The following is a 117,114-nucleotide window of genomic DNA, read 5'->3' on the forward strand; positions in this document are numbered from 1 at the left end:
TTAATAAACATTAAAATATTTGCATAATCGTGTGCTCAAAAATCCTATAAAAAGTGGAAGACTTATTACAACTGTAGTTTTCAGTCAACTACACTTCCTTTCACAATTTATTTTGTCCCATTTACATCTTTAAAACTGGGCACATTGCTGAACACATACTTTGGCAGTTCTGTATAGCAAGTGCTTCCACAAAGAGGAACTACTCACCAAGGGTTAGCATACAAGCTGGGTGAAAGTGCAGCAGTAACTTGATTCTGTTTGATAATATTCTGATGTCTGTTTGATGCACTTGCTTTTCTATGATTTCCTAGAACACCTGAATGCTTCATTGGACATAACTTTTCAAATCTGATAAGTGCCCTTTCTCTGTATTAACAAAAAAACAATAAACACGATGACAAACATGTCAGACGGTGCCTACAAACCTTCAGTTACCAATGAGCTTAATTTCTCAACAGTAAAAATAAAATAAAATAAAATAAAAAACCGGAGGGAGGAAAAAGATACAGTCCAGCAGTGGAAGAGTGTACAGAATGTACTTGGCAATGTCAAACCAGTTGAGTGCTTTTTGTGGTTATATTTCAGGATTTATGTCCATGGCAGCAAACTGCTGACAAGGCAGAGAAATATGTATCACCTGCATTCTACAGCAAGCACATTCTGGGGAGGAGAAGACGATGATGGACTCATCCCAGTGTCTGATGAAGCAGATGACATGGATGCTCCTGTATGAGACACTGTAAATACATAAAGCAGGACATCAGCACCACACTGTCAAATTATCCTTCACACTGGAGGCCCGCTTAGGTATCAGACTTAGTGTCTGTACACACACAAAACAACTTAATAGAGCCCAAGTGAGGCCTGTCAAGTTTGACGTACGTCGACAGAGTTGTGTGTAGAAGCTTACATCGTACCTGCACCCATTATCCCTGGCTTAACATAGTGTCCTTACTAGTTGCTCATTTTAATGAGCATTACCTTCATTTATTTATTTATTTATTTTATTTAAAATAGGCATGGAGGAGAAGTAGCAGTATAGGAAGACCTCTCAAAGTCCTGTTATAGAAAAATACAAGTGGATTCCTCATGTATCGACTAGTAGGTTCAAAGCCTTAATATTTTAGAGAACTACTCTAGTTTCTGTATGTTTCTATACTGTGCTCAGATACCATGGAGATGAGTAAATATTACTGGATTAAAAATAAGATTTACTTTTACTACAAAAAGCTTTATGAAACTGGTCCAGATTATTTTTCTCTTATGTTCACACAAGCTGGATAACTAACATCATCCTTTCTGTGGCTTAAATCATAAAGGAACAAGACAATCTGTTATGCTACTTGTGAAAACCCAGATCCAGGGTACAATACGAAGTCCAGATCCATGTCTTTTTAAAGTGAAATTTTACATATTCAAGAATTTATTTTATTATATGTATGAATTTTGAAAAGCAAACCATGCTGTAGATTCTAAATTTATCCTGAATGGATAGAAGACAAGTTAAACTTCGTACAGTAACTGTTTTTTCCAAAAAGTTAAAATAATGGCTGTCGAAAATGTTGTCACAAATTAAACGTTTTGGGGTTTACATATTTAAAACAGACATCTCATGAGAAGGAGGTCTGAGTGTAAAGCAAATTGGAAAGTTACCTTCTCTGTCTTTCTTTTTTAATCGTTTTCTTCTTCTGTCTATTGTTGCTACTTCTGACTTCAGGGACATGTAATATTTTCGGATTTCCTGTAGTTTTTCTTGTAGAAAGGAGATTCTCTCAGTGCTGTTCATGTTGTCTAGTTCATCTTAAGAGTGGGGGGGAAAGTTACTTTACGATGGTGATTTTAAGAAACGATAACTGAAACATCACATGCAAACCAATAATGCACTTCCACAATGCTATACTAAGTAGGGTTACATACAAGACAGATAGCCAAAACCCACATTTCCCCCCTTCAAAATACAAAGGTTCTTATTAAATTCCATTTAATCCAAGGTGTTTTAATTATGGTAGATTAGTAAGAATTGTGCTCCTTATAAAAGGGACAGCTATGATATACTTATATATTATACTTTATTTAAATGGATCAACAATTTTTTCCCTTGATTGATTATTAGTCCTGCACTAATGGTTGTGGGGGAAAAGATTATTGGTTCTAAAATATTTGTCTCAGACTCCCAGAGTTTTAGGTTTCAATATCATGGAATTTAAAAACAAAAAACAAAACAAAAGAACTGCTCTGTCCTCCCCCTACACAATAATTTTGTGAGTCATCTTGCTCTTCCAACTCAACTCTTCAATCCCAATCTGAATTTTTGCAGCCAATAATCCAGCAATTCCAGAATTAGAGATGAATGTCTGGATTATGCCATCTGAAAACTAGAATTCCAGACTATTTTTAAATTACATAACTTATTAGTTTCTAAGTCTAGATATTCTTGAAGTAATAAGCTGCTAACCACATGCTGGAAATTAAATGGGGGGGAAAGCAAGATGATAATTTAAATCATACCATTTTTAAAAGGACTTTTATAGCGTGAAAGCGAAGCACAGAAATAAATAACATTATACCAATAAACCTGGCTTTACAATGATAATGAGCATTCATGCCAGGTGCCTTTTTGGAACTGAATATAGCAAGTTCTGGATATTGTACTAATATAATTTTGAACTCTGATTTAAATATTTAACGCAATTTAAAAAATTCTTACTGAGTTGGAAACTCCATTTATACACTCTCGGGGAAGCATTGTGGTGATGTTTCTCTCTATGTTTATCCTTTTCTCCATCTTTGATGTGAGGGGAAATTACTCTTGCAGGGGATCGCACAAGCTTCTGTGGTTTGGACACATTTATGTGTTTTACTGGAGTACATTTACTTGAACTGTCCATGACAGGAAGATCTTCACTATCACTGCTTTGTCCTGTAATAACACAAATTAATTTTGATTAGAAGACAGACAGACAATTGACAGAAGACAAGTATACCTATAATTTTGGTATTCTTCTAACCCTATAATCTACGTTACATAAACTGTGGTTGTGGTCAGAAAAATGAAAGGTAAAATTGTGCTTCCTTACTCAAAAGACCCAGCTCCCTTTGTGGATTCCAAATTCTTTCAGATTGACAACCCCATTTAAAATTTTCTAATTTTGTTAGGTACACTATGAGCTGAATCTGCAGGTGCACCAGTGCTCTCTCTAACCCACGGTGGGAGCAGTTAGGGGCTGAGTCAGCCCTTGCCAAAGTAGATTTTTTACCTATAAAAACAATAAAAAAAAAACAAAAACAAAAAAAAATAGACATTTATTCCAAAATAAATGTGTTTGCTGCCAAAAAAGCAGGTGTGACTTAAAAACACATTTAGTTATTTCAGTGTAGACAAGACCTTAGAGTCACTTTTCAGAGTGCAAATGCACTAATTACCTATAGATGTGAACAATGTACGATCATTTCAGTAAAGAGTATACATCTCTGATACAGAAGAACCTCAGTTACAAACACCAGAGTTACGAACTGATCAGTCAGCCACACGTCATTTGGAACTGGAAGTACACAATCATGCAGCAGCAGAGACAAAAAAAGCAAATACAGTACAATACTGTGTTAAATGTAAACTACTAAAACAATAAAGGGAATGTTTAAAAAATAAGATTTGACAAGGTAAGGAAACTGTTTCTGTGCTTGTTTCATTTAAATTCAGATGGTTAAAAGCAGCGTTTTTCTTCTGCATAGTAAAATTTCAAAGCTTATTAACAGGTTTCAGAGTAGCAGCCATGTTAGTCTGTATCAATGTTCAGTTGGAAACTTTTGAAAGAACAACAACATTTTTTCAGTTACGAACATTTCAGAGTTATGAACAACCTCCATTCCTGAGATGTTTGTAATTGAGGTTCTACAGTACCATATTCACATGGTCATGCAGTGTGATCCTGTACCTCAGTGTATAGTTAGATTTATTTTGTAAAAACAAAAACAATGCAAGACTTCTTACAATAGTGCCAAAATAAAAGGTTCTCATTTCAAATATACAAGTCTCAGGAAATTTTAAGTTACAGTTCCCACAGAAATCTTCACCCTGTCACTCTGCACATATTAGGCATTATTTAACAGCCTATGAACAATATTTGTTGCAGTTACTGTGGGAACCCAAAATATTTATTTGACATAAATCTTAACAATGCCATTGTTGGCACTGACTCTGTTGACCTATTTGATTCAATTCCTTTAGCTATCTGAGGTCATCACTACTTATAAGGGGGTATAGAAGACTAAATCCAGACTTTCTGCAGCTGATTTAAGAAGGTTACATATCTGAGCACGTCAACCACACATAAAAGTCCTGTCTCTAAAAGGTATCGTACTTACCTCATTGCACTCTATGTATTTTTTCTTGTAAGTTATAATTAATGTATCTTTCTAGCCTTAGAAGCGCTTGGACATGATTTTTCAAGGAAGTGCTTCTATTCAGCAAGCATAGGGACAAAAACGATAACTGAGCTGAACACATAACACATAACTGTAAAATATTTGGTATCTTCTCACATACAGCTGCCTTGTAAAGAGAGATGAAAATGATGACGGTAACAGTCATGAGACTGCCAGATATTGTGATTACTGAATAGCTGGTATATTCTACTAGATATATAGTCAGTGGTCCAGTCAACACTAATTAAAGACCCTGGCAAGAAAACCCCTACACATGTACAATGGGGATAAATATCAAAAGGATGGATTACTACACACTTGTTATGGATACAGCACAAAAATTCACTTCCAAATGTACCTGTTCCATTCTTTTCGTTTTTGGCTACAGCACTTGATCGCTTTGGAGTACGTTTTTGTTTCTTTGCCAGTATCCCACTATTGCCATCGCTTGGCCTTTTTTGACCTGAAGGAAAAGAAAAAACGTGCTTCAAATATTTCTGCCTTCAATATACCCTTTTTAAAACAAATAGATTGAACTGAAAATTAGTATTAGAAGACGCCAAATGCCACTTTTGAGCCAATAGTCCTTAGCAAAGCAAAACAGGATTTACAATGGTTTCAGGAATTGTCAAAATAGAGATTGGCTTTTCACATGGGAAACACTTACCCTTCTCTCCAGTATCTCTGTCTTGTACTGCTATACTACAATTGCTTGAAGTGGTACTGGCTTCAAATCCATTAGCAGACTCGCTTTCACAGAGACCTTCTTGAGATTCTTCTGCCACACTGTCCACTTCAATAGTTACATCGCTTTCACTTTTTATACTGTGAGATTCATCCTGACTTAGACCAAGGGGCGAGGCCACAGAGAAGTTAGGCTGGACTGCAGGGATTAAGGCAGATGGATTTGAGGTCAAAGAGTTGGGATCTGGCTTTTCTGCTACTGCATCCTCACTACTGCTCTTTTCCTTTTCATCAAAGTCATCCAAGTCCACTTCATGGCAAAGTAGAGTTTCAGGTCCAATCTGAGGCATAGTGTCGTCCTCGTCTTTTAACGGAATATGCTCATTTTCCTCAGATGTACATTCAAAGTTTTCATTCGTCAGCTCTTGAACATGTTGATCTGACTCTGCTACTAAAGACGGCATTTCCTCATTTTCAGTTCTGAGTGACTCTTCATCATGAAAGTCTTTACATTCCTCCATCCCAATACATTCATTGGTCCTCTCCTCAGACACAATATTTGGCACTTCCATCTCACACTCTCGTCGTACCTTTTTCTCAGGCGATGTCTGTTCCAACGTTTTCCTTTTCAAAAGCTTCTTATCTTTTGTACAGGGATCTGTTTCATTTTCAGTAGTGGTGGAAAACTCTTTATTGTCTGAGGAAGAAATGTCTGATCTTTCAGATTCTATGCGGGTTTCATTTGTTCCCTCTTCTTGGCTTTCTGGCAAAACCTTCACATTCTCTAAAGAGGGGTCTCTTGTCTTGCTCCTTCTTCCCTTCCCCTTAGGTGATTTTTCAGTCTCTTTTTTAATTTCTTCCACTTGTTCAGCTTTGTTTCCAAAAATCTGAACTATTTGTTCACTTTCTTCAACTTCCAGTTTTAAAGTTTCTAGAGGCTGCACTTGAGTCCTGTCATTTTCTTTCATCAATACATGTGGGATCTTTGGGTTTTCTTCAGTGGGTTTCTCATCAATTAGTTTTTCATTTTTTTCCATATCTGAAATTTCTGCAGAAAATTCTTCATTCATACTCTTTTCAGAAGTCTCATCAGCTTCACTGTCAGATGAACCAGAATCTGCCAAAAAATAAGATTAAAAAACAACACATCAGGTCATTGTTAAAGCACAATTTTTTATATTTGCTATGCAGATGCTATTCAATAACCCACACAGATATAGTGTCAAAAATCACTTTATGGGGGGGGGGGGAAATCAAGAGTTTTGGTTTTGCATCAACTCAAAAAAAAAAAAATCCAAATATGTTGCATTATTCAACGTATTTTTGCTACAGTTTTTCTGAGTGTCACTTTAGATCTCTATGGAAGTATGGTAGCACTGGTGTAAACTCTCTTTTTTTAGCGGTGGGAGAGGGAGGTTTAGAAATCAAAAAGCCACACATAAATCAGAGTTCAGGAGGACAGGATAGTTTTAACAGGTCTCCTTATAGCTTGAATCTTCCCAGTCACCTCACCTCAAAAAGGAATGGATGGCTCAGAAGACTGTTAACAGGGTTATAGCCATTTCATTGCTAAATCAGTGGTTTCAATCAGAAGCCATATAGATTGCAAGTAATAAGATGGTGCCTGATAGTTGTGCAGGACCTATATGAAATGAGTTGGTGGCTTTGATTCAGTTCATACTAGACAAGGGTTCTTATCATCAAACAACACTGCCACCATTTGTACTTAACTAGCCTCCCTGCCGGATGCATGAGCTGTGAGACTGGAAGATTGAGTAACCATAGTAATGGCCACAATTTTATCTCTGGATTAGGATTGAAGCAGACTGATGCAAGAACATGGGGTAAGCTGCCCTTTCCCTAACTGCTTGGGGAGGAAATAGAGAATTTTTTTTCCTCCACTGGTGTCAATTTAGTTCTTTCAACAGCATTAAAATTCGCAGGAAAAAAGGGGGGGTTAAAATTGCTTTTTCAAAAAGGAATGAAAATCAAAACACAGGACAGCGATCACTCACCGTTTGATCCTCTATCAGAATCAAACATTCCTGAGCTACGTCTCGTCTGCCTGCGAGGTGTTCCTAAAAATCAAAATCAAAACTAATTAATTTATATAGAATAAAATTTGTTATATAGCTAGTAAACTGACTGACTGCACAGGACTTCAAAACTGTTGACTTACAATACAGCAATATGTTTATTAAACGTTTCATACTAACGTGTGGGGTTACATTATTAGTATTTACATACATTTCTCCTATGTATGAGCACCTAAGTGTCTCACATGACTGCATCAGGTGTACCTTCTGTTCCATTTGGTAATGATGAGCAATCTGACATATTGCTCCGTGTACTTCTGGCTCCTGCTTTACCTTCACTATTAGGTGTTTTGGATAAACTGCAAGACATGTTTGACAGAAGAGTAGATTTCAGAGGGGGGCGGCCACGTTTTGATTTCTGTTTCTCCTCATCCTTCTTTTCATCCTTTTCCTGGTCTTCTTTACTCTGAAGACACAAAATTGGGCATTCTATGAATGTACATCACTGCTTATAGTCAAAACTTCACCCTGTTTGGGCTACACATTAAGGGGAGAGGCTAGGGAGTGAACAGCAAAATAAACTCATTCTTAGGAGCAGAGAGAGTCATTAAGCTCTTACAAACTATTACAAGAAGTTTACTGATCTACAAATATTACTTTTGCTTTTTTCTTTTGTTTTCTCTTTGGTCCTCCTTTGTCCAAAGGCCAGATAATCCGATCAGCTTTCACCCATTCATCGTATCTAAAGGCAAAACACAGCACACTGTTACTACTCCCATTAAAAACTGTTTTATTGTAAATTGATGGTTCAAAGCTGAATTGCAAAGACATTAATAACAATTCAAAATAGATCCCCAACCCCCTTTTAGCAACATATCAAGTATCTGATGTTTTAAAACGTATTTAGCGCTATGTTCTATTGCAATTACCTTCCTAAGATCCTGAGGAAATCTGAAGGTGCAGACCTTCCTGGTCTCCTGCCAGCAAAGCACTGGAAGTCAGGTGACCTGGGGTCAATTACAGACTCTTCCATCAACTTCATGTGACCTTAGGAAATTCAGTTTTAATCTCTCCACGCCTCAGTTTCCCCATTTATAACACTGTTATAAAATAATCATACTTACCTGTGTTTTTAAAGAGTTTTCAAATCGTCTGGCAAAAGACACTAAGCATTAGGGAAGACTGTCAAAGGCATAAATGGAGTTAGGTGCTTATCTGCCATTTGTGCCTATGAAATTGTCCTGCATTATTATTAATTATGTGGGATGTGAATAGAAGTTTGGAAAAAAGGTTTCTTTCAAACCTACGTGATGTCATAATGTCATTCAAGGAAGTCTGTTTAGATTTCTCAGGAATTCAATGAGATGGCAAGTCTCAAATTTTAATGTACAAGGAAAATACATTTTAAAATATATTTGAGTTTTGTGGCATTAGCACAGTCGCATTGTTTATAAAAATAAAGAAATGCCATTACACAGCAGGTATTAAATATAAGGAATGCACTCTTTTGGAATACAACGTAAGTGTTCAGTGGATTTTTTCTACACTTCCTTACAGTTCAGCTTCCCCACCCTGCTCCCACCGTGAATTTTTTAAAACATATATCTTCTTTAATTATAGCGAGTGTTCAACTGCCAGCATATTTTTTGTTGCTGAAATTTCAAAGTTTAATAAACCAATAACTGTAAAAGCTACCCTAATACTAAATGCAATACAATTTCTAATACTCACGGTGACATCTGGAAGCACAACTCTACTTTCTTAAAAGGCCTTAGTAATTTAAATGTCACTATCATAGCTCAAAAAGAAAAGGAGTACTTGTGGCACCTTCGAGATTAACGCTATATTCGCCAAAGGTCTGATCTTGCTGACAATTATTACCAGGCTTCGGATTTATTCCCACAAGAACTCCAATTTAATATAACAGTACTACTCACAGTTTTATGATGAGATGGACCAAAATCCTGCAAACAAACACTTACACACATGCATAATTCCATTGGCTTCAATAGGATTACTCATATGTGAGTGAAGGTACTCACATGAAAAAAAGTTTTAGCAGGATCTGACCCTATTGTGCAATACTAATTCACTGCAGGGCCAAGAGACCCATTACTCTTCCCCCTTTGATGACATTTTCTCTTAAAAAGCAAAAAAAAAATAAAAAATAAAATAAAATCTATGAATGCTACATTTTTTTTAAAAAAGAAAAGGAGTACTTGTGGCACCTTAGAGACAAATTTGTTATCTCTAAGGTGCCACAAGTACTCCTTTTCTTTTTGCGAATACAGACTAACACGGCTGCTACTCTGAAACCTTACTTTTTTTTAGTAAACTAAAATGAAGTTAAAACGGTAATTTCTCCTTCTTACCTTACATTCCAGCCATAGTAATGTACTAAATATAAAACCTCTCCATCATCAATTTCTGTGCTTTTAATACTGGCTTCATAAATTTTCTGAGTTTTTCCACGTCCATATTTTACTTTCACTTTGGTTCCCGTTAGACAGGGCTCTGTGTCCTCCTCATCTTCCTCCCCTTCTGATTCTCCTTTGTTTTCAATTTCCTCCCTGTAGCAAGGTATATTTATAATGCCCACTGATTATTTAATTAAAATCAGACCTAAAATTTCCAAAGCTTAGTTAAATATTCCCTTTCTAATCAGCAGAAGGAGAAGAGAAAAGTTTGTACTCGGGAGTTCCTTGATTCATGAAGTGCAATGTATAAAAAAAGGGATTGGTCATAGCTTATTCAAGTCATACACCTCCACTCTGTTTTGCATAAGCTAGAAGTGTTAAAAATGATGCATCAGGTTTATTCACAAATCACATTTTAACATGATTTATTATATGCAAAACTATCTGAAAGCTTTAATGTTTATCATCTGAAACATATGGAGATCACAGAAAGAAGATGGACAAAATATATTACATTAACTCACTGCTTTGAGGCTCAAGTGAAACAGGAGGTGCTGAGCAAGGAGACACTAACTTTAATTCTTAATATTTGCTTCTGATGTGCTATTTTAAATTTTTCCACCTTTCACAATTTGCTTTCAAGTTATATGAAATGTTTGCACTATCAATGTAATGGCTCTTTTGTGGCTATCTAATCAGTTCCACTGAAGCAAATAGTGGTAAACACAAAGTTACAATAAATGCCTTTAACCATGATAAAAATTCTTAACAGCCTCTTTTTTAAATTATATCTACCATTTAACTTAAGGAAAGATCCATAATAATAAGGACTAGGTGCCTGAAAAATGTCTTTTCAATAACCAGTGTCTCATCTGATCTACATATTTACATGGCCTTTTAAACAAATTATTTGGAACAGAAGCAAAACCTAGAACTAAAAGTAGACAAAATAGACAGAAAATGCACACTTTGCTTTGTACAAAAGATAAATGTTAGTTCATCTCTGACTATAACCTATCTTGCAGCAATAACAGTTTACACTAGAAGGAAAGATGATGGCCAAGACTAAGAGACCGTAGATATATGTAATACACCTATGCAACCTACTGTACACCCACGCTGTATCTATATTTGAATGGAATTTTTGCTTGCTGTGTTATTCTACAAGATCTTTCTTTTGACTGAAAGCGCAGCCTTCTTTGAAGTCACTGTTTTTTCCAGGAGTGCATCAAAATGAGAACATCAGAATGGCCAGATTAGGTCAGATCAAAGGTCCATCTAGCCCAGTATCCTGTCTTCCGACAGTGGCCAATGCCAGGTGCTTCAGAGGGAATAAAGAGAACAGTGGTCCCATTCCCTGTCACTCATTCCCAGCTTTTAGCAAACAGAGGCTATTGACACCATCCCTGCCAATCCTGGGTTAATAACTATTGACCTATCCTCCAGGAATTTATCTAGTTCTTTTTTAAACTCTGTTATATAGTCTAGGCCTTCACAACATCCTCTGGCAAAGAGTTCAACAGGTTGATTGTGCGTTGTGTGAAGAAATACTTCTTGTTTGTTTGTTTTAAACCTGCTGCCTATTAATATCATTGGGTGACCCTTAGTTCTTGTGTTAAGACGAGTAAATAACACATCCTTATTTATTTTCTCCACTCCAGTCATGATTTTATAGACCTCTATCATATCCACCCATAGTCATCTCTTTTCCAAGCTGAAAAGTCCCAGTCTTATTAATCTCTCCTCATATGGAAATGATAAGGAGATGATGCAGTCAACACATTCTCCAGTTGTTTGAAACAAAAAGTCATCAGGCTTGATTCACTCTCAGCTTATGCCCCAAGTGCACAAGTGAATTATGTCACAATGAGCAAAACCAATCCCTGAACGGAGTGAGGGGGTAGTCAGAACTAGCAAGGTGGGAAGAGAGAGGCTTAGCCTGTTTTCACAACCCCTGGACAGCAGTGATTTAAACCAATTCTGCCTCTCAGTTTGTACTGTGGATGCTATTTTTACTAGCTGGCTCTTTACTCCAACATCTCCTCATTCTTCCACATTGTTCTGTTGCCTGCCACTCTCTCCTTGCCCTCCATGTTGCTCTCTCTCCTTCCCTGCCTCTTCAATCCATCTCCCCTTTTCATTTTTAACCCCCCTTTCCCTTCCTTTCTCCTATGCTCTTATTAATTCATCCCCTCCAGCCCTCTAAAATACATTTAAATAAAAACAGAAACACGCACAAGCTGGACATCTGCCAACCATCATTAGCCACTTTGCTTATATGTTACATCCACTTTCTACCCCAAATCATACAATATAAATAGACAAGACAGAGTGTGGAAAACCATTTATCACTACATGGTTGTACAACACTTAACACAACACCTAGCCAATCCTAGCTGGTGCTTGCGTGTAGTACTGTGCACAAATACCAATATAATCCAAGCCCGCAGTGACAGAAGTCCATCCAGAGAAGTAGTACAGCAGTGAATATTGTGTGCAACTGAGGAGGGTGGCGACACTCTTGGCTAAAGCATCCCAGAAGTGGGGCTGGGATGAGAACAGAGCTAGAGCATCCAGGGATGCTCTGATTCAATACTTCTCCTGGGAAGCATCCTCAAGAGAAACTCCTGTATGGCCCCCAAAACTAGAATGCTGCCCTCCCTGACCGAACCCTTGGAGGAAGATAACAGTAGAAATACTACCTGCCATCTCCCAGGAACGAATCCTTCCTCCGGTACAGTAGGTCTCTGCTATTTTGGAGATGGACAAGGAGGGGAAAATTGTAATGGGGAGCGCGTGTATGTGAAAATTATGGACCTGATTCACATCTGATCTCCTGGAATGGAATCCTAAACCTCCCTTGTACTCAGCTTATACAGAGTGCCACTGTACCACCACACAGCCATTCTCTTAAAGAGCGGACGTAAGTTAATATGTACCTCTCTTGCCTTCTCTCTTCCTCTTCATCAGATTCTTTATCAGATTCCTCTTGTTTTTTCATTTTCTTCTCTTTTTGCTTTGGTGTGTTCTTTCTCCCGACTGGTGTCTCATTTTCTTTCTTCTCTGCATTCTCAAGTGTTTCCTCTACATCTTTATTTTCTTTGTTGCTATCTTTTAATTTGTCCTGCATTTTATCCTCTTCAGTTTCTTTTTTAGTAGTTATTGCATCGCGAGCAAGTCTCCTCCGTCCCTAAGACAGAAACGCAATCTGTTAATCAAGCATAGTCATGTCCAGGGCAGGGGAGGTTATGCAGTGCATGCTGTGCACTGAAGTATATTTATTTTTCTTGTACAGAAGACAGATTTGAGGCCAATGTGAAGTTTTGCATTTGAGAGTTATCACATATTTATAAATTTAAAACATTGTTTGGTATCAACAGAATCACCATTCTGTTTACAATTATGGGATTCCAATATCAGAGTTCTAGCTTTTCATTAACTTCCAGGTGCATTTTAAAGGAATTTGTTTAGATTGAAAAGGCCTGTAGTCCCTGAACACATGAAATATCACCCTCCCTAGCTAACTATGGCAGTTGTGGTAAGTGGAACTACCTGAGTTGATAGTCCCATGGTTTAAAAGAGACAGAGGTGCTCACAAGGCATTTTCCATGAGGGATCCTCAACTCTGGAAATTGCACTCCTTGGTCTGACAGGATCCAGATTTGTATGCAGTGTTGTTGTAGCTGTGTTGGTTCCAGGATATTAGAGGGACAAAGTGGGTGATGTAATATCTGTTACTGGACCAACTTCTATTGGTGAGAGACACAAGCTTTCGAGCTTACACAGAGCTCTACTTCAGGTCTGGGCCTGATGAAGAGCTTTATGTAAATTTGAATGCTTGTCTCGCTCATCAACATAAGTTGGTCCAATAACAGATATTACCTCACCGACCTTGTCTCTCTAGATTTGTTAGCCTTCAGAGCATGCTGCAAGACTGCTGGAATTTCCAAAGGGGCAAAGAAAAGCAGTGGGGATAGCTGGTGAGTTTTGGGGAAGGGGGCCTTAACTGTTATGGGCTTATTGTTTTATTATTAAGCGACGTAGGTGCTCTTTCTGGTAGCATCACATTTTTGTACTCCAAATATAAATCCTTCTGTTATAATGTATTTATTATCAAACAACAATCAAAACCCATTAGAGGTGCCCTAATAATTAAACTTATAGCAACATAATGGCAACCACCTGGAAGCATTACATAGTCACATACAGATAACATTACCTACATATTATTTAATGCTGCTGGTTGGCTGAGTTAACAGGTTAACTTTGCCATCCAACAAGTCAAAGCAGCATAAAAAAAAACCTTCCTCTCCCTCTTCTCTCCTGGCGCACAACCTTCCCCAAAAACCCTGTCAAATAAAAATAGCTTTTGCAGCATGCTGGAAGGTGATCAAGTTAGAGAAAATCATAGGTGATTGGTCTGTATTATCTTCTTATATTTTCAGTGCTTGTCTAAAGCTAAATATTGTATATTTATATTATTGTAGAAGCCACATCTTTTAAATTATTGATTCAATACAGTTAGAGCATTTTAAGCAGCATTTCCAGTAAGCATATGCTCACAGTATTTTTATTTTCATTTACTAAGAGTCTTTCTATCAATCATTTAATACCTTGATAGGATCTAGTCAACAAAAAACTTGAATAGGAAACAAACTTCTGATGTTATATGGAAGCTATCTTACATCACAAGGATAAGTGATACTAAATATGCATTATTAACTATTTTAACTGGAAACATTCTTTCTTCTTTGGTAATTGCCAGAAGTAACTTTTTTCGCCTTTCAGTGTGCTAGTTTTAATCAATGAACACAGTCACTTCCTTAACAGAACTAGCCAGAGTTCTAGCCAGTTAATCTAGAGAATTGAGCCAGTTAATTTCTTGTTCCAATGAAAGAAAAATTCTTTTAAGTATATTCTTATATTCAACTGTAGTAAGAGGAGGCCCTGAAACAAACTCTTGTATCAGAGGCCCAGTCTGAGGCCTGAAGCCTGAACCAAAGTACTTCCAGGCAGTGTTAAGCAAAGCTGGGCTGTGAGCCAGAGGCAGGTCCCAGTCACAGAAGTTGGCAAGAAAAGGTTGTTAGAAGCACGTGCACACACACATATGTGCTAATGAGAGGAACTTGCACCAAGACGGCATCAGAACACTGCACAGAGATAACAAGGAACAGGCAGGTGCATCTTAAAGACAGGGTCAAAAGGACAACATGATGGATAGATTCGTTTGAACTATGATGAGTAATCTGTCCTGCAACAGTATAAAAGCAGGTCCTGGAGCTCACATATTTGTCCAGCCCAGGGGGCAGTGGAGTGTCCCGCCACTGACTGAGCTGTGTCCATTGCCAGGGAGCACAAATTCGTAGTATGCCTTGTAGAGTCTATAGGGAACTATTACTGTGCTTCATTTGACAATAAACCTGGCTCGGGTTCCTTCGTACCTTACTAGAGTCTGTGGTTTTTGGGGGTTCTCTCGGGGTCTGCTGTGTTAGCTATCTGCGCAGAACTGGGGCAGCACACAGAGGGAACACGCATGCAGCTGACTGTTATCATTGAACAAGAGCACATCATCTACTTTTGATTGAACATTGAATTAGATGGGTCACTGATATATCTATGTACCTGCTGATATGGCCCTCATCACCACAGCAGCCAAGCAATACTCAAAATAAAAATATAAAAATAAAGACATCAAACTAAAATCTCACTATTCCACCATTCCCCTCTCTGTATATGTGAATGAGTTGAAAGGCTGAAGATTTTTATTTATTTTTTAAAGAGAGTTATCACAAGAACACTAGGTCAAAGAAATGGGGTTTACATTTGGTACTTAAAGCTGTGAGTTGTCTGCTCATTCTTATCTCTTGAAGGAGGAAGTTCCATAATCTAGATCCAGCTCCTGTGAAGATTATCCTCTGTGTTCACAAGTCTACCCCATTTGGTGAGAGTTTTACGGTTCTGGTGGAACACAGCTATTGATGAAAGTCATGGTTGTGCAGGGAAACAAAGACCGAGTCAGAAGGGACCATCACAATCATCTAGTCTGACCTCATGCACATTGCAGGGAACAGAATCTCACCCACCCACTCCTGTAATAGACCCTTAACCTTTGGCTGAGTTACTGAAATCCTCAAATCATGATGTAAAGACTTCAAGTTACAGAGAATCCACCATTTAAACTAGTTTAAACTTGCGAGTGACCCGTGCCCCACACTGCAAAGGAAGTTGAAAACCCCCCAGGGTCTCAGCCAATCTGACCAGGGGGAAAATTCCTTCCCGACCCCAAATATAGCGATCAGTTAGACCCTAAGCATGAGGGCAAGACCCACGAACCAGACACTTGGGAAAAAATTATCTGTAGTAACTCAGAGCCCTCCCCAGCTAGTGACCCATCACCAGCCATTGGAGGAGATATTTGCTGTTAGCAGTCACAGATCAGCTACATGCTATTGTAGGCTGTCTCATCATACCATCCCCTCCATAAACTTATCAAGCTCAGTCTTGAAGTCAGTTAGTTTTTTTGACCCACCACTCCATTTGAAAGGCTGCTCCAGAACTTCACTCCTCTGCTGGTTAGAAACCTTCATCTAATTCCAAGCCTAAACTTGTTGATGGCCAGTTTATATCCATTTGTTCTTGTGTCCACATTGGCACTTAACTGAAATAACTTCCCTCTCTCCCTGGCATTTATCCTTCTGATGTTTTTTAAAGAGAGCAATCATGTTTCCCCTTCTTTTGGTTAGGCTAAAGAAGCCAAACTCTTTGAGGCTCCTCTCATAAGGTAGGTTTTCCATTCCTTCAAATATCCTAGGAGCCCTTCTCTGTACCTGTTCCAGTTTGAATTCATCTTTCTTAAACATGGGCGATCAAAACTGCACACAGTATTCCATATGAGGTTTCACCTGTGCCTTGTATATGGTAACTAACACTTCCTTTTCTCTCCTGGAAATACCTTGCCTGATGCATCCTAGGACTGCATTAGCCTTTTCATGGCCATATCCCGACATTGGTGGCTCATCGTCATCCTGTGATCAGCCAATATACCCAGGTCTTTCTCCTCCGTCACGTCCAACTGATACGTACTCAGCTTGTAGCAAAAGTTCTTGTTGTTAGTCCCCATGTGCATGACCTTGCACTATTAAATTTCATCCCATTTCTATTACTCCAGTTTTCCAGGTCATCCAGATCATCTTGTATGATATTCCGGTCCTTCTGAGTATTGGCAATACCTCCCAACTTTGTATCATCTGCAAATTTTATTAGCATATTCCCACTTTTTGTGCCACGGTCAGTAATAAAAATGTTAAATAAGTTTGGTCCCAAAACTAAGCCCTGAGGAACTCCACTAGTAACCTCCCTCCAGCCTGACAGTTCACCTTTCAGTAGGACCCATTGCAGTCTCCCCTTTAACCAGTTCTTGATCCCCATCTTCTCCAATTTAACTAATAATTTCCCATGTGGACCTGAATCAAATGCATTACTGAAACCTAGGTAGGTTAGATCTATTGCATTTCCTTTGACTAAAGATGATCTCAGGTAGCTTGGTCAATCTCCTGGAGGGTTTTGACCATCGAGAGAGAACTTAAAATGGACTATATTCAATGGGAAGCCACTGTAATCAGTGGAGCATTGTCTTGATATGTGAATGGAAGCCTGTGTTGTTCAGCATGCGGGCTCCTGTGTTTTGTACAAGTATGGCAATTCCCATGTACAGCCAATCCGCTAGGGAAATCTCATATCAGTAAACTATTAAGGACACCCAGTTCTATTGAGCACATAAATAAAAAAACCCTCAAATCAGACTACTTACTCTCGGGGATCTTAATTCTATTTCCTCTTTTTCACTTTCGCTGCTGGAATCATTTTCTTCTACTTCATTTTTTACTTCTGCTGGAAGCATTTCTTGCTCCTCTTTTACACTTTCCTCCATTGGTTCTTCTTGTTTCTGAATGTCTTCTACCACTTTTGGTTCATTATGATGGATGGTCCTAAACTGAATGTTTGCAGAGCGGCAGTATTCTTCAAAACCATAAAGATACCTATATATGCAAACAGAGTTTCATTACATTTTTACCGTTGCATATCTGCTGATTTTCATTTCACTGAACTTCAAAAAAATTCTTTATTTTCTTGCTCGCAGAAGTGCAAGAGAAGATCACTAACTCCTGGGGCGGGGGAACAACCAACCAATCCCCAAAACCCCAAACCAAAAACATTAAAAACCTCAACCCTATGTTAAGAGATTTTGAGGTAGCATGATTAAGCAGTCATATCTGAATGACTACGTTTAACATTGCCTGTGCACAGCTTTAATTCCCATTTGCTTAAGCATTCATGACAGTCAAGAGCATATCATGCTATACAGTTTCTCAAACACACAATTGCTTCTACAATCTTAGAATCAGCTTGCAATATTTTTTTCCATTCTTATATTGTTAGAGCGTTTTCGATGTCATAATGGTCTATCACAGCTTTACTAATCTTTGCATGCTAAATACTTTTCTCTGTAAAATATGCATCTTAAATTAGTACCCAGCTCAGCTCCCATTGAAGAAAATCTGAATATTTTCATTTTCATTTACTTTAACAAGTAGGATGAGATCCTTAGTCACCTGCTATTCAACAAGCACCAACTTTCATTAGGTTCAAGTCAGAGAATGAGGTAGTTAACCACTAAGCTAGTTTAGCTGCAACATTCAGGTGGCCTTATATATGCCTGCAAATTTTCAATTTTCTTCTTATTTAATCAGCAATAGTTTGCTGTGTACTTTTCAAATGTATTATTTTAATGAGCTGTCCGGCATAAACAACTGTAAAAGAGATAATACACATTAATCTAAGGCTTAGAAAACATATGACATACTGTATTTGAGAAACAAAATGCAACCATGTCATTAAAGATTTTTGTACTGCAAATGCACAACAGTGAGAGTTAATGTTGCATGAGTAACTTAAGAAATTCCTGATAATGGTGCCAACCACACAAACTCAGTGCTCAATTGTTCTGATTGTTTTCTTAAACAAAAAAAATTAAGTTCTTCAGCACTGGGCAAAACATTCCCCCTGCTTCCCACATGCAGAGCTCAAAATGCTGAATTATATTTGCTCAATCTTTCAGGAGAAAAAAAGGAAAAAAAAGTCCACTTTACTTAGAAAGTGAGCCTGAAACATATTTAGTCCAGAAGATGTAAGAATCATAAATGAAAATACAACTGAACATCAGGGGTTAGAATGAAAAGGCTTATACAGCCTTAACTCAAGTGGTCACCACCACTTCTCCTACTCTTATAGCTAACAAAGTGTGTCTGAAAACCATAGATCTGTAGATGATAAAGATATAAACAAAATCTCTGCACTGATGTTCGAAAGATTACTTCTGCAACACACAGGCATCTGAAGAAGTGGGTATTCACCCACAAAAGCTTATGCTCCAATACGTCTGTTAGTCTATAAGGTGCTACAGGACTCTTTGCCGCTTTTACAGATCCAGACTAACACGGCTACCCCTCTGATACCTTCTGCAACACACTTATTTCTAGCTACATTGTACAGAAAGTTTAAAAGTCTGGAGCAAATAAATGCAAAGTTCTGCCCATAGCACGCAGCTATCACAAATCTCAATGGAAGTAGAATGTGTGCGCATCTGAGGACAGAGTCTGTCCATGGTGTTAAGCATAAGTTGCAAACTGATTGTATAGCAGTTTCATTGCTATATTCCAAAACAGTAATCCCACAAGCCAACAATGGAGATTTCCTGCCCTAAAACAAGCACCTTTCTAAGAAACTGCAACTGCAAGATCCTACATGGTGCCCAGCAGTCTTCTACTCCCCTTTGTAGTTAATGGAAGTGGAGGATGCCAAGCACCACTCTCACTGCAGAACTCCGGCCCTTGTTTTCAGTAACTTCTTAAAATCTGGCAAAATTAATGTAGCAACATAACAAGAGAATGTGGAATACTTACTTGTCTATTAATATCAACTCCTGAGCCATCAAAATAAAGTGTTCATGCCACTTTTAAGATTTTCCATATTTATAAAACCATTCATTCATTCAATCACCTAATAAGATATAACTTACTTTCTATAAGCAGTTTTTACATTGTAGGAAGCAGCTGAGTTCAAAATAGGAATGCCAAGGTCCATATAAATTTGCTTCCATACAGCACCGCTGTCAATCTGGAAAAGTAAGTTTTATTCGTTAACCAGGAAAATTAAGAACGAAATTTACTGTGACACTAGAACTGTAACCATAATTTTCAAGAATACGAATAGATGTTTTGCTTAAGAAAAATTTGACACTTACATTATCACACCCACCCTGTTGATACACAAGTCTAAAAAGTTTGAAGAGGTTAAGATCCTTGTAGCCCAGAACAGGAGGTTTATTGATAGGAGTACCTAATTAACATAAGAATACAAATAAATAAAGTTGCCATGCAGATGAGCAAACTTCTCTTCCATCCCATAGCACACACTTGATTGCTGGTACATTTTTCAAATTAGTGTCTGTAATAATATTTTTATCCATAAAAAGGCATCCCAAGTCAGTTGTTCCCAACCAATGGTCATACTCAGCTTTGGTGTCAACATCTGGTTGATTTCTAGGTGGATTATTATAATGTTTGGCATCATTGGTCTGCAAACTACACGAGTTTTCTGACCCTCCTCAAATCTCTCAGGAAAACCCAATCTGATAGGCTGCCCTTCCAAGTTTTGGCTTCCCTTCCATGTTTTCCCTGCTGTTTGGGTAAGGGCAGCCAAAACTTGGAAGGGCAGCCTATCGGAATTGTTAAGGGAAAGCCTGGTAAATGGTAGGGTGTGGGAGTAGATAAAGAGAAGATCATCAAATGTTTGGGTGAAGGGGACATGGAGTAGAAAATTAAATTAAAGGGTCAGAATGTGAAATAGTGGAAAAGGTGGCAAGAGAGAAAAATATTTCTGTGGAGAGAGAGTATGAAACTAAACTAAGAGTTGGGAATCAAGTAGGAAACGAGAATCTATTAATTGTGAAAGAGGAGGCCAGAAACAAACAGGGGTAAGGGCTGAAAATTGATGAAGTTGCTGCTCTTCCCTGCCAAGGTAGAAAAGGAAGCCCCCTTTTTTCCATGAATAACTATCTTTAAGCAATATCCGTTTGTCTCAGGACTGAGTCTTTACTTTTACTGCTCTGTTACTTTCCTTGTTTTCCCCCGTCCCATGGCCGCCTACACAGTCTCTCCCTGTTTCCTGGATTAACTGCACTTGAGGCAGAGTGACACTCCCCAATGAAGGAAGAAGAGAAAGGACAGCAACAGAAGTAGAACAATCATATTATAAAGAAGCTAGTGTTGCTTACACATGACACTTTTCTCTGAAGCCCCTCCTTATTTTTTCTCTCTCCCCCCTCCCCCCTCGAGTGCTAATTCCACATGGCATGGCCTTCAACGTGATGCTGGATGAACTCCAGAAAAGCCTGCCATAACAAATACATGACCCACTGATATATTTGTGATAGGCAAATGGCAAGACTGAACAGGCTAGGTACTACTCCATTAAGCCTCTATGGATTGGAAAATATCTTATTAAAGAGAAGACCAGCCTACTTAAAATGGTGTCCTGCCATATATATTTTTTTTAATTATACTGAAAGATTGTGAAACCATTTTGTTTGAACTAATATAGTCTGTCTGTCTCCCTTTTGTATGTTTTTCTATCAACATTTATTGTCATAGATTATTGTAACATTTTATGAACTTTTATGCACTCTTCCCTGGTTCACCAAAGGGCAGAGAAGGTTTTCAGCATGTAACTGATTCTAAACTTACTCCTCTCAACCCCAGTCCTTTTAAATCCAGATATAACCACACGTGCTTTGCTATACTATGCTGTAATGTCACCACTGCTATGGAATCATTTTGGAGCCTGGCAATTTGGGGATCTACAAATTGGTCAAATAGCAGTTTTTAGTACATACGGTGCTTACAGAAAATTTTAAAAGATATTTTCTGCCCTGTGGAAAACAGCTGCTAATTTTTAACAGAAGTCTCTAAAGAAAGTACAGTCTTATTCGTACATTTTTTTCAATTTTGCTATTGATCAAAACAAGTCTGCAAACTTTTTATATTCAAAAAGACAGCTATTTCAGAGCATAAAATATGTGGGCACAATATGTTATTTGCTGAAAGGATAACCTATTTTTTGGCTTTAGTGCCTTTAGAAAAGCTCAGGGTGTTCAAACGGATTGCCTCCCTAAAACTGGAAAACTAGTATTGCATAAGCCACTGAAATTTGCGGTTGTAAGGAGGGTGAAACTGGGAGGAGGGCAAAGCACTGTACTACGTATGAAGGGATCTGCAGCACTTCCAATATATTCTTTGCCATTATAAGCATCTAAGTGTCATATATATAACAGATTGGGCTAATTCTGTCGAGAAAAGTAGCAAATCTTCCTTATTCTAACTATTGAGCCAAGTTGGATCGCTTAGGTTGCTTTCCAGGTGAATGTCACTGTTGCTCCACTACTAATAGAATGTCTGTGCGTGATTAGGATAGCTTTGCAACAACACTTAAAAATGGCACATTTCCAGATTTCTGGTGGCTGAAAGTTCCACAACCCAGGGCCAAGTCTCAAAGTGTTTTTATCCTCCAAATCAGAGTTGCCAGCCCCAGCTGCCATAGAGGGACACCATCTCAGAGGCTATTTCAGAGATACTTTGGTACTAGCCCATCAAGAACTGTCTAAAAAAACCCAACACATCAAACAACAACAGAAAACCAAACATCAATTAGACAGGGTTTGCTTTTACTCTGTGTGTTACGCTGAAAAGCATCTGACAAAAGAAGACTTGCCCCATTTGAAAATGGTTACAAATGTTTTCATCTGTATCTGGTTAGTTATTGTAATATACATGTTTCCCTGATGCAAGGGTGATACCATAATACAACACATTAAATGGGTTGGTACACAAGAGATAATAAGTTAAGTTATGAAGTACCTCTGTCTTCCATAAACTTGTAAAGCTGTTGGAGGAAGCTGTCCCTCTCTTCAGGATCAAGCTCTTCCTCAGGCTGTCAAAACAAAGGGAGACATATTGAAAATATTAAATGCATAGGGACAGTCAGATCCCAAACAATTCATCTGCACAAAAAAGTCAAGCTAGAATTGTTCACCCATATAAAGATATGATATCCAGAAAATAAACCAATCAGAAAGGGCTAGCCACACAAATGAACAAAAGTTTAAATAAGATGAGGAGGACTAACTTGGTTCCCCTCCGAAGGTTCAAAACCCCATAAACTGGAATCTCAACTGGGGAAAAAGAAAATACAGAGCAGTGGGATTCTCAATTCATTAGGGGAAAAAGAGACTAAGAAGTACGACATGGCCTGCACTAATATATTATGTGATGTCATACAGTCAAATCTAATACTGAATGTGTTATTTACAAGACCACAGCAGTTAACATGAATTCTAGCTTTCCCCAGTAGCAAAACTATAGTCAAGGGTGCAAAATGGTTTCCACTGTAACAGCCCCTATAGCTTCAGATGTTCATACATTTCTTGGGGAGGAAGGGAAGGAAATCCCTTGGGGAATGTAACTTTCCATGCTTGGTCTCAGCTCAAAGAGGTCATCTCTGGAAACATCTCAGGAGCCACTTATATAATTCAGAACAGCAGAATGTATGTTATCTATCCTGTTTTCTTTTTACCTCTACTATTCTTACACTGCGACCACAGATAAATACACCTAAACTTTGAGTTGGATAGTCCACAATGTGGAGTAAAGCCTTTGCTATGTTCAAAGGGAAAATGTTAAAATAAATAAAAGTTAAGAGAAAAAAATCACTTTTGAGCATGTTCAATGGTATTCTGAGATTTTAGCAGAGCCTAATGAGGTCTTGCTCCCTGCAACGTCTTATGTATGCCACATTCTAGTCTTAAGGATTGCTGGTGAGGCTGTCTGTACAAAAGTGCCTGTCACCAAGGAAAGATGTATAGAAAAAAGTCAAAAATGAAGCTCCACTACTGTATCATTAGTAGAAAAATCACAAGCAGTTTTGAGAGGAAGGGGGAAGCAATAAAAAGGTTATTGATCTCAGTTTTAGTTTGGTCTGCATTCAGCAAATTCTAAGCTTTCATTTTAATAAAATTACATTCCTAATTTTCTGTTGTGAAAATAGAGCCATTGCAAGCTAAACTGATACACCACTGCCTTGTTAACTGAAAAAACAGCCTCCTGTGAAGTACTGGTATTAGTTCACCCCTTCTTCATCCTGCTGGCTTCAATGAGCTGTAATGTCCAGAGCCCAGTGAGGGCCATTTAAATACTGACATTATTCTGCAGAGAGAATTTGTGTTTCTTCTCTTCTGATTTTTCTTTGAAAAGAAACAAGAAAATTAAATGCCAACCCACAAAATTATATAACGTTATAGTGGCCATTTTGCTCATCCTGTATATTCTAAGGTGTACATTTAACAGAAATATAAGTAAGCTATGAAATTAACAATAGACTCACACAGACAATGCTGCATATTTATTATTGCATAGGAACCTTAGCTTTTATATTTCCTGCTTTTAAAAAAATTAAACTGTGCAATCTTAACATTGCAATTAATAGATCTCACCATTTACTGTAAAAGGTTTTTATACCTATGGATAAAAAGCACTATAAATGCTAGATATCTACAGATGTTCAAAATTCAGAAGCACTTCCACCTTGAACTGTTTACTCTTGTGAACATATCCCCAAAACTAAAACAATGAAACTGTAGGTTAGAAATAGCTCTTCCATGAGCAGAGACTTAAATAATAACAGTCTCTCAGTATCTTCTCCTGAAGTTAAACAAAAGGCAAAGATGAAAAACTGTACATCCCAAGGGAACAGGAGAAGGAAGACCAAGTAAGTGACTATCCATGGGGAGCGTGGAAAACAGAAGGAAGAGTTAGGACAGTCGATGCACCTAATTGGCCAATCACTGGACAGCAGACCAGGTGAAACAGACTCACGAGTTGATTCTGGAGAGCATTTCACATTAGGTTATCTATATGCTATCCTTACCCCCTCTCTGTGTATCTTGGGTACAAGTGGTTCCCAGGACATCACCTGCTGTTCTGAAGCAGGGTTTCATTTCAATTATCAACTGCCCTCCAGGCTTCACGAACTTAATGTCCCTAAGGGAACATCCTTGCTCCTGAGAGATGAGGAGGGATGAATTATTATTTCTGTCATGATCGCCTCAACCAATTGGGGCCCCATTTTGCTAGATGTTACACATTGAGAGAGACAGTCCTTCCCTGAAAAGCTTACAGTATGAATAGACAAAACAAAGGAAGCTTTATTATTCCTGTTTTACAGATGAATATAGGCACAGAGGCTCAGATCCACAAAGGTACACAGGCACACAAGTCCCAGCTTCAGGCTCCACTGCAATCCACAGAACTCCCGCCGAACCCTGTTAGGGCCTAAACTCACCCAAGCACCTATATTTTCAGAGTAAATGTCCCGCGTCCCAGATGGTTTCTGCCTCGAGGCACACACACTGCAGCCTCATTCTAGGTGTCGAGGCATCCAGAGTTTTATACAAACCAGGGGAAGATCAGCATTTGCCCTCCTAACAAGGGCCCAGTCCAGTAGATGTGCTTAAGAGACCACCTACCAGATAAGGTCTCATTCAAAATCTGACAGGAGGTGGTGGTGATGGTGGCAGCAATACTCCACCTTATAACTTTTAGCACAGTGGTTAGAGCACTCATTTGGCACATGAGGGTATACCTACACTGCAATAAAAAACTCAGGGTATGATCACAGCTGGCCTAGGCTTGCAGGGCTTGGGCTGCAGGGCTCTAAAACTGCACTGTAGATGTTCAGGCTCGGGCTGGAATTTGAGATATGAGACCTCATGAAGGGGATGGGTCTCAGAGCCCAGACTGAGCCTGAAGTCTACATTGCTATTTTTAGTCCCACAGCCTGAGCCCAAGTCAGCTGACCCTGGCTCTCAGACTCTGTGCCACAGGTTTTTTATTGCAGTGTAGACATACCCTGAGACCCCCAAGTTCTCTTCCCCTGCCACTCGGGAAGAAGGGAGACCCCTATTTGAATCCTACCTCTCAGGAAAGTATTCTAGCCATTTAGCTCTGGGATATTCCAGCTGTTCTCAAACTGTGGGTCGGGACCCCCTTTGAACGTGGTCACCAGGACTGGCTTAGACTTCTGGGGCCCAAGGGCTTCAGCACTGGTCGGAGGGGCTCAAGTTACAAGCCCCCTGCCAGGGGCTGAAGCTCTTGAGCTTCAGCTTTGGCCCCCCCACCCAGGGCAGTGGGGCTCAGGGGGGCTCAGGCTTTGGTCCTCCCTCCTGGGGTTGTGAAGTAATTTTTGTTGTCAGAAGGAGACTGTGGTACAATGAAGTTTGAGAACCCCTGGGATATTCTACTGTGGGGCGCTCTTAGTCTCTCCTGTTGGCTGTTCCACTGTGTATAAATAATAAGAGTCACTGGATCAGAGAGAGAGTTTGAGTGACTCTATAGTTCAGTGGTCATAGCTCCCACATGGGATCTGGGAGACCGAAGGCCCAGTACCCTGCTCCAATGACTAATTATTTATACAGGGTGCAAAAGCTTTAAACAGGAAAAATTGAGGGAGCCCCTCTTCAGAATATCCAACATCTCAGTGGTTAGAGCACTCTCCCAAGAGAGAGGATTTGAACAGGGTCTCCCACATCCCGAGTGAGTGCTCTAACCACTGAACTAAAGATGATAAGGTGGGCACCACCACTGCCACCTCCTCCTGCTATTTTGGGTGGAGTTAGGCAGACACCTAACTTATTCTCACAAGAAACAACTTCGGCACTTACGCTGCCTGACTCCTGGAGAAGGTTCCCAACTGTGGATCACAAGCAGAGAGAGACACCTCCCTGCAGTCTCGAGTTAGGTGCCTACCTCCTTGAGAGGGGCAGGAAGCAAGACATACTCCTTTAGTTGGCATCTCCCCTGGGCTAGTTTAGGTATGTCCCCGCGTAGAATGCTGGCTTTTGTGGATCACATTCTAAAGCCCATTCACTGTATAGGGAGTCTAGGCACTTAACTCGGGCTTCGTGGATCACAGTGTTGTTCCTGTGATTTCCTAGGCACCTTATGGATCTAGGCCAGAGAGGCCATGGTGACTTGGCCAAAGTCACAAAGGGAGCCTGTGGCAGAGCCAAGAACTGAACCCAGACCTCAAGTCTTACTCCAGTGCCTTAACCAGAAGGCATCCTTCCCCAGAATGTTATGGTCACCTCCTTTCTTCTGAATGGTATAGAGATCCTTTGGCTGAATAGCAGGTATTTGGCTTCTCTCCCCGTATTCCTCCTGCTGCAGCCTCCAGGATAAAGAAGAATTGAAGGAACCTGAATAAACATTGCAGCATCTCAGAAATGCCATTGCCACCACCTGCCACCACTGAGGAGAGTGATATTTCTGTTGGTAGGTAGCCTGAACACTGCACTTCTAAGCAGGGCATTTGTGCCACTCCCTGTGGTAGATAGCAGGAATGCTGCATACCAAGCAGCAATCCCATCTCTTCTCAAGTCCAAATATTTTCACTGGAAGGCTTCAGAATTTCATATATAAAATTTGTGAAAATAATTTTCTGTGAAAATTTCCAGTTCCACAGTAGTTTAGTTTCTCATTTACATCCTTTTTCCACAAAGAGGCTCTAATCAAGGGTGAATGAGGCCTAATGATTTAGTTCAAAGAAGAGGCCAAACCTGTTCACAAGTGGCCACTTAAATTAATTTACAGAGTTCAGAACTGAAATATTTATTGCTCACTCATTACATATAATCAAATGCAACACAGGGAGTTTTTATTTTAATTAAATATTTCTGTTAGTAAAGATGGTTTTAATTCAGAATACTTCTATTCTGCTTGGTCAGAGTGCTCTTAGTTGTAGCAATAAGAGCCCAAAAAATGTTGTGAGGGTTTAAGTTGAACAAAAAATCTGGTCAAATTACTAAATTTTTTTTCCATCATGACAGTTAGATATAATTTGCAGTTATTCAAAACCAACAATACTTACATGATTTCTCTGTAAACTATACACCCCTACCCCACTGTGTCTCAGAGTACCTTTCTTAATCCCTGTATTGCTAATAATCATGTATGTGTTTTATTTAACCTGACAGTGTAGGAGCTCGCAAAGCAAACAATCACTATGAGCCTGATCCAATGCCCACAGAAGTCTACAGCCAACTCCCACAGATTTTAGTGTGCCCTGCTTCATGCCCCAGATGTTCAGCAATAGTTGTGTCAGCCTTGAACACTTCTATGGATTCAAATGAGAAAGGAAACATAGCCCTGACATCCTGGCCTATCGCCTACTCTTCAAACCAGAAGTTACAGCTCTTGTAACTGTAACCAACTCAGTTGGTCTTAACCCGTAGAACTGACAGACCAAAAAAACCCAAACCAAAACTAAGAAGCCCACTGGTTTGCTGTCCAAAATGAAGAAAAATTTCAGACATTAATATCTTTGAGAGCATGGACAGTTTAATATAAAAAGAGTAGCAGTGCTCAGACTACAGAATCTTTAATTCAGGATCGATATCAAAATCCTTCAAAATTTTGGCTATTTCAAGTTGTTACAATATATAGACTACAGTATTGTAGATTAAGATACATAAATATCTTTTTCCTCAGTAAAAAGAAAAAGGAGTACTTGTGGCACCTTAGAGACTAACAAATTTATTTGAGCATAAGCTTTCATGAGCTACAGCTCACTTCATCAGATGCCTGCATCCGATGAAGTGAGCTTTGGCTCACGAAAGCTTCTGCTCAAATAAATTTGTTAGTCTCTAAGGTGCCACAAGTACTCCTTTTCTTTTTGCGAATACAGACTAACATGGCTGCTACTCTGAAACTTTTTCTTTAGTGTTATTGCTTGACCAACCACACTATGAACTTCCTGAAGGGAAAATAGAACCAATCTAGGAGGCAGAATAATATGATATGGTAACCAAGGCTCAGAAGAATGTGAATACAGTAAGATCAAAACAAGTCCACAAGTTATTGTAATTGAATTATTCTAGAGTTGTTTAGAGACTAAATTAAATTAGTAAATTTAAATTTACATGTAAATTTGTCAACCACAGATTTGCTTTCTGATATTGGATTTGATGAAGTAAAGACAATTTAAACGATTAAAATTACTGCAACAACTTGCAATTTGACACCAACTGAAGACAACAGTTGTTTTAAGTTTTTAGTTCTACTCATATTGCAAAGTTCCCTTATAAGAGGGGCTCTCCCTGTAAAAACTCATAACATGATGGGCAAATGAAAAAGTAGAGAGAAGCATGATCTGGTGCTCTACACAGAAGAATGGGAACCAAGAACCCTACAGGTTTGACAATTTGCTACATACCTTCAATCTTTTAACGTCTCTCTGCCTCATCTTATCTGTACAATGGGGATAATATAGGTAACTCAGAAGGGTATTATAAGACTACAACGTTCATACAGAACTTTGAAGATGAAAATTGTATATAAAATGTCTAATTTTACAACAGGGTGCACTATAAACCACAAACTCAAACAGTAATCAGAAATCTTGGACAAATGAGTTAATTTAGATTAGTGAATTTGTCACTTTTAAATATATATTGTGTGGTATTACATTTATCATGGCTACTTACCTGCTATGTAAATCCATGTATCTTAAGGACGCTGTTTTCAAAACTATTCAGCGAGAACTGTGATATTCTTGTATGCAATTTTTAGAGTCAGATTTTATATGCTACCTTAAAACACATGCACTTGACACCAGAGATGGACTGCTTCAGATAACATTTTTATCTTCCCTCTGAAAATCATTTACACATTAGAGAAGTCTGGGAATAGTGGCAATTTGGAAGCAGCATTAGAAGTCGCTAGTCATGTACAAGAATCCCAAATCTCTATTTTTAAAATGTAATTCATGCGTTTCAAATATTTCCACCTCCCCTCCCCTCATCCCCCACCCAATGTAAATTCAATGCTGGTGAAAGGTCCAGGAATGAAAATCCTTAGGACTGAAATCCTCTACTTATCCACAGAGCAGGTATAGCAGGGAAAGCTTTCTTGCACTGCTGGTGGGCAGTGACGTGACTCAGTGCTAACTGGATGACACCTCCTCTATAGGCTAAAAGGTAGTCCAGCCATCATGCCCATTCAGTCACTGGTTTGTCTGCTCAGAGTGCCAACAAGGGTGCCAACTGTGGTGATATTTATGATGCAAATACCTGTCCATTGGGAAGTAGACTTTGACCAAACAACTAATTTCACACAGGAAAATGATGAACACTTCATCCATTTTTTATATATATCTGCAAATTTGGAAGTATCATATGAAACTTTCTAGGTAGCAACTTTTCTATTTTAATTACACTTTCTATCTCTTATAGTATATTGTTGCCTTTCTGAGAAACAGAGATCTGAAGGGTGTTGGAAAAAGTGCATGCTACACCACGCTCCTGATTCAGCATTTAGGAATTTGACTTCATTAGAACGTGTCTTATTTTGAAAAAAAAAAACTCCTCAGAGTCATTGTTTAAATGGACCATCTTTCCCCCCAGTTGAAGATTTCAGTAGGGTAAATTCACGTGACAAGAAATCTATAATTTGACCTAAAAATATATGCCCCTGTTACAAGGAGTTTGACCAGGTGCTTGCCACTGCCCCAAGAACAGAGCCCACCCTCTGCCACCACATCCTCCTGGAACTTGCAGTTCTTATTTTCAAACAGCAGGAAATGAGTTAGGAACCAAAATTTCATTTTCAAATGGAAAACAACTTACTTCTGATCTCATATGAGACAGACACCTTTAAAGGATGGCCAGCATGGTGACCTGTTCACCCCCATTTCTCCCATGAGGTGAACTGGCCAGCTTCTGCAATATCTCCCATTAGGAAGACTCTCCATGAAAAAGATGCAGGTCTGCTAGCCAATCCCTCTTGAGTGGGAGACACTGAGGGAGCGATCTAGCTAGCACTGTTTTTATGTTCTTAACTCTTCATGCTTCTAAAAATTTAAAAGGATGAAAAATCCAAAGGGATAATAAAACAAAAACACTACCTCTTCAGGGGCAATAGCAGTTAAATTCAGTCATGGTACACTGTCCAAACCTGAACACTGAGGGCCTTATACACCATTCCTCCCTTCCCACAACGCCCCACCCTCCAAAGCACTTACCCTTTGATCCAATCATCATTTAATATTATGTCTTACTGTAACTCTCTGAATCCTACACATAAAATCAAATGCATACGTTCGACGTATAGGAATTCCTTTTGTTGCTTCTGACTCAACAAAAGGAATATATATATATATATATATTTTAACTAAATGCATGAACAGGGCTTGATTTGTCCACAGGAAGAATGTCCAAAGAGACTCAAAAGATCAAACTGCAAGCTGCAGGCACTCTCCCCTTTAAACACAGGACAAGGAAAAAGTTAATCATTGGACATTTTTATTTACTGGTAAACAACTAGCCATTGCCATCTTCCTTGACAGAAGAGTATAAGTACAAGAAATAATATGGTTGTACATATTTTTGATTTTTAATAAGACATGCATATTAGAGACAGACCTTTAGCTTCTGGAATGTTTTCAAAGCAGACAATTTTCAGAGTAACAGCCGTGTTAGTCTGTATTCGCAAAAAGAAAAGGAGTACTTGTGGCACCTTAGAGACTAACCAATTTATTTGAGCATGAGCTTTCGTGAGCTACAGCTCACTTCATCAGATGCATGCCAATGATACAGAAGAGTTTCAAATTTATACCTTCAGTTCCAATTTATCCTCAGAATGGCTGCTACATCCGAATATGTATCTAGCACACTCGTACTTCAGATTTTTAAATTTACAAATTGAATACAAAAGGTTATAACCAACAGACCAGTGGTTATATTCAAACCAACCACTCACTTCCAAATGGGAAAAGTTACCTTATTCAACCAAAAGGAAAAGCAAAAATAATAGTAACAAAAAGTCAGTTTCATTACTTAAATAAGCATCCAATTGTAAGTTGAAAGCAATACAATAACTTAGGGCTGCTATGCAGTATTTTGAAATTACTGCAAAAAAGTCTCATAAATTTAATCTTTTGAGAAACTCATTCTGCAACATGATACATGTTAATGTTCTTCTAAAATTTAATACAGATGTCAATGCCAAAGCTATCTCCAGATCTTCCTCCTGCATTGCCAACTGTAAAGAATTCCACACTCATAAAGTTACCTCCAACAGGAGAGATAATCATCTGGGTACCACCATGTTGATCCCATACTCTCAGATCCTGAAAAAGACTATGCAGCAACACCACAATACCTTGGTGCTTATCCTAAATTACTCCGTTGTACTGCACCACTACCAAATCAATCACAAAAAAACCAAACCAAACCAAACCAAAAAAAACCTACAGTGTGTCAAAGCAAAATTATGGATCCTAATCCAGCTGTGAGAACATACTAGGTTCTACAATCACAAGCAACTGTTCTGACTCCATAATAATACCATCCTTTGGATTTGACTGACAATATGCTGGGTATGTACTAAATATATATTTGCAGAGTTAAGGGGACTCCATGTCATTTATCTGAGAAAGGCCTTCCATGCCTGTTGGCAGCTAGGCCATTACTGCACCACCATGGTAAATTTTAAAAAAATAGAACAGAGTGACTCAGAGTCCCAAAACAGAAGATACATTGAAGGATATTCTGACAGAAGAAGGAATGAGGTTATTTTGACCTTGATTAAAATTTGAGTGATTCAATATTTATAATCATACATAGCCAAGGCAACAGTCTTTTATTCATTGGCTGCCTTAGGTCTGCATCCCAGATTAGTGACGTTTTGAAGAAAACCCTTAAAGAAAAAAAAAAATCACAATTCCTAAATTCTCTCTTTAGCAGAAATATTGAGCTTTGCCCACAATTAAATATTTAAGATTAGACTATTATAACAGAATAATCAAGATTTTGACTTCATGGTCGAGAATGACAGCTCTGCTCAGACAATCTAAAAAAAAAAAAATATATATCTATGCTCCACTAGATAGCTTTATGATCCCTTTATCTTTACATCCCTACTTGTCACCTGGAAACAATGGATACTACAGCTTTTCCTACTGACATATCTACATCTCTGGAATGCTTTACCTCCCTTTCCTTGATCAACAGATTATTTTCTTAGAATCAGAAATGAAAACCCCATTTGTTTTATAGGAATGCTGTTTTGTTTTTAAACAAAGCTACCCCTCCCCCTTCTTTGTTTGAAGCATACTGCACTTTTAGACAACATCCATTGTAAAATGACACAAAAAATTATACCAGAAGCCGATAAAGCCATCTTTTTTCTTTAAAAACAAAAAAACCCAAAACTGACCGGGAGTATGCAATTTTAACAAACGTTAGTACAGATCAACGCAGACTGCAACAGTTCACACCCTGCAAAATGTGGCCTATTCAATTCTTATCACTACATACAGAGGAAAAAAACCAGTGGGATTTCATATTCTATGCACATTCATCCTCACATTTATCTAACAATATCAATATTTTCATATGGAAAACTACTCCATTTTTCAGAACACTATTACTAAGGCACAACATTAATGTCTAAAAATAGGTTTTTATTTTATTGTTTTAAACAAGGAAACATTTACCCTTGGCTACATGCTATACCACATTGTTCGCAAATCAGAAACCTTGAACTCCAAGTCAAATCCACATTCTTAATCATGAAAAATGTTAACGTTTCAGATTAAAAACACAAACTCCTTACCTATGAGCTGCATTTTCTCTCAACTGAAAAATGGTTATATTTCCCTTCTACCTAATCTGCCCAGTGCCTGGACATATTTCATCCTGACTTCCAAATATTTGCTTTCTTTCTCTCTCACTGCACGACATCCGCAGTTATATAGCATTACTTACATTCTCTTCCATATAAAAATCAGACATTACATGAAAGGAAAAGAAAGAGACAGTCCATTTCAAAGCATCTGGCAAGCCTCACTGGCAGGCTGCCAAGCCTCTGCTAAATCTTCCTCTCTTTCCTGAGCATGCTCACTTGAAACCAACAGAATGTTACTATGGCAACACTGTAGGCAGCCTGCCTCCAAGTATGAACAGCCATTCTGTTTTCAGTGTGACAAAACCACATACTACAGGGGAAGTGAAAGGGAAACGATATTTGACCCTCTTTAAAAACAGAAAGTTTACTTTCCTTTTCTATATAATGAATCTCCTAGTTCCATGTATGGTACACAAACTTACAAAGAAATATTTTGTTTGCAAGTAAATCTAATTCTGTAAGATTTAAAACCAGATAAAAATGAAAGGAAATTCCATAAATTCATTTTTGATGACATAAGGAGAGATGATGCTTTACTTTATGGAAACTGAGTAACTGGATCATTTTATCAATACTTCTGTGACACAGACACTCGTATTGAATTTAAGGCATATATTAAACAGACACTAACATTACCATTCCATAACTTAAAACATTTTAATATTTAAAGAAAGCTTTACTGAAATATTGTCTACAAAGATAATTAGCATAAGATTCTGAGGTTCTTAGATAGCTAACAAATAAGTTATAACAGGGCACAATCCATCCACCTACCACTTTCCTCTACTATGCCGATATTTTTATTTTGGCATTTTAGTACCTTCTCTGACGGGAAGTATTCTTCATTCAAGAGGATCTTGGATTTTAGAAACATGTTATACTTTAAATCAGCACTAGGTTATTATTCAGACATGTATCAAATTTTAATTTTTATTTCCTTTCTCTATCTGCATATTTCTTACCCAGACCCTCTCCAACAATGTTTTCTGATTTATTTCTGAGATTTGTCTCAGATTTATGCCTTGGATAATGGCAGACTATCTGCAGTTGTACACAGATACCACTAAAGAGAGTTGTGAAGGGAGGATAAACAGGTCTGAAAACTCAAAAGTGAGTAAGCCAAGTTTGAGATCACAAATCTGGTAACTAAAATGTCCTTGGACATTTAAATTCTGTATCTGCCATTTCTAACTGCATAATTGTTTCTAATATAAAAAGAGACTTACCACTACTTCTTCCTCCTTTTCTTCCACTTTGTCTTCTTCTTCATCACTCTCTGCAGCAGCTCCATCTTCCTCATCACTGCTGGAGGACTCCAGAATTTCACTCATATCCATTTTCCAGTTATCAGGAACAGCTTTTGTGTTTAAGAAAGTGCTTGCTTCCTGTAACCCTACAGAGGAAAATGTCTAGGGTTCAAGGTACTAAGACTCAAAATTATGTAAATTACAAAATATTCCTCATTTTTCTTCTTTTTTCAAATTATAATGAAAGTGGGGAGGAAAATTCAGAGGTGAATTGTCAATAGGTGGTGAAAAGTTAATTAAAAATTTAAATACTATCATTTATCCCCACACAAAAACTTAACTCCATCCTAAGGTTGCAAGTACATCTTCACAGTATGAGCAGATTTTAGTTTTCAAGAGTGTTAGATTAAAAACCCAAATACTGGAAATCCATGGAATTCAGAGTTAACTTAGGTGCCATTTGACAAGTACGATGTTATCTTAGGCAGGCACCTTGAGGGCAGAGTTATCATCTTCACCTTACATCCAACTTTATCAGAAACAAGCATCACAAAACATTGGTTGAAATACTTGCTTCATACATACATGTCTCTTATGCCAAGCGTGATGATTTCTCACCACATTATCATTTGCTCTTTTAATACAGTATTAGTGCTCTAATTTCATGATCAAGGCATATGTGCCTTGTATGAGAGGCTTTGAGTGAGCTCAGCACTTTGTAGGATAAGACATTTAATGGTAAGGAATGAATGACTGCCTTCAGTATGCCCATTTGCCTATAATTCTTCAGTATGGATCATGTATGACTGTAGGGTTTTAAAATAAATTGATATGGGTGATAATATAGTAGAAGTTTCTTTATTCCCCTCAGAGCATCCCCAGGGGGTTGAGTTAAGGCAATATGACTGTATTTCTCAAGCAAGGCAATCTTCCCTATGAACATATTTGGTTTCTAGGGTTTGGATTTTTTGTTTCAAACTCTAATGTTATTAAGGCAATACACATCTAAACCCACTGAGAGGTATCCACACTATAATTTTAGGGGTTTTGTATGGATATTGCTTTTTTTTTTTTAAACTATTCCCAATATGGGGCTGGGGAGCAGAGTGGAGATTCCCCCATACCCTCCCAACTCCCTGAGACTCACTAACGTATACCTTCCTCATGCTCATTAATGTTCACTTAATACAGCCAGCCTCCTGCAGATCTTTGGGATGGTGGAATAGGGCTTCACCTGGGTACCTGCATCAGTGGCCCAGTAAGTCTTTTTGGACTCAAGCTTGTGAACCTGTGAGGCACAGGAATTTGGCAGGGAGCAGGAGAGGCTGATTTTTGGTTGGGAAGTGCAGAAGAAGCAGAGGAAAGATGGTCCAATGATTAGCGGTGCTAGTCTGGGATTCTAGAGACTCAAGCTGTTTCCAGCTCCACCACAGACTTCCTGTGTAATCCTGGGCATGTCACTTAGTCTCTCTGTGCCTCAGTTCCCCGACTGTAAAATGGGGATAACTGTCCTTGCTCACACAGGTGTTTGTAAGGATAAATACATTAAAGACTGTAAGGCACTTGGATACTACAGTAATGGGGGCCATACAAGTACCTAAAATAGATAGGGGTGGGAACACCAAGGACCTGCTCAGTGTTGTTGTAGAAGGTTTGGGGAGCACTAATACCTCCCTGGCTTCTGTAACTGATGAACCTCCTGTGGTTTGCAGAAGACTCTTTGTGGACAAGCCCTCGCTTGGCAAGCCCTCCTGTGACATACAAGTCCTTCCCTACCCTTCCCTACTTTTGGAGGTAAAATTCTCTTTCCATTAAGAAGCCTCCATAAGGAAAACAATAACAAAGGAGACTTTTTGAATTCTAGTGAAAAGCTCTGTTTTTAGAGTGCCATAATTCAGGAATCCTGTGTATAAAGGTACTTCAAACTCAGTAGAATATTTCTACCTCAAGTCCATGCATATCCTACCAATTTGGAGGCCAATATAACTTGGGTGGATTTTAGAGAGGGAACTCCCCTCCCCAAATAAATCAGACTTATAATGGAAGCTTGGTTACCATCTTAAGTATGAAGCAATAGCTGCCAATGCTTCTTAGCAAAGCACTGTTAAAATGCTAAGTCGTAGCATACAGTATATAGCAGTATTATTAGTATTCACTGTAACCTCCAATGGTAAACTGAAAGCAGTTAAGTCTGGTCACATCCCAGCAGAAGGTTCAATATTGCATTACACAACTGATTTGTTTTTGAAACCAGAGAAGACTTATTCTAATATACCTTTTTTAGCAGACAGATCAGATTTTGATAGGTTTACATCTAGTTCTTTGATGTCCTTTCTTGCTATTGAATAACTGAAAGAGAGGAAAGTATTTAATAAAATAGGAATAAGTCAAGTAGTACTCCATTTATGAAAAAAGTGATTTCTCAAAATTCAAGACCCTTCATTCACTTTCAACAATAAGGTCCTTTATAATTATACATACAGCATCAGCGGACATATGCACTAACACAATATATACTAGCAATAACATAGAAACTCCCAATCTTCATTCCCAAAATCATCAAAAGTGCCTTTTTAATTAAAAATGATAATTTAATCTGTTATAGTTACAGAGCTGTTATATTTTTAAAGTATTTAAAATATTCTTAATTTTTTCTTTTAAAACCCACAACATACTATCAAGGAAATTAAAACTTCGGCCAGATAGTTTGCCATTACTCTCAATCACTCAAACAGTTAACGTCTGTAGCACCAATATACAGTAGAAACAAAGTTTTATCTCTACATTTCCTTGCTTTTGTCCATGTTAGTTAGATGTCATGTTAAGAAGTGGTGGGATGACAAAGGAAGACATGTTAGCATGTGGTGTGATAGAGGATATGGCTGAGCACTTTGGAGGGAGAGGACTTGTAGAGCAATTCATTTGGGGGAATTAATGCAAGGAAGAACAAGAACTGGATGTCAGGTTACAATATAAACTTTTACTATATTTCATAATATTTTAAGGAAAAGCTGCACATTTACTTTTTAAATACAAATTTTAGGGCATGCTACAGAGATCTGATCACTCAAAGCAATTTCAAGACCAGTTTATAGAAAATCCAATATAAAAATAGTTCCTCCAGCTAGATCAATGAAAATGAATCCTTGATTTTATAATATGTAACCAGCAGAAAAGGAATGGGGTGAGAAAAGATGGAAGTCATTCTTTACAAAGTAGCTACTGCATGTATAAAGTAATATATCCCATATCAATATTACGGTTTACAAAAACAACTACTATCAAAAGGAAACAATCTATATATTGACAAGTAAATGTGTGCCCTGTTTTTAAACTGTATTTTTGCTAACACAAAACAAGGTATGTAAAGCAAATACAATTTTTTAAGTTTCAAAAGTGCTCTCATGCTAACACATATGGAATCTTTTACGTTTGGAACAAGATGTATTCCAAATATTGAGTTAAATTTGGTTGCTATAATAGGAATGTAGGCCAACCTACAATTGTAATATTTCAAGTGAGTTATTATAATAGGATTTTTCTTCTTTCAGTTCATTCTCAGTAACTGTAGCAAAACCCCAGTAGAGTTAAAGGAACTGGTGGCCACCACTTTCTCAAGCTAAAGAAAATTAGGGGGGGGAAGGGGGCGAGACAGTCCTTTTTAAGAAAAAGTAAATAGAAAAACTGTCCAGTAGGCACTGGTAATAAGACATATTCAATGTTATTTGTAGCGATAATTCACAACAAAATATGCTTCAAGTAGGCTATTGATGCATGCCTTGGTCACATAATAAGGCCAAAAGGAACAGTGCATCAGTAGCCTACTAATTCACACTCTATTGAGAATTACTGCTGCTATAACCATAGCTCATTTCTTTTTTAAAAACAGGCATGTTTTGTACAAAAACAATGTTGAGGTTTATGCACTATGAGAAGCAGTTACTAAATGGTATACGAAAAAATAATAGGAAATGGTTAAAACGTTATAATTGTTTTGAATATATTTTTTAATAAAGTTCTCTTATTTTTAAGATTCTCTGGAGTAACTAGACCCTCTTTCTCTCACTCAATATCCTAGATGCCCAGGTGCCCCTTCAGTAGCAGTTTGTAACCCAGTAATACTTTCAATTCACCTTCTCTTAATAAATGCTGAGTTTGTTAGTTAAAGGCTACAAATTGCTACTGAAAGAGCAGTTTAAAAACATTGTTGCAACAAACATGCACAAAAATGTACCACACTGGCAGACCTTAAGTGAGGAACATCAGGACCCAAGTTACATAAAAAGCTTTTACAAAAACTTAAGACCTCTAAAAATGATCTTTCTATTTCAGTGGAAAGTTTAAAGAAGTCTATCAAAAAACCCCAACAAATTCCAACGCAATGTTGCAACCCAAATGAAGGACTATACTAATGTATGAAAAACCCAAAAGGAGAAATTAATTGGAAAGTGTCTGTAAACTAAAAAGTGAGAAAAACAGAAGTAAAATGCTTGACTAACAAAAATAAAATTTAAAAAAATTATTTAACTTTAATCATCTAAGATGATTTAGAAACATTGGTAAGCCCCCCACTGTCCTCCACCAAATATGTTAACTCAATTGAGCATCTTAAGCATGAAATAGTTAGAAAATTTTATTGTGTTTTTTCTTGAGTTGTAAGTCGCTTGCCTTTTTTCATTTTAAGTTGCAAGAAAATAATGAGTCATTGGTTATAAATTTTAACTAACCAGAATCCTGTACTTAAGTTTTGTATAGAAAGATCTTAATGTACAATTTAATAATGTCCACAAAGAAATTTTTGTCACAAGTTCACACATTTTTCAATACAACACTATTATTAAGAGTATTCTATTACTCACAATTTGGAATCTGCAAAAGATCGAACTAAACACTGGTCCTTTTTCACTGTGATGTCATCGTTACAGCTAGGAGATATTACCTGAAGTTTCAAATAAAACACATTGCTCTCAAGAGTTGCTATTCTTCTTGCTAAAAAAAGTAAGACTGTATAAATGCTTTCTACTTTCTTTTACTGTTATTTCCAATTTCAGAAAAGGCAACAGCAATTAGGTTTTTGTATACTCCTATTTACGTTGTAAAGTCTGGCAATGAACAACTTCTTCATAAATACTTGACTAAAATTATGAAGCTGCCAAACGAGCACCATATCCAACATTGTAAACATTCATATAACAACCCAGGAAGTTTTACTATTGGCATCTAGGGGGTAAATGATCAAAAGTGCAGTTATACTCTGAAAAGCTATTCTATAAAGATGGCATTGTGGAATTACATGTTTACCCATACAATAGTTTTTCAGATTAAAACTTGCTCAGATTACAATTTCTAGTCTTTCATATTAAGGCTGGGATCCAAAAGGTAAGCTTCCTTTTTTTCTGGTTTATGTATGATCCCCAATATTAAAGTTTCTACATCTGGGACTTAAGTAAATAATACTGTTGATAATGTCAACCAAAGCTCCTCCACAGTTGTATTAAAGCTGTAGGATTAAATGGTAGTTTGTAAAATCTTTACCATCATGTTCTTTGTGCATTCAGAGTTGTGTTACTCTAGTGACACAAATAAGGTTATTTTTTTCCAGTCTGTTTTCCAGCTATAACTGCTTCTTAAGGTCTAGAGCAACGTTAACACTCTCAGGCAAAATCCTGGCTCCAGTGAAGTCAATAAGAGTTTTGTCATTCACGTCAATGGGGCCAGGATTTCACACCAGACTGAATTCAGAGATTCCTATTTCTTTGTTAGCTAAGAGGATAACAACAGTTTCTGGACTTCTAGCAATTTCCCAGTTAGAATATTAGAACAATTTTTGCTTAATGAATGACCAAAATGGAGCTCTGACCAACAGTCAGAAGATATGAAACAATACTATATTTCATATCTCAGTGAACCGAGATCTACTGTCCTGAAAGAGATACATACCAACGTGTTTTTAATAAACCTTGACATGCACCTCAGAAGTCATCAATATCTACTTATTAGGGTACAATATACTGATACATACTTGCAGCAGAAAAACACTATTGTGTATACAATTAATCTTTCTTCCTACTTGCATCCAAAAAAAAATCAGTGTTAAAATTCAGTTAACCCAATGTGATAGGTCGTCTCTTTCCAGTTAGTTCCTGAAAAGCAGCACCAAGTAGCCAGATACAATGTACATTCATTTACCTACAGTAAATCTAACAAGGTAACATTTGAATCAGTGGGTAAAATGTCCCAATTCAACACTCTAATGAAAGTGTTTATAATAATGGGTGGTTGTCCTTGATGTAAGGAGACAATATGCATACGCTTAACTATAGGAACTACAAAAACGTATTGATAAAGCTTCCTTTGATGTTTTTTTAAGTTCTGTAAAACATTTCCATCCTTACATTAAAGGTACAAGAGCAACAGAACACCAGGATTATTTTAGATTGCTCGTGTATGTTATTTGTAACCAGAACTATTACAAGTCAATTTACAAATGAAAACACTCTAATACCCAATCCCTACTGTTCATGTCACTGAACAAAGTTTAATTTGTCAACTTTTTTTAAAAAATATACTATAATATACAGAGCACACACGTGCATTTTATCTGGTAGTTTATAAATTTTAAACAAAGAAAAAGGATTAGAAATGTAGTTTTACATTACCAACAGGTAGTAGTTTTAGTAGATCTGATTTTGTTGAAAGATCAATATTAAAAAAAAAAACCTATATATTTTTTTTGTAAGTATAGCTTTTTACTGAAGTCAGAGACAAAGCTGATACACGTTTCAATACTTCTCAGAATATTTATTTTCCTGTTGCTCCCTTAAATTGTAAAAACAAAAAATGGCCACCCCAAAACATGTATTCTTCATGAGCCTGCTGCCTAGGGAGTCCTGAGTTTGATAGCTATCCCCAAGTCTTGCTCTAGGAGCTGTAATGGCTGCAAGTAGTGCTATTCAAGTATAGAGGAAGGAAGGAGTGACAAGAGTAGTGCTCTGACACAGATTCAGAACACCCTTTCACACACACACCCCAAAAAACCCAAAATATAGTATTCTGAAGGCATTATACTGTGGATATCCCAATCATTTGTTACTTACCAAAGCCGGATACCAGTCAGTCTTCTCCGAACAAAAAATTACACTGACAACTTTGCCAAGCAATTCATCATTAAGACGTCTCTTATCTTCCTCTTCCTCTTCACTACTTTCTTCCTCTTTTTCATCTTCAGTGCTAGAGGATTAAGCATACAATATTTTAAAAACAGCCTTAATTTGAAGATAATAATTTTGAGGAAATATAACTCATAAGAACAGCAGTAAAATACTGGTTAAGGGCCACTAAAATTAACTTTTAAAAGCAGAAGGTTGAACTTGAAAAAACTGAAATAGTAAGAGAGTATAAATTAAGTAGAAGAAGTTTGATTTACTGAAGTTCCTCTGTGCTCACAATTATAATTATTTGTATTGCAGTACTTCCTGGGAACCCCAATCATGGAACAGGCCTCCACTGTGCGAGGTCCTGTACAAACACAGAACAAAGAGCGTTCTTGCCCCAAAGCTTCTGTATGTACAGTTTTACCAGTTTAAATGCCTAAGCACGTCAAAAATCCTAGATTTACTCATATACCAAAGTTTTTTCATAAATTTGAAAGTGATTACATTTTAAAGCTAGTGCCTGACGAGATGACTGCTTTTCAAATATAGGCTGTGAATATAATACATGACAAAATAATGACGGTTTCATCCCTCCTACATCACTCTTTTTAGTTATTTAAGACCAAATTCTGTCTGCTATGCACACATTGAATTTCTAGGGTCATCTGACTTTAGCAAAGGACAATAAGGTAACAAAGTATCATATATAGAATGATAAAAACTCACACAGGAAGAGAAGATCTTCTTCCTCTGTTGGATTTCTTCCCAATTACTGGAGTTCCAAAGTGCTCTGGATTTGTTAGTGGCAGTTGGTCAAGTGTCTAGAAGATGGGAATATAAATTAGCTTGCAATTCTTCCACAATGTAAAGACTTACTTTCCAGCTTGAAGAAAAGTTAACATCTCCTTACCTCACTTTCTGCAAAGTGCCTTTCCCCCTTCAAGCACAATGAAGTTCGTCTCAACGTCCTCTCATCTCCATCATCAAAAACTAGAATGAAGCCAGAGACAAAGATAGTGGCACAAGATTTGCAAATGTAACTAAATGGCCAGTTTGCTATTCAAAATCATAAATTAAATAATCCTGTAGAATATGCCTCTGAAAATTTAAATTAAGTTATTTGGTTCACAAGTGGAAAGAAGTCTGATAGTCAAGAGCAGGCAAACATTCCAGCACATGGATTCAAAGTCACTGCAAAAATCAGGCTGCCAGCTGCAACAGTCTCCAGGTTTGTCATCTCTCTTATCAATACACTGTACTACTAAAGACCACGGATACTGGCTGCCTGCCAGTTATCACTTCTAACCAACATCCCCAGCTAGACTGAAACACCCAATTATTTCTGATTTAAGCTGGGCCAGTCTCCCAACTCTGTTTCTGTTGCCATGGGAAATCGGAAGCAGGCAACTGTCCACTTGTATACTCTGTGGGGAAATGTTGCTAGTGGGCAGACAATACACATGGAAGCTTCTGCTACAACATAAAATACTGTGCTACAGATAAGAGGAGAACTAGAAGCCCACATGTGGTAGTCTGGCCATCTCTGTTCTAGTCCCTACTGGACATTTTGTTCACCTCACAAAATCACTAATAGTCAGAAGCAAGTCATCTAAATTTGTAATGCATGGCCAGGAGAGGCCGAGAAAATAATAGTGAGGCTGTTACATACACAGACTCAGGTACGCTGGCAGATATATAAAGAATAGCTTGTGCTACTCCTGGTTACAGGGATGGTTAACAGGACTGTCTATTACAATAACATTCACAACTTCTTCCAAAAGGGAATTTTACCTCTAAAGTAGTTTTTAAGATTAACAGCTTAATATCTCTTAGAGTCACTGTACTCTTTAATTAAAATGCATAAATCGCAGACTAAATTTGAAGTACAATGCATACATTTTATCAATTTTGCATTTTACGTTCAGAAATCCCGATCCTAAAATCAGAACGTCTGAGCAAACCTTTGTGCATGTGCAGAGACCCAGTGACTTCCAAGGGACACCACACTGAATGAAGGGGTCCATGGCCTGGATTCAATTGCAGGATATATAGTTGATATTTACACTATTCGGAGGAGGTCCTCTATCCCATAGCCAATATATACCATACAGTCTGGACATGTTTGTTTTATTAGGGTGATAACGGTGGCATCCCTTTTACAAGAAAAATCTCGCAGGCTAACGTGAATACAATATATTTGTGTAGCTAAAAATTCAATACATTTACAGCAAGATATAAAGCAAAATTTGTAATTTAAATAATTCCTCTGTAATTCTAGTCTGCCAACCAAAAAGAAAGGAAACCACCATGTTCTAACAGCCTAATTTAAGACTAGAAACTGCAAGAATAACTAGAAATAAAGAGCAGACTACGTAAGCAATATCCTAGCGGGCCTACTAAGCTTTATAATTTGCATGTCTGTAGTCTTCCAACTGAGCTACTTTGACAGAGGTTAGTCAATTGATTCAGCTTGTTATACGTGTTCACATAAACTATTATTAGTTTTAAAACAGTAAGCAATCCTGCTCCCTAACTGCCTTCCAATAATCTGTCTCAGAACTATTAAAATATAAAATCGCTAGATAGTAACTACAAAAGTCATATGATATAGGTTTGCACACATTTTTATTAATATAATCTATTTTAAAAGTTTAAACTCTATTACCTAGTTTCCCTGAAAAGCCACTGTGCACATTTTGCTCTTTGACTTTCACATTATTTATCAGTTTTTTCATTATTTCTTACTTTTTTTTTTCTGCCAGTAATCAATGTTACTTTCTTTGTGTAAACAAGGCCATGGTCCCTCACCACCTTTTCCCCTCCCACCAGATTCTACACAGAAGTCAAAATGCTGAATTTGTAGAAATAATCATTTCTGGGGCAACAGAGTGATGTTCAGCATACGATAACTTACCAGAGCATCAAGAAGGACATGACAGTGGACTGCAAAGGAGAAAGCATGCCTACTTTATCTGATATTTTGGAAGCTAGATTTTTAGAAAGAAAAATCTCTCTAAAACAAGTTTGACGAAGAAAAAAAAGGAACTCCAGGCTAAAGCCAGATGATTGAGAGAGCTTCCATGTTATATTTTTAGGGGATAGTACAGGATGCTCAATTGTTTAAGGTTTTGCAGCTGTACAAAAGAAATCCTATTTCCTTCCCAAACATGTCACACTAATCCTCCAATTAGCTACTCAGCTTTCATTTTACTGTGAAGACCAACATCTTAACATCCATCAAAAAAAAAAAAAAATCCCAAAAGTTAAGTACTGAGCACAATATAACCAAGTACATAATACAATATAGTGTATTTCATTAAAAAAATTAAAAATAAGACCTCTTAGGCTGCTTGTGACAAAAATAGGAAATAATGTGCTAAAGAGGTCTTTCCTCAGCTAGGATCAAATATCTCATTTAACACGTGGCTCAGGAACTCAAATAATCCATCCCTATTCCCTGCTAATAGGACAGTGAAGTGTTATCAGAACTAATTTATCTTTATCTCAGAACTTCAAATTTCTTTTTCATGGGCAGAGGGGCAAATCTCCTCCCATACTCTTACAGGTGGAAGAAATGAGGATAATTAACATGTTGAGGGAGATCTGAATGTACCCCTGCTCCTCTTACAGACCTTTCCTACAGCCCCTATAACCCTCCCAGCCATACATCCCCTTTCACCATACACCTGAACAAAGGGAAGAGGCTCCTGTCTAATGCCTTGCTGCAGGCAGTCCTCTCCCTGCAAGGCCTGGTATTTGTCACCTCTGCATTCCCCTGGTGCCAGCTACAAAAGTGGCTCCTTCTAGCACAGCTGTTTGTCTCTTACAACAGAAAGTGAGGCTCACTGTGCAAGCTGCCGGGGGAGACAGACGGAGCTAGCACTAGGACATTCAGTAACTGCAGCTGAACCAGTGCAGCTAAGAGAGTCGAGACACCCCCGCCCGCATCTCCACCATGAAGAAAAGGGTAGGAAGGAAAGCCACTATCTCTGAAGGGATACAATTATTTGCACAGCGCTCCTTTCCTCATCTCCCTTCCACACACGGGCCAACTGGAGCAGCTAGCTCTGCACTTCAGGAACGAAAGGTGGAAAAATATGAATTTTACACCCTCCCTTCTGAACTCTAGCAGGTGAAGCACTTGGCTTAAGAGTTAAGGAAGGGGAGGGTGGGGGAGAATGTGTCTGTTCAACAGCCATGTGGGATTCTCCTGCCTGAGAGCAGAGGAAATACATGGCAGGCTTAACAGTGCATGAGCCCTTCAATTTAATTAAAGCCCCAAGTTACAAGCTCCATTTTTATTTTGTTTCTGCATACCTAGGACTGAAGGTTTTTCAAACTAAAAGAATGGATAATGTTCACGTAATTTGACTACAGACATATATAAACAAACTACGCAAAGATTGATGAGGTCTGCCTCTATTCCAACCTGTGGCTATCCCCTGATGCACAATACAAAGGATGTTTTTAGACAGTTATTACAAGACTACATTTAAAACACCTAACTGAATAGTTGTAGAATAGAGGGAAATACCGTCCCACAGCATTATTGTTACTTACAAAACCCGAAGCAAAATCCTTTAAAATACTACTGGATAGGTGACTGTTTGATCTTTGAAGGAAAAAAAAATTGGGGGAAGGGGAAAAAAGGGGCAATTTTTTTTTAAAAGGGTCACACTTATTAAATTACTTTGAGAGCAAAATGAGGGATTTCCTTTGCTCACATAGGAGTTTCTGTAAATATCATAATTTACAGATCATTCCACAAACATAAGAATAAACAAAGGATGCTAGCCCACAAGGACAGGCACTCCACAGAAGGAATTTTTTGTGGATCAGACCAATGGCCCATATAATTGAGACTATAGATGAATAATTCAGAGGAAAGCACAAAATTTCCATTAACGCACCAAAGTGTGCAATACTAAACAACGAGGATACATTTTTCCCTACTCCAGCTGAAGATCAGGTCACAATGAAATAGGAGAAAGAATAGCCCATGTATTGCAGAAGTTATTCTTACTTATATGCATGATCCAATCTTCCACTGAGTTTTACTAAATTATGGGCTAGAATAATATCCTGCAGTAACAAGTTCCATGGGTTAATTATATTGCATAAGAATCTTTAATGTTATAAATTCTAAATTCACTGCCTTTTGATTGCAAGTGCCCTCTCAATTATGTATTATAATAAAGGGTAAACAGAAGCACACATCTGACCTTCTCAATACCTTCAAAACAAACTAAAAAAACACTCACTTCTACCACGTTTCAGAGTGGTAGCCGTGTTAGTCTGTATCAGCAAAAAAACTGAGGAGTACTTGTGGCACCTTAGAGACTAACTAATTTATTTGGGCATAAGCTTTCGTGGGCTAAAACCCACTTCATCGCATAATGGACTGCTCTTCTACCATAATGGACCCACTTCTATCATATCTCCCTCACTGTTTTTTCTAAACTAAACAGTCCTTGTGATTTTAATCTCTCCTCTTTTAAATCTACTTCATATGCAACATTCTTCAAATTAAAGTCTCCCTAAACATGACCTTTTAATATAGATCTTAAAGGTTTAAAAATAGCCTTTTCAGAGTACAGCATCAAGGACCCACAAATTACGGACTCCCTGAATATCAAGCGACAGGACAGCCTGCAACAATTCTGCTGGCTCAGTGGCATTTTGACACCATGGTAATGGGCATGGCAAAATAACTTTAAAAGATGCAGCAAAAATAGGTACTGATATGAATAGGGAAATAACATGGTACTTTTTGTTTTCCCAACATGCAATATGCATTTGTTTTCAATAACTGATTGACAATGTCACAGTTTGTGACCTTAGTAAATGCTTTAGTACCTAACAGTGGCAAAGCCCTGGCTAGGATGATTTAGTTGGGGATTGGTCCTGCTTTGAGCAGGGGGTTGGACTACACGACCTCCTGAGGTCCCCTCCAACCCTGATATTCTATGATTCTATGATTTTAAGATTTCAAATCAATTTTTCCTTACAAAAAAGTGTATTCTTATTTCTTCACCTGCAGAGGCAATACTGATTGTTCAAGAGCTATACGATCCAAAAGTATACTTGTTGAACGCAAAACTGGGCTTCATTCAGTATCAAGCCAACTCTACAAGCGAGTTCTTATAATAGCAAGATGAAGGTCTGCACTGCACTAGTCTACAGATAGTACCATACAAAAAAAGGGGGGGGACGGGACAGATTATTCTAGAGATCAGAGGAACTGCAAAAGTTAAAAAAACTGAACTTCTTTGAGGCTGTTTGTAACGACACCGTCAACTTAAATAAAATGATAAAAGCAATTTCAGATTGAAGTTACTTGGATGATACTTGTAACAATAGTAAAATAACTAACTTAAAAAAGATTAGTGGAAAAAAATCTTTCCCCCCCCACTTTGTTTACTTTGCATATTCAAAAGCACTTTGCATAACCACGTGTTTCACCATTTCCCCTTTATATTATACTCAGTCACAATACCCAAACAAAAACACACCAAAAACATGAGTTTATAACCAGTTAGAGGCACTATCAACTTAACCAGTCATAAGTAAGTAAGTACGTTCACTTTGTGTCCATAAAGCTTTCCTGACATCTCATCTATGTTTGTCCAGCTACATGCTGCCTAACCATTTGTATAAGTGCAAGCTGGGCAAATCTGGGCAGTTTTCCCATGGTATCTTAGTAAGGCTTACAATTCCTGGATGACATACACACATGGCAGCACATGGCATAATGCATCTGGGATGTCTCACTATACATGATGCTGTGAGGAAGGAGGATTGGTCAAACCATGTTAGAAGGCAGACAGCCAACCAACCATGGCATTTGGCATGGAAACACTTAGCTGACCATCGGTATATTAGTAGTTTTAATCTTGCTGTGGGTGGAACTAACCATGCCATTAACTGTTTACAAACTTGGTTCAGGTAGTAGTGGAGGACAAGTCAGTCTCCCCTGTTAGTATGGGTCTTTCACACAGCATTAAAAGAAAAAAATATTTTAAAGATAGGTAAATGTGAATGTAAATCAGAGAGTTAGCAGGGCCTGTTCAGCACCTGAGACTATTTGGAACTCTTTTTGAGAATGACTAGATTTCAAGTTGACTGTGTCCCTGTAATATGGAGAAGATGTGAACTAGATAATTACTATCATGTTTTCGGTAATGTACCCTAAGTGGGATTTAAATTTTTTTTATTAAAGCTACTGTTAAAATTATATAATACACAGGTTAAGGAAAGAGTGTCTGTACATCTATACTACACGTGATCACAGCCAAGAGAGAAGTCTGCATGTGCTTGATTGGGATGCATTATGCATAGTTGGAAAGAAGAGAGAAGAATATAATCATTTTAATTAAATGGTTTCCTAACAGATTAAGACAAACTATAAAAGGAGAAAGACATGACTGCCCTTACATGAAGTGCTTCAGACAAAGCCTGAAGCCCACAGTTGCCACAACCCAACGATTTATGTTTCCTTCTACTCTGGACTGCATAAAAGGGCCTAACTGTGGAGGGCAAATCCTGCTGAAAGTTGCTATAAATGCAAATCTTTCTCACTGAAAATGGGAGGCAGAAAAATAAAGTTACTTTCCCTGCAAAAAACAAACCAACCCCACAATCCTCCCATATTAGAATAGCTAGGAAAAAGGTAAAATGTGTATTGTTGCTTTTTTGTTTTAAAATTGCAGATAAGTATCAGTTATACTTTCAAACAACTTTTTAAAAGAAATCATAGAACTGGAGGACTGGAAGGGACCTTGAAAGGTCATCTAGTCCAGTCCCCTGCACTCAAGGCAGGACTAAGTATTATCTTAACCATCCCCTGACAGATGTTTGTCTAACTTGCTTTTAAAAATCTCCAATGATGGAGATTCCACAACCTCCCTAGGCAATTTGTTCCAGTGCTTAACAACCCTGACAGTTGGAAGTTTTTCCTAACGTCCAACCTAAACTGCCCTTTTAACCCCAAAATCTAGCCCTATAGACAGTGCTAAATTTTCTTGAGGATTCTGACACCAGAAAGGTGTATACACTGACAGAGAATAAATGGGTCACAAAGAATACACTGTCGTCCTACTCCCTATTACAAAAAAGGCTACTATAACAGCAGTAGTTTAGTTGCTTGTCTAATGGCTGCAGTTATTGCTTCACACTAGAGGACTTTATCTGGTGACTCAAGCCACTTCAGTACTTTACAAAAGTATACAAGAAGTACACAAAAGTAGCACAAGGCATCCAGAATAAGGGACATGTACATTTTTTCACTTCCTGACCTGCTGAAACTCAGGTAATGTACCTGGGCACTAGGAAAGAGAGAGGAAGGAGAAGAAATCATCATTAGGAGCTTCATGAACAACTTATTCTGGATTTTAAACAGAATAGCACTGACTTCTAGCCTAAAAATATATACGTATATGTATTGTACATATACACACACAGTCCAGTGAATATTCCTTGAAAGAGAGCAGAAGGACAGATATGAACTGAGCAAGCATAAGAGCAAACCCTGAAGATAAGCGAATACCACAAGACAGAGTGAGTACAAAGCATTTCACTGAGGTCTCTGAACAAGAAATAAATTGTCTTTCATCCTAAAACACTGCTTTTAACTTGTTACTATTTCAAATTTACAGAAACAAGTTTCCTTTTACAGAAAGTTTTTCTTAAATAATTTTTTACTGTTCAGGGCTAGATCCAAAATTCATCATAATCATCTTAATGTTGCCTTTGGCAGCTGTTGCAAAACACCTACAGAACCATATAGTGTATTTTTTATTATTATTGTTTCAGAGGCCTATTTCAATATTTAATATTGGAGAACACTGTGGATGAAACACACCATAAAAAATAAGCCTTGGTTCTAAAATGACTTGGATGAAAACAGATTTGATATGCTGAAGACTGTTTAAATCTATATAATTATCTCCTAGTGATAATACACAGCATATACTGAGAATATAAATTCTCTTCAAAAACAGAGCAACACCCCACAAAATTTGTAATTATTTAAAATGAGCTTTTTAAAAATTAAGATTAGCTGCTTGTTTTCCAAGGTACTGGAACTGCTGCCACTTGATTATGATGTGACTGAGGATAAAAGATTGGTGTGTGCAAAAGAGGTGTTTTCTAGAGCCTGTTAAACTCTTACTCCAGATCTCTTCTGTTTCTTTCTGTATCTATACTTTTTGTTAAGCATCCCAATTCCAAAAGCATTTCCAAGCCCCAGTTTAAAATTCCAGCATCACTGTATCTCTGCTGTGCCACCATTACTAGATCATGATTTTTGATACAGAGGTGTCTCCATGGAAGAAACAATGAAAATAAAACTCCATTTGATCATTTTTAAACAGCTTGTTAATCAATTTAGAGCAGAGCAGTACCATTCTAATAGCTAAGAAAATTATTTCTAAAAACAAAGTGCTTTATCTTTATTGTTGCTATATTGAGACCCTAATCAGAAATGGTGGCAACAAAGTAGCCTAGTATAGAGACTAAGGCTGGAACACAGTGAGCACTTTCAGAATGGACTGGCTCACTTTAGGATACTGGGAAAGTAATTTAGGCCCAAATTATTTCAACTGTCCATTAATTTTGTGTGCGTGTCCATCTGAACATGGGTTCAGACTTTCAAACGTGCTGAGAACTAGCGACCCTTAAAGACAGGCACTGGGTGTCTCAAAACATACACCTGAAAAATGACACACCAAGTTAGCGGATACTTTTGACAATTTTTGCCTTACTCTATGTGCCTTATTATCTGTCCTGTTCTTTTAAAAGGTGTTAATATTTATCTACCTTTGTAAGTGTTTTCAGATCACTGGAAAAATGATGCCATGTAAGTGGAAAATAAATCAGAACTGGAAAAGCACAGACAATTTCAACACCAGCTTCCCACACTGCCCTACCACTGAAACTTGACCTGGATCTGGTAGGGACTCCACAAGTGAAAGAGCTGTTCAGTCCCCAAGTCCATGCAGTTTTTGGTCTCTCTGTTTAAACAGCCAACAAGGGTGCTAAATATTATAGCTTAATACCATTCACTAGGAAATTGAGTCCAACTCAGTGCACAGAAGTTACTGTACAGACATCATCTTTAGATCACTACTAACCCACGGTAAATTGGAACTGGTAACCTAGAGATGAAAGGTTGTATATCATTGCTATTTCCCTCAGCTACAAAGTTCCCCTATGTTTAAATGTAAACTCATTCCTTTATTAGAAATCTATACTTCACAACTTATGCACTTTGGTCAATTTTACCTCTGGTTTGCAAACTGACAAATGCATACCCTGCCAGTTATATATTATAGTTTACTTGCAAAAGTGGACTTAGAAGGTAAGAGGCAGAAGGGTCAAGTTTTCCAACTTAGATTCTTCTGGGGCAAAGAGGAAATAAATAGTTACAACCCAAAATGCAGTTTTTATTAAAAATCAATCTGAAAATCAGAGTTTAGAAAAGAAATATCAACTTAGTACGTGTAACACTTTTAGTGCAACAGAGTATTTCCTTCTTCCTTCAATATTGGAAAGAAAATCTCTAAGCCAACAAAAATCCAAGTTAAAGTCAATAGTGTCCTTTGCCTGCTATGTTGCATCAGAGTATTGAACTAAACTGATGAATACTCCTCCAATTCCCACAACCAAACGCCTAAATTATCACTCCTTCCCCCACAACACACACACACACACACCTGGAATTATACCAGTTTATACTACATTCCTGAAGCAGAAAATAAATAGCAGTGTAGATGGTCAACTTAAAACTAGCTAACTGGCTCAGATCCATAGGCTCACAATTATATTACCATAAAGTACTAAATCATGAACATCTAAAGCCCTATCCTGCTCCCACTAAAGTCAACATGAAAACTCCTGTATATTTCAATGAAAACCAAATCGGGCTGCTAAACCATTGCTTCTTCGTCTCCAAAGAAAACGAGTACATTAATAATTAAGATAATAGACACCTGAATGCTAGTCTGTAGAACTCTACTTTAAAATTCTTCAGTATTCTCTTAAAAGCATTTCAATAATTTCAAAAGGTACCAGACAAGGAAATGGGACCAGTGAATTTAAACATTCAAAAATTAATTTCTAAAGCAACGCATAGGAGAAACATGTATAATTTCCATTAAGTAAAGAGGTGCACCCACCCACACAACTCTGGAAATACAACCCTCACTATCCCCAGTTTTTCTGCGGGAGGGAGGAACACGATAAGGGCTGGTATTTGCAAGGGTGTCTGATTTGAGTGAATATTATATTATTTGATTGGCATCTCTAGTTAGTTATTTTCTGATTTCAGAGAAGCTGATGGTTTTTTATGTCATACTTTTAATGCTGTGTCAGACACCTAGACACCAGACTATGCATTTTTATTAATAATCCAAAATAAATAAACTTATCTCTACAATGAACCTATTTATGGCTTGACGTCAAGTTTCATTGAATTTTCATTGTATGTGACTAGTCATGATTTTACGGGACTTATTTCCAAGGGCCATCTCAGTTATCTTTCCCTAAAATGAAAGCAAAACCTTCTTCTACTTGTTCTTTTAAGATTTAGTTCCTTTAAAGGAAACACTATCTAAATGAAATCTAATCATTTCAAACAAAGGAGTATAATTATGGTTTCAAGGTACTACACTCTTCTCTAGTCTCTTAAAAATGTTTTCTTCTCTGTGTAAAACAGTGTGTAAAACACCCACAACCCACCACATAAACAGAGGGAAATGACTGAGTATGCAGGGGAACAACTGAAATTCTCTCTATAGAAAGTCTTAAAATCACATGTAAACAAACCAGAAATATACAAAAACAATGAGGAGTCCTTGTGGCACCTTAGAGACTAACAAATTTATTTGGGCATAAGCTTTTGTGGCCTAAAACCTACTTCATCTAATGAAGTGGGTTTTAGCCCACGAAAGCTTATGCCCGAATAAATCTGTTAGTCTCTAAGGTACCACAAGGACTTCTCGTTGTTTTTGCTGATACAGACTAACACGGCTACCACTCTGAAACCCGTCATCATGCAAGGCACTAGAAATATACAGAATGTTTTTTCCACTCATCTTCATAGTAATTTATAACAGTAGGTAACAAAATTTTCAGACAGCAGTGGGATTTAAGTATGTCTTTTCAAAATAGCATTTAAGCAATACGAACTTCCAAGAAGTGAAATTGAATCAATATGCATCTATTTGACCAACTGAAACTTGATCATACAAGTAAGGTATCAAAATCCATAGGCTTTTCTATGGTGCTCATAACTATACTATTTGAGCAGTATTTGAGTTTATCCTTACAACACCTGTGAAGAGCTCTGTGTAAGTCTGAAAACTTCTCTCACCAACAGAAGTAGGTCCCATAAAAGATATTATCTCACCCACTGTGTCTCTCAAACACCTCTATAAAGCATGCAGTGATTATTTTCTTAGTTGTAAAATGGAAATGAAACAGAGGCCACACCAAAAGTATAACAGAGCCAGATCTTAAGTCCTGTCCGGTGCCTTGAATACAAAACCAGTTTAAACGAATGGAAAAAATATATAGTACCAACATTAAAAACCATAAGTTACATAAAAAGAAAAGGAGTACTTGTGGCACCTTAGAGACTAACCAATTTATTAGAGCATAAGCTTTCATGAGCTACAGCTCACTTCCTCAGATGCATATAAGTGAGCTGTAGCTCACGAAAGCTTATGCTCTAATAAATTGGTTAGTCTCTAAGGTGCCACAAGTACTCCTTTTCTTTTTGCGAATACAGACTAACACGGCTGTTACTCTGAAACCCATAAGTTACATAGTTACTCACCTACAGTATACCAGCTGGCATCTGTCAATTTGTTGATAACAGCTTCTTGAAAGGATCCATCAGGCATCTTGGTTTCAACCATTGCACCAACCTGTGAGATAAAATACTTAAAAATTATTATATTATATACACTTATAGTCCCAGATTCATACAGTGGAGGTAAAACATACCAATTCTTTCAGAAAGATTTGGGGGTGGGGGTTTGGCAGGAAAGAGACTCATTTAAGTTTCACTATCCTTGTGAAATGCATGCATTGGTTACATAGCCTCCAAAGTGAAAAATCATTAACCAAATCACATTTTATTCTGACTTGGTTTTCGTTAGCAGTGGGCAGTGAAATAAGCATACTAGGATCCCTACTGTGACCTTTGTATTATAACAACAAGAGGTAAGGTTATAAGTTTTTTTTATTTTAAATGTTAATAAATATCATGGCAGAGGTGCAGGAAAACAAGGATACTTCATGGAAGTTGCGGGGGGAGAATGGGGGCCTTGGACAGTGAGCCGAGCCCACCCCACACTCACTCCGCAGCAATGGGTCCTATCCAATGGGGCTGGGCTCAGCTCCCCACATTGAGTGTTACAAGCTGACCCATATGGTCACAGTATTAATCAAATGTGGCCCTCTGTCTCTACAGAGGGGTAGACACACTAAACCTGAGTGGTGCTGTGACCACCTGGGCCAACTTGCAACATTCAAAGGGGAAAGGTGCAGCTTCTGCAGTTGTCATAGATTTTATTCAAATTTAAGATCTAAGCCACTAATCCAACACTTTAACAGTATAAGTAGTGGTATATGTGTCTATAGCTTGTTATTACATACACTTACTCTTTGAACTCAAACATCAAGTAGATATGCTTCACTGTCAACTGGACAATACACCAGGGTTTCTGAACTTGGTCTAGATTTTGACAACAGCATTTGCCAGTGCATTTGAGGTAGCAGAAGAGGCGGTAAGGACAAGGGAAAGGCAAAAACCCCAAGGAAATAAATAAATATTAGTCACCTGTTCTAACAGTTCCTGAGCTAACCTGAATATATATCTTGTTTACACCTGTCTAATGTCTGTAGTTTGCTTGACATAGTTGACCTTCCCCAATTTATGTGCAACATATTTACAAAAATAGTGTTGCCTACAATAACATTTCCATACAAAACTAACTATGTCAAAGGCATAGGGATAAACATCTTTTAAAAACTAAAATATTAGCTAATAAGGATAATTACTCATTGAGGGCCTGCTCCAAAGCCCGTGGAGGTTTTTCCATTGAATTCAACCAACTATGGATTAGATGGTCAATGTCTAAACTGTCTAAATGTAAAATAATTATAATTTAATTGTACATTTGAAAAACATGCTGCATACATACTCTTAAAGGTCCTTTTACTTGGTCATCTTGCACTAACTGAGCTGAGTTATCCTGTTTCAGGATCACCTGAAAAATATTTTATAAACAGATATATACGTTTCACTTTCATACTACCAAAAAGCATGCACAACATTCCTTATGACGACATCTAAAAAGTTAGAAAATACAACCCTTATCTATCAAAATTGCTAACATTATTTAGTACAAACAATACGACATTGTTTGAATTTACAAGGAGCCCAGGTGCCATCTGAATTACCAAGTAAATACCATGCATTCAATAACTACTAACTGATTCATCAAGTTGGGTAAGAGGATCTCTCACCTAAATCGAATCTCAGATATACCACGAAAAAAATGTACAATTTTTTATACAATTATGAGGTTCGACAATAATACAATCCTGGCTTTACCTGCAGTGGGCCACTAGGCTAGAGGCTTAAGAGTTATACTTCTCTCACATCTGTAGCATTCACTATTAAAAAAGCCCCCATATTTCCAGGGGAGAGAATTTCCTGCAGAATCCACACTTTACTGCAGAAAGAAAAGGAGTACTTGTGGCACCTTAGAGACTAACCAATTTATTTGAGCATGAGCTTTCGTGAGCTACAGCTCACTTCATCGGATGCATACTGTGGAAACTGCAGCAGACTTTATATATACACAGAGAATATGAAACAATACCTCCTCCCACCCCACTGTCCTGCTGGTAATAGCTTATCTAAAGTGATCATCAGGTGGGCCATTTCCAGCACAAATCCAGGTTCTCTCACCCTCCACCCCCCCACACAAATTCACTTTACTGCAGAGTTATGATTCAGAACCTAAGGGCTTGTATACATGGTAACAGGAATCAAAATAACTAAAATCAGTTAAAATTCACAACTTTAGGTATTTTGGTATAAGTCAGTATGTGGACATTCTTTAGAGTGCCCACACACAGACTTGCACACTAAAGTTGTGAATTTAAACCAATTAAGTTTTTTTAATTCCAGTTACTGTGTACACAAGCCCTAAGTTTTCCTTCCACAAAAATTATGCTTTCAGCTCTCATGGTTGTGAGGACAACCTTGAAAATATGTAGAATCCTGTGTGGATACAAAATTTGTATCTGCATCCAACCTGCAAAAATGATCCCTGCATATAAAGCAGATATCCGCAGATTTCCAAGGTTCTAGATACAAAATTTGCACCCATTTTCGATCTGCAAAAATGGTCCATGGATTTGCAGAGCTCTAAAAATTGGATTGATGTTTGCCACTTCCTGCAGAGAGACTGCAAACAAGATCTTAAAGAGATGTAAACTGGGTCATTCATTTCCACAGGCTGTTAACTTTGAAACTTAAAGATGAATGTAAGATGTCAACATTGTTAATTATTTTACCGCTGATCATTTTAACAGAAACATCTAGCTAATGTATTTTTCCTACAATTCCAAAATGCTTCCCACATCTTTGCAGTGGCCAAGAGTCATGATCTTTGCATCTACCAAAATGTCCAAGTTCCTCCCAAAATACTTATACAATGTAGTTATTCTTTGTCAATATAAAAACCAATGGCACACTAAAACATGAACACGAGGACATAAAATAAACTACAGTTAATATTAAAAGTGACACAGGAGCTACTGTACACATTGTATTATTCATTTTCTTATTTAAGGTGTAGCAGGCAGACCCATGTGCTTGTGAAAAGCCCTACTGAACTCAATGGACTTGGCATAGGCACAAGGTGTGGCCACGCGCACCTAACTGCAAGATCAGGCTTAACTAACTCAAAATGTCAAATTTTAAAATTTAAATGAGATAGTAGCAGGATTTCCAGTCTGTCACAGCAACGTTAGAGATCCCAGGAACCATACAGTGGAGTACACAGGGCCCTAACTATGATCCAGGGGGAAAAAACTCACATCTCAAAATAATCTAAATAGTCTGTGGACCAGTGCAGATCAAAAAAGTGGAATCCATTGCTTTCCACAACAATGCCCTCATTCAAACAGATTTTAAGAAGTGCCACCAAAATTCCATAATTTGCTTATTGGTGACAAGAGAAGAAGAGATTTGTTTTGAAATTCAGGGAAGGTACTTTGACATAAAGTGATGAGGTCCTCTAAGCACCCAGACAGATAGGACAACAAAAGTACAAAAGCACATCGAAACTATTTGATCTAAGATGTGTACAAAAAAAGAACTGATTTCATCTAATTTTTTTGTCACTGTACTAGCTTATGTACATTGTCCTGAATGCTAGGCTAGAAGGTAGAAAATAGGAACAAAGTGCAAAGTAAATTTTTGGATCTACTCTGCATGCTGTGTAAACATGTATGTTTGGACAGTTTCATTGTTGATCTCCATCTTTTATAAAAGAGAGTGTTAAAAAAAAAAAAAAAAAAAAAGAAAGAAAGAAAGCAATTTAAAGGGAATGCCAAAACAAAAAAATGTTTCCTCCTGTATCAATGTACACTAAGTTTTAGCACAATCCTTGCCTTGGAAAGACATTGCACAGAAATTTCATACAGGTAGAGCTTGTTGCTTCGAAACCATTTAAAAACATTTGTTTACATTTAACAGACATCTCATGGACAATTCTGAAAAACCGTTCAATGGAACTAATTTTTATCTCCTCTTTGTTTCCTAGCTATAAAAAACTGAGGATGTCTGTAGGATATAGAATCTTTGCTTCTGGTTCTTGTTGCTCACCTAAAGCCATAATCCTCTATTTATGGCATCAACATTGATTACTGTGGAACTGATGTAGTCACAAACAGAAGGTTATAACTGCAAATGAGAAATAAAGTAGCAAGAGCAGATAAACTTATTTTAAGGACTATTTTTATGCTAGTACCCTTGGGAAAAAACATTTAGATGTGACAAACATAATTGCATCAATATAGAATTACTTTAAAAAAAAAAAATCTTCCCAAGAAATGTTTACAGCTTGGTATAACCATACACTAATTTTAAGGGGTATGATTTTCCTTGACAACCCTTTTAATATATTTTCTAATAAAAAAAACAAGGAAAGCAATAGCACTAATGTCAAACACTACCTTGACTTTCACCAGCCGTTTCACTGTCTTAATCTTTGCCTCACAAAAGGCACCACGGTACTTGGCACTGACATCAGTTCCCACTGTCAGGTAGGCAGGCTCATCTGCTGCCTAACAAAGGAGAGTAAATTAGAACATGATTTAGTCTTATATTTTACGAAAGTGTATTCTGTTCAAATAAAATAAATAATAATAACAATAATAATTACTGTCTTTACAGTTGCATCATCATATATTCAAATATACACCCAAACTTTTAGTCCTACTGATCATTTCTTAATCAGATCATAAATGATGATTTATGTTGCTTTCAATATTGCAGACAGCCTAATTTTTCTTTACACTAAGATCTGACGTACGCTAAAATCTAGAACGTCAACTCTTTCCTAATAGTGGCCATTGATTTTGCTCCAATTAAATCCGTAGAGCATGTCAAGTGTTTGTTTTTTCCCCCCAGATATACACATTTTTACCAAGGTGCTGTGCATAACATTTTAACCATATTTAAAGTTTCATTGCACAGAAATTGTTTCTAAGCAAAACATACAACTTCAATCAAACAGACAGTGTAAGAAAAATGAGTGGTACAGATTTTTCCCATGTAATTATTTTCATGTCCCCATTTTGCAAGAATGTACTAATAGACATTTAAGTGCAGAAATACAATTTAAAATAGCAATTAAAAAAAAAAAAAACTTAAGTAACTGATGAAAAATGAGTAAGAATGAACCAGTGGTTATGGTTTGTAGCACAACTTTGCAGCATACACAAATCATTATGATCCAAAGAAATATATCAGCTTTGCCAGTAAATTTCAGCATATTGCGCTGGCTAAAAAGCTTACATCACACTGAGTTTATAGATACATTTTTTGCTCCAGGAATCTTGACGGCCCCCCCCCCCCAATTTTATCAGTCTCAGATGGTCTCAGAAATACCAGTTCAATAATCTCAAAGAGAACTGAAGCATATGCTTACAAACAGAGGTAGAAAGATAAATTCAAGAATGAAGATAATTTCAATAAATTGCTATGAACAAAACAATATGAAAGTGATATTTCATTCTGAATGGAGCTGCATCTCAGACAATTGCAATTTCAAAATTTATACAATAACCATAACCTTTATGTACTTAAAAATATCCTAGATTTCTGTTGTTTCAATGAAGAAAAAAAAAAAGTGTTCTATGGTGTTCTCAACAGCAGATTTTCTGAAGGAAAAACAGCAAAAGAGCTACAGAAAAGTTTGTTGTAACCTTTCAAACAAGTATATTAAATGTTATTTTTCTCACTTGAAAGGTCTTTGTTAAGATTTATTTTTCCTCAAAAATGTATGCAAGTTTACCACATTCAAGAACATTTGTGTGTACCTGGGAATTATTATTTTACATTTTATTTTCTTTATTTGACTTTTACAATGATCAATAAAGTTATGCAAAGTTACTATATTAAAAAAACAAGCTACAGTAAAATAGGAAATCAATACATGCAATGAAATATTTTGTGTTGATAACGAACATAAATAATGAACTATTTTTTGCTTGTCTCTGCATCTAAGAAGTGTTTCCCTCCATGTTACTTATCCTGCAATTGTTAAGCCTTTGCTCTGGAAAAACTGAAACTGCTAAGGAAGGACAAAAGCTGTGGTTTTGCAAACTCACAAAAGCTACAGCCAACACAGGAAGCATTTAAAGATAGTACTCCAAATGACAACAAGTCAAAGGCATCCTATGTTTCCAAAGTGTTGTTACTGCATAGGTGAGGGATTGGGATGAGCTGCCCTTCAGTGAGGGAGAAGGGATGGGATTTCATTCCATTCAACATGTGCCGATTTCCACAGCCAACTTTATTCTGCTGTTGTTCAACGAAGATACACTGATTAAAAGTGAAACCAATAAGGTGACTGGTGCAGGGAGAAGAGAAAGAGCATAAATGCTTCCCCTACTCCTCTTCTCAGGACCTGGACAAACTTACCTTCATCTTTGAAGGTTATTTGAGGGATTCCAGCTCAAAGATTTCTCTTGAACCCAGTTACACAGAAAAAAGCTAGAAAACAAGAGAAGGAAGATGATCAGACACACATCTGCATGCATGTGGATTGATTTTAAAAGAAAACATCTTGATCTTGGGAGAACATAATTCAGCTACTAGCATATGGCAGATTATTAAACACACCCCTCCACACTGTTTACACACATCCCTCCACCCTCCAAGCACACCCACCCCTTACATCCCTAAAGCATTCCCTCCACAGGAAGCCTCCGAGCCCCACTTGCTGCCCTGCGTGTGCAGCTGGAGGGGACAGCGAGAAGTGCTGAAAAGGGGTCCTTGCTGGGGACAAATGGGCCCTTGAAGATCTGAGCAAGAAGCCGCTACTACCTCCTTTTCCTTCCCGCTTTGGCTGCCTCCTGCTCTTCCTCAGCCCCTCCGTGTGTCAGGTCGCCATTGCTCCCTCTGCCTTTGCACCATTTCAAGCAAGAAGACGCTCCACACACACAGCGCAGGCAAAAATAATACTACTACTACTAATAAGCTGCTGGCAGCCCAGCTGCTGGGACAAGGGCAGCTCCTGCGCACGAGAGACCAGGCCCCCAGCCGCCCCCTTCCCCTCTCAACTTTCTCAAGCACAAGAAGAGAGCTTAGGAAGGACCCTCCCCTCCCCTCTCCTCTCCCCCAGGAGGCTTTAGACTGGGACGCAGAGAGGAGTTAGACCAAGGGTTCCCCACACCCCCTGCCTCCCCAACTAACCTCCAGCCCCCCAACGCCTCCCCACCTCAAATACCTTCCAGCCCCTCAACGCCTCCCCACACCCCCCCTCCTCAAATACCCTTCAGCCCCCCTCCCCCCCCAACACACACAACCCAAACCCCACCGCTGCCAGGGGGTGGCCCTCAGCAGCAGCCCGCTCCCCAGCGGGGGGGAGGAGGAGGGGGACACTCGCCCACCCAGAGGGTGGGAAGCGAGGTCCCCGTGCCCCCTGAAGCTGAGCAGGGAAGAGCTGATTGGAGACGCGGGAGGGGGGCGGGCAAGGGAAACCTGCCGACTGCCCCCACCCCCGAGAGGGCTGACGGGGGCGTTCCCCTACCCGGGGCCGGGAGATAAGGCGCCCCCGTCCTCCCTGCCGCGAAGGGGGGCCCTCAATCAGAGAAGGGAAGGGGGGAAGCGCCGGTCACCGCGCTGGGATGGGGGGGTGGAGTTCGGCGGGCGAAAGGAGTCCGGATCCCCCGCTGACTGGAGCCGAACCGGGGGGGGGGGTGTCCTGCCTCCTCCGTGACCGGGTGCGGGAGCCCCGGATCCCCCGATCGAGGGGTTTCGGGGACCCCGATCCCCCTTCCCCCGGGACGGCAGCGGAGTTGCGGCTGCTGAGCCGCTCACTGCCCTCCTGCTCCGTCCCCCTACCTTTAAACTCAGAGCCAAGTAGGGATCTGCTGCGAGCCCGGCCCAGCTCCCAGCCCCGCTCGCGGCAGGCGCCTCAGAGACAGCGGCGGCGGCGGAGGTAGCGGTGGCTCGGCTCGGCTCCGCTCCACCCCCTTCCAGCCCGGACTCGTACCGAATCACCAGCGATCAGCCAAATAACAAGCTGTTGAGCAGTATCTGCCCTGCTCGAACTCCCATTGGCCCTTCGTGACGCCCAGGGGGCTCTACCCAGCCCGGATTGGGCGCCGCGGACAGCCCCCTCCCATTGGTCACAGGATACCAGTGAGACTAGATTGGTCAACAGACGACGCAGGTAAAACAACGGGGACTTTTGATTGGTGAATCGGTGGAACTCGAGTCGATTGGACATTTCTGAAGTGAAGTAATCGTTCACCTCACGCTGATTGGTATGAACTCGATCCGGATGTAGCTTCGCGTACGATGATTGGCAAGCATGAAGGTCAGGAAGAGCAGCGGGGCGATGTGATTGGTGCGGACTGTGTCATAGCAATGGAGAGGGGGCGGAGCCAGAGGCCCTGCAGCGGCGGCGGCGGCTGCATAGCTCCGCATAGAGCATGCGCCGCGATGAGCCTCCCGGTCGCCATTTTGTACGCTGCTCTTTCCCATTTTAGGCGGGGAGGAAGGGAACGGGAGTGGTCTCTGCGTTTCCCGGGGGGCTCTGCCTCGTCTCGGGCTAGGGGATGGGCTCCGAGGGACTTCCTCCTTCCGGCTGAAGACGCCGTCTTCTCTCTTGGCCGGAGGCGATGGTGGCTGTAGCGAGCGGGTAGCGTTTCCCTCCCTTAGCGCGGTGATGGCGCAGCAGCCGCGGGGGAGGGGGAAGCTCGGCGAGGCCGGACCCGGAAGTGAAGGGACCTCTGAGGAGCCGCTCACCTAGCCCATGGACGCGGCGGCGGAGGAGGAGCTCCGTGAGGAGGGGGAGGTGGCCGCCGCAGCGGCCCGCAGGGATGTCTGGGCCACGGAGGCGGGGCCGAACGGGAGGCGGCCGGGTGCGGCAGAGTAAGTCAGTCGGCGGTAAGCGTGGCCTGTCCGGCTGTGACACCCCCCCCCCCGGTGCGGGCGCCTCCTGGAGCTTGCTGGCAGCCGGCGTCGGTGAAGCTGTAGGCGAGGTTCGAGCCGCCCCTTCCAGGAGCGTGTGGACGCTGAAGCCGGTGTACCCATCGCAACGTCGGAAGGGCTGTTAGCTCTGTCGCTGCCGATCGCTCCAGGAGAAATGTGCAGAGGCTCCGGGATTGTGGGTAGCGGTCTGGGGAGCTGCCTGTCCCGCGGGTACAGCGCTGCTTTGGTAACTCGCCGGCTGCTGCTGTCAAAAGAGCAGGGTGGTTGTTGCACGTGTTGCTCTTGGAACCACCGCACAGGACGTGAGGAGGCCGCTTGCTCCCGGGTTAAGTGTGTGCTGTGTCTCCATTAGTCTCTGTCCTACTCAGGATGCAGAGGATGGAGCAGGGCAGGGAGGATATGCTATCTTGCCTCCCACGCAGTTTTTCACGTGGCTTTAGTGCTTGTGACCAGTTCAAAGGCTACAGCGGTGGAGACTGAGGGCATGTCTACACTGGCAATTTACAGCGCTGCAATTTTCTCACTTGGGGATGTGAAAAAAAGACGCGCACACACAGGACCCCCCCTTCCCCCCCAGTGCAGCAAGTTTCAGCACTGTAAAGCACCAGTGTAGATAGTGAACCAGTGCTGGGATACACACCCCTCATGGAGGTGGGGGTTTTTTAGAGCGCTGTGTGAAAGGGGTCACCAGTTCAAAAGTTTGAGAACCGCTGGTTTAGCTGTTGAATACCTCTCAGATGGCAATGCCTTTGTTGTTGGTTAGCGTTTGCATTCTAATTTGAACATTCTAATTAGAAGTGAAAAATTCTCCTTGTACCCTTAGGCCAAGGTCAGTGGAGTGGATGGCTAAGTCTTAAACTGATTATTCGGAACACTTTTCTCTTATAGAAATGAAAGCATTACACTTGTTCTGGCTTTTTTTTAACTAGGGGTTCACTAATGCTTGGTCTGTACTAGGAAATTAGGTCCGTATAACTGTTGCTTAAGGGTGTGAAAAATCCACCCCGCTGAGCGATGTAGATAAACCAACCCAACCCCCTGGTGTAGACCTGGGAGAATTCTCCTGTCAGCCTAGGTACTGCCTCTTGAAGTGGATTACCTCTGCTGATGGAGAACATTTCCCTTTGGCATAGGTAGGACTTCACTGAAGTGCTACAATGGTGCAGCTGCAACAGTGAAGCTGCAGCATTTTAAGTGTAGACAAACCTTTAATCATCAGTTGACTTTATATATGTCTCTGTTGCACTTATGCAGTTGCAGGCACCATCATTGTCAAAATTTGTGGTAAAGTTAGTCATGCAAAATAATCATGTAATCAAACGTGGGGAGAGGAAAAGAATTGTATCTTGTAAAGACGGTGGAAATGGCTCACACGGATCAAAAGTGGATCACATCCTCATGCCCACTTCTCTTCTTGGGACCAAACATACGTGCAAAAGGATACAGTAGAACTTCAGAGTTACGAACTGATCAGTCAACTACATACCTCATTTGGAACGGGAAGTACACAATCAGGCAGCAGCAGAGACCAAAAAAAAAAGTGAATACGTTACGGTACTGTACCATGTTAAACATAAACTACTAAAAAAAAGGGGGGGGGGGGAGTTTAAAAAAATATTTGACAAAAGAAACGGTTCCTGTGCTTTTCATTTAAATTAAAATTGTTAAAAGCAGCATTTTCTTCTGCATATTAAAGTTTCAAAGCTGTATTAAGTCAATGTTCAGCTGTAAACTTTTGAAAGAGCAACCGTAACATTTTGTTCAGAGTTACGAACTATCTCCGTTGCCAAGGCATTTGTAACTCTGAGATTCTATTGTAGTTTCATATCTTGCTTTTGGCTGCTGTCCATGTAGTCAGCAAACTTTCAAAATGTTGTGTATGTGTGTACCAATGAAGCTATCTAAACAAACTTTTTTTTTAATCTACTTCATTGGAGTTAAACTTGCTTTACTTTTAAACATGTAAAGCAATTCATGGCTTCTTTATAAACTAAGTTTCAGAAACTCAAGCTACAACATGAAGTGCTGTTATCACTAAACCTGCTAAAGATCTAAATATAATTTTGTTAAATATTTTGCATAATTTAGTAACAACCTGAGAATACCCCTTCAACCTCCCATCTAGTGCTCTAGGTTGAGAATCTCTGGCCCTTTTCTTTCTAAGCCTCTTCTTCCCTCCCCCCCCCCCCCATGCTATAAAAATTCCACGGTCCACCTGTGCCACAATTGCTTTTCTGTATATAAAAGCCAGGGCCAGTGTTAGGGGGTAGCAAGTATGGCAATTATCCAGCCCCTATGCCACAGAGGGCCCTGTGAAGCAGCTTGGGGCCCCAGGCTGTGAGGCTTCAGCTTTCTGCCCTGGGCCCCAGCATATCCAATGCTGGCCTGGCTTGGTGGCCCCCCTGAAACCTGCTTGTGGCCCTCCAGGGGGCCCCGGACCCCTGGTTGAGAACCACTGCTCTAGGCTCCAGTCCTGCAATGGGCTCTGGTTGCAGGAGTTCACCATGCAGAGTTTATAGGAAGATGAGGGCCGCAGAGATGGTCAGTGCCTGCTGAGTGATACCAGAGTGACTTGATATCTAATAACCAGCTTCCCAGTCTGTTCTAGTTCCAGAGTTTGGTTTTTATTAGATCTGAAGCTTTAGAAGGAAAGTGGCAAACTCTGACAATGGAAAAGTTTACGAGTTAGGCAGTATTGCATAGTATGGATCTGCTTTAGGTACTTTATTAGAAATAGCATGTTGGGGATGTTTGGAGTTAGTTGTTCAGAGACTTAACCATACTGGCAAAAAGTTCAGAACATAGTTCTGCTAGCTGGAGTCGAGTTGTGACTTTTTTTTTAAAGATTTTTGTTGTACTTGACTGGTAATGTGTTTACAATACATGACAGAAGCATGGAGTTTGAGAGGAATTTTTCGGTTTAGATTGTTGGGGTTTTATGCTAGTTAAGCAATGTAGCGAAAAGCAAGTTGGCAGCTTATTCATGCATAATATCCTTAGTTTTGTTTCATAAAATACTCGGATTCTTCATTGGATAAACTGAGGAGATTGTATTGCTAAGAATACAAGATCAGTTATTGTTCTAGTAACTAAAAAATGTATGACTTGAAGATTGGTCCTCTTAACCTACGTATCTTTTGTTTGGAACATGTTGCCCAAGTCATGGTTTAGATTGTAAGCTTTTTGGAGCAAGGTTTGTGCTTAATAAATATCCGCTAAATACAAAACTAATAAGCCTTGTTTCTAATTTCGAGCAGAGGCCCAAATGCTAGCTACCTGCTGATACTGCCTTTGGTATCTGAGACTACACGGAATGTTTAGGAAGTTCTTGATGCATTGGTCATCTAATGGAATAAAATGATCTCTGTAGAGAGTCTACTTATATTATGATTACAATAAAAGTTGCTGAACAATCTGAGGTAATCAGACCACCTAATTGAACATTCTGACACTACTTAAAAATATGACATCTAGTATAATGGAATGAAGATTTTTCACTGAGGTGGGGGAAGCTTTCATTTTTGTTTTAAAATGTGAATTTCACAGCTTCACTACAACAAGAATTGTATTGCGTATGTTGAAATTCTGAGTTTTTCCCAATTCATTGTAATGTAAATAGTTCCCAGTCAACTTGAACTGATTTCTACAGTGTATCCCATTTTGTCTTGTTACTAGGGATATCCTATATGGAAACAAAACTTTTTAGCAGTCTGCTGCTTATTTTATCTAATGGCATAATCCTTTGACATAACTGCCCCTCTAGGAGTCAATTTGTCATGCACAACATTAGCAACCTTTTGGGAATAAGTGCAGGAGCAAACAGAAAATTTAGACACAAGGGGAATTAAATGAAACTATTAATAGGGATCTTTTACATGGAAAAAATCTTTGCTTTGGTTCTAAGATTGTATGTACTTTCATACATATTGCATCTGTGTGAAAATTGGATGTTCACATAAATTTGGGGTCTGTAGGCCTTGCAGAGATCATTTTGATCCTTAAACAATGTGACATGAAATTTTTCGTATTTCAATATGTAATCTTATAGGTATCTACAGATGTCAGTTATGAAGACAGTTTATCAAATATGTAAGCCTTGATCCTGAGTGATGGGTACACTTTATAAGTACACTGGGGGGGAGGGGGTATATGATAAGTTCTCTAATACCATATCTAAACTGAAAACCTTACAGAAATTATGCTGATAATTTCAAGCATCTGGCACTCTGTCCAGGGAAACTAGCAAGACAGAAAGGGAAGTCGATTCTCCATTTCATAATACTCCTTTATAAGAGCATAAATAGCAACCAAACACAAATTGTTAAAAGGAAAGATCTTTACTTCATTTTGCTTCCCTGGGTAGTAAAGGTCAGATGAGCATGTGTTAATTAGTCTGAATTATTCAAATTGATCAATGCATTATTTCTGACGTATACCACTTGTGTTCCGAACTAAAAACTCATATATATGCAATTCATGTAAACATGGTAGTCTAAATAGCTTTGTGAATACCAGAACTTTGTGTCCCTGCCAGTTTCTGAACACTTGCATGAAATAGAGGTAGAGAGTGTTTTCATCCAAGAGTGTTTGAAAAAGAGCCTGTGTTGAGTGCGACCTCTTAATGATGCTTTTATTCCTACCCTTCCTTCATGTCTGCCACCTCATCTGAACTTCTTCCCACATTCACTGTCCTATCTGTAACCAGGGAAGTGCGTTGCATTGTGTGGCAAGCATGTATTCTAGTGGAGCCTGAATACCAACCTCCTTTGAGCCGCAGGACATCTGTGCCACTGGAATTGGCATCTTCCTACAAAACATGAGCATGAATTAAGCTGTTGTAAGCCATAAAGCTTTATTTTGTATCACACGTGATTGTGAGCTGTGTGAGAAGGTCTTTCTAGATAAAAAGGAAACATTTCTTTCAGTGTTTGAAAGAGTATTTTCATTTGAAAATATAGATGTCCTGTGAACACAAGTCCATTGCAGGGAGAAAAATCAGTAAAAGTAGCTGCATTACTAAATGAGAAGGGTTAAAATAGTTTGTCAAAACAGTATTTTCCATTACCGTTAACCACAACTAGTAAGTTCTTCTTCTTCTTGATGCTGAATGCATAATACAGGTTTTCCCCAAAAGTTCACAACCTATTCCCTGCCTTCTGTAAACATGTTCAAAATAATGGATTTTGTTGGAATTGCTGGGGAAGCTGCAATAAAAGTTGCCACCACATAAGAGGCGTGAATCACCATTTTTATGTCCCCCTGAAGTTAGAGGTGGTCTTTTGGGTCAGTATTACTGATATTTAGTTGGCAGCAGTGCAGTACCTCTTCTAGCTATATTGAAATATAGCATTGTGTGTTAATGCAACATTGGAAACTTTACTACTCTGTTGCAAAGCCACTAAGGAAAGATGCAATTCTTAGGCGGTAACATTGACGTCACAGCTACTACTGCAGGTTCCTCTGAACTTTGTGTGACTACCAATCAATTTTTCCACTGTCAGCAGCTCTTCCAGCAGGTCCAGTGATCTCTGGGGAAAATTTAAAATCTCATTATTACTGAGTAACTCTGGTCTCAATTCTGCTTTGTGGCTGCAGTTCTTTTAGATAGACTTCCTGATCATAGAATATGTGCATGGTTCAGCGATGTGTCAGTTTACCTGCGCTTGTCGGTAGCAGCTGTTGATAGGGAAGCCTTGTGCCAAAACAAGATTTTAATCCTGACTGGCTTGTTCAATGCTATTTCCTCTTTAGTTTCAGACCAATCTGATTGCTCTTCCTCTTTTTGACTCCCATAGCATAGTGACTCTAAATCTAAATATTGGATATTCTTCTCTGATGCTTTAGGACAAAAGCTTGGTAATCTGCATGCTATAGGACAAAATATAAGAACAGCATTGTAAGTAAGACTTCTTATTTTTGCCTGCCATTTTTTCTGATTGTGATAATTGTAATCCAGTTGCATAGAATGCTAACTAAAGAGGCTGGAGTGTTGAAGCAAAGGTTTACTTTAGGTCTGTCTTTAAAACCAATTTTACATAGTACTGACAATGGACTATTTAATAAGATATCTTGATATAGACTTCAGTTTCTATAGTATTTCACTTGGCAAACAATGCAATTGTTCTGATTTGTAATGAGAAATCCATTTAATGTTCTAATTTTTTTAGTGAAGGTGGGATTAGAGAAATCACTGTCTTAATTGTAATAGCCTCTCTACAGTCACTGCTTGAGAAGTAATGACTATAAATGTGCAGAGAATTGACTCTTGCCTTCATTAGTGTACTGGTGTAGCTCAGTGGAGAACTAAACTGGAGCAGAGATCTAAGTAACAGCTCTGCAGGCTGAATTTCATTGTTTTAAAATATCTGTCCAGCCTTTACTTTAGGGATGAGAGCCTTTAGTTTTTGTCACTTTTCACTTACCTCTGGATAATTCCTCTATCTCACCATTTTTAAGAATAGGGCAAAGAATTGAGAAATCAAATTAGGACAAATTTCAGAAGTTTTCCCTTAATTTTTTTTTTTTTTTGTTTGTAGCCTTACTTTTTTAATGTAAATACCTCTTTCCTTCAGCAACCATATAATACCTAAACGTGTTTAGCTCTTAGGTGAAGAATATGGAAGATAAGCAATAGTATGGACTTCTGTAAATGTCCATTGATAAAGGTAAAATATTAGCTATCCTTTACCAAATACATCATGCTCACTGTTTCCAGTCTTGTGAAGTAAGAGCCTCTGAGCTCCACTGTCTGGGTCATGTGCACAATACGATTTCTATAGGTACACTTTTTTTATTGAATTGGACTGATTATGGACTTTGTTGATAAAAGTCTATGCTACTATAGCCAATGTCACTGTTTAAATTTCTTTTTATATTTCCAGTGTTGCAATCAGGCCTAAAAAAACTCATTTTACTGCATCCTACTTAAAACAGCTCTTCTGGTGGGTTCCACATTTTGTGGGGGGGAGGTTACAGCAAAGAAAAACCCACTTTCTGCTATGTACCTGCAGATCTTTCAAATCTTTGCCACTTCTGAATGGATTGAGGCATGCCTGTATATTGCATGAATTGAGGAAAAATTCTTAATTTCTGCCTGGTACATAATTATATATGCAGAAACTAGTGACCAAGGCCAGTTTTAGTGCTTGTAAGATAAGTTCTAAAAACTTGAGCTTTTTAAAATTATACTGTCTTTGCATCTAAACTTCTGGATGTACAGCTTTCCTGTTTCTTACTACAAATTCTTAATCTGTTAGAAATGAACTTGTGTCTGAAGGTTTTTGGTTGAATTAAAACTTGTACCATACATACCATGAATTTCAGAAGCCTTCTGTTTCTTGATTTGGATATAAACATACTCAAACGTGTGTTATACAAATTTTTTTTGCAAAACTGGTTAATATATTTGTGTAAGGGGCTACTCCCTGTAGTTAGAGGTATTTTAGAAGATGTTATATTGTGAAATATAGAAAAACACTAAAGTGAGAAGAACAGGAGTACTTGTGGTACCTTAGACTAACAAATTAGACTAGATCGTTTTTCTCTTCCAGAATTACATGCCTAAATTTTGGCTCCTGGATCCATATTTAGGCATCTAAATATAAGGAGTACTTATGGCACCTTAGAGATTAACCAATTTATTTGAGCATAAGCTTTCGTGAGCTACAGCTCACTTCAGGTTAGTCTCTAAGATGCCACAAGTACTCCTTTTCTTTTTGCAAATACAGACTAACACAGCTGTTACTCTGAAACCTGGCATCTAAATATGTGACCTGATTGCTTCTAAAGTGCTGAGCACCTGCAGTTCCTGTTAACTTCAGTGAGATTTGTTAGGGTTCAGAATTTCTGAAAGTTTACTCTTCTTTAGATTCCGGCATCCACCTTGGAGGGATTTTGCCTAAGTGCTTGCTTTCTAGTCTTTTGTGGTATTGGTCTTTGACTCACCATATGGTGAATTAGGCTATTCAGTTTCCTTGTTACCCAAGATATCACTTCACACTTTCTTTCAGTGCTAAAATATGCCATTATTTCACTTGGATGGCAGAAGAGAAATCCCTTCTGTTGGTCTTACCTTAATGTTGGCAGTAGAAGAGCTAGTTTCTCTTTTTCCCCCGAGGAGTTTTTGTGAGTGATCTGTCATTACCAATTGGAAGTAAATTGCTTCCGTAGTTTGGTTTTTTCCCCCCCCATACCTGGCATTTGGTTCAGCTTCTTTTTAAATTCTTAAAAGTAGCTTTTTTTGACAAATGTCTATTAATTTTATCCATGCTGCACCAAGAATGCAGGAGGGAATAAAATTGTGTAGGAAACTTAAATTGAGATTGAATGAATAGATTTGGTGCACAAACGCTGATAAGAAACATGCATGTTTGATGTGGATTTTTCAATAACTTGTCTCTACACTTATGCAGCACAGATTAGATCGGGGGCGGTATAGAACATAGCAGGAATGTTGAAGATGAGTACGTTGATTTGGGTTCATATCTCAGCATAGGTCTCATTTGAAAGCTCATGACTTTTTATAGGCTATTGATCAAAATGACATAGATACAAACCTAGTTATGGGACTATTGAGCACCCATGCTCAAACTGATTTCAACAGGAGCTGCAGGTGCTCAGCATTCCTATAAATCAGGCCCCAAATATGTTGCTGACATAGCTTAGATAGTTCTTGGGGTGGTAATGGGCAGTGATGCGGAAGAGATGGCCAGAATATCAGCCCCCAGGTTAAGAGACGCTTCTTATATCTTACAATCACTGAGTAAATTTTTGGACCTCTGAATCCATAGGAGCAACAGAGTTTGATGTTAGAAAATTTCAGTCAGTCTGGAATTTACTCTGCAACTATGTTAAATTAGTTATTTTCCTGAACAGTGTAAAAACTAGTTACTACTTTGTCTCACTTTCACATTTCTGTCTTGAATAATGCAAATCTAAGACCTAGGTTCTAACCTGTTGACAGCTCTACCTGTTTTCTGTCTTTGTCTATTTGGTACCTCTATGAGGCAAGGACTGACGTCTCTATTAGAATCACTGAACATTACCCTAATACAAATGAATTGATGGTAAGTCTATTGATGCTTAGTATTTTTAAAAAGCTTGGTGATTTTTAGACTGATTTAACACTATGCAATAGATGGCAAATTGTGCCTATATTTACCACTGAAATGGAGCTAAAATTAAAAATAAACCATTCATAGCAAAATATTTTACTTTTTTAGAAGAAATAGTAAATATGCAGATGTAAATCTTTGTGGTACATACACGCTGTATTTATCAAAGTATCACTGTAGCTCTCAAATTTTAATCTCAAAAATAGCTGTTACTTATGAATTCATAGAAATTTGGCCCTGTTTTCAACATTTTGTACATTTCTCTCATCCAGATGCTTTCAGAAGCACTAAAATCAAGTTTGTAATGTTTTCCTTTAAATCCTCCTTTCAGTCTAGCTCCATTTCATGAGTACTGACAGGCTTTTTTAGTCTATATTTCTGCATATGTAGAATGATTAACAAAAAAAATCACAAATTTTATCTAATGGCTCATTCCTCTGTTCTCAACTTTAGAAATTCCTTTTCCAGTCCAGTCTCAACCCAAACACACAGACTCAGCATCTTTTTGCTAACTTGGCTGTCAGTCTTAAGGTTTCCCTTGTGTTTAGCTGGCAGTCATTGCTGATATCTTTCAAAAAGCATTAATGCTCTCAGTTACGCTTTTAAAATTATAAGCACTTACATAAGCAGCTGCTTTGAACTGAGAATCCATAGCTGGCTGGCAATTCAATTTCTGAAATTTTTCTCAGCTGTGCCAGCTGTGGAACTTTATGGTGCTTGCAAAAGCTGCTCTTAACACCCGTTTTATTTAAAAGGCTTAATTGAGAATATGAACTATCAACAAAGCAGTCAGTGAACAGTAAAAGGATCTGCTGTGTGACTAATGTTTGGGTAGCCTTTGGCTGACAGTAAACTGTGTAGCATTGTACCTGTGATGCTATGAATTTCAGTATTTTGGTACTGGTTATTAGTTAGACACATGGCCTCCCCGTCTCTTATTTTACAGTGTATTTCACACTTTTTCCAGAACACACAAGATATAGTGGAATGGATATCAAGAAATCTCACTCCTTTGCACAAAATCATGACATGCTTGTTCTGCGTTGTTTCCATCCCTATACGGAAACAGCTTGAATTGAAACTTAAGCATTGTGTATTAGTGTTTTATGTTAAAAAAACATTTAGCACTTCCTGTTAGAGATATGCTTGCCTTGTGCGGCCCTTGAACACTGCTAATACACAGGTTTCAGAGTAACAGCCGTGTTAGTCTGTATTCGCAAAAAGAAAAGGAGTACTTGTGGCACCTTAGAGACTAACCAATTTATTTGAGCATGAGCTTTCGTGAGCTACAGCTCACTTCATCGGATGCATACCGTGGAAACTGCAGCAGATATTATATACACATAGAGATCATGAAACAATACCTCCTCCCACCCCACTGTCCTGCTGGTAGTAGCTTATCTAAAGTGATCATCAAGTTGGGCCATTTCCAGCACAAATCCAGGTTTTCTCACCCTCCACCCCCCTACACACAAACTCACTCTCCTGCTGGTAATAGCCCATCCAAAGTGACAACTCAAATAAATTGGTTAGTCTCTAAGGTGCCACAAGTCCTCCTTTTCTCTTCACAATGTGCATGATAATCAGGGTGGGCCATTTCCTGCACAAATCCAGGTTCTCTCACCCCCCTCCAAAAACCCCACACACAAACTCACTCTCCTGCTGGTAACAGCTCGTCCAAAGTGACCACTCTCCCTACAATGTGCATGATAATCAAGGTGGGCCATTTCCAGCACAAATCCAGGTTTTCTCACCCCCCCACCCCCATACACACACAAACTCACTCTCCTGGCAATAGCTCATCCAAACTGACCATTCTCCAAGTTTAAATCCAAGTTTAACCAGAACGTCTGGGGGGGGGGGGGGTAGGAAAAAACAAGGGTAAATAGGCTACCTTGCATAATGACTTAGCCACTCCCAGTCTCTATTTAAGCCTAAATTAATAGTATCCAATTTGCAAATGAATTCCAATTCAGCAGTTTCTCGCTGGAGTCTGGATTTGAAGTTTTTTTGTTTTAAGATAGCGACCTTCATGTCTGTGATTGCGTGACTAGAGAGATTGAAGTGTTCTCCGACTGGTTTATGAATGTTATAATTCTTGACATCTGATTTGTGTCCATTTATTCTTTTACGTAGAGACTGTCCAGTTTGACCAATGTACATGGCAGATGGATTGAAGTTTCCTCAGGAAGTCAGTGGTGTCTCGAAGGTAGGTGGGAGTGCTGGTAGCGTAGGGCCTGAGGAGGGAGTCTACATAGCCAGACAATCCTGCTGTCAGGGTGCCAATGCCTGAGATGATGGGGCGCCCAGGATTTCCAGGTTTATGGATCTTGGGTAATAGAATATCCCAGGTTGGGGTTCCAGGGGTGTGTCTGTGCGGATTTGATCTTGTGCTTTTTCAGGAAGTTTCTTGAGCAAATGCTGTAGTTGCTTTTGGTAACTCTCAGTGGGATCATAGGGTAATGGCTTGTAGAAAGTGGTGTTGGAGCTATTACCAGCAGGACAGGGGGTGGGAGGAGGTATTGTTTCATGATCTCTGTGTGTGTATATAATATCTGCTGCAGTTTCCACGGTATGCATCCGATGAAGTGAGCTGTAGCTCACGAAAGCTCATGCTCAAATAAATTGGTTAGTCTCTAAGGTGCCACAAGTACTCCTTTTCTTTTTGCTAATACACAGTCTAGCTTAGATCTTTGTCATCATTGTCCTGATTCAGGGCATAGCATGTTGCTGCTTTTCTAAAAGCCCTATGGACAAGATCACTTTAACTTCCATGAATCTTTTTTTTTTTTTTCGTGGTGGCCTTGAGAGACAAGGAACACTTGTTTTTGTTTTTGTTTTGTTAATGGAACATATCTCTTGATCCAACATTAGGTGACTTAACAATAACTTAGGTGTGTTTAAACATACAGCCAATTTTCTTCTTCCTAAGCTTGGAGTTTATTTTAATTATTGAATATGGTTATGTGGTATGTTTATCATGAGTTTGGGATGATCATATTATCTACTGGTGGTTGGCTCACAAATGAGTTTACGGGTCATCCCAACAAGTGCCCATAACTTTATATGATAGTACACAATTTTATTTTTAAAGCTAAGCTTCATGGATACAGTGTTATGTTTGTCTCCACATCTAATTAATTGCCTTAGTTACTGTGAGTCATGACAATTAATGTATAGGCAGTGGGGATAAAAAATAGTACTGACATTTTTAAAAACTCACTTGACTAAAGTAGCTTTTCTGTAGAATGAGGTGGGGAGGCGGCTAGCAATTCAGTCTCTTCCCTGACACCCCCAAAACCTGCTTCCCTCTAGCCAGCAATAGGTGAGAAAATAGCACCTGAATAAAAGCTGCTTGGGGATTCAGAATCTTTCAAGAAGATGAAAGGGACACAGTAGTTAGTTTACTTCCAAGATCCTAGAAATGCAACATGCTGTGTGATGGCTGTTGTACGCTATGTGTACAGTATTCACATACTGCCTCTGAGAATGCAGGACCTGCAGTCCAGGGTAGAAGACTTCAGATTTGTAAGTCTCCCATTTGTCCTTGATTAAAAACTGGTCCGTATGGTATCAAATCCAATTAACCTATATGCTGGTGTTTGCAGTTTGGCACCTTTGGAGACAATGGACAGTAAGAACTTCTAAAATAGGAAGTAACAAGCAGTCAATTCTAAAACTGAATGGGCTGTTTTTATTTAAAGTGTAAGTCATTTGTTCTTGTTGCATGTTTGAAAACTTACATACGGTGGGGGGGAATCTAGTTTCCTGTCTGACAGGAATATTTAACTGAAGGAAGAAAGGAGGGGGAGAACAATCTACTTACTGTATTTGTTGGACACAGGTACAGTCTTAAAGTTGTTATGGCAACCGGGAGCCTTACTGTTTTCCTCCCTGATAAGCTTTAGGTTCTGCATTTTATTTCAGTCCTGAAGAACTGCCTTCAAGCTGGTGTAAACAAGATATTGAACTCAATTCAGTGTTTTGTGCTTCCTTTTTTGTTTGGTCATATTTTAATTTTAGCGAGAAGAACTGGGATACAATAGGCAGTTCTCTTTAGGCGTCTCCCTTAATGCTGTTTGAATCTGAAGACCAGATAAAATCACAAACATGAACATGTCCATTTCTGCAGACGCACAACTAGTCAAAAAACCTGAGTCATCAGGCTATTTCCAGTTGTGGGGAGGAAGTAAGAAAAGAACTGCTGGCTCATTTAGAGATCTGCAAGAGAGACTATATTTTGAAGTGGGTCCTTAGTCTTCTCCGATTCTGCAGTGAAGTCTGAGTTTTCAGACTCGTACTCAGGTTTTTGTGTATACTGGTCACATTTGGAGCTTTTTGTCTGTGGGTACAAAATTAGTGTAATTTCTGGAGCCATTTTAAGATGGATAAATTGCTTTGACTGACCTCTTCCAATTCACAGTTCACTTGCAGTACATTAGTCAGCCCTGTGAAAGGAAGACATTGTCCACAATTTAGCTTCCTGTTTTAATTTTTAATTGCTATGGTAATAAGGCAGCATTTGTGGAAGGATAGATATGTAAATCAGTGGAAATTATGATCCAAATTCTAGAATAAAATGTGTAGGTGATCTAGAGCATGAAAGAATTAAATTTCACTTACTGAAAGTACCTTTGGTCTAAGAACATCAATCCTATAGATGTTGGACCCATACTTTCTTTTTTGGAGGCAACCTACTGAAAAAAGGAGTGTTCCTCTTCTCTGCGTGCCCCCCTCCTCCATCTGAACACTTCTGGGTCTGATTCTTCCTTCCCTTCACCTTGTGTAGTGATTTATACCAGTGCAAAGCACTACCAATTCAGAATTGTAGTACTTCATGCTAACTCTACATTAGTATTAATGACTACACAAGATCAAAAGGCAATGTTTGGGTTTGATTCTTCATGTTGACAGACAACTTAAGGGAAATTCATAGATTTCCAAGGCCAGAAAGGACCACTGTAATCATGTAGTTTGATCTCCTGTATAACACAGGCCATGGAACTGCCCCAAAATAATTCCTAGAGCACATCCAATCTTCATTTAAAAATTGCTAGTGATGAAGCCACCACAAACCTTTGTAAATTGTTCCAATGGTTAATTATTCTCGCTGTTATAAATGTACACCTTATTTCCAGTCATAATTTGTCTAGCTTCAGCTTTCAGCCATTGGGTCATGTTATACCTTTCTCTGCTAGATTGTAGAGCCCATTATTAAATCTTCCCCATAAGGTACTTATAGACTGTAATCAAGTCATACTCTAATCTTCTCTTTGTTAAGCTAAATAGATTGAGCTCCTTGAGTCTGTTATAAGGCAGGTTTTCTAATCCTTGAATCATTGTCATGGCTCTTCTCTGAATCCTCTCCAATTTTAGAACATCCTTCTTGAATTGTGGGCACCAGGACTGGATACAGTATTCCAGGAGCCGTTGCACCAGTGCCAAATACAGAGGTAAAATAACCTCTCTATTCCTACTCGAGATCCCCTTGTTCATGTTTGAGAAAAATATTCAGCACCCTCCCTTATTCAGTTAAGCTCCGTACTCTGTTAAAGAGGCAAAGCAAGTCTCCCAGCAAAAGCAGGGTAGATCAGACTTGACATTTCTGATGTTTCTAAGGTTTTTTGTCTACTCAGAGGTACCAATACAGGTATTTTAGTTCAGATGTATTGGGTGTTTTAGCTAAATGGATACAACCCTAGTGTTGGTGTAGTTATCGCTCAGGGGTGGCCAATCTGTGGCTCCACAGCCACATGCGGCTCTTCAGAAGTTGTCTAGGCACCGACTCCGAGGCTGGAGCTACAGGTGCCAACTTTCCAATGGGCCAGGGGTGCTCACGGCTCAACCCCTGGCTCTGCCACAGGCCCTGCCCCCACTCCACCCCTTCCTGCGCCCTCCCCTGAGCCTGCTGTGCCCTTGCTCCTTCCCCTTTTCCCCCAGAGCCTCCTTCAGGCCAGGAAACAGCTGATGTACGGGGAGGGAGCGGGAGGCACTGATTGGCGGGCCTGCTGGTGGGTGGGAGGTGCTAGAAGCAGTGGGGAGCTGATGTGGGGGGGGGGTCTGCTGAGGTATTATTGTGGCTCTTTGGCAATGTACATCGGTAAATTCTGGCTCCTTCTCCGGCTCAGATTGGCTATCCCTGTTACAGCTGTATAAAGGTGCCGTATGCCAGCTTAGCTTATTCTCCTTTCCTATAGAAGTAGCTATCCTGATATAACTGTGTCCACGATATGGGAATTGTGCTACTTAAACTATACTGGATAGCTAGAGGTACAATTTGTGTTAACAAGTCTAAGTTAAGAAAGGCAGGAAAACTTCCGGGGGGGGGATCTGTTCAGATATTCGTTATAATTCATCACATAAACAGGGCACAATCTAAATTCCCCCCCTTAAGATATCTTGGTGAATGTTTATTTTTCTCCTTTTGAAACCATGTATTAATATTTGAATGTTCTTTTAGTTTAAAAACCACTACGCAATGCTTTTGTGCCTTATCATTTGTCAACAAAAAGGTGTTTGAAGATGAACTGAAACACGTCTGTATGTGTGAGTTTAAAAACAAAAACCTCCTGTTTAAGATCTTAACTCACGGAGGGTAAAACTCATACCAGAGCAGAGAGCACCTGCAAGGTCACCTGCATCACTTGAACCCTTAATGAGACTTAAGGTGGGGGGAGATCAGGTTTGTGGTCTTTTTATTCTTCAAGATAAATAGGTCCTTTTAAGAAAAACCTTACAGGAGTTTTCTGCTTCTTTTCTTACACCAGAAGTTGAGGTCTCACTGAGGCTGAAAGCCTGGGGAACTAGTGAAATGATATCACAAGAGACAAGAGTAAACATTAAGAGGGGAAGGGACTTTTTAGTTTCAAAAATTGTTTAACAAACCCTTTTTCTTAACACACTGTTAAAATTACATTATATTAAAGATGTATGATATACATTTAAAAAGACTTATTTTCAGCTCAACTTTCTGATCGTAACTGTTTCACCTGAAGTTTTCTTTTGAGGGCAAAGCACCAAAGCGTAGTTCACTTGCATGTGAAGAGTATTCTTGGGATTTTCAAAGGTGCCTAAGGGAGTTTTTAACCCAAATCCTGTTGAAAATCAGTCTGAAAATCCTCCTGAAAAGTCCACTTGCCATAAAGAGTGGTAAGCTTTTCCTGCTGACTGAATGGGCCCAGGACATCTTTCTATTTAATTTATTTTGCTATGATTGCAAAGTCCTTCCAGCTTTGAACTGATGTGTTGTCTTCATGAGTCTGTAGGGGGAACAAATGAGACTCATAGTAGCTTTGCCAGGCAGCGACAGAACAAAATTAACAGGATCAGTCAGTTTCACTGCAGTTCAGAACCTTGTTTGCATCAGTGAAATCTTGTTTTCACACTAATGCTCAAAAAAGCTATTACAAGCAATAAAGGGACGCTTTCCATGGAAGACAATCCCAAAACAAGGGTAGAAAAGTGGGAAACCTTTCTTCTTGATAGTCAGGAAACCGGAGGGGAGGACATGTCTCACACAGTACGTCGAAGGCTCTGAATGCAGTAGGAGTGACACACACTTTTAGATGCGTGGGGTGCACTTGTGGGAGAGAGAAAAGGAAGCTTTCCATTTATCAGCCATCTGTGGTTGATGTGAAAGATAGAAACACCAGGCATGCTTTAGCAACAATACCCTGGCAGAAGTCCCAGCAGTTGAGATGGGCATTCTTACCAGCATGTTGGCCCTTGGACTCTGCTGACTGGGAGGCGGCTACAAACATCTCCTTTTGCTTAGAACTTTGACTAGTAGGTATCTAGTTTCTGGTCTCTAGTTCTGCTCTCACTTGACTCAAGAACATGTGCTGTCTGTGGTTTGCTTCATATTCTTATCGAAACAAGGCTTCGGTGTATTGACTCACTTCCGTAAAATAAATTAGTATTATAATTGGGAATCTGACAAGTCCACTTCCACTAAATACCAGAATAGTGACTATTCAAATACAGAATAAGAACACATACTTTAGGACAGCAGTAAGATTTGCGTGAAGGAAAACGTTTGTAGAATCAGATCAGTATGTGTGTGCTAGGTCACTTTCTGAGAGAGCCATAGATCTAACCGCTGTTCGTGATAGAACTGGGAATCTATTTTGGTTTTGTCCTGATCAAGTCAATGGACTTTCAACCTTAGGGGGTGTGGCATGACTTTTTTAAAAAAAAATCATCAATGGTGGATAGTGTATTGGGTGAGAAGAAACTGTTTGTAAGGTAGATTGGTTTAGCAGTTTCAGTATAGCCAAAGATTTAGGCCCCAAGCCTGTTTCTTTGATAGGGCAATTGTAACCATTATTTTGGCTTTATATAAAACATGCTTGAATTGTCTATAGAGGCTTATACTTCCTATAGGAAATTGTATTTTGTAGAAATAGTAAACATTGTGGAGGATGTGGTATTTCAGAGCTGAGGCAGAGATGTATATATTTAAAATATAGGCCTACTGGAAAAAGTCTGCAGGGAATAATAGACTTTTGACTGTCAAGCTATTATATGGACACACAGCTGAAAGTATGAACCAGGTGGCTTCCAGAAACCTGTTACTTTGAGGCTTAGATACAGCACTGGATGATACCAGTCTGCCTGTTTCCACTTCCAAGCAGTGTTAAAGGGGAGTCCTAACAGGTAAGGTGCCAGGATCTTTTTAAACTTCTGGAATAAATGTGCTACAAACTGTGGAGAGAGCACCAAGGGACAAGTAAGATGTCTAGCGCATGCCATAAACTTATGTGAAGATGTTCCGGACTCTCCTCCTCCTCATCAAGAGGAAACATATGGGAAGAACTGAGAGTTTTAACAGTAGTTGGCTGTTCTGTCACAATAATTTATTGGAAAAGGACTTGGCTACACCAAAAGGAAAGTGTCAGAATCTTGGCATCTGGACCAAAGAGCAATAGCACGTTTGGTGCTCTCCTGAGGCATATATTTTTAGTCAGAAGCAACAGTGCATGAAATGTTCAACTGCCTGTGAAATCCTGAAGTGTTTTGGAATAGCAAATGTGACTACAACCACTCTGCGTGGACAGTTACGTATTTTTGTGCTGTTCCATCAAGTATTACCATATATGGCTAGAGCCTGGATTGTCTAGATTTGTCATGTCTGAAGCAAAAAGAGGAAGCTGCCTGGTGAGCCCAAACATGCTATTCTGATATTCTGGAGGGGATGAATCCTTCCAGTAGCTGTGGGTACAAATATAGATTATCTAAATAAGATGATCCAAAGTAAAAGCGCCACCTGCTTGCTCAAATAGGCTGCTAAGAATTGGGTGAACTTTTCACCCTGGTACAAATCCTAAATCTGATGCTTTGATTTTACCTTAATTTTCAGGGTTTGCCTTTAGGCAAATTATAGCTTGCTTTTCCCTGAAACTTTGACTACTGGCCTCTTGAGCCCTATCTTCATGGGGGTTACATGCTGGCCCCATTACAAACAGAACTCAGTACTACCGACATTTGTCATTTGCCTGGTTTTAATGTACTTTATAAATCTTACATAGACAAAAATATTAAAGGGCTCAAAGAAGACGCGCAGAAGGCAATACAGGGCAACTGATCACAAGCCAGCGTGGTGCGCTATGATGAAACTACCTAAACAGGGAACATTTCTTTCACTGTCAGATGTGTACAGTTAAGACAATTGTCATTAAATAGGTGCATTTGTAGTGTCAGATTCTGATATTACAACTCATCTAGGGCTGTAAGTTTAATCTGAGACCCCACTAGTATTTCAACTTACAGTAGCGTATGTGCAGAGATATTTAATTATGTAGACCACAAGGGCAACAAACTGCTGAACTACATTTGGAGAAAGGTGGTTTTTTGCAGGACTAGTGGGAGCAGCATTGTTTGGGAGAGAGAAAACCAAGGACATCCGCACTGAACACAAAATTACTTACCTGGGCCCGGTGTCAAAGCACTAAAAGTGAGGGGTGAGTTCTTTAACAAGCATCCACTATTGCTGGTGCGAGAGACCAATGCTGTATTGCTAAAATTCCCAAACTTGCCATGGCTTCCAGGAGTTTGAAAGCATTTGTTTATATCCCTGGCTGTTTTCATACTGTCAGCAAATGGCATGATTTGTAAGGTCAATTTTGCTTTTTTCTACTTCTGATTCTTTAGTAGCTACTCTTAAAACAACGTTTTATAATTACAAAGCTTGAAATGTTTCAGAGTAGCAGCTGTTAGTCTGTATCTGCAAAAAGAAAAGGAGGACTTGTGGCACCTTAGAGACAAATTTATTTGAGCATAAGCTTTCGTGAGCTACAGCTCACTTAGCTGTAGCTCACAAAAGCTTATGCTCAAATAAATGTGTTAGTCTCTAAGGTGCCACAAGTCCTCCTTTTCTTAAAGCTTGGAAGGCATTACTTTCTAACTAGTCAGTCACTAATGTTGATGACTGGTGCAGAGGTATTTAAATTGAAGAGTAATGTGCTTTCTAAAGTACTGGTCTTGAACTAGTGATCAGAAGTATTAGGTGGTTATGTCATGGTGGTGTGTGGTATGTTTTTAATGCAAGTGTTAATGAGCTACTGTCAGTGAACTCTAGTCTTGGCAAGTAGTCCCCAATATAAATAGTACACTACTCTATTTGGAGATGGAGAATTATATCAATTTCATGTGTCTAAACTCTTCACTAGCACTTACTCCATTTCTTAAGGGTGCCACCTACTTAAATGCCAATACTACCATAATTCCCTTGCATTCAACTCCTGACTTTCTATTGCTTAAATTTAGAGGAATCCTTGCACTAAAATGGTTGAGCAATTTTTAGAAATACTTGTCCTGCACTGAGCTCTCTCCTGGCGGCAAAACAGTTACACGAGCACTTTCAGAGTGGTACAGGTGTGCCGCTGTAAGCTTGTAAGTGTAGGCCTGGTCTTAGTGAAAATGCCTGCTCATGCTTCGGTTGGATGTTTAACTGAAATGTATAGTTGATCTTTATAAGGTGTTTGGCAATATGGCAACAAGCCCTCTCAATCAAGTTAGCCTTTAAGATCAAGTGATCTTGTCTGGGAAAAAAAGGCAATTTTGAGGAATAAATAGCCTTGGAGAGAATCCATCAACTTTCAGATAATCCTTGGACCATACAGGCCTCAATTTAGTTCCCTCAGACAATTAAATCAGTTTGTTGGTACCTCTTCTAGAACAGGAACTTGTTTTTGTGTTTTACACTCTACTTGTGGTGTATTTTAAAGCTAAGTTACTAACTTGCATAGCTTTCTACTGACAATTAACAAAGCAGCCTTGGCTCCTGTAGTTTTTTTAAACTAGATCCAAAACAGTGGCATTTAAAGAGGTAGTATAATAACTGCTCATTCAACTGTGCACCCTTCTGATAAGTATGTTTGTGTATTCCTGCCTTGAGCCAAGCACTCCATATATAGCTGAAATGAAGTGTACTCAGCAATAGCTAAGGTTAGGAAGTGGAAAAACACAGCTTAATTTGCAAAAACCCATATAGCCATCTCTTCCCTCAAATGTTTTTAAAAAACAGTAACACTAAATTGAGTGAAGTTGAAGCAAGAAGAATTAAGATTTGAGGCTATATTTGTGTCCCTATTACCAAAATATTAGCGCACCTCCATGTGTTTATCATGCTCGCTCCTGATGAGGTAGTGTATTTTTATCCCTATTTTACAAATGGTGAATGGAGACCCACATTACATGACTTAAGGTTATAGAGGAAGCCTCTGGTAGAGCAGGGAATTGAACCCAGGTGTTGAGACCCTAGTAATCTAACCCCTGGATCATCCTTTAGAAGTAAGTACTGTAGAGGTCAGGGGAGAACTTCATTTAAATCTTAGCTCCTACTTCCAAAAGCCAGGCTTATTTTATGCCCAGGTAGCTTCCCTCTCTTGCAGTGAGAAGCAGACTAATGTAACACTTGTATGTTGTTTTAGACAGCACTTTCACAATATGCAGCACTTGCCTTTCCTAAATTCCATGTGTAATGCTATACTGACCTAAGAGAAATGCATTAGATGTCAGTCATATGTAGCAGTCGAATGGTACTATTCTACTTGATGTGCACGAGCGTAGCTGTCGCTACTGTATTAGTTAGACATACTCAGTCTCTCCCAGATAAAGTTTGTCAGTTCGAATGTATGTATATTCTAGACATGACTGGCTATAAAACTAATGCAAAGATGAAGTAAACTTGCTTTATCTTTCAGTAAATGCCAACTGCACAATCCAAGCTAATATAAACACATTCCCTTGATATTTTGATAATGCTAGATATTTAAATCTAGACTTGAAGATAGCTCTGTATATCAACTTAATGAGGAGAGGTACCATACTACCATTGGAGTAAAGGACTGCATAACCATCTTCGGTAATTAACAGTCACAACAGCTGGTTCAAGTCACTGTGTCAGAGAGGGAGACTATCCGCTTTAGTCAGTTACAATGACAAAGCGAGATTTGCAATGAAGTATTAGACTGGGAGTTCTCCATTCAAGAAAAGGTAGGCTGGGCCCAGCCTAACTTGGAGTGGAGAACGCCTTGTCATCGGGGGGTAGGTAGTTGTCTCCTGGGTGCAGGCAGCTAAAATAGCAGTAATCCAGGTAGGGCTGACTTGATTCCCAATTATCTTTTGTGGTGTGCTAAATTCTGATAATAGGACTGTTTGACAAACTGGCACCAGGGTTTGCTTACCCCCTCTGAAAGCAGTACTAATGAATGGAGCCTCACTGGCCCTGAGAGGTAGGCAAGTGTTTTGCAAAGTTGAAGTGATTTGCCCAAAGAAGTCGCAGGTTTACAGTCCACTGCCTAAACTACAGGACTATTTTACCCTTCCTTAAAAAATTTAATGGTTGATGTTATAGGAATAAATGGAGTGTAAAATCCATTTGAAATGGTTTCAGGATAGAGTAGCTACAATACAAGCTCACTAAAGACCAATATCTTAAGGCTTGTCCACACTAGAATGCTCTAAATGCCCTGGGGTAGACCTACTGGCACAAACTAAAAGGTACCTAGTGTATATTGATAACAGGACTACATTAACATGCACTAGGTACCTTTGTTTGTGCCAGTAGGGTTTACATGAGGCAGTTAGAGTGCGGTATTTTACAGCACTCCAAAATTCACACCCCCTATAAACTGGACTGCTGTGAAACTATTATTCAGGATAGAATTGCAGTGTCTTCAACTTACAGACTTCATGTATAGCTTTACTAGTTAACTCAGAGTTAGACTGCTTTCAGATTTCTTTTGAAGTTAAGAAATAGCACTAGCTATCTACTCAATTGATAAATGAAGGGTAGTTCAAGTTTGAGTATTGTCTTTGATGTATATAAAGGTGAGACAAGTATACTGGTGCACTCGGATGACATTTGGTAACCTGGTTTTTCTTCTATTTCACTCTTGACACCATGGTCTTTGGCACAAAAGTTTACTAAAATTCATGCTTAGAGGCAATATCTTATCTTTTTTTCATAGGTCAACACAGCTATGTCCAATTTTCAAATGAAGTCTGAACCATGATCTGACAGTAAATGGGAAATTTATTTTAGTGCAAGTTAACATCTTTCCAGCAAGTAAATAATAATCCATGGTTAACACATTAACCCCTTCTACAAATTAAGAAAATTGAAAGTTGTCTTGAAGTAACAATGTGTTACATATTGTCGTCATCTGATTCATCCTCCTCTTTCAAGGACTCCTGTTTTGAAAAGAAAAGGCATAATCAACTCCTAGGCCTTGTTCAGTGGCTGCCTGGCAAGTCCTAGAAGTCAGCCTACATTCGACAAAGTGTCTGATTCTTTAAAGCTATATATCTGATAGTCATTTACACTAGTTCACTATAAGCGAGTAGGAAATGTTGGTATGGTAATTGTATTGCATCCACTTTGTACAGGTAAACTAAAGCAGTAGAGAACAAGGCCCCATATTTACATGGATTGCATAGCACCGTGTGGCAGTCAAGAATAGTGTTGCATGGGAAAGTGTCAAATACTGCGACTTCAGTATACAAAAAACACTACTGAAGTGCAGCCATCAGCTTCCAAAACAAATACAGAACTAATGCATGCTCCAATTGCTTCTATTTTTCCTAGTCAATTTGTGTTTTAAAGGGTTAGTGTACTGGATATAACTCATCATTAGTACTACTGTCAGTTCGCTCAGTTAAAAAAAATTAATCTGATGCATTTGGTTTCTTATTATTTAGGCAAGGAGAAACATGCCTGCTGTATAAGACTTGAACCATACATTGTTGAATGCACAATGTGACCAGCTGAAGATGCCACTGGATTACTTTCTTTCTATTCTTCCTTCCAAAGTTTCAGGTAATTGTTTCTGAAACATTTTAATCTAAAAAACCCCAGACTAGGTTTGTCTCATAACTAATGTACTTAAAATAATGCACTTCTAGCTGCCAAAACACTATATAAAGTGCATTTTGTGCAGTTTATTCTATTTTGTATTTGTAAAATGGAGTTTTGAACCTGCTAAATAAAATTCTATTGCTTACCTTAGCATATTTCTCTGCTTCTTCTCTGATGTCTTTTGGAACAATTTCATGTTTTCCTTTTGTTACTGTGAATGAAGCCATATTTATAAAGACTTTAGAAATTACTGGTATAAGCATGGAACTTGTAAATATCAAAGTAGCAAACTTAGCAGATAGAAGCAACAATAGAAACTACAAACATTAACAGGTATTTGTTACTTTCTCCGTAGTATGGGTGGAGTTTAGAATCTGAGTCTTCAATTTGTTTTACTCCCACAGAACTGACATCCGTTTTATTTAACTTGTTCATTTCTATAATCAAATATGGTGTAGCTAAAGGCAACAAAACAAGGAAAAATGAAATACATTACTTTCTCCAACCCAGCTGAGTTCAAGTTCAAAAGCTTTATCCTTCACTTCATCATGAACTATGTAGATTCTAGAAAGAGTGAGAAAAACTGTTTATGAAGAGTTAGGCACTGACATTTTCCCTTCCCAAAGCCAAGGATTAATATGTAAAAAAACAATTACGTTACAAAATTCTACTTGCCCCTCCCTTCTTCTCCTGCTAGTTTGTAGTATCAGTTTTCCTGTTCTTTACCATACCAGAGAAACATGGTAAAGAGGACACACACCAGTATTGTATGTAGTAGTTTTACATTAATGTAAGAAGTAAATGCTGAAAGTAACATTCCCTCAATCACTTACAGTAGTGTTTACTAACAGTAAAACTTTCAGCCAAGATACCACCCAGCCATTTGGTCTTAACTCAAGCTGTCTCTCATAACCAGAAATAAGCACAGAACAAGTATCCTGATCAAAGATGCAGACAGCATAGCACTTAAGTGACCCCATGGGTATAATGCCTCAACTATTCATGAAACTGAAGCCAGCAAGTAGTTTTCCTAAAACTATATTTCTCCTGCAAGTCACATACAAAAATTAATGAAGACTCAGTAAATGCAGCTCAAACTTACAAATGTTGTCTAATAGTACACATGTGCATGCACACACCTTGCACATCTGTAGTTAGTAACTTGTGTACAAGCCCCTAGTTACATACGGGACTGGCCATGTGTTACAATTCTAATTCTGCATGCAGTCATGGTAACTTATGCCTGTGTTGTACATAGTCCTGAAACAAGCCATCAGTCTATAAAATAAAAGGCAAGCTGGCAATGATGACCAGACCGTAGACTGAATCTTATTTCCGTGTCTTGCAAGCACTTAATCTATTTATTCACATGAGGAACACTAAGAAAATGCTAAAGAAGTTAATGTTCTTCAACAGCCCCCTCAAAGCAGTTGCACAAGTTAACAAAACATTCAGTTCCAGTTGTTACAGAAGCTTGCATTCTTCAACGTTTGAATTTAGGATGCTTAAATACAACGCTGAAACTGGATAGTTCTAATGGTGACATTCTATCCCTTGTCCTCTAGAAGAGGAGCTAGAACCCACAAATTCACTAATTGCATTGGACTTACTTGCCAACCACGATCAGAGCTCTGAATGCCTCAAAGCCTGCTATTAATCACAGGGAATTGTAGGCACTGATCCTGTGAATTGCTCACACTACTTTTGTTACCTCCACTCACATGCCCTCACCCCCCTTTGTCTCATCCACCTGTTATTTTTGAGACTAGCTGTTGGAGGCAAGCACTTATCATACTGCTAGTGCAGTAGAGGCCCCAAACTGGTTAAAGGACTGCTGATGAAATGAAAATGTAAAAAGAAAAGTGTAAAGTGCATTACAGCTGCATAGAGTTGCAACATTTCAAGCCTCCAGTGCCATGCAGTTCACTTTCCCATTCTAGTTCTTTAGAACAAAAACTGAAAGTTTGCCCCCAGATCATGCAGCTTGAGAGAGTTTGATTCCCCCTTCTCACAGGGTTTCAAACAGGTATCAAGGTCAGAGATCTTACTTAAGTTCTCTGGTTCAGCACATCTCACAGCAACCTGAGACATCCACTGTATGGAACATGCATATACCCCCCCTATAAAAAGGATTCATCCTAGTATATTTCTTAATAGCCTTCTAAGATATTGCTACAAAAATACTGGAATTTCATTTGCAACTAAACTTTACAAGTAAAGTTTCACAGGCAAGTACACTAGATGTTCAAGAAACTCAGTGTAATTCCTGCAGTGGCTAAAGTTTGAAGGGGAGTAGTACTAACCCCTGCTCTGAAGTGTTTGCCGTCTACCATTTAATTAATACAAAAAGTATCAGAGGACAGGCATCACTTTATAAATACCCAGCGCCAGAAATGGAAACTAAAGCCTTGATCACTGAGGAAAAATGTCTAGGAAAGAAAGGGTCAAAGAGATACTGATATGAACAAACATGAAAATACAAAAAAAGAAGACATAAGAGTGAGCAATGTGGACAGCTACAGTAAGCTCGGCAAGAAGACAGTTGGGGATCCCTGAAGGGCCGTTTCGGAAGAATGAAGGTGGTATAAAGTTAAAACACCACCCTTACAATGCTGGATGTGAAGGGGTCTCTCACTGACCCTTAGGTAGAAAGAGTAGTGTAACGAGAGTAAACTAGCATATTTAGAGGCAGAGGAAAAGTTAGGGCCAAAGGGGAAGAAAGTGGAGTCGCAGACAACTCATGCCAGATTGCACATATTGTTCGATAGAGTTGGAAAGGTCCTGGATTGAGGGGAAGACCGCCATAAGGCAGGTTAACATGTAGGAAAGATTCTAGAACACACACAGCCTGCTGCTACCCCCAACACTGGACTCAAACACTCCTATTTCTTCAATTCTGCACCCCAGTTCTATTTTCTCTCCTGCCTGTGTTTCTGTGGTTTATAGCAGCAGGGAAATGTGCTCAAGTTCAACAACAAGAGGTATGTGGCCAGCAGATCAGACTAGGAAGGAAGTGTGACTATCCAGCACTGTCTAAGGTACACAGTATATAAAATACTACTTTAGTCTTAATTACCTAACATGGTATTTATAACACCTGTTTGCAAGTTTAAGGTTTCTAAAGCTATTAAGCTACTGTGCCATCAGATTGGATTGTTAGTTTTCTCCAGGAGTCCGCTAAGTCCTATCATTTCTCCATGCACATAGTAGAAGGCTACATGTCATCTTCTGGATAAATTGCACTGCACTTGCTCTCCTAACCAAGCAGGGATGCACCTTAATCAGCTAGCAAGGAGAAGAGAGGGGTGTTAATGAGGCCCTCTCCAGGAACAGTGTTCCTTTGCTTCATTCCCAGATACTGCCAAGCTAGGAAGCACCTGAAACCACAATTAAGTTTGCATAGGTCTATTTCCATATACCTCTGTATTATGAACTATGACCAGCTTCCCTTTCTCTCAAAGTATTTACATTTTAAAAGAGTAGAAACAAAGCCAAAACATTTATCTACACTTAACCCACTGTTCCAAGCAACACCTAAAGTGACTAATGGAAAGGATAAAGATACATGTTTTCACTTGGTTTCCTTAGTGTTGCAAAAAGCTCAAAGTTGACTCATTTCACTGTTTCCTCTGTATAGTCATGCTGGATAGATCTTTCACACAGCAAGGAGGGAGGGAAAACCACACATTTAAAATACGGAAAAGATTCTAAAGCTACCAAAGGTAGTACAGGGACAGCCCTAGGAACAGGAGTAGTACTTCAAGCTTCCAATTTTTTTTTTTTAAATGACTCCATTCCATATTAGGGCCAGTTTGCTGATCTATTGAAGTTTTATTTTTTACAAGGAGGGATATGAGGGGAAAAAAAGCACTGAGGATGAAAGGCCAGAAGAAAGGAAACTTACATTTTTGCAACTTCTTTAACAACATCACGGCAAGTCATTTCTTTCATCTGTGGGTAAGGAATGTACAATTTAGTTGAGGATTTAACATTTTGTATTTTTGGAAAACACTTATCCACTAGGGGAAAGCCAGGATATTGGTGGCTGATCTACCAAAGTATATTACCTATGCAGGAACAAAACAAGAGTATCTCCTGCACAATCCTGCCACAGTCTCAGTCAAGAATAGAACCAAATTAAATTATCTAATTCTTTATTTTCACTTTTTATTCAAACTGCTACTTTTGTATGAGTCCCAAAAGTTATTCTTTCCCATATTCATTCAGTTACAGACAGCTCAGAGACACAGATCTTCAGTTTGTGTCCCTTTCAACTGAACAGCTTTTTATAAATCTCAGCATACATACCTTTACGCCTTTTGACAGACTGTAACTCATGAGACTATCATACCAACAGATGCATCTCTATCTTAGCACCTGTTCTAACAATCATACTTCAAGAGTCTCTAGGGCATTCCTGTTTACATGTAGTGTCCTACTGGTAAATGCTATTCTAATTTTGATAAGACAGACCTTGTGAGGCTGAACAGAGGATTAGTTTTTCATTTTGCAATTTTTCCCTCAAACACATCTAGTTACAGCGAGTCCTGAGGCAGTCCACTGACAGCTGACCAAAATAAAGTTTCACACTTGATAATGACAGGTTTCAGAGTAGCAGCTGTTAGTTTGTATCCGCAAAAAGAACAGGAGTACTTGTGGCACCTTAGAGACTAACATTTATGTAATGGTAACGTTTACAAAATTAAATTCCAGGGTCCATGACATGGTACAAGCTCATGTAAAAACATTCATACGCATCAGATCTCAACAACCTCCTCCTTTTAGGATAATGGAAAAGCAACACATCCCGTCATGCTGATTTAATGCAGTCACAAAACTAGAAGATCCTTGTTCCCTTTCCCCAATAACTGATTCTTAACAGACAGGATCATATCTGGACAAACACTTAGACAACAAGATGGGATACAAGTCTACTGTGCTCCAGCATGACTTGTGCTAAATGTTCACGTGCTGCTGTACGATAAAAGTTCCCTCGTACACATTAATCTATTCTCATTTCAAAGCAGGGTAGATCAGAGCACACTAGGGAACTTTTAATGGGCAGCAGCAGGTCCAGACAGACATCTCTTGCTCAGCAGGCTCAGATGGGGTAGATTTACACCCCATCTTGCCATGAACTAACTGTTTGTGTTGACACAAGCCCTAAGATATCACACACCAGTATCTTTGTATAACTTGCATGCACCACAGAACTAATTTTTGCACTTGTTACTTGTGAAAGAGTGAGATCTATTAGTCTTGTGATGTTACAAAGGTTTGCAGGCCACGTGCTTTGGCTAGACATTATCCCCTGGCCTCCTTTTTCATCTCAGATTTGTTAATCCTGCAGACAATAGCAAAAGCTTGACACTGAATTTATCATTCAAAGCGTTACTTGTATCATTCAGAGTTCATATCCAAAGTAATATGTGGGAAATTTAAACATTAGATAGCACATGAATTGTCTCAGAAGAAGCTGAATTTGAGAGATACTAAAAAACTTTTTCCTGGGTGAATACAGAGTCACACTCTGAGGTATTAAGTGTTTACAGCTACCACTAGATGTGATTAATACAGTAGTTCTTCATAATGTGAACCACTTAAAATGAAAAATATTTCACTAAAACCACATCCCCTCCCAGCTTCTGTATCTTCATTGCAGTATGCTTAACTGTTCCCCTATAAATCTTGGCTGTCTAAAATCTGACAGTACTAAGAAGGAAAAGACTTGCTTTAATAGGATAGGTGTAGCTACTTCCTTACCTCTCCCCTCTTTTCTGGGTGTAGATTTTTATATGTAATCTCCAGCAGGCCATATTGTCCATCACTTCAAATCACCTTGCAGTTTGCTACTTCTAATTTTATATGTTTGGTACAGATTAACTTTTGAACAAGTTTCAAACATGCACCTGACAAATAGGTCAAAGTCTCTGGAAACCTGGGGCTTGTCTCCACTTACCGGGGGGGGGATGGGGGGAGGATCTATGCACGGTGATCAATCTACTGGGGTCGATTTAGCAGATCTACTGAAGACCCGCTAAATCAACCGCCGGTCGCTCTCCCATCAACTTCAGTACTCTATTGGAATGGGAAGCATAAAGTTAGTCAAAGGGAGAGTTTCTTCTGTCGACCCAGCATGATGTAAACACTGCAAAAGGTTGACCTAAGCTACGTCAACTCCAGCTACGTTATTCACGTAGCTGGAGTTACGTAATTTAGGTCGACTGAGTCCCGTAGCGTAGACCTGCCCCTAGAATCCTGAGTGCGGAACATCTACCCGGAAGCATTACAGCTTGAGACTGCCCCACGCTTTGGATCTGTGTTCCCTCTAAGGTGTGCACCTGTGCGGCTGCACAGGAGGCCATCAAGTGCCATGCACCAGCCATGCAGTGCACACACAGGTGAGCATGGAGAATGTGTAGGCGGGGGGGGGGGGGGGGGGAGGGTGAGGTGGGGAGCAGTGATGGAGGTTTGGGGGAACTTGAGGCATGCAGGGCTGTGGTGGGGACGGGAGACATGCCTCTCTCTCCCCCGGCCCCAGCTCCAGCCAGGGCTGCGGTGGGGACAGGAGACACGCCTCTCTCTCCCCCAGCCAGCTGGACTGCAGCACTGGCAGGGGAAATGCCGACACGCCTCTCTCTCCCTGGGCCAGCTGGACTGCAGCACTGGCAGGGGAAATGCCGACACGCCTCTCTCTCCCTGGGCCAGCTGGACTGCAGCACTGGCAGGGGAGGGCACAGTATCTTGATTAGCAGAATGTGTTTTCTCACCATCTGATTAGGTAGGAGATAATGCCTCAATAAAACTGTCAGTAGTCTGCCAGAGCAATGCTTCTAGCAAGCTCCACACCGGTTTGTAAAGGTCTTATAAACCTCATTCTTGCCCATTACCTATCATTTAATTTTTTTCGCCATTACACGATCTACATTGTTTTTTCTCATGCTTTTAAAAAATGGCAAAAATAGTATTTCACTGTTCCTGGCTTACAGTTGCATAAGAGACCAATTACTTGGATCAGCTGGCAGAAATTTTCTTGCATTGAGGTTAGTCACTGGATCAATATAACATTGTCCCTCAACTTGAACTGTGCTCTGAATTCAGAAATAAGAGCATGTGTTAAGCATTCCATGAAAGCTTTAACTATGAGCCTGAAGGAGTGAGCCTTTCCCATTTATAGATTGCAAAGGAATAGTCTCTAGGTAAGACAAATAAAGCTAAGACAAATTCTAATAAGCATATTTTGGTTGAGCTCCTCTTACAAAAACTAGGGGGTCTGATTGTTGCTGCGTTCAACCCTCATTAGAGTGAATGTCAGCTTTGCACACTTTTGCTGAAATTCATCCAGGAACATAGGTGGCCATAGAAAGTCCCCCAGTGCAGCAGAACTGTTGTGGTTACACTCACATGTGACTGGGTAACTGTTCAGTGGGTGCACAGAGAACACTGTACCTTCTACATGTGACTGACCTGGATTCCCCACTAGCTATGCATAGGCCACTACAGAAAAGGGCCAAGGAATGGAAAAAGGCCATGGTTACAGTGGGTGTGACAAGGAATGTTATTAGACCAGTGTGCAGGAGTCACAGGTCTGGTACAGCAACTGCAAAGAGAGTATGTATCTGCTCTGGCCACAGGTTGGGGATGTTCATTCTGTAACACCCCCCCCCACACACACACTGTGCCTCACTTTCCCCATTTTCCAAATGGGAATAATGATATTGACCTTCCTCTGTAAAACACTGATATTTATAAAGGAAAAGCACTAAATACTGCTGGCTTTTTCATTTGAGTTTTAAAAGGACATTACCAAAACTAGGACTTGATGGAAATGTTTTTGTCTGATTTCCAGTGACAACAATTCCCTGTTGTGGATTTAAACCTCCCCCTCAGTGTTTGCAAAGCTTTTTGTGGGCCAGAGGACACGTGGTTTATCTAGGGGCCTGGTCCTGCGAAGTATTACTCATGTAACTGTTACTGATGTGAGTGGCCTTATGGAAAGAAGTGGGAGAACTTCATGTCAAGTGGCAGTTTGATTGAGCCCATGCGTTTGTAAAGTGCTGTGTACATTTACAAAGTTGTGTGTGTTTCACTGTAATAACCGAGACACTGGAACGTTGTACGTGTCCATGAGAAGCTGAAGGTGAACTTCACCATGCTACTTTAGTTGTCCAAGCTGATCCAGTGTAAAAATATAAACATGAAGATTGAATAGTTTATAGGACTTCTCAAGTGTTTTGTACTGTTAATACAAGAGGATGGTAGTAAGGGGAATTTGAGCCTTAGTGTCCTGAGTTAAAAACAAACTTTTACTTTGATTTCTAAATTGCAGTATTATATTTTACATTCAGATGAGACCTTTACAGATGGAGACCTGTCTGAACATTAAATATCTCAAGCATTTTGCATAAGAGGAAAAGATTTTTCCTATCCAAAATTCCCCTTGTCTTTCCAAACTGCTGCACAGTGCTCTCTGTGCTGTTGACCTAGCTGGCTGTTGATCTTCCTCCCCAGAGGTGGCTGTATTTCAGTGAAGCATTTATATGAGGACAGTTTGTGAAGCATGTACTGATCCTTGTGGAAGGAGGCTGTAGGAGTGAACAGATAGGTACTGCAAATGTCACCTGAAGACAGACCTTCACTAAGACCCAGCCAGGTACTAGCAGTAGGATGTTGGGAGCTCTTGGTGGGCTAAGGGCAGCCGTGAAAGTATGGAGGTGATGGCGCAACTCCGCATATTACCTCTATATTGGTGCTGCACATAAAATTCATTCTGCACATGGATGGAAAAAATTAGAAGGAACACTGCTTTGCATTACTGTGATAGCGCCACCGAACAGCTGGAAGTTCTCTACAGACAATGACGGCCATGTCAATGTGCGCTGGAGATTATTTTGTTTGTTCTGAATTATTATGCCCCACTGATAAGATCAGACAATATTTGGAAATATAAGTAAGACATTAGCAGGCTACAATCCTAGCACTACATACAAAGAAAGCATTATTAACAAACACCCTCAGGAGTAAGCTATGTCACTCAAATGCAGCAAGGTATATTCTGAAATTGACACAGCATTGTTTCTCAGATGCCAAGGATACAGTCAGCATTGTCTTTTAGCCTCTATATTTTCAACACAGTGTATGAACATAAGACTGAACTTTTAAGACAGATCTCTGATCAAATTCAGCCTGACACATACAGTAGACTAAATTAAATTTAATTATAAAAATTAAGCAAATTAAGCAATTTGTTAAGATACAAGATATGGAAAATAGGCTACATTCTAATGGTGGTTCAAAAAAATGTAGCATAAACCAGGACCAAATTAAATTCCCATAGATCTCTAAATTTTAAGAACTGGTAGGTACATTTTCAGACTGCCAAAAAAAAAGATGCAGGAGGGAGATTAAGTGAGCTTGGTTTGTGGTAAATCAGTTTTTTCCTGCTCTTTTAAAGGGCTTACTAGTTTCAGTAGGTTCATGTTCTCAGATGCACTATGTGTTTGTGTATACAGTGTTTTATAGTAAATAAAATGTAAGTTAGACAAGAGAGCTGGAGAGAAATCAAATTAAATTTAAGATCCTAAAACAGTACTGCAGAAGTTATTAGCATGAGGCATGTTTAAATAAACTTCAGCGCAGTCAACCAAAACAAGTATTAGTTTTACATAACTGTCTAAATGCACATTAGATAAATTTAAATGTTTTGATATGAAACCACTTAAGTCTCAAGATAATAAGCAATCCATCTGTATTTTGCATTACTGTAACTCCCACAATTTGGAACCCTTTCATAAAATACTGGGATACCATTTTTAATAAGATTATAACAATTTATACAGTTACATGGTTGATCTAACGTTGTATTAACAGGAAACTAATACACTGTTTAATCAGAGCAGAGCTAAGAGGAGGGGAAAAGGCAGGTTGGTTTCCCCATATCAGCACAGTTTATGGGCAACAGGTTGTATTTTTGCATATGATGTTCCACTGTTCACGTAAGAGTTAGTTGCATTTATAGTTTGTTGACTTATAAGAACTTTCAGCAATCCTATCTTACAAGGGGTTTTCTTCTAAAAACAAAATACTTATATGGTATTATAGGAAGATTCAACTGCAGTATTATGGCAGAGAACATGTTGAACTGATATAGCTCCTCCAGTCTCATAAGTGTTTAAGAAATTGATAGGTTTCAGGAATTCAACAAAAAGCTGTACAAGAGCTTTTTGCTAAATTACTCTCCTACCACCTGGATGTGCCCCAGATAAGCTAGTAAGAGAGTGTTTCTGGATCAAGGCATGGCTGACTGCTGTAAGCCACAAGTATTTTCGAATGCCTCAATCTAATTTTTTACACCAAAACTGAACGAGTTTAATTGTATTTCTTCATAGTGTTCTGATGTAATTCACACATAGGAACACTATCATGCTAAGGTGTCTGGGCTTTCAGTTTAAATAAATATTTTCATGAAGACTTTGTTATTAGTCCATTTCACACTAAGGAGCAACACGACCAGTGAATGAAGTAGTCCATAACTGCAATTTCATTCTTCTCCATTTGCTAGAAACCACTGTTACCAGTTTTCCACCAAAGCACAGAAAGCCCTACATAATCTCAAGCACAAGCTAAGCAATCCATTTTTTGCACTCTTAAATCAAAGGTTGTCTAATATATCCAAGTTATTAGATGAATAATTTGTATTTTACACAATTAACTAACTTCAGGAGCACTACAGAACAAAGGTGTGATGACTGATATTTGCAGGTTAATTGAGCTCTTTGGGAGAGAAAGTCCCAAACTCTCCTGTTAATAGTAATAAATTAACATATTGCTTTTCAAGTTTCTTTACAAACCTGAAACAATTTAAGTAGTTATAACACACTCCCTTATATGTGGCTCAATAACCATTTAATAAATGCAGTTTACTCCACATGCTTTTGATTACTTCACCTATGCTCTGTCTACTAAACCATTTCTCCTGGGACTTTCCAAACCTCTGAGCAACTTCAAAGTTATTCTTCTCCCCTTCTCCTTGTAAAATAGATATCTATTTTCTAAGAGGTGTCCTTTTACTGCTCCCTCCCCAAATTATGCAGGCTTGTGGGGAAAGATGGGCAATGTTCCAATACTGGATTAGTAAAAGTTTCAAATTCATCATCTGTGACTTCAAATGTAGAAACGGGAGCTTTCTACCACTGGGAAGAAGAGATTCCCAGTTTTCCAATGGAGCCTTACAGGATCTCAAAATCTGACTTCACAGTAATTACGTTTATTTCAGGCAATATTTAGAGGTTTTTAAACCTCTCATTTGGAGGCCAGACAGTTGTATTTATGTGAGCCAAACTTCATAGGTGAAGGGGAAAGTTTTAACAAAAACAGTTCTAAAAGTGGTTTGTGTTCTGTATATACTGCATTTGACAGTGTAAGTTGGTATACAAGTTTAGCTGGTACGGGTGCTGCAAAACTCAAGTTTTTTTGCCAATCATTAATATAGCCATCCAAGCTTTTTATGCTGAGTGAGTGAGTGAGAGAGAGAGAGCGCATGAAAAGCTTTATTGACAGTATATCTATATACTGCTTTAAGAAATTCTTAGAAAAAATGATATCAACATAATACTCAACAAGTATATTGAAAGGGAGCAAGATGACTGACTGGTGCTTCACCTGATGAGAACAAACATTTCTGATCTTACTTCTCCATGACAGTATATTTTAGTACAATTCATAGTATTCCTCTGGTCATTCAGGATAGGAAAGAGATGGGGCTGCAGCCCATTCATTGTTCTTTAGGGAATATTCCAGTCACAGTGGGCTATAGGGAAATGTTCCTGTACAGAGGAAGTAGCTTCATCTACTTGCTAGCCTCCCTTGTGCCAGAGTGCACTGATGCCCACTAAACCTTACCTTCAAAAACCTAAAAGTTACAGCACAACAGTGGTAGCTAGGAATATCTGTCTTGAAATGGATTAGTACAAAATAATTGGATATACTGTATATTATATTATTAATACCATCCTACCTGAAGTTTTTCAATCTCTGTCTTTGCAGCCTGTCTGGCTTTACCAATGGCACACCCCCAATAACCCTACAAAAGCAACAAAAGAAGAGATTAGTTAAAGTTTGGTTATAATCTTTCTTACAGGGAGGGTTTCTTTAATATTCTTTAGTTGTAAGAACTAGTAGTTCACAATGTAGAACTCTGAGTATACCTGTAGGTAATACTACAGTAACAACAAAACATCTTTCTCAGTAAACTCCTCGGAATCTTATTTATATTGGTGTTTTAACAGAATAAGTGAAAACTCCCAAAAACTTAACAGACAAAGTGGGCGTAGTAATATCTTTTATTGGACCAACTTCTGTTGGTGAGAGGCAAGCTTTCGAGGTTTACACAGAGCTCTTCTTTAGGACTGGAAATGAACTCAAAGTGTCACTGCTAAATACAAGGTTTGAACAGATGGCTTAGCATAAGAAGTTAACACACATTTCAAGGTAACCCCTGCGGTCATAAGGAGGAAGGGAAGGGGGTAGGGGAAACATCTGGGGTGTAAATGGGGTGTGTGCGGGGGGAAGGGGGAATTGTTAGGGGATTGCAGATAGTTGTAATAAGCCATAAATCCAGTGTCTCTATTCAGTCCATGATTTTTAGTGTCTAGCAAAGTTATGAATTTAAGCTTCCAGGCTTGTCTTTTGAAAGTATTGTGCAAGTTTCATTCTATATCAGGTCTCATCCTCAAAGGATCACTTTGTGAAAAGTGTTCACCCATAAGCGATATTGTGTTTTTGTCTTTGATCATTTTCCTACGTTCATTTGAGAGCACAGTGATTGTCTGGTTTCAGCCACATAGTTGCTATGGGGCATTTAGTGCGCTGGATGAGGTACACCACATGTAGCAATAGGCATGTGTAGGACCCATGGATCTAGAAAGGTGTGTTGTGGGGAGTGTTGATCATCGTATCAGTGGAGATATGTCTGCAGGTTTTGCATCTGTGCTTCCGGCAGAGTCTGGGGCCGCTTTGAGTTAGCGTGTCCTGGTCTGTGTGGAGTTTACTTCTGATGAGCTTGAAGAGCTCAGGGGGTTATTTGAAGGCCAGAAGAGGGGATTCAGGAAAGATTTCCTTCAGGATGGGGTCCCCATCAAGTATGGGTTGTAGCTATTTGATGGTACCCTGTAGTATGGGTTCCAGTGTGTGGTGGCAGATGACACCTAGGGGTGTGCAGTTGGAGGAGGTTTAAATTCAATGTCGGAGCCGGTTCTCTCGTGGTATTTGGATGGTCCATTCCATGATGTGATCTATTTCTTTAGTGGAGTGCACCCCTCCACTGCTAGAATGATCAATGCTCTCCACAACACATCTCACAATTTCAAGATTGATGGGTCCTACACATGCCTATCGCAACCTGGTGTACTTCATCCAGCGCACTAAATGCCCCGATAGCAACTATGTGAGTGAAACCAGACAATCACTACACTTTCGAATGAATGTAGGAAAATGACAAAAGACAAATACCGGTCACCCATGTGTGAACACTTTTCACAAAATTTCAGAGTAGCAGCCATGTTAGTCTGTATCCACAAAAAGAAAAGGAGTACTTGTGACACCTTACAGACTAACTAATTTATCTGAGCATAAGCTGAAGTGAGCTACAGCTCACTTCATCAGATACATCGTGAGCTGTAGCTCACGAAAGCTTATGCTCAAATAAATTGGTTAGTCTCTAAGGTGCCACAAGTCCCCCTTTTCTTTTCACAAAGCAATCACTCTATATCTGACCTATCAGTCCTCATCTTCAAAGGAAACCTGCACACTTTCAAAACATGAGCCTGAGAGCTTAAATTCATAATTTAGCTATATTACTAAAAATAATGGACTGAACAGACACACTAGACTTAGGGTTTATTACAATAATTTATATAACCAACGAGTAAACCCCCCCAGCTGCCCTCCCCCCTCCTTTTTCCCTTCCCCCCCCCCCATGACTAGAGGGGTGTTAACAGGCCACTTCATCTCCAGTGGTCCCTTGAAATGTGTTCACTACTCAGGCTGAACAATCTGTTCCACCTGGTCTTTAGCTGTGACGCCAAGTGCCTCTCCCAGGCCTGAGGTGGAGCTCCATGCCAGCTTGAAAGCTGGCCTCTCTCTTTCTCGCCAACAGAGGTTGGTCCAACAAAAGATGCTACATCATCCCCCTTCTCTCGCTGATACCCTGGGGTCAGCCTGGCCACAACACCGCATACAAAACTAAACATGCCCTTTGAATTGTTTCATCACTTCCGTCCCCAAAAAGTCCATTTGGCTGGACAACATATATCCATCTCTGGGAATTGACATACCACTCTACACTCCGCCTTGTCACTATTTTTCCCCAACATCTCCCCTCATGCCATCTGTCCCTTCCCATCCCTCTCCTTTGCCGAACTCCCACTGGTCTGTTGTCTGCCTTGAAGCATCTTATGTGTTAAAGCCTAACTGTTCTTACTGATTTTTGTTGGACTCCCAAAACTGCAGCTTTAAAAGTTTCACGTGCCCTGGAGTGTCTTTGCAGAATACGTTTTCTGTATTCTTCATGCTTAGGTGGGAGAGGTGGTGACCAAACATTTGTTTAGTCACAAAGGAAGCATTAATCTCCTAATTTTTGCACTGCAAGCACAGTGGTAAATACAGTGGAGTTTAACCACGTATACCATTTGATGAAGGAAGGAGATCTATATCAGTGACTCACCTTCTTACACCTCACAGCACAGAAGTCAACGTAATACACAGACTACTGAAACACAAGGTTGAAATGCCTATGGGTCTGTCTAGTCCAGTCTGTCTTTTGACAGTGGTTAGTACCAGAAGCTTCAGAGGAAGAAGCCCTATAGTGGACGATAATGAAATAATCTGTCCACAAAGGTAGTTTCTCGCTAACCTCATTCATGTTAACTATGACCTGAAGCATATAGGGTTTACATCTTTCCTAAAAAAAAAAAAAAAAACGTTTTTATCTTTATAAAAGCATGAACACTCTCAGTACACAGATATCTAATAATGTTTAAATCCTAAACCCTTGGATTTAATGATATCCTGTGGCCCTCAATTCCACAGGTTGTGTACAGTAGTATTTGTTTTACCAGCTTTGAATCAGCTTAAAGAAAGGTTTACAAGTCTTCAATTCCAAGATCATCCCAGCAACTATTTTAAAAATAGGTACAGCATTTCCTACCCTCCAGTATATTGAGACATGGCATATTCTTATTAACAGATCAGCCACCTAATTATTAAAGTCCTTCAGAATTCTTGGATGGATGCCATCTAGCACTGGCAACCTTGCTACTCTTTAATTTATCAGTTATCTCCAGCAACTTTTCTTGATACCTACTCTTATCAGGGAATAAATGTATCTCCACAATATCCTCTGCACTAAAGACCGATGTAAAGAAACCATTAGGTTTTTCTGCAGTGTCCTGATCCTCCTTAATTGTATCTTTTACACCCTAGCCATGCAGTAGACCCATAGATTCTCAATATTTCTTGCTTCTGATACTAACAGAACGTGCTACTTGTTTTTTCAGATCTTTGGCTATTCTTCAAATTTGTAGCCTCCTAATTTCCATTTTACCTACCATAGTTTCCTAGTAATTTAAAACCTTCTTTACAGAGGCTCTGAAGTTCCCCCTGTGTGGCTGGTCCTGTGCACGGAAGGAGAAGCTTTTCCATAAAAAGCTACTGTAGACATTGATGTGATGTGTCTAAAACTAGCTAGGAATAGCTAACCAATACCTGTGCTTGTTATGGTTAGTATATATCTATTAGATATTTGCTATAGTAAAATATGTTTACTCAAAGAGGTGCTCATTTGTATTTTATCCTAAGTGTCAGATTCTATGTGAATATTCATGCCCAACGTAAGTATTTAAATATATTCAAACAAGACTATGAAAATAAACCAATAGCTGAAATTTCCAAAGTGAAACTGTTGTGCTGCAAAGTTTCAATTTTAACCATAATCATTCAATGGTGAAGTAATATAACACTGACCTAGTACACCTCTACCCTGATATAATGCGGTCCGATATAACATGAATTCGGATATAACATGGTAAAGCAGTATCCCGGGAAGCAGGGCTGCTTTACCTCGTTATATCCAAATTTATTTTACCGCAAGCGGTTCCTCTGCGCCCCCCACCCGCCTCCTTGATGCCCCAGCTGACCTCCACCTCCTCCCACGAGTGTGCCACCGCTCTCCTTCTCCCCCCTCCCTCCCCTCTCAGGCTTGCTGACCAAACAGCTGATTCGGGCAAGCCTTGGGGGGAGAGAGGAGAAGCAGAGCGGCGGCAGCGCGCTGAGGGAAGGAGGCGGAGGCAGAGGGGAGGTGAGCTGAGGTGCGGGGAGGGCCGCAACAAGTAACTGGGGGGAGGGGTGCAGAGGAACCACTCCCCGCCCCAGCTCACCTCTGCTCCACCTCCTCCCCTGAGCGCGCTGCCATCACTCCGCTTCTCGCCCTCCCGCCCTTCCTTCGTTCCAGGCTTCCCGCACCAAACAGCTGACTGGCGCGGCAAGCCTGGAAGGGAGGGTGGAAGAAGCAGAGCGGTGGCAGCATGCTCGGGTGAGGAGGCGGAGGCAGAGCGGAGGTGAGCTGGGGCGAGGAGCAGTTCCTCTCCCTACCCCGACATATCGCAGTCTCACCTATAAGGTGGTAAGATTTTTTGGTTCCTGAGGACCACGTTACATCGGGGTAGAGGTGTATGTATATACCACAAGATACACACATGCTTTTCTATGACTCTAATAGGGACAGTTTCTCACATTTTAACACAATTATGGTCACGAGGGAGTGAGAGGAAAAATTTAAACAATACAAATGTGAATTATATTTAGGAGTTGTTTAAGAAAACATTACTAGATGCCCCACAAACCCCACAATTTCAGTGTCAATAAAGAATGATTCTTTGGTTTAAAAAAATCCTAATTAAGAAAGAGAGATGAAAGGAGCAGTAAAAAAAAAAAATATATCAATCAACAGAAAGGGAAAAATCAACAGGAAAAACTAAAAATTATCAGTTATTAAATACAGAGAGTTGACACGAAAAGTTAAAGGTATAAATGAAAAAAAGCTACCACCAATAGGATTAACAATAAGTAGTAATTTTTTAAATATTAGGAACAAAAGAAAGCCTAGCACTGGTATCGGTCAGTTATTCAACAGGGATGGAAAAGCTGTTGATACAGAAGAGGCAGATGTAGTCAGTACGTTTCTGTTTTGCATTTGGAAAGAAGCCGGATGATGTATTCACAGCTTACACGGATAGTGAAACACTTGCCACTGAAAAATGTGACTACGGAGGGTGTTCAAAAGTATCTTGCATCCAGAAGGTTTAAAGTACTGGTTGATGCGCTCTGACCCGCTGATACTGATATTTAAGGAATCCTGGTGTACTGGGAGAGTTCCACAAGACTGAAAATGGCTGGAGTGCCAACATTTAAAAAAGGTAAATGGGAGGACCCAGGTAACAATAAGCCTTTTTAAGCAGATGCAACTTTAATTCTAACGTTTAATTTCTGAGTCTCTGCAACCTTAGTGTTCTTTTAATATAGTTTGTGTATAATATATATCTAGGTTGCACCTGAAAACTAAATCAGGAAATTCAGATCAAGGCTTAGAGACTATCCTCAGCTATCCATACGTTGAAAGATTTCCTTGCCTTACAAATGATCTTACTAAGCACGTCCTTAGGGATATAAAACGCGCAGAGCTTTACTGTTACAGTAGTACTACACTTCCTGCTGTTGTCTATGGTCTTGTATTGTCCTGTTTCTTCTTTAGCTGACTATTCAGAGATAGCCCTGTCAAGCATTATGATTTACAAGAGATGTGTCTGTCTTGATGTGACATTATTAAAGCAGTGTCTTAAGGGAGTCTACTTGGAGGTAGCTGTTAGTAAGTGGGACTCTTACTACAATGCCACACGCTTTTTGTGTCAGAGTCCAATCTACTAATACCTGACTTCAGAAGACAGAACAAATAAAGTGATGTGCTGGGTTTCTGACACATTTAGCAGAGGGGTTTAACAGACAAGCTACTTTTCCAAAGAAGTCCTTGACACTCATCTTTAACAAATAAGTGATACCAGGTGTGAGAAACGCTGTCAATTACAATTGACAGTGACTTTGAAGAGGTCTATCTCAAGAGTACTTAGTTTGCAAACAGACAAGCCACACCAATGCCATACAACACTACCAGTTCAACTTACATCCAGCAGTAGTGACCACTATCCAAAGAGAAAATCCTATATTCCATGACCCTATTAGGTCAGAAGATATTTGAGGCTATTTCAAAATACTCACGTATGAAACACCTGATGGATCAATCATGTAAAGCTGAGCACCATCATCCTCATCATAAGACCCTAACATGAAACTGAATAAAGAAAACGAGATATTAGAAGACAGGTTATGCACGGTGCTACAAAAATCACACTAAATTACAAAGATTAATTATACTGCCTTGATTTTTTTGCACACAATAGACAAGGTCTCATCATTGCTCTTGTAGTGAAATCTCCACTACATACTACCTTCCAACAAGTAACTCACCTTATCCTTTTGGGTACCCTCATCCCCAAAGTTGTCAGTATAATTTTGCTCGACCTATAGCTAAAGACCATCTTTCTTAAGTCACTGACTTACTGGTCCCTTGGATTGTCTTTTAAGATAGGCATCACTGTATTTACAATGCCTCACTTAGCTAAAGGGCCAGAGAAGCAAATTTTCAAATGACAATTTTGTTTTCTTGATTCCCATGGAAGTTACCAGCAGAAGTGTCTCAGTTTTAAAATTTAGGAATAATTAGATATTTTGCCTAGTAATCAAATGCATCTTTACACAGACATGTGAGCTCTTTACCTGAAGTCCTCCTCAATATTACTAATATAATTACACTTATTTTTAGGATATAGATAGATAGATACACACGCACGAAGGCACAGATACACCAAGGTGAAAAATCACCTTATAAATACTCATGATAGATTTATCTATTGTGCACTGAATAAAGATTCTCACAATCAAGCACAAGCATTTAAAAAACTTATACCTGCAGCCAAAAGGTCTGACAGCACTGTATAGTGTGTAGGCATGTACATACATGGCCACTCTGTCGGCAAGATGCTGGGGGGGAAGAAAAAGGGAGGAGTTTAGACCATTTAATTTAATGAAATAAACATGCCTCAAGTAAAACAATTCAAAACAGGCTACCTTCCCTGTCATGGGATCTAAGGAAACCTAAAGAATGAATTTGTGCTAAAAGCACCAGTTACTTACCTTCAATGGAATATTATATCCATAGTTGGATCTAAAGTTAGAAGCTTCTTCTCTAGCTATGTCTGCCAAAGAACGAGCATCTGCCAGGAGTCCTGCTACTGCCTGAAATGAAGAGTATCACTGGCTAAAGTCAACACTCAGATAAATTACCAATATTTCTTGCAAGGTAATTGACAAACTTTAGACATCTAATTCTGTTACTTTGACTTAAACAAGTTTTTACTGCACCATACATATGCCCTCTCAAAACTGACCAAACCAGAATTTACACCTGTCAACAAGCTGAAAAAAACACCAATGAAGTATCAAACCTTTTCAAAATTATTCAATAAACACATAATTGATGTATTATTGTAAATCACATAAAATAAAGGTATACTCTTAAGATCCAATTTCTATGTAAGCTGTAAGGTTAATGTAAAATAAACAAAAAGCATGAGAACAGGGAAAAAATAGACGAGCACCCCTAACAGTATATATTTTTCCCCCTGGATTTTAAGACTTCTTGAACTGCAACAACAGTCGTGACAGCATTACAGTTCTGCTGACAGCATTACAGTTGCTGGAGCAATCTTCTTACTCCCCATGACTAGTGGTGCAGCTTCAAGCAGTTTTACTAGCAAGGTTCCCATCTGATGTTTAGGGGCCTACCAAATTCACAGCCGTGAAAAATGCATCACTGACTCAAATCTGGTCTCCACCATGAAATCTGGTCTTGTGTGTACTTTTACCCTATACTATAAAGATTTCACTGGTAAACCAGTGTTTCTCAAACTGAGGGTCCCAATAAATAAAGGGGGGGTGGAGGGGAAGGAAATATTGCCACCCTTACTTCTGTGCTACCTTCAGAGATGGGTGGCCGGAGAGTGGTGGCTGCTGGCCAGGTGCCCAGCTCTGAAGGCAGTGCCCACCAGCAGCAGCTCAGAAGTAAGGGTGGCAATACCATACCATGCCACCCTTACTTCTACGCTGCTGCCTTCAGAGTTAGGTCAGGACACCTACAGTTACAACACTGAAATTTCAGATTTAAATATCTGAATTTATGAAATTTACGATTTTTAAACTCCTGTGACTGTGAAATTGACCAAAATGGACCGTGAATTTGGTAGAGCCCTACTGACGTTACTAACATTACTACTGGGGACAGGTCATTAGCCCTTGATATCTGGTCTCTTTATACCAGCGATTATAGCAACCGGCTCCTTCCTTCCCATGCCCCTTTCAAAAGAAGGTGAGAATATCTTATATGTTAGTACTGTTGTCGTGTGTTTTGCTATTCTTAGAAAATGTGTTTTATGATATGGGTAACAAGAGGCTGCTTTCTTAATATTTAGTTTATGCATATTCCTGCTCTAATTGGAGCATCTGTTTTAATGTACGGAGAAAGAAACCAGAGAAAGTTAACTCTAGAATGAGTAAATATCATAGATCAGCCTCGCATTTTACTGTAAGATTTTGCTTGTATGTGAACAGGTTTATACACATACCCACAAACAGAACTAGAAGTGCATACACAGAATTGAGAATCAGATTTGTCTAAATGTCCCTTGACGGTTCTCTGACTACAAGTTTAGAAGTGTTGGGATACAGTACTTCAAAAGCTATTTAATATTGGCTGTATTTATGCAATGGACTATCCATTTTCTGTGACGTTTTCCTAATTCATAGGATAAAAGCAAAAAGTGTTGCAGCACCTCACCATTCCAACATGTCGATCAACATTAAAGAGACGTTTATTGGAACCTTCTTCATAAAGCTTGGACAAGACTAGTTTTTCTACTCCAAAGACAACACCATCTTTACATCTTATGCCAATTGCTGTACTGAAAGACAAGTCAAATATAAGAATGAGATTTTTTAAAAAAAAAATAATACACTAAACAGCTAGGAGTGGGGTTGGAAAGTTATTTTACCATTTCTTTATCAAAGTTAAGTGGGTGCAGGACTGAAGTACAAGACAGCTTAATTTCAAGTGAGGTAGATCTGCTCCATGGTTTCATTGCTTCTTTGAAGATGGGGAGGAAGAGAGTAAGACCCACTGAAGTTACCCAGTGTTTCTATAAGAAAGCAGCACAGCATTTCCCTCTTTCCCATCCTACCCAAGGAAGTTTTCGCACACACGCTGTACATCTCGAACTAAATAGTTTGAGGGACATGGTGGGTGGGGAGCAGTTCTCCCTTCAAACCTGCACGTTTCCTATAGTTTTGAAGTGGAAGCATTTACATGGTTATGTTATTTTACTTCCATCCTCCCCTCCCCCCATCAGCACATAATCATAAAAATAGGAACAACTCCTGAGACGGCCCTGGCAGTGGCACACATATCTCAAGAATCTCTTGTCATCACTAAGTTGGGAGGGCCATGGCCCCTACCTACTCCATAAGGCAGAAGTTCTCAAATTGGGGAGTGGAGAATGAATTCTGGGGTGGCGTGACAAGCAGCTCTGCCTTCCGAGCTGGAATCCAGAGAGTAGCGGCTGCTGGCCACGCATCCAGCTCTGAAGGCAGCACCGCCACCAGCAGAGAAGTAAGGGCGGCAATGCCAGACCATGCCACCGTTACTTCACTGCTGCTGGAGGCAGCGTTGCCTTCAGAGCTGGGTACCCGGCCAGCAGCCACCGCGCTCCACTCTGCCTTCAGAGTTGAGTGGCCATAGATGTATTTGTGTGGGGAGAGCGGGAGTTGTAAACTACTACAGAGAAGGGGGGAGGGGCTCGATCAAATAAGTTTGAGAACCACTGCCATAAAGTACAACACAGACAAGTTCCCTCTTCCCTCCATGGGGCTAAATCATGTCCTCTAAATGCCTAACATGAAAATATCTAGACATATCAAAAAGTCTCACTGACCAAGTGAATAAAGAAGAGAAGATAAATCACCAGAACATGCACTTCAGTGAAATTAAATAGTTCTTAAATATGCATCCAAAACTATTTTGTACTAATGCTCACTATGATATGGACCAATTGCTAAGATTTATGGACCATTCCACAATTACTTTTAGGATGGTATTATAGATGGTAAGAGATCTTTAAAAGCATTTGATGAAGTCACTGAAAGGTGATATACTCCCAAGATATTAGATATTCATACTAGCTGGAGTACCACACAGATTTATTTTGAACTATGTTATTTCTATTGCAATAGTATCCAGAGACCTGGATCAAGACCAGTTGCTGTACAAACACAGGATGACCCAATCCATACCTCAAAGCACTTTATCTGTATTTACTAGTCAATACATCCAGATTGTGCTACAACACAATAGAGTATTTACGTTTTTATAGCTGCCACCTGGTATATGCCTGAAGGAACATATGTAGTCTTAGGGAGGCAAACTGTAGTTTTAGCCAAACCATAATTCTTTAAGAAACTGGCAACAGCTAGTGAGGCTACTACAAACCTATGTGGTCCTGAGCAAGTTACTTGACTTCTCAGTGCCTCAATTCACCATCTCTAAAATGGCCCTTTTGGTATTACCATAATAGATAAGCACCTTACATATATTAAGGACCTACGCAATCAGCTTTTGCCCCAAAGTACGAGATTTTATTACACTCAGCACACATGAATAATTTACTACCTTCCTTTGCAGTCTCTCAAGCCATGCCTTTATAATTTTTGTTACTCCAAACTGTAGAACAAATAAGGATGACTACACTCCCTTTATATTTAATGTGAAGAGCTTCCTGAGAGGAATACAGTCACAAAATTGGCTAATCACTTATTTCAGGAGTACAATTTTCTTTGCAATACCATCTTAACTACTTGCCCTAATCGCATTTCTCTTGTCATTTTTAAAGAAACAGGTGAAGTAAAAAACAAAGACATTTCTCTTACCTACTATTCTCCACAGCTTTCATAGCATATTCAACTTGAAATACTCTGCCATCTGGAGAGAATGTGGAAGCTGACAGGTCATACTGTAAAGGAAGAAAAAAACACTACTCAGCATAAAACAAGTTACAAATAGAGCCCACATAGCAGTAGTACTAAGCTATTTTTCTATGCAAAGTCTTAAAGTGAGTCTCCGGAGAAAATCTGTGTAAGAACGGCCATACTGGGTCAGACCAAAGGTCCATCTAGCCCACTATCCTGTCTTCCGACAGGGGCCAATGCCACGTGCCCCAGAGGAAATAAACAGAATAGGTAATCATCAAGTGATCCATCCTGTCACGCATTCCCAGCTTCCAGCAAACAGAGACTAGGGACACCATCTCTGCCCATCCTGGCTAATAGCCATTGATGGACCTATCCTCCATGAACTTATCCAGTTCTTTTTTGAACCCTGTTATAGTCTTGGCCTTCACGACATCCTCTGGCAAGGAGTTTCACAGGTTGACTGTGCACTGTGTGGAAAAAATACTTCCTTGTGTTTGTTTTAAACCTGCTGCCTATTAATTTCATTTGGTGACCCCTACTTCTTGTATTACGAGAAGTAAATAACACTTCCTTATTTACTTTCTCCACACCAGTCATGATTTTATAGATGTCTATCATATCCCCCCTTATTCGTCTCTTTTCCAAGCAAAAAAATCCCAGTCTTACTAATCTCTCTTCATATGGAAGCCGTTCCATACCCCTAATAATTTTTGTTGCCCTCTTCTAAACCTTTTCCAAATACCAATATATTTTTTGAGATGGGGCGACTACATCAGCACACGGTATTCAAGATGTGGGCGTACCATGGATTTACAGAAGCAATATGATATTTTCTGTCTTATTATCTATCCCTTTCTTAATGATTCCCAACATTCTGTTCGCCTTTTTGACTGCTGCTGCACATTAAGTGTGTTTTCAGAGAACTATCCACAATGACTCCAAGTTCACTCTCGAGTGGTAACAGCTAATTTAGACCCTATCATTTTATATGTATAGTTGGGATTATGTTTTCCAATGTGCATTACTTTACATTTATCAATACTGAATTTCATCTGCCATTTTGTTGCCCAGTCACCCACTTTTGTAAGATCCTTTTGTAGCTCTTTGCAGTCTGCTTGGGATGTAACTATCTTGAGTAGTTTTGTATCATCTGCAAATTTTGCCACCTGTTTACCCCTTTTCCCAGATAATTTATGAATATGTTGAATAGGACTGGTCCCAATCCAGGCCCCGGGGACACACACCACTATTTACCTCTCTCCATTCTGAAAACTGACCATTTTATCCTAACATGTAAGAATGGTTCACTCATGTTGATATTTATTTCATGTGAATAAAGGAAGCAATACTTTTTAAAAAAAATTCAGACAGTTTCCTTTTAGTGAAAGTATATAAACTGAAAGTAAATTAGTAAATTCAATGTTGGTTAGCTTAGTTTTTAAAAAAGCTCTTGCTTCAGTGATATTCATTCCATAATTCAAACCCATTGAGGAATCTCAAATTCCGAACAATGGCAATTAGTAATTAGTAAGGCTTCACAGACAGACACTTATCGTATGGTTAATACTATTTTTTAGTACATTGTGACTTATTTTGATACTTAGAATAGCATTAGTACTTTTCTCTTCCACTTTGCTTTCCATATGAGAATCTCAAAGCACTTCTCACACTTTAACATTTAAGCCTTTCCACAAACCGGGGCTTCATCTCTGGTACCTAGGCAATGTGTACAGGAGATGGTGGGAGAGGTCATTGGGCATTTGAGTGATGTTGGTCTACAGTGCTGCCTGCTGGCCAAACAGGTATAACACGAGCTCTGATTATAACTGTATTATTCTTAGTCCAAGGAAATTTAGGATATATCTACACCCACCTCCCCTCACCACATTTCACAGCATAGGTGGTAACATCTACATTGCTATTTTTAGCCCCATATCATGAGTCCCGCAAGCCCGAGTCAGTTGACCCAGGCTCTGAAACTAATTGCCATAGTTGTGGGACCCCTAGTCATCTCAGTAGTGTGGAGTTTGTGCATGCCTGGTGCAGCGAGGGGCAGAAGAATAAAGAAGCAGCTGTTTCATGAAAGCACCCAACTACTATGAATATGCAAGTTTGACCCAGACCATCCCTTGTTCCCAGAAAAGAGTTTTCAGGTCTGATTCATTCTTAATGAACTGGGAACTGCCAACAAGTGACAGATCATCTTTTTAGTACTTCTCACTGTAGGCTAGGTCTACACAAGCACTTTTGCCGGTAAAACTTTTGTCCATCGGGGGTGTAAAAAAACCCACACCCCTGACATAAGTTTCACCGACAAAAGCGCTGGTGAGATCATTGCTAAGTCAGCGGGAGAAGCTCTCCCGCAGACATAGCTACCACGGCTCTTTGTGGGTGGTTTAATTATCCCAACAGGAAAGCTCTCTCCCATCAGCATAGAGCGGCTACAGCTGTGCCGCTGTAAGGTCTGTAGAGTACCAGCATGTCTCAAATGCGACCACCAGGGTTTTCTCTTGCAACCACAACCCTCGGGGTGGTGATGGTGGGGGAGGGGAGGAGTTGCCCCTCCCCTGGGGCCACCAGCAGGGATTGGTCCCAGCCCCCCTTCTGAAGCCACAAACACTGTAGGAGCAGGCGACCAGCGTGAGTTCCCCACCTTCCCAGGGGCAGTGAGGATCGGGCTTTGGGCTTCAGCCCTGGGGTGGTGGGCAGCAGGCTCTGGCCATGCAGCAGCAGGCTTCATTCCCCAGTTGCAGTACTTCATGCTCTGGCCCTGGGCACATTCCCCCACATCACTCCTGATCCCTGCTGCCTCCTCCAGCCCCCAGCCGTGCAGCAGGACCCCAGGATCCAGCCCTGGACTCACCCCTCCATTGCCCCAACCCCCGCTACCTCTTTCAGCCCCCCATCGCTCCTGGACCTCCTTACCCACCTTCCCATCCAGGGTTTAATTTGTTCTCCAGCTTGCTGGGGATGAGTAAGTCTGCTGTGAAAAGTGATATTAACAAATATACAAATATCACTTTTGACAGCAGCAGACTAACTAGATAGCAAATTTATTTAAAAAAAATTCAACCAAAAAAAGCAAAACACGCAAAGCACCTTATTTGTGTTTCTATTCTGTTTAGGTCCAGTAAAGATTAGAGACAACTGTACATTACTTTTATTACTGAGTCTGAAAAAAAAACCCTACATAAATAAATTACAATGATTTGGGCATGTATATGTGCGTATTTATTTTTTTTCCTAAAATTAATTAATTATTTTTGGAAAAACTGTAAGAGCGGCCACCAGCGGTCTCTGAATTGGTTATTCTCACCAATAAATCTGTTGTGAGAACTCCCAGACATAGCCATGCCTTTGTCTCATGTACTGCATTAGCCTGAGTCAGAGTGGCAGAGGCCCTTGTCAAGCAACAGTTAAGTCTGCATATCCATAGAAAACAGCATCCCCCATAAGTTAAATGGCACGTTCCCAGCCACAGCCACCCCAGTTCATTAACATGCATCTGAACATGGAGGGGGGCATTCTGAATCTCTCCCTGTAGATGGGGCACCCCCTTTTCAAACACAGCAGCGACTGGAGAAGGGAGCATCGTGGGGCTGAGCACATCCACGGGGCTGAGAAGAGTACATCGGTGCCCTGGGGCTGGACAGAGAGCCCCCACTGCTCCACCACCCCCATCCCTCCTCCTAGAGCCCGACCTCCCCCCAGCACCTATTCACCCCACTTCCTATAGCCCCACACACTCCTCCTCCCAGGGCACCACCCATCCAGACCCAATCTCCCCAGAGCACCCCCACTCTCCCCACCCCTTAGAGCCCATCCTCCCCACCGTCTAGACAGACCCCCCCCCACGCCCTAGAGCAGCGGTTCTCAAGCCCCAACCCGGGCTGAAGCCCTGACATTTTAAAAACACGTTGGGGACAGGCCTCAGGGGGGAAAATTGAGAACCCCTTAGCCTAGAGCCCCACCCCCTTCCCCTGGAGCCCCCGGCTCCCCCCCCCCAGCCAGAGCCCCACCCCCCTTCCCCTGGAGCCCCCGGCTCCCCCCCCCCCAGCCAGAGCCCCACCCCCCTTCCCCTGGAGCCCCCGGCTCCCCCCCCCCCAGCCAGAGCCCCACCCCCCTTCCCCTGGAGCCCCCGGCTCCCCCCCCCCCCAGCCAGAGCCCCACCCCCCTTCCCCTGGAGCCCCCGGCTCTCCCCCCCCCCCAGCCAGAGCCCCACCCCCCTTCCCCTGGAGCCCCCGGCTCTCCCCCCCCCCCAGCCAGAGCCCCACCCCCCTTCCCCTGGAGCCCCCGGCTCCCCCCCCCCAGCCAGAGCCCCACCCCCCTTCCCCTGGAGCCCCCGGCTCCCCCCCCCCCAGCCAGAGCCCCACCCCCCTTCCCCTGGAGCCCCCGGCTCCCCCCCCCCCAGCCAGAGCCCCACCCCCCTTCCCCTGGAGCCCCCGGCTCAGCCAGAGCCCCACCCCCCTTCCCCTGGAGCCCCCGGCTCCCCCCCCCCCAGCCAGAGCCCCACCCCCCTTCCCCTGGAGCCCCCGGCTCCCCCCCCCCCAGCCAGAGCCCCACCCCCCTTCCCCTGGAGCCCCCGGCTCCCCCCCCCCCAGCCAGAGCCCCACCCCCCTTCCCCTGGAGCCCCCGGCTCCCCCCCCCCAGCCAGAGCCCCACCCCCCTTCCCCTGGAGCCCCCGGCTCCCCCCCCCAGCCAGAGCCCCACCCCCCTTCCCCTGGAGCCCCCGGCTCCCCCCCCCCAGCCAGAGCCCCACCCCCCTTCCCCTGGAGCCCCCGGCTCCCCCCCCCCAGCCAGAGCCCCACCCCCCTTCCCCTGGAGCCCCCGGCTCCCCCCCCCCAGCCAGAGCCCCACCCCCCTTCCCCTGGAGCCCCCGGCTCCCCCCCCCCAGCCAGAGCCCCGCCCCACCCCCCTTCCCCTGGAGCCCCCGGCTCCCCCCCCCCAGCCAGAGCCCCGCCCCACCCCCCTTCCCCTGGAGCCCCCGGCTCCCCCCCCCCAGCCAGAGCCCCGCCCCACCCCCCTTCCCCTGGAGCCCCCGGCTCCCCCCCCCAGCCAGAGCCCCGCCCCACCCCCCTTCCCCTGGAGCCCCCGGCTCCCCCCCCCAGCCAGAGCCCCGCCCCACCCCCCTTCCCCTGGAGCCCCCGGCTCCCCCCCCCAGCCAGAGCCCCGCCCCACCCCCCTTCCCCTGGAGCCCCCGGCTCCCCCCCCCAGCCAGAGCCCCGCCCCACCCCCCTTCCCCTGGAGCCCCCGGCTCCCCCCCCCAGCCAGAGCCCCGCCCCACCCCCCTTCCCCTGGAGCCCCCGGCTCCCCCCCCCAGCCAGAGCCCCACCCCCCTTCCCCTGGAGCCCCTGGCTCCCCCCCCAGCCAGAGCCCCACGCCCTGTGGCCCCTCCCCCCGCTTACACTTTCGCTTTCCCACCAGCCGCGCGGGGCCGAGGTGACTCAGCAGTACCGCCTCCTCCCCCGGTCCCGTGAGGGGGGGCTCAAGCTGCCCCCCCCGCGCAGGCGCAGCGGCGGCCCGGCCGAGCCCGGCGAGGAGACTCACCCCGGTGCCGATGGAGCTCATGGCGGCGGAGCCGTGGGGAGAGCGAGCGCCGGACAGACCCGATACGCACACGCGCGCGCACACACCGCTCACGCGCCCCAGGCCTCACCAACGCACATTCCCATTGGCCCGCTGCACACCGGCCAATCAGCTCCCGCGGTGGGGTCCTAGGTGAACGTGCGCGTCCGCAGAGCAGGCCCCGTCATGGCCGCGGGGGCGCGCCCGGCCCGACACTGGAGGGAACCCACAGGTGGTGACTCGAAAGGGGAGGAGTCTCCGAAGCAGAATTAATCAACTAGTTGTGCGCATGCTCCAAACTATGTTTCGAATAGTCTCTGAATGAAAGTGGTAGCGCAGCGCCCGGCTAGCTCAGTCGGTAGAGCATGGGACTCTTAATCCCAGGGTCGTGGGTTCGAGCCCCACGTTGGGCGAAGAGAATTTTGCTCTTGTATCTGCAATTACCATAGCAGGTTTTCTGCACTTTTGCCCCGAACAACGAGGGGGGCAGCGCAGTTTGCCGATGAAGGAGCCTGGCTTGGTCATTAGCCTTGCAAAGCGGGACAGCTCAGTGGGGCTGTGGTGGGCCCAGCTGGGGAGGGGCAGGGCCACCTGGGAACCAATCCCCAGGCACCCTCCTCATCGCCTTTTATGATGAGATTACTGGTTCTGTGGATGAAGGGAAAGCAGTGGATGTATTGTTTCTTGACTTTAGCAAAGCTTTTGACACGGTCTCCCATAGTATTCTTGTCAGCAAGTTAAGGAAGTATGGGCTGGATGAAGGCACTATAAGATGGGTAGAAAGCTGGCTAGATTGTCGGGCTCAACGGGTAGTGATCAATGGCTCCATGTCTAGTTGGCAGCCGGTGTCAAGTGGAGTACCCCAAGGGTCGGTCCTGGGGCCGGTTTTATTCAATATCTTCATAAATGATCTGGAGGATGGTGTGGATTGCACTCTCAGCAAATTTGCAGATGATACTAAACTGGGAGGAGTGGTAGATACGCTGGAGGGGAGGGATAGGATACAGAAGGACCTAGACCAATTGGAAGATTGGGCCAAAAGGAATCTGATGAGGTTCAATAAGGATAAGTGCAGGGTCCTGCACTTAGGACGGAAGAACCCAATGCACAGCTACAGACTAGGGACCGAATGGCTAGGCAGCAGTTCTGCGGAAAAGGACCTAGGGGTGACAGTGGACGAGAAGCTGGATATGAGTCAGCAGTGTGCCCTTGTTGCCAAGAAGGCCAATGGCATTTTGGGATGTATAAGTAGGGGCATAGCGAGCAGATCGAGGGACGTGATCGTTCCCCTCTATTCGACATTGGTGAGGCCTCATCTGGAGTACTGTGT

The 117,114-nt window shown here is 40.1% G+C and overlaps 2 protein-coding genes and 1 long non-coding RNA gene across 9 annotated transcripts; 1 reads left to right on the forward strand and 2 right to left on the reverse strand.

The window, feature by feature from the left end:
* Positions 1 to 246: 246 nt before the first annotated feature.
* ARID4A (AT-rich interaction domain 4A) lies at positions 247 to 62,638 on the reverse strand. Of its 4 annotated transcripts, none has more exons than XM_084631514.1 (25): positions 62,469 to 62,638; positions 61,044 to 61,115; positions 59,072 to 59,182; positions 56,023 to 56,088; positions 54,651 to 54,741; positions 42,726 to 42,805; positions 42,542 to 42,636; positions 41,759 to 41,891; positions 39,521 to 39,600; positions 36,937 to 37,010; positions 34,641 to 34,807; positions 22,537 to 22,609; positions 19,866 to 19,960; positions 19,641 to 19,738; positions 17,373 to 17,601; positions 12,502 to 12,752; positions 9,518 to 9,715; positions 7,803 to 7,887; positions 7,410 to 7,611; positions 7,125 to 7,187; positions 5,093 to 6,226; positions 4,784 to 4,888; positions 2,708 to 2,920; positions 1,654 to 1,800; positions 247 to 737 (listed from the first exon to the last, which is right to left on the reverse strand). In XM_084631514.1, the coding sequence occupies exons 2-25, from the start codon at positions 61,047 to 61,049 to the stop codon at positions 634 to 636; spliced, it is 3,900 nt and encodes a 1,299-aa protein (XP_084487640.1). In that variant the 5' UTR covers positions 61,050 to 61,115; positions 62,469 to 62,638; the 3' UTR covers positions 247 to 633. The 4 variants fall into 4 exon arrangements, with proteins under 4 accessions (XP_084487640.1, XP_084487642.1, XP_084487641.1 ...); XM_084631516.1 differs by having other exon boundaries at positions 7,479 to 7,611; positions 62,469 to 62,637; XM_084631515.1 differs by lacking the exon at positions 62,469 to 62,638 and adding an exon at positions 61,449 to 61,581.
* A 464-nt stretch (positions 62,639 to 63,102) lies between these two features.
* LOC311521943 lies at positions 63,103 to 87,175 on the forward strand. Of its 4 annotated transcripts, XR_014712007.1 has the most exons (4): positions 63,103 to 63,503; positions 74,813 to 74,885; positions 78,053 to 78,129; positions 86,879 to 87,173. It is a non-coding gene; the product is annotated as an uncharacterized lncRNA (long non-coding RNA). The 4 variants fall into 4 exon arrangements; XR_014712008.1 differs by lacking the exon at positions 74,813 to 74,885 and having other exon boundaries at positions 86,879 to 87,172; XR_014712009.1 differs by lacking the exon at positions 78,053 to 78,129 and having other exon boundaries at positions 86,879 to 87,171.
* PSMA3 (proteasome 20S subunit alpha 3) lies at positions 86,196 to 115,918 on the reverse strand. Its single transcript, XM_084630684.1, has 11 exons — positions 115,767 to 115,918; positions 110,178 to 110,260; positions 108,037 to 108,160; positions 106,338 to 106,439; positions 106,111 to 106,184; positions 105,363 to 105,435; positions 99,052 to 99,117; positions 90,940 to 90,986; positions 87,532 to 87,599; positions 87,182 to 87,246; positions 86,196 to 86,371 (listed from the first exon to the last, which is right to left on the reverse strand). Exons 1-11 carry the CDS (start codon positions 115,785 to 115,787, stop codon positions 86,327 to 86,329), a joined length of 768 nt encoding a protein of 255 aa, XP_084486810.1. The 5' UTR covers positions 115,788 to 115,918; the 3' UTR covers positions 86,196 to 86,326.
* Positions 115,919 to 117,114: the final 1,196 nt, after the last annotated feature.

Source organism: Lepidochelys olivacea (genome assembly GCF_965140295.1).
Source record: "Lepidochelys olivacea isolate rLepOli2 genome assembly, chromosome: 6".
NCBI lineage: Eukaryota > Metazoa > Chordata > Testudines > Cheloniidae > Lepidochelys > Lepidochelys olivacea.

Excerpts from the sequence above, each read along its gene's own strand:
- ARID4A (XM_084631514.1), bottom strand. Across the intron at positions 37,011-39,520 it reads TCTTTTGCAGATTCCAAATT|TTATTCAATAGCAAGAAAGG; the intron begins GTGAGTAATAGA and ends CCTCTCTTTCAG. Across the intron at positions 2,921-4,783 it reads AAACGAAAAGAATGGAACAG|GACAAAGCAGTGATAGTGAA; the intron begins GTACATTTGGAA and ends GTGTTATTACAG.
- PSMA3 (XM_084630684.1), bottom strand. The coding sequence starts at position 115,787 with ATGAGCTCCATCGGCACCGGG. Across the intron at positions 110,261-115,766 it reads TGAGCTCCATCGGCACCGGG|TATGACCTGTCAGCTTCCAC; the intron begins GTGAGTCTCCTC and ends CTTCCTTTACAG. Across the intron at positions 90,987-99,051 it reads CAGAGATTGAAAAACTTCAG|ATGAAAGAAATGACTTGCCG; the intron begins GTAGGATGGTAT and ends CCTTACCCACAG.